Consider the following 144,179-nt stretch of genomic DNA (forward strand, 5'->3'; position numbering starts at 1 on the left):
GAGCATGCAGGGTGGGCAGTAGAAAGAGAGAAGGGAGGAGAGGTAGGAGGGGGCAAGGTGATGGAGAGCCTTGAAGCCTAGAGTGAGAAGATTTTGTTTTGCGTGGAGGTTGATAGGCAACCACTGGAGTTTTTAAGAAGGGGAGTGACATGCCAAGAGAGTTTCTGCAGGAATATGAGCTGGGCAGCAGAGTGAAGTATAGACTGGAGCGGGGAGAGAGAGAAGGAAGGGAGAGCAGGCTAACACAGTAATCTAGCCGGGATATTACAAGAGCCCTCAACAGTAAGATAGATGTTTGGGTGGAGAGGAAAGGGCGGATCTTGGCTATATTACAAAGGAGAGACCGGCAGGTTTTGGTGACAGATTGGATGTGTGGGGTGAACAAGAGAGCAGAGTCAGAGATGACACCGAGGTTGCGGGCTTGAGAGACGGGAATGATGGTCGTAACGTCCACAGTGATAGGCAAGTCAGGGAGAGGACAGGGCTTGGGAGGGAAGATGAGGAGTTCAGTTTTGCTCATGTTGAGTTTCAGGTGGTGGGCAGACATCCAGGTAGAGACGTCTTGGAGGGAGGAGGAGATACGAGCCTGAAGGGAGGTGGAGAGGACAGGGGCAGAGATGTAGATCTGTGTGTCATCTGCATAGAGATTATAGTTGAAGCCGTGAGAGCGAATGAGTGCACCGAGGTAGTAAGTGTAGATGGAGATGCTGTTCTACTCCTAAAGATCAGAATCTAGTTTTCTATGCATATGACATCTGTGGTCATTTAAGAATGCCTGGTGGAACTATGCGTAACTCTGTGGCTTCTCTGTCATTATCAACAGATGACCTCCTTTCTCAAAATGCCAAATGCAATATAACAATCATTCAACTACTCTTTTAGTTTTCTCACCTTTAAAGCCTTACTGAAGGCACATCTCTTCCAAGAGGCCTTCCCTGACTAAGCCCTCCTTACATCTTCTCTCACTCCCTTCTGTTTCACCTTAACATGTTCCTTTTATATCCCCCTCCCAGCCCCACAGTGTTTATTTACATATCTGTAATTTTATTTATTTATATTAATGTCGGTCTCCCCCTTTAGACTGGAAGTTCATTGTGGGCAAGTACTGTGCGTGTCTGTTATATTGTTATATTGTACTCTCCCAAGCACTTAAACAGTGTTCTGTACACAGTAAGTGCTCAATAAATATGATTGACTGATTGACTACCTGGAACCTTAATGCATATTATGGCAGGACACAAATGCCATATAATAAAACACATTTAATTAGTTTATTTTATTCTTTTGTTGAACTATTGCCAACTTGTTTTTCATGGCTCTGATGATAAATTTTTCAAATAAATTTACATTTCTAATTCCTTTAGGAAGTAAAGGCTACTAAAATACCATTTATGAAATGCCATGAATATAATTTAGTTGACTCATGTTTTGTGAAACAGAACTGACATAATACCAATTTGCTTTTAAACAGCATGCAGTGTCTAAAACTTAAATAACTGAGTGGATGAGAGCAAGCTAAATTAATTAAGCTCTCAGATATACAGTCCACTTTTACCTGGTTCTAATAGAAAAATCTCAGCATTTGTTGTTAGCATTTCTTATTTCCCAGTTTTAGGCACTCATAAATTCACTTAAAATTTTATGATATAGAATCATTTACCGAAGTACATGGTTGGAAGAGCACATGGTGTAGTGGAAAGAGTAGGAGCCTGGGAGTCAGATTATCATGGGTTCTGATTCCAACTCCTCCACTTGTCTGCTGTGTGACCTTGGGCAAGTCATCTTACCTCTCTGTGCCTCAATTACTTCACCTTTAAAATAGGGATTGAGACTGTGAACCCCACAGTGAGACAAGGATTGTGTCCAACCCGATTTGCTTGTACCTTTCCCAGTGCTCAGTACAGTGCCTGGTACATAGTAAGTGCTTATCAAATATCATTATTATTAAAGCATTAATAACAGCATTTTTACTTGTGAAAAATGACTCATCAAAAGTCATTTTATCAAAAAAAATTTTGATTAGTTTTAATCACTTGCTTCATACTCTGGGCCTCAGTTACCTCATCTGTAAAATGGGGATTAAGAGTGTGAGCCCTACATGGGACAGGGACTGTGTCCAACCTAACTTGTATCTACCTCAGTGCTTAGAACAGTGCTTGTCACATAGTAAGCGCTTAACAAGTACCATTATTATTATTATCCCCTTGGAGACTGTGAGTCTGTTGTTGGGTAGGGATTGACTCTATCTGCTGCCGAATTTTACTTTTCTAGCGCTTAGTACAGTGCTCTCCACATGGTAAATACTCAATGAATACAACTGAGTGAATGAATGAATTTGAAGAATTAGCATGCTGCCAATCAGCAATACTAGGTATAAACCATGAACAAGAGATAAATATATATATATATATACACATACATATACATATATTTATAGTTGAATACATACTTTTCAGATGTTTCAAAATGCTAGTATGATTCATGTTGAAAAGTCTCAAAGGAATTCTAAACAATTACAGATGATTAAGTATTAATGCAGATTCATAAAATAGAATGCAATCATTGCTTCATTTAATTTGTTATGAAATCCCTTTTCCAATGAAAACTAGAAACTATAGTTCTAGTGCTTAATTATATCAGGGTTTGCAGCAGCACTGGAATTGTCAGCAGTTCACGGTCCTGATACCTCTAAAAATTGTCATTTTCCATATGAGTGAAATATTTTTGATGTCGGAAACAGCTAGCACCTCTTCAGGACTATACCAGTAGGCCACTCTCTCAAATAAATTAGCTATAAGTTATTTTCATAATGTAGCCATTCATAGCACTGTAAATTTTGTAATCACTTGAGTGCTGCATTTTTTTCATTACCGATTACAACTGAGTATTTACAGCTCTCTCAGAACATAGAGAAGCAGCAAAGCCTAGTGGAAAAATTAAGAGCCTGGGTACTAAGGCCAGATCTTCCCCTCTTCTGCAGTGTGATCTTGGGTGAGTCACTTAGCTTCTCTGAACCTCACTATTCTCTGGAAAATAGGGATAAAATTATTTGCCCTTCTATGTAAACTGTAAGCCCATATGGGAAAGACTTTGTGTCCAACCTGATTATCTTGTATGGTACTTCTACCGACTTAGCTAATAGCAAGTACTCAACAGATCCCACAGTGATTATTGTTTCATTATTGCTCATTAGGGACTGACAGGCCTTAACTGGGGAGGACATGGAATGAAGAACCCCAAATTCTTTTGGTTCAGAAATATTCATGATTTCAGCCTCCAAATTCCATTGTATTTGCATTCTATCTGCTTTCTGTTGGTGTCTTTCATTTGTGAAACAATGATGCTATTTGAGAAAGAAATACTATTCATGACCAAAAAGACCTATGTCTCATCATCATTCCATTCCACTAGGTGTAATGGGTGGCAATGATGCATTTGGACACATGCCAGTCACTGTTTTCAAGTATCCCACTCATACTAATATTCCTGAAATCTCAGTTTAAGTAGCACATAACTACAAGCTTAATTGCAAGTTGAGAACCTATATCATAAACTCCAGTCACTAATTGACACATCCCCTCCAGTGTAGAACCATATGCAACTCTCTGGTGACAGAAAACATAATAACAGTAGTCTCACTAAAGGCCAAGTGTCAGGGGAGGTTGGGGCAGAGAAGAACAGATGAGATACTCAGGGAACTGATCATGGCAGTGCTAAGCATGAGAAAAGAGAGGTCTGCCTTACTTTACTCCCACATAATGTGGATATGAACCAGTTTTGTGCAGAATCAATCTGTGGTATTTATTGAGCACATAGTATGTGCTGAGGACTGTACTAAGCACTTGAGAGGTTATCACAGAATTAGCAGATACATTCCCTGTCCATAATGAGCTTACAGTCTAGATAAAAGCTTGCGGTCTAAAAATGCAGCCAGGGGTCCACTGTATACTTGCAGACTTGTTGTGACTGCATAGTCAGACTCAGCTGGGGGCATTGCTCCAGGGATGGCAAATGTGGAGATGGCAAGCATGATCAAAATGGCTATTTCCGCCACACATATCAAAAGCCAGGACCACCAGGGAATAGTACTGCTTCAGCTCAAGCTAAGCAATTCTGGGGCTGCAATCAGAGATGATGGATTTAGAGAGACTCATCTCTGCAATTCTAAGAAGTGCACTGTTGTGCCCCCTGCAGTTGCTAGGAAAAGTTGAGTTTTTTGTTATCACACTTATAAATATGATATAATTATATGGGACCTTCTGTTCCCATGGCTTAAAAATGGTATAAAAATTTACTGGAAGAAAAGTTGGCTATGAAATCAGGAAATTAAATTTACCCTTCACACTGTGCCCAGGTCTTCATTGCAAAGCTATGACCAAAAAAAAAACCCCTAAAAACAAAATAAAACAAAAAAAAAAAAACCCAAAGGCAAAAGACTCTAACTCATAGTGAATATTCTAAGTACCAGAAAACTAACCACGCAGTCCAATTTGGATAATTCATTCACAGGACAAAACATTATTCTATTGTTGACATTTACGTATCTCTATTACACAGCACTATTACATTCATTTTCACTGAAAGAAGAGGAAAATAGGAGGAAGAAAGAAGGAGAGCGTAAAGGTGGTAGAGTAGCCTACTGGAAGAATATGGAACTTGGAATCCATAGGACTTCTCAAGCCCTCAGCCCTCTCATCTGAAAAATGGATAAAATCCTCCTAAGTTTATGAGCCCTGTGAGGGAAACTGCCAGTCTCCAAGCCTATTGTCTTAAATCTACCCTAGTACTTAGCACAGTGCCTGATACCAAATGAGCGATTAATAAATAGCATTGTTATTATGAAACTCAGGAAATGTGGTGTAAACATGGAGCAAAAACAATTCTGATTGAGATCGTGTGTGTGTGTTTGTGTGCATATGTACTTGAGAGAGTTGGGGGTGAGTTGGCAATTGAAGATATTCAGGGATAATGAACATTGTTCTGAACTAAAAGAAGTTTTTAAAAAATATTTAAAGGCAGACAGAAATATTTTACTAATGGCAATTTAGGTATTTGTTAAGTGTTTACCATGTGCCAAACACTGTAGTAAGTGCTGGGGTAGATACAACCTAATCAGCTCCCAGATGGGTTTAATACTTTAAATAGTTGACTCACCATGTTTGCAGGTGAGGTAACTGAGTCACAAAAAAGTTAAGTGATTTGCCTAAGTGGCAGAGCCAGGATTAGAACCAGATCCTAGAACTCCAAGGCCAGTGTTCTTTCCAAGAGTCTATGCTTCTTCTCCATGATGACTCTTTTAGAAAAGAATTATCATTGGAAAGGAATCATTACTTTTATGCTCTGAAAACAACTGTTCATTTTTAACCAACGCCTTAAAAATTCAGTGAATATCATTTAACATTAAGTAACTAGATTTCTGGAAAAAAAATCAAAACATTCTTCTCAGCTTGGGGTAGATAACACATTAGTGATATTCAAGTTGTGATTTTTTTATTTATTCATATGAAAATCTATTTTTAAATTTTCAGTAAATATACATATTTCTTGAAACCTTTTTTTAAAATTCACATTTCAATTCAAAATCTGCAGCTTAAAAGTCTCTGCATTTCAGAATAACTGTTTTATATTTTCTCTTTTGGTTTTCTTTCACTAGCTTGTGCTTCTGTAATACTCTGAAGGTGTATCCCATATCAGATTACTCCCATCCAATATGTCTGCACCCCCTACACCATCCTCTTCTCACACCCCTAGACAAGTGAAACCTGTAGAACCCTTTCAGCGTGGCTCAGTGGAAAGAGCCCAGGCTTGGGAGTCAGAGGTCGTGGGTTCAAATGCCGCCTCTGCCACTAGACAACTGTGTGACTGTGGGCAAGTCACTTAACTTCTCTGTGCCTCAGTTACCTCATCTGTAAAATGGGGATTAACCATGAGCCCCACGGGGGTCAACCCGATTACCCTGTATCTACCCCGGCACTTAGAACAGTGCTCTGCACATAGTAAGTGCTTAATAATAATAATAATAATGTTGGTATTTGTTAAGCGCTTACTATGTGCCAAGCACTGTTCTAAGCGCTGGGGTAGACACAGGGGAATCAGGTTGTCCCACGTGGGGCTCACAGTCTTAATCCCCATTTTACAGATGAGGTAACTGGGGCACAGAGAAGTTAAGTGACTTGCCCAAAGTCACACAGCTGACAAGTGCCCGAGTCGGGACTCGAACCCATGAACTCTGACTCCAAAGCCCGTGCTCTTTCCACTGAGCCACGCTGCTTCTCAAATACCAACATTATTATTTCCATCACAGAAAAATTTTCCTTTATCCTTGACCTGGTAAGTCATGGGGTCATCCAGTTATCATCCGCTGTCCTTATTACCATTCTTCTCCAAACTCCTTAAGCTAGTTGTCTTCACCAACTGCTTCCACTTTTTTTTATGGTACTTGTTAAGAAATTACTAGGTACCAGGCACTGTACTAAGCACCGGAGCAGATAAAACCTAATTAGGTTGGATACAGTCCATGTCCCACATGGGGATCACAGCATTAATCCTTATTTTACAATGAAGCAACTGAGGCTCAGAGAAGTTAAGTGACTTGTTCAAGGTCACACAGCAGATAGGTGGCATAGCAGGAATTAGAACCCAGGTCCCTGACCCCACTTCCTCTCCTCCAACACTCTCCTAACCCCCTACAACTTGACTTCCACCCTCCCATCCACAGGCACAGTCCTCTCTAAGCTCACAATGCCAAATCCAATAGGATCCTTCTAATCTCGCCAATTTCTTCATGGGAAAATTAGCTCTACCCAGTTCTTAAATGCATTTTCATATTCTTCGATCCTCCTTTTTACTTCCCTACCTCCCTGCATTTCTTCTCCCATCGCTTCTGGTGCCCCCTCCTTCCCTTCCTATTTCTCTGGTTTCAAACTGCTTTTGCATACATCATACAAAAACCATCCAACCCACATTGTGTGCATTTGTTATTAGTTTATACTTATCACAAGTTACATTTTCCAACCTCATGTCCTTTATAGAGAGTTGTAAACAGTAGTGACATATTTCAATTATTCTCAGGATTTTTAATACTTGCAATGCAACAGCAACCACCGAATTGAAAGGTATTGAGAAAAATACATGGTTTTTTTTTTTAAAGAGAAAGGGAAGGAACCAGTGGAATGCTATCTACCTTCTCAAGTATTATTTGCCCTAATGTGATAACCCTTAAAGAAGAAACAAATGCAATGGGTTTTTCAGCAGTGTGGTACATTTTTGATAAGTATGAAGACAGATTAACATAATGCCTGGTTTATTATAGGTATACGTACATTTTTTCAAAATTAAAAAGTAATAAATCATACCCAAACATTCATTGCCATTTTTAATTAATGGTTCAATTACAAGCCTGAAACTTCCAGGAAAAAAGTCTTATTATCCTTTGTTCTTAAAATTTTATATTATTTTTGAATTGGAACCTCAGATTGCTTGCCATTTCAGGAAAAGGCTTAGGCTATAAATCAGTATTTGTATCTACTGCACTAAATATACAGTAAATTAATTTCTTCTGTGGCTCCAGATTATGACAACGTGGCTTTGCTCTAAATCATAATACAGCAGAAGTGATCTTTGCAATGTGATAAACGTTGCAAAAGTGCAAAGAGCAAGTGCAAATCATGTACAAAGTATCTACTAACCTTATAAAAGCAGTTGACATAATCAGCAGGCTAGGAATCCAGAAATTGCTATGCAGATTTGACTGACTTGAGAAATGTACAATGATTCTTATGTTGCTCCATGACTGAATGGCTGGTGTCAAAGGAGAGTTGAAGCTGCTCTTTCTGACCCTTTCCCCAATACTCCTGGAATGAAATAAGACTGGGTGGTAGAGCCAGTCTTGTTCAATCTATTGAGTTGTGATGCTTGAGGATGGACTGAGAAATCTGCAATGGAATACACTTCTGATCCACAGGAAACTCTGAGCTAGTGATTCAGGAACTTCTACATGCAGAATATTGCTCCCAAGAAGACAAATGAAAATTAAGAATTGCAACATAGGTTCCAAAGATGAACTGAATAATAATCAATCAACAGAACATCCTTCTCCTATCTCCATACTCATCAAAATTGTGGCCCATCCACTGTTTCATCAAACAAAAACATTGGCTTTAATTCACTTAGTTGACTCACCAACTGCATAATAATGATAATAATGGTATTTGTTAAGCACTTACTATTTGTCAAGCACTGTTCTAGGCACTGGGGTAGATACAAGGTAATCAGGTTGTCCTACGTGGGGTTCACAGTCTTAATCTCCATTTTACAGATGAAGTAACTGATGCACAGAGAAGTTAAGTGTCCAGAGCACTGTACTAAGTGCTTGGGAGAATACAATTCCCTGCCCACAATGAGCTTATAGTCTTGAGGGAGAGATAGACAATACAAATAAATAAATTACAGATATGTACATAATTGCTGTGGGACTGGGTGAGGGGAAGAACAAAGGGAGCAAGTCAGGGTGACACAAAAGGGAGTTGGGAAAAGAGGAAAGGAGTGGTTTAGTCTGGGAAGGCTTTCAAGTGCATGAGAGTAATTGTCATATTTGAGTTGGGAGGGCATTACAGGCAGAGGCAGGATGTAGACTAGATTTCATTGGTGAGACAGGTGAGAATGAGGCACAGTGAGAAGGTTGACATTAGAGGAGTGGAGTATGTGGGCTGGGTTGTAGAAGGAGAGTAGTGAAGAGGTAGGAGGGGACAAAGTGGTAGAGTACTTTAAAGCCAATGGTGAGGAGTTTTTGTTTAGATGCAAAGGTGGATGGATAAACACTGGAGGTTTGCAGGGAGCAGGAGTGACATGTCCTGAAGATTTTTGTAGAAAAATGATTAAGGCAGCCGAGTGAAGTATGCACTGGAGTGGGCAGAGACAGGAGGCTGGGAGATCAGCAAGAAGGCTGATTCATTCATTCATTCAATCATACTTATTGAGCACTTACTGTGTGCAGATCAATTAACTAAGTGCTTGGGAATTTACAGTACGAAAATAGACAGTGACATTCCCTGCACAAAACCTAAAACAAGCTTACAGTCTAGAGGGGTGGAGACAGACATCAGTACAAATAAATCAAATTACAGATAGGTACACAGGTGTTGTGGTTCTGGGATGGGAAAAGCATAGGGAACAAGTCCAAGACACAAAAGGGAGTGAGAGATGAGGAAAAGTGGGGCTTAGTCTGGAAAACCTTATTGGAGGAGATGTTTCTTAAATAAGGCTTTGAAGGGGGGACAGTAATTGTCCATTGTATTTGAGGAGGAAGGGAGTTCCAGGCCAGGGGCAGAACATGAGCTAGCGGTTGGTGGCGAGATGTGAATTTGAAGCACAGAAAGAAAGTTAGCACTAAAGGAGTGAGGTGTGAGGGCTGGGTTGTAGAAGGAGAGAAATGAGGTGAGGTGGGAGGGAGCAAGGTGATGGAGTGCTTTAAAGCCAATGGTGAAGAGTTTTTGTTTGACATGGAGGTGGATGGGCAACCACTGGAGTGTTTGAAGAGGAAGATGACATGTCCTGATGCAGTAATCCAGGTGGATAGGTTGAGTGATTATATTAATGTAATAGCAGATTGGATGGAGAAGAAAGGGAGGATTTTAGCAATGTTGTGAAGGAGTAACCAAGAGGATTTAGTTATGGACTGAATATGTGGGTTGAATGAGAAAGAGGAATCAAGGACAACACCAAGTTTAGGTACTTGTGAGACAGGAAGGATGGTGATGCCATCTACAGTGATAGGATAAGTTTAAGGTGACGGTAGGACATCCAAGTAGAAATGTCTTGAAGACAAGAGGAAATACAAGACTGAAGACAGGCCTGGAGAAGTAGATTTGGGTATCATCCATATAGAAGTGGTCTTTGAAGCCATGAGAGCGAATGAGTTCTCCAAGGGAGTGGGTGTAGATAGAGAATAGAAAGTGACCCAGAACTGAACTTTGAGGGACCTCCACAGTTAGGGGGTGGGAGGCAGAAAAGGAGCCTGAGAATGAGGACCCTGAGAATGAGTAGCCAGAGAGATAAGAAGAGAACCAGGAGAGGACAAAGTCAGTGAATCCAAGGTTGGATAATGTGTTCAGGAGAAGGCTGTGGTCCACAGTGTCAAAGGCATCTGAGAAGTCGAGGAGGATTAGGATTGAGTAGAGGCCACTGAATTTGGCAAGAATTCTCTCTTCCACTTCCTCTCTTCCAACTCTCACTACTTGACTCCTTCCTGGCAATCACCTTCTGTCCCCTTCACTCGATGAAAATAGTCCTCTCTAAGGTTACCAATGATCTCCTTCTCACCAAATTCAATGGCTTCTACTCCATCCTAATTCTACTCAGCATTTCTGCTGCCTTTGGTACTGAGGACCACACCTTCTCCTGGAAGATTATGTAGCATTGCCTTCACTGACACTGCTTTCTTCTGGTTCTCCTCCTATCACTAACCACTCCTTCTCCATTTCTTTCACTGGTTTCTCCCTTGCCTCTTTCCTTCTAACTCTGGGGATGCCTCATGACTCAGTTCTAAGTGTACTTATATTTTCCAACTATATCCATTCCCTTGGATAACTAATTCACTACCACAGCATCAGTTAATATTTGTTTGTGGATGATTCCCAAATCTACCTCTCAAGACGTGACCTCAATCCTTGATTGATTTATTGAATTTATTGAGCATTTACTGTATTCAGTGCACTCTACTAAACATTTTGGAGGTTATAACAGGGTTGGTTATTAGACATGATAGCTGCATATTTTATGATATTTGTTAAGTACTTACTATGTGCCAGGCACTACACCAAATACTGGGGTAGATACAAGATAATCAAGTTGAACGCAATCTCCATCCCACAGGGGGCTCATATTCTTAATCCCCATTTTACACATGAGGCAAGAGAGGCACAGAAAAGTAAGTGACTTACCCAAGTTCTCACAACAGGCAAGTGACGGAGCTGGCATTAGAACCCAGGTCCTTTTTCCTCCCTATCCTGTGCTCTATCTATTAGGTAACAGTGCCCTAAAGGAGTTAAATAAGTTATGTACCTGCCAACATGCCAGAAACCCTGCACACCACCAAACACTTTCCTCAGCCCAACAGAACTGAAAGCAGTCATCAGTTGCTGCTACATAGGCTACAGCGTGTCTTTTGGGTAGGGAGACACATGATGGATCTGGAGGGTGACAAGTGAAAGAATGCTTTGTTTGCTAGCTTCCTGTACCATCCCCAGTACAGAGGTAGTAGCCTAATCCCAATTTCCTCTATGTTTTAGGGAGATGCCTGAGCTTAAACTGTGGAGTGGTGGCAGTGGTAACAGAAACTTGAGGTGCAGTGTGTAGGCTACTCCTGAACCCTGAATGAGAAGAACAGGAAGAATAGAGGTCTTTAAGACCCAGTGGAGGCTGAGCAGGGCCTGGGCCAATGACTCTGGAGGCTCTTTCATCAGAGTTTCATGGCTGAAACCCCAGGTAACTTCAAACTCACTGTATGCCAGGAATCATGCTAAACGCTGCAGTTACAAGGTAATCGGGTTTGAAGCAGACTGCTGTCCCATATGGAGCTCACACTCTGGGAAGTAGGGAGAACAGGAATTGAATCCCAATTTTGCAGAGGGGAAGAGTGGGTCACAGAGAGGTTGAGTCACTTAAATTGCACAGTAGGCAGGTGGCAGAGCTAGGATTGGACTGCAGGTCGTCTGACTCCCAGGCTCATGTTCTTTTCAGTAGGTCAGGCTACTTCCCTTAAAACCCAGGAAGATGGATCAGGGGATTCAGCCTTCCCCGGGAAGCCAGGCCAGTGTGAGAAAAGACCAGAGAAAGGACAAATAAAAATATGATGACTTACTCTACCTGATTCCCTCCTGTGGTCTGGATACCATAGTCCACAATTTTTGAGAAAGGCACTCACTTTGGCTTTGCAAAGTATTAACAACCAAAAAGGGTTTGGTATGGAAAGACCAGGTGAAGAGAAGGACCTATCAGAAACTACAAGAAATAGTCATGTTCTTAGCAAATGTGAAACTACACCTTCTACTCTACAATAAATAGGAGGAAAGGGGCTCTGGAAGCGTTTTCTGAGCCAACTCTATTGTATGTACTCTGCAGAGCCCTTTGTATAGTACTTTGCGTAAAGTCAATGCTCAATAAATATCATGGATTTTTAGTGCTATGATTGCCTGACAGATTGATTGCTATAGTAAGTAGGAATGATAGTAGTAGCAGTACTAGTAGTAGAGGAGCAATGTGGCCTACAGAAAAGATGGCGGGAGAGAACCTGAGTTCAAATTTGACCTATGCCGCTTGCAGCTATGTGGGCAAGTCAGTTCTTTCCTCTGAGTCTCAGTTTCCTCATCTGAAAAATGGGGATTTACTGCTTGTTCTCCTTCTTACTAAGACTGCGAGTTTCAAGAGGGACAGGAATTGTGTCTGCTATGATTAATTTAGAATGGTGCTTGACACATAGTAAACACTTAATAAAGATAGTAATAATAATAATAATTTGTATCATGCAATTATACTGTGGTGAATACTTCAGTTAGTGATGGGGTAGATATAAAAAAAAAAATAACAAACATGATCCCTGAACTACAAGGGTCTCACAATCAAGTGAAGGCAGAAAAAGACCATGAGAGCGAAATTAGTAATTATCATAATAAATAAATGCACTGAGTTTATGTCTTTCATGATTTATGTATTTCTAATGGTAATATTTTTTAAAATGAGTTTGCCTTTCCAGTTATCCATTCCTTTTAATTTGGGAATTGAAATGGCAAAAGCTATTTAAAATTCAAAAAAACCCCAACAACCCCAAAATGCCTGTAACTACATAATTTCTTTGAATATACTGATTTGAGCATTTTGGAGCTGGGCTTTTTTGACATTGTAAATGGTACAGACACTTCAAAGAAAATTATAGCCTTCAGTATTACTATAAAGTGAACACAAAGAGTTCACATATACTTTTCAGGAAGTGCTTTCAACGAAGTAACTTAGTGGAAAGAGCAAGAACCTGGGAGTCAGAGTACCTGAATTTTGCCAATTACATATTGTGTGACCTTGAAAAGTCACTTAACTTTTCTCAGCTTATCTGTTAAATGAGTATTAAATACCAGTTCTCCCTCCTACTTAGGCTGTGAGCACCAAGTGGGACAGGAAATGTGTCCAACCTGATTAACTTGTTTCTACCCCAGAGCTTAGAAGAGTGATTGATATATAGTAAGTGCTTCACAAATATAACAATTATAATGTTTAAAAATTTACTAATCAAACAACCAACATGGAAGTCCTTGTGATACAAGTCTCCTTCTTTGAGAGAGAATCCATGACTCATTGCTCCAGACAAGAGTCCTCAGTTACATTTGCCACTCCTCTCTTTAGCATTCAGAATATTTTAAACACAGACTTCTGTTTCTCAGTGGAACTGGTGGTCTCAGAGTTCCTGATTTGGGGTCATGACCACTTGAGTCCCTACATTTCTTTCCCTGTAGGGACATGTTTCTTACATGGTGACCTACAGTGGCAGCAAGGTTGTAAACTGGAAATGGGCACCTGGAAGTCAAAAGGGCAGAATAAAATAGTTAAAAACCTAATGGAGAAGTCTCAGGCGTAAGCTGGACAGATCTGCCTGGAGGCCAGAAACTGGGAGAGAGGTTGCTATCCTTGAAGAAACTTAAGATACTGACTTAGGATTGAAAACAGAGACAGACCCAGCATGATGCAACATTTGACAAGAAGGATCTATTTTTACATGCAAATGGCACAGGCGCTTGGATCTCTTCTGACTTTCTCAGCCACATATGCACTGTCTCACTGTCACTGACATCATCTTGTAAAGCGATGGCCAGCTTTGTATACACTTGTATATAGAAGTGTGTGTGTATATATATATATATATATATATATATAATAATGTTGGTATTTGTAAGCGCTTACTATGTGCAGAGCAGTGTTCTAAGCTCTGGGGGAGATAGAGGGTAATCAGGTTGTCCCACGTGAGGCTCACAGTTAATCCCCATTTTACAGATGAGGTAACTGAGGCACAGAGAAGTTAAGTGACTTGCCCACAGTCACACAGCTGACAAGTGGCAGAGCTGGGATTCGATCCCATGACCTCTGACTCCCAAGCCAAGGCTCTTTCCACTGAGCCACGCTGCTTCTCTCTCTATATATAGATATACTTACTAGATATACTTACTTACTAGATATACTTACCATACTTACTTACTATACTTACTTACTATAGTATAGTATACTTACTATACTTACTACTACTACTTACTATATTTACTACTATACTTACTAATATACTTACTACTATAGTATACTACTATAGTATACTATACTACTGTACTTACTACTATATATATATATATATATATATATATATATATATATATATATATATCTTACTAGTATATATATATATATATATAACTTGGCCAGCACCTATTTTGGCCTTCATTTTTACCTCTCTCTGTGTGGCTAGATGGGGAGCATCCTGGGAAGTAGCATGGCCTAACAGAACACACTCCTGAGGCTCAGATGGACCGAGGTTCTAATACCGGCTCCACTACTTGTCTGCTGTGTGACTTGAGAAAGTCACAATATCCCTGTGCCTCAGTTACCTCATCTGTGTAATGGGGGATTAAGACTGTGAGCCCCATGTGGGACAGGAATTGTGTCCAACCTGATTATCTTGTATCCACAATCCAGTGTTTAAAACAGAGGTTGACACATAGTAAGTGCTTAAAAATACTATTATTATGTCCATATTCACCATTTTATTATCTGACCCTGGCACCACACCTGACATTCATTGTCCACTGCTTTGAACAGCAGCAGCCTCAGCAATGCCTCTTCAGTGGTTGTCTGACATCTCTTCCTCTCCCCCACATAAGAAACCCAGAGATTCTGAGTTGTTGAGTTGTTTGGCTCCTGGAGACAGATATTTGCAATTTTAACTCATTCATGTGGATCTCATTAAACAATTTCCTATGAATTTCATAGGATTTCAGTCACTAATTCCATGTATTTTCCTTTAAACACCACAATCATTATCATCATTATTATTTTCTGGACTTTTAGCATGGTGCCTTCTAGACTAGTGTGAAAAAATCTAAATATTTTCAGTCCAGCCACAATCAGTAGGTGCTGTAGGTACAGGATTGTTTTCATTCCTCTACTTCATATAGTTTTTAACTGTTATGACTCGTCCAAAAAGTGGAAACTAGATCATCATGTAGTTTTCCAGGTGAAGATGTGTTCCTATAAATGCACCTGTAGAGCAATGATCCTCGATGTACGGGAATTGGTCTAGACAACCTGACTGATCAATCTCTGGATGGGTCGGGGAAGACCCTGGGAGTGGAAGAGATGGCTCTGAGAAAAGATGGTGGCCAGATGTCAAGGATGACCAACCCTTCAACGGCTCCTGGTTTCCTTCTGGAAATTATCCAAAGACCATGTGGTCAGATGACTACTTTCCATTTTCAGACTGCTAGTAGACTACTAGCAGTAGTTCTACTCGGGATGAGATGTCCTATAGCAACCTCAGAAGAGTCCTCAGAGTCCAGACAGACTCTCATTGCAGAACAGGAAACCAGAACTCATATACATAGCTGTCAGTTGGACTGACTTCTGAACTAATCAAGGGTCTTCTTGCACAGGATCAAAAAAAAAAGTATACAAGAACAACTTTTTGCCTTTCAGAACTTCTCTGCTAAATTTTCAAGGAAGGTATACCCTAGCATCAAATCCTCCAACTGGATAACAAGTCAGATACCTAAAACAATGTTAAGATACAGACTAAGTCAACTGATTGTTAGCATATTATTATGTTTTGCCATTATATTTAACTGAATTTGTAAATTTAAAGTAAGGCATTAGACTCTTATAGATTCTACTTGTAAAATGTAAAATGTCCTCACCCTTAGTGGCCAAAACAATTTCCCTCAAGGGCAATCCTATTTAATATTTTCTACATTACTAACCTAAAGAAATGACATGAAGCAAATCATTTAGAATATTTTATAGAGATTCCAAGTAATGCCAAAGAAGAAGTGTGTAGAAAAGGAAGACAGGGTAGAATTTATTACTTTTAGTTCTATTGTCTGATTTTCATCAGGCCCTCAGTCTGGATTCTTCTCAGGCTCATTCTGATTTCCTTTAGGGCTTAGGCACATGGGATACTGTTTATTTTCATGCTTGAGTTAACCTACTTCCTAAAATTACAAAGGCATATTTTGATAGTCTTGTTAAAATCTGTGTTAAGAATTACACCTTAGGGCAGACATCTGATAATAGAGTTTTGTCTTGCAGGATAAAATTTATAAGGATACAAGTTCAAATGAAATAAGTATGGAATCAATCATTGTGTAACACAAATATGAGTTTGTTGGTTGTTATTTAGAGCACAAAGAAATGCAGGATGTGAAAATGTATATTCCATGGCCATATATCCACGTTCTTTTTTAAAAAAGAGTCTTTGGCTCTCCTTCTGAAAATTAGTCAATTCTTATTTTTAGTATGTTTCCTCCAGAAATCACTTTTTTAAGTAAACAGTGTCTGAGGTAGTCTCGTATTTTCTTAGCTTTCTGCTTTCATGGATGATATCTGTCCAGCCCACTCAATTAGTCAATCAATTATTCACATTTATTGAGCACATTTATTAAGAACATTAAACCATTGTATTTCAGACAAATCAGAGGACAAGTAAAGACACATGGGTGAAAAAAATGAGAAGAGGCTCCAGGCTCTACAGAGTAGGGATTCCATGCCTCTTTAGAGATCAGCATGAATAAACAAATTTCCAGAAAAATCTCCTTAACCCAGAAATATATTAGTCCATCCATTTTCATATTCAGGAGATTTATTTTTATTCTCATACAGAAAAATAACTAACACTTTTGAAGAATATTCCCTTATCATTTATAAAAAAACAACAGAATGTTTTATATTTAATTTGTGATGCTGAATGGTTAAAATTCTAAACCAAAGGAACAATTAAAATTTGTCTAAGGCTATGGATCTATTACTTATCAAGTACCTACTAATAATAATAATGTTGGTATTTGTTAAGCTCTTACTATGTGCAGAGCACTGTTCTAAGCGCTGGGGTAGATACAGGGTAATCGGGTTGTCCCACATGGGGCTCACAGTTAATCCCCATTTTACAGATGAGGTAACTGAGACACAGAGAAGTTAAGTGACTTGCCCAAGGTCACACAGCTGACATGTGGCAGAGATGGGATTCGAACCCATGACCTCTGACTCCCAAGCCCGGGCTCTTTCCACTACTACATAGCACCAAGTGGGTACTCAATAAATACTGCTACCATTACTACTACAAAAACTTTCATTAAAGTTAAGCAACTTTATTTTAACAGAATGAAAAATCAAATTCTTCTTAAAAAATTAAGATAGCATTTAATCATTTTCTTGAAGGAGAAAATAAAATACAACAGTTTAGTCTGAGTTGATGTACATCTCCATACCCTCTACAGCTTTCTCCGGAGCTGGCCTTACCTTTTTTCAACTTCTCTTGTCTCATTCATTCATTCATTCATTCATTCATTCATTCATTCATTCATTCATTCAATTGTATTTATTGAGAGCTTACTGCGTGCAGAGCACTGAACTAAGCACCTGGGAAGTATAATTAAGCAACAAACACACAGGAAAAGTGGAAAAGGGGAAGTAGTGGACTTGCTTCTCATCCCCTTTAACTCTACCACATACTGGATGTAAATTAAGTTGCTTCAATTTATCACTCATTTGGTTCCTGACTAATTTATCACTGATTTTGACTTCTTTCTCTCCTTCCTTCACTCATCTCTCTTGCTTACTATGATCCTTGGGTACTTCAGCCTGGAGTACTGATGATCCTTTGATCTGTCTTACTCATGCTACTCAAGTCTGATGAGCTTTGACTTTATCCCATTTCAATCACGAATCAACATGGGTATGTGTTTGTCTCATCATCTCCAGTCACTGTTGTATCTCTAACCTTTGCTCTATTACTAACCCCACCAACTTCTGGACTCACCACAATCCAACCATGGCATTTAAAACTGCAATCTTATCCACATACCCTCATTTCCATTTCTGCTTTTGCCATGACCTATAAACTCTGGACCCACTCAAACCTGTCCCAGGATGTCACACTCCTCATGTACTCTCTATGAACTATCCCATCCCTTGATGCTAATGACCACACCGTTGACACTGCCTTCTTCATTGAACTCAATCCCCAGGCTCAGATGGATGTCTGCAACTTCAAAGTAATTCTAACCTGCAATAATTCAGCTTAGACTCTAAGTAGCTCCTTTAGGCTATAAGCTCTTTGTGGATAGAGAACTCATTTGCCAAAATTGTTACATTGTACTCTCCCAAGCACTTAGTACAGTGCTTGCACACAGTAAGTGCTCAAAAAGCATAATTGATTGATTGATTGTGATAACTGATATTCCTCCTTTATTGATTAATGTGTCCATAGCCTCTACTAACTCTTTCAGGTCCCAGTATCCTAACATCTTTCTTCCACAATCCCTGATAACATCACCCAATACTTTGATCAAAAATAGAAATTGTGTGAACTCTTTCATCATATTATACATCTGCCTCTCCCTCCTCTTTCTCCTCCTTTCCACCTTTCTCCCTAAAGACAATTACTTCCTGCTCTCTATTCTAGTCCATCTTCCTTTTCATCTAGCCCTATTCCCTAGTCCTATCTCTTAACACTTCCTCCCACTCCCTTACTTTACCTTATCCCTTATCCCTTCCAAATCTCAGTCTTGGCTGATGTCTTTTCCTTGACTTTTAAATATGCTCAGTTTTCACCTCTACTAAAAATGCCTAGCTAATTGTGAGATTTCTGAATTTACATTTCAGCCCAAACTCCTTCATAGGGCTCATTTTCAGTCTCCTTCTGAACTGTGGGGCTCCCTCAAGGTTCATTTCTGGGTCCCCATCTATTCTCCAACTACACCCAATCCCTTGGAGAACTTATTTACCCCTATGGCTTCAGTTACTAACCCTTTGGAGATGATACCCAAATCTATATCTTCAGCCCTGAGCTCTCTTTCTGCATTCTCACATTTCCTCTTCATTCATTCATTCAATTGTATTTATTGAGAACTTACTGTGTACAGAGCACTGTATTAAGCACTTACCCTCAAGGCATCTCTACTTGGATGTCCTCCAGTCACCTCAAGCTTAGTATATCCAAAACAGAACTCCTTATCTTCCCACCCACACCTTTTCCTCTTCCTGACTTTCCCATCACTGTAGATGGTGTCATCATCCTTCCTATCTCACTAGCCCATAAGCTTGGTGTTATCTTTAATGTCTCTCTCTCATTCAAACCACATATTCAGTCCATCACCAAATCTATCTGTCCCACCTTCACAACATCGCTAAAATCCACTCTTTCCTCTCCATCCAAACTACTACTACATTAATACAATCACTCATCCTATCCCGCCTAGATTACTGCATCAACCTCCTTGCTGATGTCCCAGCCTCCTGAATTTCCCCACTCCAGTTCATACTTCACTCTGCTGCCTGGATCATTTTTCTATAAAAAGGTTCAGGACATGTCACCCCACTCCTCAAAAAACTCTAGCGGTTGCCCACCCACCTCTGCATCAAACGAAAACTCCTCCACCTTGCCCCCTCCTACCTCACGTGGCCACTCTCCTACCCATGTCCTGCCTCTGGCCTGGAAAGCCTTCCTCCTCAAATTGAACAATTACCCACCCTTTCAAAGACTTATTGAAGGTACATCTATGCCAAGGGGCCTTCCCAGACTAAGCCCCCACTTTCTTCTTCTCCCACTCCTTTCTGCATCTCTCTGACTTGCTCTTTTTGTTTGCTCCTCTTCCCAGTCCCACAGCACTTCTATTCATATCTGTAATTAATTATTTGTATTGATATCTGTCTCCCTTCCTCTAGACTGTAAGCTTGTTGTGGACAGATAATGTGTCTGTTCATTGTTGTATTGTATTCTCCCCCGAGTTTAATAGATTACTCTGCACACAGTCAGCTCTCAATAAGGATGATTGAATAAATGAATGAATGAATATTCCAGCTTCCTTTACTTCCAGTGTGCAAACTTTCTTCTTGATCCACTATAATCAGGTGTTCCCCACTTTCACTCCACTTAGACCATACTTTCAAAGGACACTAATTCCCAACTGATAATCAATGGGCTGTACTCTGCCCTAGTCCTCTTTAGCCCCCTGGTGCCTTGGATACCATTACCTACCTCCTTATTCTTGGATTGATATTGTACTTTTTTGAGACTTCCTTGATTCTCAGTTTTAACTACTTCTTTTCTAAATGCTTCCTCTCAGTTTCATTTGGCTTTTCCCTTTCTTTCTCTATTCCCTCTCTTTGAGTACCTTGCAAGGTCTTTTTACTTCTAAGCCCTCTACTTATCTCAGCCCCCTACTTGTCTCTGAAGTGAGCCCAAAACAAGCTACCTTATTAGTGACTGTTTGTGATCCCGTGATGGGCTTTACTTAAAATCAAGTGATTGCTGGCCTATGGGGGTGGAGCATAGAGGGAAGTGTGGCCTCCTCTCCCTGCTCTACCTGGTAATGGGCCTGGACCAATCAATCACTCCTATGTAAAGCCCCAGCTCTGATGCCTAAGGCAGATAGAAGGCGGTTATTTTGAATCATGAGGAAAGCACATAGAAGAAGAAGTACGTGGAGCAGAAACACACAGGAGAAGGAAAGAGGGAGAGGCACCTGGAGCAGAAGCATGCAGAATAGAAGAAGCAGCAGAGTAGAAGACGCAGAGGGAGAGCTGCACTTGAAAGCAAGGCAGCAACTCTTGGAAGCAGAATGAAGAAGCATTGGCAAAATGGGCTCCCTTGACTAACAGACTGGTTATTGGACCTTTGGTGGAGTGATTGATTTTGTGTGTGTGTGTGTGTGTATGTATGTGTCATTGCCTTGCATGTTGGTAAAACTAAGTAAAAAACTTCCCACAATAACAATGATGAGAGGTGTGGATTGACTCTACTGCATGTCACTGAGGCTCTTCTGGTCCAGGAAAGTCCTGGTTGGTACGAACTAGGGGCCTGTGATAGTTTCATTCTACTCTCATTATTTCAGGTAGATCATCTACTTGGATGCCTTCAGTTACTATCTCTAAGATGATGGTTACAAAACCACTAATCCTTAACCTGTCCTGCTTTTTACCATTCTATCTCATATCTACTCATCCTCAGGATTTTTCTATTTGAATGTCCAGTGGAACTCCAAACTTTACATAGGAGTGATTGATTGGTCCAGGCCCATTACCAGGTAGAGCAGGGAGAGGAGGCCACACTCCCCTCTATGCTCCACCCCCATAGGCCAGCAATTACTTGATTTTAAGTAAAGCCCTTCACGGGATCACATATTCAAAAATAGAATTAATCCCTTCCCTTACTAAACTCTCCCTCACTCCTGATTTTCCTCTCTCTTTTGGTAGCAATACAATCAACTCTGTTCCAGTAGCCTCAATTTTCTCACTTTCCTTCAGTTCATATGTCCATCAGGCTAGCCTTCCTCCTTTAAAACATTTGCCAGTCCTTTCTCTTCATCTCCACCCAAAGAGCCACCATGTTAGTCAAACACATACTAAATTGTATGGTCTATATTATTTTTTCTTCCCTTCTAGACTGTATACTCCTTGTGGGCAGGGATTGTCTATCCACTCTACCACACTATACTTTCTAAGCATTTAATATAATAATGATGGTATTTGTTAAGTACTTTCTATGTTCCAAGCACTGTTCTAAATGCTGAGAACTGCTCTGCAAACAGAAAAGTGCTCAATAAATATCACCAGTAGACTGTGTGATGGTTTGATTTGTCTTCTTACCAGCCTCCCTGCCTCTAGCTTCTTCATACTTCAGTCCATGCTGTTGCTTTATAATATTTTTGAAACACTGGATAGCACAAATCTCTACGCCCACTTCCAACCTTCAATTTCTACCCATTCCCCTATATATCAAACAAAAAAATCATTGAATCAGTGGTATTTTTCAGTCAATTGTATTGATTGAGCAGTTACAGTGCACAGAGCACTGTACTAAGGACTTGGACTTGGGAAAGTATGATGTAACAGAGTTGATAGACATGTTTCCTTTCCCCCAGGAGTTTACAACTTCCTCTTTTCCCCTGACTTCAAAGCTTCTTTCTCTGTTGCCAATTTGTTTTCTCTCTTCACCCTTAACTCCCCACATATTTCTCTTGTTTCTCCCATACTCACCCAGCTCTCAACTTGCCCAGTTCCAACATTTTGTTCTCACTATTCCCTTGACCTAGAACTCTCTCCCCACAAATACTCCACTGATCCTCCCCTATATTCAGATCCCTCCTAAAATCCCACGTCCTCCATGAAGTCTTTCTGGATCAAATGCCAGCACCAATCACTCCTAGAATTTATGTGCTTATATACTTTTTCAGCACTTACGTACATATATATATACTCACTAAACAAACTCCTTATCAACAGCCTTAAAGCACTCAATCACCTTGCAACTTCGATCTATTACTACAGTCCAGCCTACACACCTTGCTCCTCTAGTGCTGGCTTGCTCACTGTGACCTGATCTTGTGTATTGTACCACCAGTACCTTTCCCATGTTCTCTGTCTGGCAGGAACTTCCTTCCATTGCAGCATGACATAATGGATAGAGCACAGACTTGGAAGTCAAAAGGTCATGCATGGGTTCTAATCCCTACTCCACCACTTGTCTGCTGTGTGACCTGGGGCAAGTCACTTAACTTCTCTGTGCCTCATTTACCTCATCTGCAAAATAGGGATTAAGAGTGTGAGCCCCATGTGGGACAGGCTTGTGTCCAACCCAATTAGCTTGTATGCACCCTAGCACTTAGTACAATGCCTGGCACATAAGTAAGCACTTAAAATACAATAATTACTATACACCAGACCATGACTCTCCCCATCTTCAAAGCCTTATTAAGGTCACATCTCCTGCAAGAGCCTTCTATTCCCTGGCTCACTTTCTCTTCTGTGTTATCTTTGTAATTGTAACGGTGACCTTTGGGCATCTGGTATTTACCTACCCTCAGTCCCAGAGCACTGATGTACATATTTATGTTAATGTCTGTCAAACCCTTTAGGCTGTAAACTCATTGTGGGCAGGGAATTTTTCCTGCCAACTCAGTTATTTTGTATTCTCCCAAGTGCCCACAATAAGTAATAATAATAATGTTAAGTGCTTAAGTATGTGCAAAGCACTGTTCTAACTGCTAGGGGGGATACAAGGTGATCAGGTTGTCCCACGTGGGGCTCACAGTCTTAATTCCCATATTACAGATGAAGTAACTGAGACACAGAGGAGTTAAATGACTTGCCCAAAGTCACACAGCTAACAAGTGAGGGAGCAGGGATTAGAACCCATGACCTCTGACTCCCAAGCCTGGGCTCTTTCCACTGAGCCACGCTGCTTTGTTCGATTGATTCTCTATCTGATCCTTCTTCCTTTTGCTACCTTTTGTTTGTAAAGATTTTGTCTGTCTTTCCCATTGGAATGGAAGCTCTTTTTGGGAAATACAGTTATGCACTGTTGCTCCAGGAATTCCATTACTACTATTGCAAACTATAGAGTCAGTCACATTGCACATGAAGTGTAAGTGATGGGTTATAGCATGATAAACAAGATACCTTAATTTTAAATGGCTATAATTTCACATTCAGATCTAAGGCTCCAAAACCAAATACATTTTAAAGTTTGGGTTCAGGATTTTAATGAAAAGTTTTCCAAGCATAATTAATTTGATTCTGCATCATATCCCACACAGGTTAAAAGGAAAAAGGGAGTTGGAAAATTTTTCACATTAAAAAAAAAACCTGTGGTGACAAGCTTTGCTTAAGTTGAGATGGCACATGCTATTGCAACTCAGGCAGTGAAATCAATTAACAATTATGCCACAGATGATTTAGTTAGCTGATTCCATGAAGCTTATTTATGCAGTCTAGAGTAAGTAAAAAAAATCTCTTACCTTGCAATATACTTGACACCAGCATGTACAGGTGAAATATATAGTGCATTAAGGAACTGCTTGAGCTGAATAAGTGGGTTGGTTTCAACTCAGTTCCTTCAAATCAGATTTTGTTTCTGCTGCATAAAGAGGTTTCATTATTTCTGAAAAATGAGTCCATTCAGTAGATTATTAAAATAACTTAATCTATTTCCTTACTCCTTCAACCATTTCCTGTGCTTCGTCTAATCTAGATGATTTTAGAATGTGATTTAGAAGAGATTTTATTTCCATAACTATTCAAGGAAAATCACAATATTGGGGGATTTTCACAACAGATGTTTTCTCAGATTACCAGATGTTCTAGCCAAAAAAGGAAAGCTCACGTGGTAATGTTGAAGCAAATTTTATATTGATTAAGTAAACTTCTTTTTTTCAATCCCAAAGACAGATCTTAAAAAGTGTTGATATTTACATCCATCCTTCTGGTACTTTTCTTATAGCATGGACTTACATATATACTGATAGAGCTGCTGTGAGTAAATCAGTGACTGTATCTGGCCAGGGAAAAATCAATTCTTGCTTTAAAAACAATCCTGAACCCAACAAGGATATTAATGGTGCAAAAAACAGACTCTTTTTCAATCAAATAAAGGGGGAATTTGTAACTATAAGGAGACCCTACATAATGTGGTCCTGGGGTTCATAATCCTGACTCTCATATTTGCCAGGGATACGTTTTAATGTTCAGTTTCCTGACATCATGTCAGAATGGATGAGGCATTCTCATCGCCAGTCCTATGAGGCAGCTTGGAGGAAAGGGTTCTGTAGTGCCTAGGCCAATGAAACACTGATAATTCCTGTCTTCAGAGAGAGGCAAATTATAGCCCCAGAGTTGGATACTGTGAAGTAGTCATAAAAATAGCTAGTAGGCTGTTGACTGATGTGGGATATGATAATACTTGAACCAGAGTAGTGGCAGTTTGGATGGAAAGGAAGGGCTGGACTCTAGATGTTGTGAAGGTAGAACTGAAAGGATTTGATGACAGACTTTATATGGAGGTTGAAAGAGAGATAAGAGTAGAGAATAATATCAAGATTGTGGGTTTGTGAGACAGAGAGAATGGTGCTGTTGTCAATAGTAATGGGAAAGTTGGTGGAGATGGGTTGGGTGGCTGGGAAGATAATAGGAATAATATTTTTTAAGCACTTACTATGTGCCACATACTGTTCTAAGTGCTGGGGTAGATACAAGGTAGATACCAGATACAAGAGAGACCCCAGATTGACCTAAAACTCCCAAGTCAGCTTTCTTTCCACTAAGCCACGCTGCTTCTCATAGAAGCATAAATGAGAAGTTCTGATTAGGACACTAAAGTTTGTCAGTGAGACATCAAAGAGAGAGAGACTGCAGGCAAGAGGAATTGAGAGGCTACAAGAGAAAAAGAGAGGTCAGGGCTAAAGAGGTATATTTGGGAGATTTTGTGCATAGAGATGTTGAAGCTGTGGGAGTGTTGAGTCTAAAGGAGTGAGTGTAAATGGAGAGTAGAAGAGGAACCAGAACTAAGTCTTGAGAAACTGCCAATAGTTAGAGAGGCTGGTAAGTAGAGGAGGATGCAGTGAAAGAGACTGAGAAAGAGACCAACCAAAGAGGTAAGAAGAGAAGCAGGAAAGGAGAGTGTCAGAGAAGTCAAGGTTAGATAGTGTTTCCAGCAGAAAGGATTAGTCCGCAGTGTCAGGGGCAGATGAGAAGTTCAAAAGGATTAGGACGAAGTAGAAGCCATTGGGATATGGAATACAGAGAGGTCATTGGTAACCTGGAGAGGGCATTTTTCGGGGGGGGGGGGGGCTGAAGCCAGATTGTAGAAGGTTAAGGAAACAGTTGGACAACATAAAAAGTAGTAGTAATGGTATTTACTAAAATATGCAGGACGCTTTACCAAGCACTAAGCAACAATACTCAGGAAGGAATTGGACATAATCCCTTCCCCTAGAGGGAGCTCATGACCTGAGAGTATAAATTAGGTCATGGGACAGATGAGGGATGATTCAATGCCTGGCACATAGTAAGCACTTAAAAATACTATTAATATTATTATTGTTAAACACAGGGAATGAATAAACAAAATAAAAACAATAGGGTGCTGTAGCTAGAGGAGAATAATTTCAGGGTCCCCGTGGCATAGAGTCCAAAGAACACGGGTAGCTACAGTGACCCCAGTTTTCCCAAGGTTTTATGGAGACCTCATTCTCTGTGTCATTCTCTTTCCCAGTAAGAAAGCTAGGCCCTTGTTGGCAGAAGGGGAGACGATAGTTACAGGTTGATCGGCTCATTCATAGTGGAGAGAGAAGGGAGTGGTTTGAACAACTCACACCCACTAGGTGTAATGCACTATACTAAATGCTTGGAATGTTCAGAATAAGTCTGTCATATTCCCTGTCCACAAGGAGCTTACACTCTAAAGTGGGAGATAGACAAGCATTCACAAAGTGAGTAGGCAAAATAAATATTTGAAGGTATAATGGAATAAACATAAAATTTAGAAGTTTAGAATTTTTTCCTCTTTAGTGAAAGTAGTTCACTAAATTAAAATTTAGTAGACAATAAATTAAAATGACTATAAACAATTATTCAACTTTTTCTGAAAGGTCTGAAAGAGAATGAGTATTGACTGGGTTGGAAGGAAAACTTCATTTCTACTTAACCAAAAGAATTCTGTTGGAGGAGATAGTTTTAAAAGATGATTTAATGGTGGAAGAACCAGCCAGAAAAGGCTGCAATACAAATAATAATGGTTAAAATTTGCACTACATGTTATTTCAATTGAACTTGCAGAGTAGAGTTTCAGTGACTTTTCAGTGATCAAAATCCCTAGCTCATACATTTGGGATCTTTAGAAAATGAAAAAACTCATTTAATCTCATGTTCAATCAGAAAAAGCAATTAGTGTAGTTCTTAACATTTATTAAAGACTAATTGTCAGACAAGCTATGTTTAAAAAACACAACAAAACAATTTTAAGTCAAAGAACTTAGAAAGTTCACTTCTTGAGTTGCTCTATCGAAGTGCTGACAAAAAAATATCAGTAAAAATACTGCAGAGAAGGAACTAATTCTTGCTAGTTTTTATGTTTGTCTTTTTTTTCCACTTGCTGGAGTAATGTTTACTTCTTGGAAATCTACAGCTGTTCTGATGTCTTCATTATTTCCATTTACCATCTATTCCATTAATTCAATGATATTCATCTAAAGGCATAAGATATATATGTATCTGGTTAATCTGGTTTCATGATCTCCACAAAACTCCTTGCCAACCTTCTCCTGGAATGAATGATTCATCACTGGTCTGAAAGAGGCCTGCTATATCAATTCTACAGATATTTTGACCAGTCTTCACTGACACTGTCTTCTCCTGGTTCCTCTTCTGGCCTCTCATTTTCAGTCCCTTTCTGAGGCTCCTCCTCTGCCTCCCCCTCTAACCCCCCAAGCTATGGGAGTCCCCCAAGGTTCAGTTCTGGTTGTCCTTCTATTCTCCACCTATACACCAACTCCCTTGGAGACCTCTGGCTCCAAAGGCTTCAACTATAACCTTTATGCAAATCTACCTCTCCAGCCCTATCTCTCTCCCTTTGGCAGTTTTATAATTCCTCCTGCCTTCAAGATATCTCTAGTGGGATGTCTCCCTGACCACCAACTTAACATGTCCAAAGCAGAACTCCTGAAATGTACCTCTCCAGCCCTATCTCTCTCCCTTTGGCAGTTTTATAATTCCTCCTGCCTTCAAGATATCTCCAGTGGGATGTCTCCCTGACCACCAACTTAACATATCCAAAGCAGAACTCCTGATCTTCTCACCCAAACCCTGTCCTCTCACTGACTTTCCTGCCATTGTAGAGAGTACCACCATTCTCCCTGTCTCACAAGCTCTTAGCTTTGTTCTCAACTCATCTGTCTCATTCAACACACATATTCTAGCCATCAATAAAACATGTTGGTTCAACCCTATCAGCAGTTTAGACAGAGAGGAAAGGGAGAAGTTTAGTGATGCTAAAATTCACTAAAATTCACCCTTTACTTTCTGTATAAACTGCTAACACATTAATCCAAGTACTTAAATCCTATTCCACTTTTATTACTGTATCAGCCTCCTTGTTGACCTCCCTGCCTCATGTGCCTCTCCACTCCAGCCCATACTTTACTCTGCTGCCCAGATCATTTTTCCACAAAAACATTCAGTCCATGTTTCCCCACTCCCCAAGAACCTCCAGTGGTCACCCATCTACCTCTGCATCAAACAGGAACTTCTTACCATTGACTTTAAAGCACTTAATCACTTTGCCCCCTCCAGCATCACCTCACTGCTCTCCTACTACTGTAACTCAGTCCATACACTTCACTCCTTTAATGACAAGCTAATCATTGTACCTCAATCTTATCTGTCTCGCCTCCAACCACTCGCCTATGTCCTGTCTCTGCCCTAGAACACGATCCCTCTTCACATCTGACAGTTACTCACCCCAACTTCAAAGTCTTATTGAAAGCTCATCTCTTCCAAGAGGCCTTCCCTGACTAAGCCCTCATTTCCTCTCCTCCCACTTCCTTTCATTCAATTGCATTTATTGAACACTTACTGAATGCAGATCACTATACTAAGTGCTTGGAATGTACAATTCAGCAACAGTTAGACAATCTCTGCCCAACAACGGGCTCACAGTCTAAAAGACAGTCCTTTCTCCATCACCCTGATTCACTCCATTTATTCACCCTTCCCTCAACCCCACAGCATATATATATATATATATATATATATAAATATCTCCACAATTTATTTACTTACATTAATGTCTGTCTCCCCCTCTAGACTGTAAGCTGGTTGTGGTCAGGGAATGTGTCTACTATTTCTGTTATATAGTTATATTGTACTCTCCTAAGCATTTAGTACAGTGCTCAGCACATAATTGCTCAAGAAATATGATTGAGTGATTGATTTATGACCCCAGGTTGGTCCTCTATATGCTAAGAGATCACAGCCCAGTTTCCTGCTCCTAGCTTTTTTGCTTAACACCTGAATCAAGTGAGGTCTCATCTGCAGGCCCAGCTGCTTCTGTTTCCTTAGGGACCCCCCACTCTGACCAACTCGCCAGCTTCTTCCTATTACTGTGGTACTGCTCCTTGACCTATCACCATCAGCCCAGGCCCACCCTCAGCTCCTTGTACTTTGTTCTTTCCTAGTTTCCCCTGCCCACTCTGGGACTAATATATCAATCAGCCTGCTGCTGGATCTACCCCTGTGATGGTGCTTAAATATGACTAAGAGCTCACTCCAGATCAGTTGTCTTTTTTCCCCACTCCCTCCCAAGAATTCCTAGCCACATTTATATAGGCTCATGGTGCTAAACACATTTTGTGTATAGCTTTGGGTTATTTATGGGATTGTCCATTAATACATTAGTCAGTGAGTTGCCAATCTGCTTCTACAGCCCGTCACTGGTAGGAAGACAGCTTACTCTTGATGTCTGAAGACATGTGTTCCCCAAATGTTTTCACTTTTGCAAAAACTTCTGCTAGTCTCCTTTAGGCTTTCCACAGGGCTGGTCTACCCTCTTTAGACTGTAATGGGAAGGGAATGTGTTTGGAAATTCTATTCTATTGTACTCTCTCAAGTATTCAGTACAGTGGTCTGCATATAAGTGGTCAATAAATTTGATTAAGAAGCATTTCTACTATCAGCAGGCCTAACTCCAGGGCCAAGGTACTATGAGTGGAGTGTGAAGACTGACAGGAACTGGATGGAGGCATTCTACTAGAGAGGATTCTGTTGCCAATTCTGAATTAAGAATTGGAAGATCTGGAGTTAATGAAGTGGTCCTGCTTCAGGCTACATGCAGTGCTTCAGAGGGGAGCAGAGATGAGGGAAGAGGTTGTTTCCAAACTGAAACCAGGGTTGCCATGGAGCCCAATTTCAAGGCTGTTGGAGGGGTACTGGTTCCATGGGGGAGGTAGCTTAGGGATCAGCATGGTGCTGCAGAGCACAGCCCAACTCTGGGGTGAAAGGACGCAGGTTGGCAGATGGAGTGACCATGGATGGAAACTGTTTCTCCTCATTCATTCATTCAATAGTATTTATTGAGCCCTTACTATGTGCAGAGCACTGTACTAAGCGCTTGGAATGAACAAGTCGGCAACAGATAGAGACAGTCCCTGCCGTTTGACGAGCTTACAGTCTAATCGGGGGAGACAGACAGACAAGAACAATGGCAATAAATAGAGTCAAGGGGAAGAACATCTCATAAAAACAATGGCAACTAAATAGAATCAAGGCAATGTACATGTCATTAACAAAATAAATAGCGTAATGAAAATATATACAGTTGAGCGGACGAGTACAGTGCTGAGGGGATGGGAAGGGAGAGGGGGAGGAGCAGAGGGAAATGGGGGGAAAAGAGGGTTAAGCTGCGGAGAGGTGAAGGCAGGGTGGTAGATGGAGTAGAGGGAGAAGAGGAGCTCAGTCTGGGAAGGTCTCTTGGAGGAGGTGAGTTTTAAGTAGGGTTTTGAAAAGGGGAAGAGAATCAGTTTGGCGGAGGTGAGGAGGGAGGGCGTTCCAGGACTGCGAGAGGACGTGGCCCAGGGGTCGACGGCAGGATAGGCGAGACCGAGGGACGATGAGGAGGTGGGCGGCAGAGGAGCGGAGCGTGCGGGGTGGGCGGTAGAAAGAGAGAAGGGAGGAGAGGTAGGAAGGGGCAAGGTGATGGAGAGCCTTGAAGCCTAGAGTGAGGAGTTTTTGTTTGGACAACAGTAAACAGTAAACAGTAACAAACGAAATGGTGAAATAGCGAAAGGGAAAGCTATAGCGATTTCGCTTGTTATTGTTTATTGTAGTCAGTGCTGCCACCCACCTCTCTGGCCTCACCAGCCGCCTGACTTTGAGTTTGATCAGGTCGGCCCTTAATTGAGCCTACCCCCGACCCAGGTCATCACCCGCTTATTAACACTACTGTATTGTATCATATTGTATCATGTTGCTACATTACCGATTTCGTTTGTTACTGTTTATTGTTGTCAGTGCTGCCACCCACCTCTCTGGCCTCACCATGTCCCTCCCGCCCCTTCCTATCCTCCCCTTCCCCTTCCCCCCTCTCGCTCAGCTCTTTCCCGCTCTCTCCTCTGTCTCCTCCCCCCCCTCCCCTCCCCCGCCCTAGAACCCCACTTTACCAGCGCTACCCCTCTTCCCCCTCCCCCTACTCTCCCCCCCACCAAACCCCCTCCTCTCCCCCTCCCCCCTTCTCTCTTCCCCACCCACGCCCCATCCCAGTCCTCCTGTCCCACCGCTCTCCCTCATCCCCCTCTCCCCGTCCAGGGCCCCGCCACCTCCTTCCCATCCAAACCCTCCCCTCCCCCTGCCCTCTCCCCCCTCCACCCCTTGCACCCACAGCTACTTTCAAGTGTGGCCTCTGGAACCCCCAGCTCTATTACAGGTAGCTACCTTTCGTTCATGACCTTTTCCTCTCCCGCTCTCTCCTCCTCCTCTCCCTTTCAGAAACGTGGCTCACTCCCAAAGACATGGTCTCCGCCGCTGCTCCCTCCAGCGGAGGCCTTTCCTTCTCCCACTCCCCCAGACTCACCGGTAAGGGAGGAGGCGTCGGCTTCCTCCTCTCACCCCTTTGCCGCTTCCTCACTATCCCTCCTCCCCCTTCCCTCTCCTTCCCCTCCTTTGAAGCCCATATCATTCGCCTCTACCACCCCCTCCAGATACTTGTCGCTGTCATCTACCGCCCTCCCGGTCCCACCTCCGACTTCTTCAACCACCTTGACCCCTTTCTCACCTTCCTTCTCTCCTTCTCTCTGCCCACTCTGATCTTCGGAGACTTCAACATCCATATAGATGTACCCGATGACTCCTCTGCCGCCCGCCTGCTATCCCTCCTCGACTCTGCTGACCTCCTCCTCCAAGCCCATATCATTCGCCTCTACCACCCCCTCCAGATACTTGTAGCCATCATCTATCGCCCTCCTGGTCACCACCGACTTCTTCAACCACCTTGACCCCTTTCTCACCTTCCTTCTCTCCTCTCTGCCCGCTCTGATCCTCGGAGACTTCAACATCCACATGGATGTACCCGGTGACTCCTCTCCCGCATGCCTGCTATCGCTCCTTGACTCTGCCAACCTCCTGCTCCACCATACCTTGTCCACTCACCAACTTGGTTACACCCTCGATCTCGTCATCTCCTACCGCTGCACTATCTCCTCCCTCACCAAATCTGAAATCCCTCTCTCAGACCTTAACCTTCTCACCTGCCTCCTCTCTCCCCCTCTCTCCCCCTCCAAATCTGTACTACTCCCCCACAGAGACCTCCGCTCTCTTGATCCCATCCATCTCTCCAATAGCATCTCTCCCCACCTTGCCCTCCATCCTCTCTTCCCACTCTCTTTGATCAGGTTAACACTCTCAACTCCACCCTCTCTACTCATCTCAACTCTCTCGCCCCCCTTTCCCTCCGCCGCTCTCACTCCACTAACCCACAGCTCTGGGTCACTGCCTCTGTCCGCTTCCTACGCTCCTATGCTCGAGCTGCTGAGCACTGTAGGCGAAGGTCCAAGTACCAAGCCAACCTTATCCATTGGAACTTTATCCTTTCCTGCCTTAACTCTGCCCTCTCCTCCGCCAGGCAAAACTTCTGTTCTTCCCTCAGTGACTCCCGTGCCTGTCACCCCCACCAATTGTTCCGGACCTTTAATTTTCTCCTCAGGACCCCTGTTCCTCCCTCTCCCCCATTCCTCACCCCCAACGATCTGGCCAACTACTTCACCATGAAAATTAACATGATCAGGTCTGAGCTCCCCAAAGTCACCCCTCCCCATTCTGCCTCACCCCGCCCAAACCCTCTCCCTTACTTTCCCATCTTTCCCTGCAGTATCCTCAGATGAGATCGCCTCCCTCCTCGTAAGTTCCACCCCCTCCACATGTGCTTCGGACCCCATTCCCACTCACCATATAAAAACCATCGCCCCTTTCCTCCTCCCCTCCTTAACTTCTATTTTTAACTGCTCACTCTCCAATGACTTCTCCCCCCCTGCCCTCAAACATGCCCACGTCTCCCCCATCCTAAAAAAACCCGCTCTAGACCCCACTTCCCCCTCCAGTCATCGCCCTATCTCCCTACTACCCTTCCTTTCCAAAATCCTAGAACGAGTCGTCTACAATCGCTGCTTAGAATTCCTTAACTCTCATTCTCTCCTGGACCCCCTCCAATCTGGCTTCCGTCCCCTCCACTCTACCGAGACTGCTCTCTATAAGGTCACCCATGACCTCCTTCTTGCCAAATCCAATGGCTCCTACTCCATTCTAATCCTCCTTGACCTCTCTGCTACCTTTGACACTGTCGACCATCCCCTCCTCCATACCTTATCTCACCTTGGCTTCACGGACTCCGTCCTCTCCTGGTTCTCCTCATCTCTCTGGCCAATCATTCTCAGTCTTCTTCGCAGGCTCCTCCTCCCCCTCCCATCCTCTAACTGTTGGGGTTCCTCAAGGGTCAGTTCTTGGCCCTCTTCTGTTCTCCATCTACATTCACTCCCTTGGTGAACTCATTCACTCTCACGGCTTCAACTATCATCTCTATGCAGATGACACACAGATCTACATCTCTGCCCCTGTCCTCTCCCCCTCCCTTCAGGCTCATATCTCCTCCTGCCTCCAAGATGGAAGAAGCAGCGTGGCTCAGTGAAAAGAGCATGGGCTTTGGAGTCAGGGCTCATGAGTTCGAATCCCAGCTCTGCCACTTGCCGGCTGTGTGACTGTGGGCAAGTCACTTAACTTCTCTGTGCCTCAGTTCCCTCATCTGTAAAATGGGGATTAAGACTGTGAGCCCCACGTGGGACAACCTAATTCCCCTGTGTCTACCCCAGCGCTTAGAACAGTGCTCGGCACATAGTAAGCGCTTAACAAATACCAAAATTATTATTATTAAGATGCCTCTACCAGGATGTCTGCCCGCCCCTAAAACTCAAGATCACCAAAACTGAGCTCCTTATCTTCCCTCCCAAGCCCTGTCCTCTTCCTGACTTCCCTATCTCTGTGGATGGTACGACCATCTTTCCCGTCTCTCACGCCCGCAACCTCGGTGTCATCTTTGACTCTCTCTCTTATTCACCCCACACATCCAATCCGTCACCAAGACCTGCCGGTCTCACCTTTATAATATCACCAAGATCCGCCCTTTCCTCTCCCCCCAAATGGCTATCTTACTGGTACAGGCTCTCATAATATCCCGGCTGGATTATTGTGTCAGCCTTCTCTCTGATCTCCCTTTCTCCTCTCTCGCCCTGCTCCAGTCTATTCTTCATTCAGCTACCCGGCTCATCTTCCTGCAGAAACACTCTGGGCATGTCACTCCCCTTCTTAAAAACCTCCAGTAGTTGCCCGTCAACCTCCGCATGAAACAAAAACTTCTTACTCTAGGCTACAAGGCTCTCCATCACCTTGTCTCCTCCTACCTCTCCTCCCTTCTCTCTTTCTACTGCCCACCCCCTAGTTTCCGCTCCTCTGCCACCCACCTCCTCACTGTCCCCCTTTCTCATCTATCCCACCGTCGACCCCTGGGCCACATCCTCCCACTGTCCTGGAATGCCCTCCCTCCTCACCTCCGCCAAACTAATTCTCTTCCCCTCTTCAAAGCCCTACTGAGAGCTCAGTTCCTCCAAGAAGCCTTCCCAAACTGAGCTTCCCCTTTTCCCTCTGCTCCCTCTGCTGCCTCTCTACCCACCCTTCACCTCCCCTCAGCTAAGCCCCCCTTTCCCTCTGCTTCTACCCCTCTTTCTTCCCCTCCCCTCAACACTGTGCTCGTCTGCTCATTTGCATATAGTTTTATTACCCTATTTATTTTGTTAATGAGATGTACATCACCTTGTTTCTATTTATTGCTATTGTTTTAATGAGATGTACATCCCCTTGATTCTATTTTTTGCTACTGTTTTTGTCTGTCTGTCTCCCCCTATTAGACTGTAAGCCCGTTAATGGCCAGGGACTGTCTCTATCTGTTGCCGATTTGTACATTCTAAGCGCTTAGTGCAGTGCTCTGCACTTAGTAGGCGCTCAATAAATTCGAATGAATGAATGAATGAACTACTTGTAAAACCCTGTCATTCTGATTCATTTTGAGGTCTAATAAGATATGCTTAATTTGCTGCCCTCGTTATATCCTTTTCCTATTGTTATATTCCAAATACTTATCTGTGTTCAACATTTTTACTCCTAGCCCCACAAAAGCCATTTCCTTCTTGACAAGATTACACACTGTGAAACTTTCTCCTTTCCACATTTGATTGATCAGGACTACTACACACAAGCCTAGTTTATTTGTTCACAGTATGCACCAACTGCTTTCCAATTGCTCAACTGCCTAGTGGCCCCACTGATTAAACTCCTCCCCTTCCATTTCACACAAATACTGAAGACTAAATTGCATCTGTTCCTCTGGCCACTGCACGTGGAGATTTTCTATCCGTGGCATATGTATTTTCCATCCTTTTCCATGATTCTTATGTTGTTTCCTCAACATATGCTTATGAAAACCTATCTTGTGTATCTCATCACTGACCCCTTGATCCTACCCCCTCTCTGGCCTGGAACTCCTTTTCCCTTCATATGTGACAAGCCACAGATCTACCCACTTTCAAAACACTCCTAAAATTATAGCCCCTTAAAGAGACCTTCTCTAAGACTTCCTTTCCCCTGTTTGCCCTTACTTCTGGGTGGCTGGTTAACTTGGATCTGTATGCTGGAGTCTGCAATGTGGGCACGATTTAAATAAGAAGCACTAGGTTTGTTTACAAGTTTGTCTGGACATCCTATCAGTTCTGCCAATCCTGAGATAAAAGGGTTGAATTAATATTAATGATGGCATTTGTTAAGCACTTACTATGTGCAAAGCACTGTTCTAAGTGCTGGGGGGATACAAGGTGATGAGGTTGTCCCAACGTGGGACTCACAACATCGCCCCTGCCCTCCTCCCTTCCTTAACTTCTATTTTAACCACTCAATCTCCAGTGGCTCCTTCCACTCTGCCTTCAAACATGCCCACGTCTCCCCCATCCTAAAAAAAACCCTCTCTCGACCCCACTTCCCCTTCCAGTTATCGCCCTATCTCCCTACTACCCTTCCTTTCCAAAATCCTAGAACGAGTCATCTACAGTCAAAGCCATATTTGACAAAAGATTTAGGAGTCATTTTTTGTAATGAATAGAAAGTTTTCATTATCTAATATATATAAAATCTTCAATCAGTGATGGTTTTCCAAATACAAAGTTCATATTCTAAAGGCATGGGGTAACAAACACAACAGATGTTTCTAATTTAGAGCTCTTTCTCCCCCTGTGTTTAAAATATTATAATGGGTTTTCACATTAGTTAGTTGCCATTAGTAGATATGGACATGCAAGAAACTCATTTTTCCCTCAGTAATAATAAGTAGGGTACTTGTTAAGAGCTTACTATGTGCCAAACACTATTTTAAGCCCTTGGGTAAGTACAAGTTATTCAGGTTGGACATAGTCCCTGTCCCATATGGGCACACAGTCAGAGGGAATAAGATTTAATCCCCATTTTACAGATAAAGTAGCTGAGGCACAAAGAAGTTAAGTGATTTGCTCAAGTGACACAGCAGAAATGTAATGGAGCCGGGATCAGAACCCAGGTCCTCTGACTCCCAGGTCCTCCGACTCCCAGCCCAGTGATCTTTCCATTAGGCCACACTACTTTTCCCAGGCCACTCTGCTTCTTGTGCTTCATGCTAATTATTACACTTCATTTGGAAGGGTGTCTGGAATGTCAAAATACCTTTCCTGGTCATGGAAGCCACTAAAGTCTCTGATCTCTAACCTTCCATATTTATCTTATTCCCAAATACGAAGAAACCTCTTCCTCCTGAAAATCATGCTATGGAGGTTCCATCTTTTACTTCCCCAGCTTTTGAGAATTCTATCCCATAGATAGGCCTTTTAATGCTGCTGTATTTTATTTGTATATGTAACATGTTTAGGGAAATGACTGGTGAGTCTAAGAGACTTCATAGTTGAATTACCAAGTTTCAGGACCTTCTCAATGTTAACATTGCCACATGAGTTCTTCTTTGAATAATTTGAACTTAAAATGTTGAGACCTTTGGATCCATGTTTCTAACAATAGAGAATTCAGAATTACTATTTCTATACTTTAGAATTTACTTAGATTCAGAACTTTTTATTATTCACTCATAAATTATTACTGAAGTAAATTATTTACTGTACAGTGCCATGGAATTTTTGTATTTATAGAATGCTGGCAGTTCATAAATATTGAATTATGTGGCTATACCAACATATATTCCTATTTTAATAAATAAAACCATCTCATCATTTCCTGATATGAGAATTTTGATTAAGAAAAACAAAACAATGCTGAGACCCAGTCAATGTCAAGGAGTTGAATGAACAGGAATACAAAAGCAATTTAAAAAAGTACTAACACTGAAACTGGGTGTAGTGGGGTTCAGCTCCAACTTGTGGGAGTCAGGTTGAGAAGCAATGTTGTCTAGGGGATAGGCGTGGGAATCAGAGAGCCCTGGGTTCTAATTTCAGCTCTGCCACTTGTCTGCTGTGTAAACTTGGGCAAGTCATTTAACTTTTCTGTGCCTCATTTACCTCATTTGTAAAATGGGGATTAAGTCTGTGGCGTGGCATGGCAATGGCGTGCATTGTATCCAAAATGATTAGCTTTTGTCTTCCCCAGCACTTAGTACAGTGTATGGTATATATGAAGCACTTCACTTATCTCGTCTTGTCTTATGCCGTTGAGTTGTTTCCAACTCATAGAAACATGACAGACACACTGTCCCACTTTCCATTTGCAATCATTCTGGTAGTGTATCCATGGTGTTTTCTTGATAAAAATATGGAAGTGGCTTACCACTGTCTCCTTCCACACAGTCAACTTGAGTCTCCATCCTGGACTCTCTCCCATGTCACCACTGCCCAGCATGGGTGAGTTTTGACTTTAGTTGATTGCCTTCCATTCGTTAGCCACTGCCCAAGGTAGGAATGGAGTGGGTGGGCCTCTGCTTGACTCTTCCTCCCATAGCCAAGACTGGTAATAATAATAATTATGGTACTTATTAAGTGCTTACTATGGTCCCAGCACTGTTCTAAGTACTGGGGTAGATACAAGTTAGGTTGGACAGAGTCCATGCCCAACACAGGGCTCAAAGTCTCAATCCCCATTTTACAGATGAGTTAACTGAGGCCCAGAGAAATGACGTGACTTGCCCAAGGCCACACAGCAGACTGGACAGCAACCCTGAGAGGGGACTTAACAAATACCACTAAAAAAATTGCATCTGACTTGGATACCCCAGCCTGCTGCCTGGGGCAATGCAGAAAACTCATGACTGAACCTCTGGCACTGAGAAACTGCCACCCCTTCATCAGCTTAGACCTCCTCCTCTTGCTCTATGTGCAGCGCAATCTGAACCATCTATACTCAGTCCCTTGGTGAACTCATTCGCTCCCACGGATTCAACTATCATCTCTATGCAGATGACACCTAAATCTACATCTCCTACCCTGTTCTCTCCTCCTCCCTCCAGGCTCGTATCTCCTCCTGCCTCCAGGACATCTCCACCTGGATGTCTGTCCACCACCTAAAACTCACAATGTCTAAAATTGAGCTCCTTATCTTCCCTCCCAAACCCTGTCTTCTCCTTGGCTCCCCTGTCACTGTGGATGGCACGACCATCCTTCCTGTCTCGCAGGCTCGCAAACTTGGTGTCATCCTTGACTCTGCTCTCTCATTCAACCCACACATCCAATCCATCACCAACATCTGCTGGTCTCACATTCACAATATCGCCAAGATCCACCTTTTCCTCTCCATTCAAACGGCTATCACACTGGTACAAGCTCTCATAATATCCCAAGTGGATTATTGTGTCAGCCTCCTCTCTGATCTTGCCTCCTCCTGTCTCTTCCCACTCCAATCTGTTCTTCATTCCGCTGCCTGGATCATCTTTCTACAGAAGGGACATGTCACCCCTCTCCTCAAAAACCTCAAGAACAAAAACTCCTCACTCTTAGCTTCAAAGCTCTCCTTCACCTTACTCCCTCCTACCTCACCTCCTTTTCTCTTTCTACTGCCCACCCTGTACACTACGCTCTTCTGCTGCTCATCTCCTCACTGTCCCCCGTTCACCCCATCCTGCCGTCGACCCCTGGCCCACGTCCAACACTGTCCTGGAATGCCCTCCCTCCTCACATCTGCCAAACTAACTCTCTTCCCCTCTTCAAAGCCTTACTGAGAGCTTACCTCCTCCAGGAGGCCTTCCCAGACTGAGAAGCCTCTTTCCCTCTACTCCCCCCTCCTCCCCACCCTCTGCCCTTTCACCTTCCCCTCCCCTCAGCACTGTGCTCATTTGTATATATTATTTATTACCCTATTTATTTTAACGAAGTGTATATTTCCTTGATTCTATTTATCTTGATGATGTCTTGTTTCTGTTTTGTTTTGCTGTCTCCCCTATTTAGACCGTCATTTATCTTGATGATGTCTTGTTTCTGTTTTGTTTTGCTGTCTGTCTCCCCTATTTAGACCGTGAGCCCGTCATTTGACAGGGATTTTCTCTATCTGTTGCCGATTTATACATTCCAAGCGCTTAGTACAGTGCTCTGCACATTGTAAGTGCTCAATAAATACTATTGAATGAATTAATGAACACATAGTGGAGAACCCAGGCCACACAAGGCTATGTGACACAGTGATAGAACCTCCTGGCCTGTTTACATATCTCCAGCTACCTGGTTATATATCAGTATTCATCTATTTAATCTCAGAGATGCCCCTGATTTAGTGGCTTCCCTTTCACCTCTCTGAAACGAGTTGAAATCAGTCCCTCAGCTAATACCCAGAAACTCCAGATTGAGCTGCAAATGCTTTTCACAGTCTCTTTTAAAACTCATGAATCTCTCTGACCTCTCCATGCTTATCATGTACCCTCAAACCTCTCCTTCCAATCACCCCATCTCTCTCCTTGTTTCCCATGGCCTCCCCTTACCTCTCTTGGTTTAAGTGGTCCATTTCCCTGTAGAGTGCACAGACACGCTGTCATCTGTACCAAACACTAAACACTGGGTCTTGTGCAACCCTCTGAGCCTCCTATCCTGGGTGTGATTTTTCATTAGCCCAAGTAGCTCCTAAGTAGTACTAATGAATTGATATTGACTACATAGATTCCACAACTGAGGGCATTTGCCATGAAGCAGCATGCTGCCATGAAACAACATGGCATGGTGGATAGACCCTGGGCCTGGGAGTCAGAAGGTCATGGGTTCTAATCTTGGCTCCGACACTTGTCTGCTATGTGACCTTGGGCAAATCACTTCACTTCTCTGTGGCTCAGTTATGTCATCTGTAAAACAGGGATTGAGATTGGGGAACAGGGACTGTGTCCAAACTAATTTGCTTATATTCACCCAGCACTTAGAACAGTGCCTGGCACATAGTAAGCACTTAACAAATACCATTATTATTATTATTATTTTTTGACCCACAAATCTTGGTATGTTTGTGTTGGGTATCCTTAAAACTCTCTCTGCCAAAATCTGAAGGACCAAAGAAATGATTGGTCCCCAGAGGTTCTTCTTGGATCATAGCCCAGTATTTACAAGGGCTAACTGATGGGATGCTCACAGAATACATCCCCAGACAGGATCTGATTAACATGATGATTGAGAAAAAATGGCAGTGGTGGTCAGGGAATGTGTCTATTATATTGTGCTCTCCCAAGTGCTTAGTACAGTGTTCTTATCACAGTAAGCACTCAGTGAATATGATTCACTGACTTACTGACTGGCATGAGCATGTATGGTGGGGTAGCAGCTTAGGAGATCCTTGAAAGTCCTCAATCACTCTCCAATGGGCTCAGATTTGCATGGCAAGGCTAATCTAGAGTTCCAGGAGATTGGTCCCATCAGAGATCACTGTAAGGATCAGTACACACCAGCATCCAACAAGGGGTCCTGGGGAACCCTTCTCATCTATAACTATGGCTTGAGTACCAAGAGTCAACCCTCCCTGCTGGGCAAGTTCCCATGTAGGGTCTTATCCCAGAAACAGCAGTGTGCGTTTTGCTCTGGGCCAGGGTTCAAGTTCAGGCATGGTCCTTCTTGATGTTCCTATCCAGTTCACGCCTCTCCCTGCCAACTAACTCCATAAGCCACAATACTCCCAGTGACAGGCATGAAACTCCACTCCTAAGTGAGTTCAAAAACTATAGAGCACGGAGGGTTGCTTGGAGACAATAAGGATGGAAAAATAGAATTGGCAGCCTGAGTAGAGGGCAGAGTTAAAGCAGGCAACAATGAAATTGAGGTGGACAAGGTTGGTGTGATACCTCGATTTCCACCAGCAGCACTCTGTGACTCACGCACAGGAGCAAGAGTCAAAAAGTGATCTAGGGCTTTGGGTTAGTGGTATGAGATCAATGAAGGGAGAGGTGAGTGAGTGAGTTGAATTCAGTAGAGAGATTTGAGGTTGTCAATTTGGTCATCAAGGGAAGGTAATTTGCGAATGGAGACTAAATGAGGCATGATGACTTATTGGATGGAGTCAATAATTGGAGGTCTTTAGGACAGTGAGGGCAGAAAGTCAAATGAGAAGGTTGTGGTTGGATAGAGGGGTTTCACAAGTTTATGAGGGTAGAGACTGTAGTGACTGGAGACACTGTAAAGTTTATATAATATTCCCCTTTATCTCCCTTCCAAATTGCTATCATGCTGGTCCAAGCTCTTAACATATCCCTCCTTTACTACTACTTCATTATCCTCGATGACTTCCCTGCCTTCTCTCTCCTCACTCCAGTCCATTCTTCACTCTGCTACCTGGATGATTTTTATGAAAAATAATCACTCCTTCCCATCTCTCAAACCACCAGTGATTTACCACCTACCTCCGCATAAAACTGAAACTCCTTATTGTCTTTAAAACCCAAACAGCAGTTCTCCCCTTTCTACTTTACCTTGCTGATCTTCTTCGACAATCCAAACTACACAGCAACCTATTAACTGTATCTTTTCTATACTACTGCTGACACAAATTCTTCCTCTGGCCTGGAACTCCCTCCTCCTTCATATCCAACCAACTACCACTCTCTCCTTATTCAAAGCCCTACTAAAATCATGTCTTCTCTAAGGCACCTTCCCTGACTAGGACCCTATTTCCCTTATTTGTCCTCAGTCAGCTAATCAATCAATCATATTTACTGAGTGGTTTTGCTTCACGTCTGCATCACCTATGCTTTTGGATCTTTACTCCTTAAGCTCTTGATACTGCTCTCACCCACAGCACTAACCTACATATCCTAATACTTTCCCATTTACCCAATCTGTAAATTATTTAAAAGTCTGTACCCCCCTCTCATTATGGGTGAGGATCATGTCTACCAACTCTATCAACTCTCCAAAGTGCTTAATACAGTTGCCTGAACACAGCGAGTGTGCAATAAATGCCACTGATTGTTTCTAATCAGGCTCTGATTTCAAGGAACTACAGAGATGAATAGAACTGGGACAAAGTAGGAGAAAGAAGTTGATGCTGGGTCCAGGGACCTCTAAATAACACAGTGCAATTGTAGAGGTAAAAGACAGTATACAGATGTTAAAGAATTGATGATTCTTCTAAATACAATTTGGAACCTCCCTTGTGTTCCAAATTATTTTCTGCCTCTCTGAACTTTCTTTAACTTGGCCTTTTTAACTCTCTCTCTGTCACTCCCTTTCAGTTTTCTATCTTACTTCTGATGTTTAGGTTATATCAAAATATAACAAAATTAACATTCTTCATTATCAGCAACATTCATAGATAAAATATAAAGGGAACAAGAGGAAAAGCATATTCAGGGTCAAAAACACAGGTAGGAAGTTTGAATAAAATATACAAAATTATTGAATAATGACACCAATATAAACAAAAATCCTGTAGATGGCTTATGTGATGTCATGATACAATGATGTAGGGCTTAGACAGGGAATCCACTTTGAAGGAGCATGGATTTGGGGGAAGGTTTGAATGAGGGAATGATGTGGTTTTCTAATTTTAGTAGTGGCAGTAGTTCCAAGGGGGTGGAATCAATCAAAGATATTTACTGAGTGTTTACTGTGAGCAAAACACTGTACTAAATGTTTGGGAGAGTACAGTGCATTAGAGCTGGTAGATATAGGCCCTGACAGTCAAAAAGCTGACAGTCCACAGGGATAAGCAGATATTTCAATAAATTACAGTTAAGGGAAATGGGAGAGTATAAGGATACATACATAAATACTTTAGGGATGAGGGTGAGGTTAATATGAAGAACTTAACTGTGCATAAGTGACAAATAAGGGAGGGCAAATAAGAGAAATGAGGGGGAAAAAGTTTAAGCGATGAATTAAATGTGAGAATAAATAGTAAGGTACAATTAATATTCATTTATTAGTAGTTTAGTTAGTTAGTAGTTTGGGAATAGCCAAGAATGGGAAGGTCAGAAAGAGAGCCATGAGAAACACTGAATCCAAAGGTCAGGTATTTCTATCTGATGAAGAGAAAAACTACTTGTGGTTTTTGAGGAGGCGGGTATTGCAGGCCAAATACTCTACTCTCTCTAGAAATGTAAGATCATTATGGGCAGGGAACATGTCTGTTAATTCTGTTGTGTTCTCCCTAGGTGTTCATTCATTCATTCATTCATTCATTTGTTTATTCAATCGTATTTATTGAGCATTTATATTTATTGAGCATTTACTGTGTGGAGAGCACTGTACTAAGTGCTTGGAAAGTACAATTCAGCAACAAATAGAGATAACACTACCCAACAATAGGCTCATAGTCTATAAGTGGGGAGAAGACAACAAAACAAAAGTAGACAAGGCATCAATAGCAACAATATAAATAAATAGAATTCTAGATGTATACATATTATTAATAAAATAAATAAAATAATATGTACATATATACATATACAAGTACTGTGGTGCAGGGAGGGGAGTAGAGCTGAGGGAGGGAATTGGAGAGATGGGGGAAGGAGGAGCAGAGGAAAAGGGGGGCCCAGTTTGGGAAAGCCTCTAGGAGGAGGTGAGCTTTCAGTAGGGCTCTGAAGGGGGGAAGTGTGCTAGTTTGGCAGATGTGAGGAGGGAGGTCATTCCAGGCTAAACGTAGGACGTGGGCCAGGGGTTGGGGGTGGGACAGGCGAGAACAAGGCACAATGAGGCAGTTAGCAGCAGAGGAGTGAAGTGTGCGGGCTGGACTGTAGAAGGAGAGAAGGTAGGTGAGGTAGGAGAGGGCAAGGTGATGGAGAGCTCTGAAGCCAATAATGAGGAGTTCTTATAGGTTGATGGGCAACCACTGGAGATTTTTGAGGAGGGCGTTGACATGCCCAGAGTGTTTCTGTAGAAAGATAATCCGGCAGCAGACTGAAGCACAGACTGAAGTGGGGAGACACAGGAGGTTGGAAGGTAAGAAAAGATCTCAGAAAGTGTTTATATACTCTGCACATAGTAAGTGCTCAGTGAATGACATTGATTGATTAATTTGTAGTAAGCTCATCTCTTAGACTGTGAGCTTGTTCAGAGCAGGGAATGCGTCTACCAAATTGTTATATCATACTCTCCTAAGTGCTTAATACAGTGCTCTGCACACAGCAAGTGCTCAATAAATATGATTGATTGAAGGCAGAAATGTGTGGCAGTTGATGCTATACTCCAGCATAGAGGTGACGAGTGGGATTGGTCAGAGAGGCAGTCACAAAGTAGAGAAGTGTGGATGTAAGAAATATTGTAGAGCAGAAACTCATTGGATTTTTAGATCCATAGAAGGGAAGCAGTGTGGCTTAGTGGATAGAGCCCGGGCTGGGAGTCAGAAGGTCCTGGATTCTAATCCCAGCTCCATCACTAGACTGCTGTGTGACCTTGGGCAAATCACTTAACTTCTCTGTGCCTCAATTACCTCATCCGTAAAATGGGGATTAAATGTGTGAGCCCCACGTGGGATAACCTAATTACTCTGTATCTACCAGTGCTTAGAACAGTGCTTGGCACATAGTAAGCACTTAAATACCGTTATTATTATTACTATTATTATATTAATTTAGTAGTGCACTGAATAGCCCCTCAAGGTTAGAAAGAATTAATGAGCTTACCTAAAGGTGTAACTTGCTTCCAGAGAATAAGGAACTGGAGAATGAAACTCTATTTTTATTTGTATGCACTTTAAAATGCTACAGTTTTTGTTCTGATCCTCAAATTGCAACATTTTATAATAATAGTAATAGTAGTAGTATTTGTTAAACCCTTATTATGTGTCAATCACTGAGGTTGATATGACATAAATAAATCAGACCCAATTCCTGGCCCATATGGGACTACAGTTTAAGACTGAGGGATAACAGATATTTTATCCCCAATTTACACATGATGTGACTGTGACACAGAGAAGTTAAGTTATTTGCCTAAGATCAAAGAGCAGAGAAGTGATGGAGCTAGGATTAGAACCTAGGTCCTTTGATTCCTAGGTCTGTGTCTTTCCACCAGGCTATTCTGCTTCTGTGAGCCCTACAGGGGACAATCTGATTACCTTGTATTTACCCCAGTGCTTAGAAAAGTGCTTGGCACATAGTAAGTGTTTAACAAATATAATTATTATTATACTTTAGTTATGCAGTCTTTTTATTACCAAAGCACTCTCAAATTAATCACTTCATTTTTGCCCTCACAACAACCCTCCAGATAGGTTGGAAAGGCAGGTATTATCCCTATGATGAGAAAACTGAAGTTCAGAGAGGTTGAGTGACTTTCCTGAAGTCACACAGCAGGTGAGTTGCAGGGCTCAAACTTGAACCTGGGTCCTTCATCTAACACATCTGTGCTTTTGCACTACATCAACAGATTGTAGACACTTCATTTGTGATTCATCAAAACACTTTGAGAACATTTTAAAAAGCTTGAGAGCTACTTAGCTAAGGATTTGTAAATTATTTATCTTCAAGGGAATGGGAGTAGGCACCTCAACCCTGTTTCTGTGGACCTTTTTATCTTTAATTTAGTCTTTTACCTTAAATAAAGAAACATTTGCAGTGGCACAATTGAGATAATATAGATTCTAAGAACCAGAGCCCATGTCTATTGCAGGGTCCATTGCAGCTGTAGCAAAATGAGTATACTGTTGGGATTCTTTGGGAAATGTGTTAGACTTTCACGGTACTGTGAGACCTAAGGGACTTTAGTTCAGAGAATACGGTTCAAAAATCCTGGCTTGGATACAACCCAACCTATCTTGAGGTTCTATTTTGGATTCGAAATGAATTTAAATGTCTTGTATCACACAAAAAAAAACTCCCACTAAGTAAGTCTATTCTGCCTGTTCCACCATCACCACCAACTCACAAAGTGCGGAAAGGAGCTGTGTTTTTTTAGATTATTGAACTTTCATTTTTTCACACCTCCTTCACATACAGCTGGAGTGGCTTAAAGCCTCAGTAATAGGTTTGATTCATTGCTTGCCTCACTGATGCACTCAGATTTTTTTCATATTTTTAGATCTTTTTCACTGAGGGAGAGAAAACCTTTCAAGAGTTCATACTTGAGAGAGTTTTTTTTAATTATTTTAGTTCAGCAAACACTTTTATTCCTCCAGATATATTCTTATTAAAGTGGGGAAAGTATTAATGATCACTGGTTATTATGACATAATTTCAGTGATTCCCAGGGCTATACTTCTCAAACTAAACAAAAGTCTTTATCTGCATTTGCTAAATTTGTATATAATATAGCCTGTCATTAAATGTCAAGAATAATTTTCAAAAGTGATACATATAAGTACCTCTATTAAAATAAATAGGCCTTAATACATGTGTTTTGAAAGAATTTTATGTTATACGTTTCAAACAGGTTTTTTGCACACAAATTAGTCACCTTAGTGGGTTATTAAAGAAGGCTTCAATCTGTCTTCACTTCTGGTCATTAAGATTAGGAAAAATAAATATCTTCAGGAAACAACTGAAGTGCTGAGCTTTTATTCAATAAAAATTGAAATAAGGAAACCTTCTTTGTGTGTAGGAAAGTGCCAGTTGAATTCCCTTTTGGGTATAGAGGTGATTAAATGATTTGTTTAAGGTGAAGAGGAGGAGGAGAACATTAGTACCAAAACTCTGTAATGAACAGAAGTACAGAGTGTCAGAGAGGAAAAATAGCAAATATAGGGAAAGGCAGTTTGAACTGGTATTATTTTCATTTGTTATTACATGAACTTATTAAATACTGATGAGATCTCAGAGGTATCTATCTACAGTAAGAGCTAGAGGAAAAGCTCTGGGTTCTGGGGATAGATATGGACCAGGAAGCTGCAAGCAGGGGAAGGAGTGTTTAGTCTGTGAGCTTCTTGTAGCCAGAGCAAGGAGGGGAGTGGTAGCCTAGTCCTCGATGACCTCTATGCTTTTGAAGAGATGCCAAGCTTCAGGTGCTCTGAACTTAGTAAGTGCTCAATAAATACGATTGAATTGAATGAGGTGGCAGTTAGAGAGGACTTGGGGCCAGGAACGGAAGAACTAGAGGGCTTGAAGACTTAGAGGATTGATCTATATACCAGCTCTCCTAAAGTGACTCTAAAGGGCTCTTTAAGATGGAATTTAGGGCAGAGAGCTCCCAGTAATGTCACAAATTGAAATGAAGGTCTCCTGGAAGAGATATGATTTCAGAAGGATTTTGACGTTGTGATCTACAGGATAAAAAGGGGGGAGTTCCAGAGAGAAGAGAAACTGTGAACAAGTGGTTGGCAGTGGGACAGATGAAAATGAAGCATAGTGGAGAGGTTAGTTTGAAAGAAAAGAACAGTGCCAGTTGGGGTGTATTGAAAGAAGAGGATAAATAGGAAGAAAACAGCTGATGATGTGCTTTAAGCCAATAAGGAGCTTTTGCTTGTTGTGCAAACACTCGGAACTTACTGAGGAATGGGAAAGATGCACAGAACAATGTTTTAGAAAAATTCCTTAGGCAACTGAATGAAACATGGACTGGAGAGAGGAGAGACTGGTGTTAGGAAGGTTGAGTCACTTGATCAATCATTCAATTTATTTCAGTGCTTACTGTGTGCAAAGCACCGTATTATGCATTTGGGAGAGTACAGTATAACAGACACATTCCTGCCCTCACAGTCTAGAAGGGGAGACAGACATTAATGTAAAGAAATAGATAAATAAATTACAGATATATACATATGCGCTATGGGGATGGGGGGGAGGATGAATGAAGGAGCAAATAAGAGTGGCGCCAAAGGTAGTGAGAGAAGCGGAGAGGAGCGCTTGGTCAGGGAAGGCTTCTTTGAAGGACATGTGCCTTCAATAAGGCAATGAAGTGAGACAGCAATTATTTGTGTGATGAGTGAGGGAGGGTGTTTTAGGCCAGAGGTAGGGTTTGGGTGATAGGTTGGTGGTGAAATAAACAAGACTGAGATATAGTGAAAAGGTTAGCATCAGAGGAACTAAGTGTGCAGGCTAAGTTGTAGTAGGAGAGTAGGAAGGTGAGGGAGGAGGGGGCAAGGTGATTAAGTGCTTTATAGACAATGGTGAGGAATTTCTGTCTGATGTGGAAGTGGATGGACAACCACTGGAGTTTCTTGGTCTGAATGTTTTTGAAAGATGATTCGGGAAGCAGAATGAAGTATGACCTGGAGTGGGGAGAGGCAGGAAGCAGGAAAATCACCAAGGAAGCTGATACAACAATTAAAGTGGGATAAGATAAGTGATTGCATTAATGTATTAGCAGTTTGAATGGAGAAGGGGCAAATTTGGGTGATGTTTTGAAGGTAGAACTGACAGGATTTAGTTATGGCTTGAATATGTGGGTGGAACAAGAGAAGGGAGTCAAGGATATTGCCAAGGTTTTGGACTTGTGAGGCAGGAAGGATAGTGGTGCCATCAACAGTGATGAGAAAGTGAACTGAAGGACAGAGCTTGAGTGGGAAGATAAAAGGCAGTTTTAGCCATATTAAGTTTGAGGTGACAGGAGGACATCCAAGTAGAGATGTCTTGAAGGCAGAAGCAAATGCAAGACTGCAGAAAGGGAGAGAGATCAGGGAGAGAGATCACTGAATCAATCATTTATTGAGCACTTCCTATGTGCAGGGCACTTTACTAAATGCTTGGAAGAGTACAATACAACAGAATTAGCAGACATGTTCCCTGCCCATAAAGAGTACTTTCCAAGAACTTAGTACAGTGCTCTGCACACAGTAAGAGCTCAATAAATATGATTGAATGAATGAATAAGTGAATATAGGGGGAAACAAACATTAATATGAATGAATAGGTAGTTTATAACATTTAAATTGCAATATATATAAATTATAATATATGTTTGAAAGATATGTACATAAATTCTGTGGGCTTGTGGGTGGGACCAATTTTAAATGTCCGAAGGCCACAGATCCAAATGGAGTTGATGTGGGTGATCATTTGAATGGAGATGAATGAAGGGATTCTGGAAATTATGTGGAAGAAAAACCAAGAGGATTTGGTGACAAATTGAATATGGGGGTTGAAAGAGAGGAAGAAGTAAAGGATAAAAGTAATGTTTTGGGCTTAAAAGATGGGGAGGAAAGTGATGTTTTCCATGTAATGGGAAACATTTTGGGAAACATGGTGTAGGCAAAATAGTAGGGGAAAGGGAGTCATACGACTTGAGTTCTAATTCTACTTCAACCATTTATGCCTGTTGTATGACCTTAGGCAAAACACTTAACTTCTTTCTTCCTCTTATTATACCAAGGATTTAAAATACCTGTTTTTCCTGCCTTTTAGACTGTGATCCCCATTTAGTGCAGGTACTATATCTGATCTCATTATCTTATGTATCTACCAGTGCTTAGTACCATGCTATGCACATCCATCATTTTTATCTTTATTATGTGACGGTAAGGACTTTGAAGGCAAAGTAAGGAGCTCAATTTTGGAGACATCGAACTTGAGGTATTAATGAGGTATCTATATAGAGATGTTCTAAAGGTAGAGAGATGAAATTGTAGAGAAGAAAAGAGATCAAGGCTAACAAGGTGACTTCAGGAGTCATCATTAGAAATGACAGTTTAAACCAAGTGAACAAGTGAGCTCTCCAAGGGAGTGTGTGTACATTTAGAAGATGAGAGTGACAGTTAGGAAGGGATAGCAAAAAGGTTTGAGAGAGTTCAGCTAGAGGGGTATGAGGATAACCATTTCCCACTTTTCAGAGAAACCAAAATTGGGTAGCGTTTCCAGGACAAGTTAGTGATCCATAGTATCAGTGTAAACTGATACATCAAGAAGGTTTAGGTCAGAATAGAGTCCATTAGAAATGGGAAGAAGATGGTCATTGGTGACTTTGGAAAGAACAATCTCAGTGGAATAAAAGTGTGGAAACTGTACCACAGAAGTAGAGGATAAGCGGTGGCTGTAAAAGGTATAAATAGCTTGTTCAAAGTGTTTGAATAGGAATGGAAGGAGGGAGATGGGACAATAGCTGTATGGTGCAGTAGAGTTTAGAGAAGATTTTCTTTATGATAGTAGTGGGTGGATTACCTAGAAGATTTTCAAGATATAAAGTCTTATGGGCAAAGTTATTTTGGTTACAGTACCTGACAGCAGGTCTGAGCTCTCCAAAGTCAGCCCTCCGCCTCTCCCCTCCCCCCCACCAACCCTCTCCCCTACTTTTTCATCCTTCCCTGCAGTATCCTCAAAGGAGATCTCCTCCCTCCTAGCAAGTGCCACCCCCTCCACCTGCGCCTCGGACCACATTCCCTCTCACCTTATTAAAACCATCGCCCCTGCCCTCCTCCCTTCCTTAACTTCTATTTTTAACCACTCAATCTCCAATGGCTCCTTCCCCTCTGCCTTCAAACATGCCCACGTCTCCCCCATCCTAAAAAAACCCACTCTTGACCCCACTTCCCCCTCCAGTTATCGCCCTATCTCCCTACTACCCTTCCTTTCCAAAATCCTAGAACGAGTCGTCTACAATCGCTGCTTAGAATTCCTTAACTCCCATTCTCTCCTGGACCCCCTCCAATCTGGCTTCCGTCCCCTCCACTCTACCGAGACTGCTCTCTATAAGGTCACCCATGACCTCCTTCTTGCCAAATCCAATGGCTCCTACTCCATTCTAATCCTCCTTGACCTCTCTGCTACCTTTGACACTGTCGACCATCCCCTCCTCCTCCATACCTTATCTCACCTTGGCTTCATGGACTCTGTCCTCTCCTGGTTCTCCTCTTATCTCTCTGGCCGGTCATTCTCAGTCTCCTTCGCTGGTGCCTCCTTCCCCTCCCATCCTTTAACTGTTGGAGTTCCTCTAGGGTCAGTTCTTGGCCCTCTTCTGTTCTCCATTTACACTCACTCCCTTGGTGAACTCATTCGCTCTCACGGCTTTGACTACCATCTCTACGCAGATGACACGCAGATCTACATCTCCGCCCCTGTCCTCTCCCCCTCCCTTCAGGCTCGCATCTCCTCCTGCCTCCGGGATGTCTCCACCTGGATGTCGGCCCGCCACCTAAAACTCAACATGAGCAAGACGGAGCTCCTCATCTTCCCTCCCAAACCAGGTCCTCTCCCAGACTTCCCTATCACCGTGGATGGCACGACCATCCTTCCCGTCTCTCAGGCCCGCAATCTCGGTGTCATCCTTGACTCGTCTCTCTCGTTCACCCCACACATCCTATCTGTTACCAAGACGTGCCGGTTTCACCTTTACAATATCGCCAAGATCCGCCCTTTCCTCTCCACCCAAACGGCTACCTTACTGCTACGGGCTCTCGTTATTTCCCGGCTAGACTACTGTGCCAGCCTTCTCTCTGATCTCCCTTCCTCCTCTCTCGCCCCGCTCCAGTCTATTCTACACTCCGCTGCCCGGCTCATCTTCCTGCAGAAACGATCTGGGCATGACACTCCCCTTCTTAAACACCTCCAGTGGTTGCCTATCAACTTCCGCTCCAAACAAAACCTCCTCACTCTAGGCTTCAAGGCTCTACATCACTTCGCCCCTTCCTACCTCTCCTCCTTTCTCTCTTTCTACTGCCCACCCCGCACGCTCCGCTCCTCCGCCGCCCACCTCCTCACCATCCCTCGGTCTCTCCTATCCCGCCGTCGACCCCTGGGCCACGTCCTCCCACGGTCCTGGAACGCCCTCCCTCCTCACCTCCGCCAAACTAATTCTCTTCCCCTCTTCAAAACCCTACTTAAAACTGACCTCCTCCAAGAGGCCTTCCCAGACTGAGCTCCCCTTCTCCCTCTACTCCCTCTACCACCCCCCCTTCACCTCTCCGCAGCTTAACCCTCCTTTCCCCCCATTTCCCTCTGCTCCTCCCCCTCTCCCTTCCCATCCCCTCAGCACTGTACTTGTCTGCTCAACTGTATATATTTTCATTACCCTATTTATTTTGTTAATGAATTGTACATCGCCTTGATTCTATTTAGTTGCCATTGTTTTTACAAGATGTTCTTCCCCTTGACACTATTTATTGCCATTGTTCTTGTCTGTCTGTCTCCCCTGATTAGACTGTAAGCCCATCAAACGGCAGGGACTGTCTCTATCTGTTGCCGACTTGTTCATTCCAAGCGCTTAATACAGTGCTCTGCACATAGTAAGCGCTCAATAAATACGATTGAATGAATGAATGAATGACAAAATAAGAAGTGACAGCATTGAGTTTTGTCTTGTCAATGAAGATCTTTGATTATGGGAAGGGATTCCTGAGTACAGTGTAGCACGCGACATTGTTGCACTTCAATTAAATGTTACCCCATTAACACTTGGCAGAGCTGAAGTAATGCAGAGTCTTTATTAAATGCAACTGTGGTGCCAGAATTAAGAGAACCCACTGCTGTAGATTGTAATCTCATGCCTTCTAACCTTACCATGGTGGCTACAGCTTGGGATATAATAATATTTTTAAGTTCTTACTATAAACCAAGCACTAGACTGATTTCTGGGCGAGATACCAGATAATCAGTATGAGGGAGAACAGATATTAGACTGTGAGCCCATCATTGGGTAGGGATTTTCTCTATCTGCTGCCGAATTGTACATTCCAAGCACTTAGTACAGTGCTCCACACATAGTAAGCGCTCAATAAATACTACTGAATGAATGAATATTAATTACCACTTTACAGATGAAGAAACTGAAGCACAGAGAAGTGACCTGCCCAAGGTCACACTGCAGTTAGCTAGCAGAGATGGAATTAGTAAAACCCAGGCCCCTAGTTTCTCAGGTCTGTGCTATTTCATGCTGTTTGTAAGAAGGGACTGGTGTCACATCTTTCTAATATGGCTGCCACGCCTATACAATGTCAGAGGGATACTGGAGTTTATGTCACATAGTCCATGGTCCCTGTTTCTTGTTCTTTCTGATGCTCCACATGTACAGCAGCCATCTTTCATATTTCTCCAGAAATCCTCATCTCCTCTAGGGCTGAGGAGATGTCAGGAAACTTACTTGAGGAAAAGGGACTATTCTGGAGGAGGGAATGGGAATGCAGGCACTGGATCAAGAAGACTATATGCAACTATCCTCTCGTTTCTCAACTCCAGTCCCTGGTCACTGCTCAGGTATGACTCTAATGCTGCCCCCACCTACTATTTTATATTCTTCTGTCAGAGCATAGTCCTAGAAATGAAGCAGTTCTTTTCCAGGTTGCACCAGCAGCTGCTGGCTGAGTCCTAGAGAAGGACCAACTTGAAGAGTGGCATTTCTGTTGAGTTCCAAGCATGACCAGAAGAACTTAGATGACTTTCGGAGCTGCTATGTATCAGCTATGGCTGTGGATTTGGGATAACGAACTCTCATTTTTTTTCTTCTTTTGTGTGATTTCTCTGTCTCTCTCTCTCTCTGTCTGTCTCTCTCTGTCTTTCCCTCTCCCTCTCCCCCTGTTCCCGACAATACTTCTCCCGATAGTGAGCAACATAGGTCCTCATTTTCAAACTAATGAAGAGTAATAATAATGTTGGTATTTGTTAAGCGCGTACTAGGTGCCGAGCACTGTTCTAAGCGCTGGGGGACATACAGGGTAATCAGGTTGTCCCACGTGGGGCTCACACACTTTTAATCCCCATTTTACAGATGAGGGAATTGAGGCACAGAGAAGTTAAGTGACTTGCCCAAGTCACACAGCTGACAAGTGGCAGAGCTGGGAGTCAAACTCATGACCTCTGACTCCAAAGCCAGGTTCTTTCCACTGAGTCACGCTGCTTCTCCTGGTTTTAACCCCTGGACAGTGCCTTGAAACTTAGAAGAAATAACAACCATATAAGGGGGTGAGACAAAGATTAAGATTAAGACAACACCTGAGTCATTTCCATCAGCCCCAAATATATACCCAACTTTAGAACTTTCATGAATATGTTTATTTAGTTGTACATTTGACTAAATATTTTGATATATGTATACATGTTTATAGCTGGACTAATCAATATAAATATATATTGTCAGTTAAAGTGAGCTCCTTGGAGATAGGGAATACATCATTACATCTTTGTGTTGTGCTTAGTGAAGAGTAGTGCACCCAGTGTTCCTCAATAAATTTTATACTATATTAGTATGTCACCATAATGACACTGGAATTTCTGTGGTGGGTTTTGAGGTCAGGCATTCCTACTTAATGGATTCTTCCATTCCATTATCCAAACTATTTGACCATTCTAAGTTGACACTAGGCATGGAATTTTGGTTAATAAAAAGGAAATTCCTGCCAAAAAAAACAATGTTACCAAAAAAATGATTTCCTTATGTAAATACAGCAATTACTTATCTCCTGCCCCAAGTAAATTTAAATAATCTTTTGCTCCCCTAGGGAACATTTGGTTGCTAACTATTTTTCAACCTCATTTATTTTATGACACTCAGTTTATCTGCAAGTTTCACTTATTGTCTGATGGTATCCCAATGTGAGTCAATGGGATATTTTAAGGTTCAAAAAGGAGTTTAAATATCCCCACTAAATGATTCAGTATTTCTATGCCTCTCATTTCTGTCAAAATCAGCCTGTAGGTTAAACATTTATAAATACTTGGAAAAAGATGTTTCCTGAGGATGCCAAGCTAATGAAACATTAAAATATCCTATGAAACAGTCTTGTAAGACTTCTTGAAGATCAAAACAACATTTTAAGTTAAGTGTAAATGAAACCGAATAACACAGATTAAATTTCCCTTGAAATTTAGAAATATAAATAGGAAGGAAAAGGCATTCAATTCTTTCCAAACGTAAAAGAGTTTGAATTATTCCTCAGAAACTCAGGGATTTTCCATCTTCATCAAAAATGTTTCTCCCCTTTTTCCTGACTCTATTACCTCATCCCTAATATTTATAAAGGCACTCAGCAAAGCATGTTAACCAGACATATTCTTTGTTCCTACATAAATATAATGTATTACTCATTGCTCTTCAATAATTATTGGCCTGATTATCAAAAGTTCAGAGCTATGGATAAAATACTAATATGGGAAACTCCTCAGTAACATTTTTATTGACAATATAAATTTGGAAAGCAAATATATATGAGGAATAGATCCTCTAAATGAACTGAGCCTTATTTTTTTAGGCCAGATTTAATGAGAATATCCAGGCACCCAAAGAAGAGGGTGAACTTCCCTCTCTTTGTCAACCAGTCAATCATTCAGTCATATTTATTGATTGTTTATATTGTCTGCAGAGCACTGTAGATAGTGCTTGGGAGAGTATAAGCCCTTATGTACATATCCACAGAACTTATGTATGTATCTTTGAATTATATATTATAAATTACATAGTTATTCATATTAATGTCTGTCTTCTCCTAGACTGTAAGCTCATTATGGACAGGGAATGTGTCTGCTAATTGTGTTGTATTGTACTCTACCAATCGCTTAGCACAGTGTTCTGCATATACTAAATGCTCAATAAATGTAATTGACTGATTGATACCATATAATAGAGTTGGTATATATATTCCCTGCCCACAATGAGTTTACAGTCTAGAGGACTGTAAATTGTCATGACAACTAAGCTCAGCTTTTGTTATCAATAGTATGGCATGCTCACTCTATGCAGAGCATTGTGCTAAGCATTTGGGAGAGTACAGTAGTTAATAGGCATGGTTCTTGTCCTCAAGGAGTTTACAGTCTAGCAGGGAAGGCAGATGCTAAAGCAAATTACAGGTGGTTGGGATGCAAGAGAGTGTCAAGATATTTGCATACATGGGTGAGGGTGGAGATGTGACATACCCAAATGTTTATATGATACAGGAGCACTGAAGTAGAAGTTATGGAAGTTTGTGGAATCTAGCAGGATACAATCAGGGAAGGAGTGGGATTCTTACTGATTTTACTTTCCTGCTAACATAAAAACTTTGTTTTGACTAAAATATGTTTTTTTCAGGAAGGGAAGGAAGAAAATGAATCAAAAATGTATACAGCACTGCTAGTTCCCACCACTAAAAAGAGAAAGCAGCAAAGACTCGTGGAAAGAGCACAGGCCTGGGAGACAGAGAATTTTAATCCCGGCTCTGCCACTTCTGTATATGTATGTTGAGAAGTCACTGTATGACTCTGTACTTTAGTTTCCTCATTTGTAAAATGTGGATTAAATTCTAAGCCTTCCTATTTAGACTGTGAGCCCTATGTGGAACAGGAACTGAATCCAACCTGAGTATTTTGTATCTACTCCAGTGCTTAGAACAGTACACATAGTAAGCACTTAACAAACACCATAATTAAGGGGAGACTGAGTAATCTCCTGCTAGATTATATACTCCTTGGTTACAAAACATTTCTTTTTTACTATGGTTCTCTTACAAGCACTTAGCATGGTATTTTACATCAGATGGCACAATACTATTGATTTGACTGACCTAATAGTGTTGGTGTAATTGTACATAATGGCAGTCCCCTGTCCAGCAATCAAAACCTCGCTCCTACATATTTGATATTCAAACTTCTTAAGAAATGTTATGACCATTAATGCTATATTTATTTTTTGAATATGTATAATTTTCATTTTTTGAACAATTTATCATTTATGAATCCCACTGACTTTACTTCAGTCTTTTTCATTTCATATTTTTATTCAGTTATGATCTCACTCATGCTAATATGTCTACACACAAGATGTGTAAAGGCTCTACCTACTTAGAGTACTTTTGGAAGGTCATTTTATTTTTCCAACTAAGGAATGGGTTTTGAAAATGATTTCCTCCTTTCAGGTAATACCCCTTGCAAAATAATTTGAAAATGGAAAGCTTGCTATGCAATATTTTCACTAAACTCTAGTTTCTGCAATGCATTTTTGCACATGAATTTTGCTAATGCTATCAAGATTGTATTATATGCTATTATGTATTTTTATCATGTAATTTTACCAATTAGAAAATTACTATATCCAATGCACCTTAAACAACCAAAATTGATGTTCATTCAAACAAGGAGTTTCTAAAATGAGATTTTTGAAACATATTAAGAAGTAGCATGGCTTAGTGGATAGAGCACAGGCCTGGTAGTCAAAAGGATCTGCCACTACCAGCTCTGCCACTTGCCTGTTGTGTGACCTTGAGAAAGTCACTTAACTTCTACATGCCTTATTTAACTCACCAGTAAAATGTAGATAAGACACAGTCTCATGTGGGGCATAGACTGTGTTCAACCTGTTAGCTCATATCTAGCCCAGAGCTTAGTACAGTGCCTTGCACATAGTAAGCACTTAAACACCATAAAAATGTATCTAAAATGACTTTTTAAATGCATTCCCATTTGGTATTTTAATGTGCCTATGACTGAAAATGTTATTTTGGTTTGGACAACAACCCTCTTAATCATTTCAATTTATTTAGTACTTTTATGAGAGTTTTGAACTGCCCTGAACTTGGTATTAAAAGAAGGAGATTTCATTTTTACAGTGCATCATCATCAAATCAATAGTCATTCTTCATTATGAGTGCTTACTATATGCAGGGCACTGTACTTAGTGCTTGGAATGTACAATTCAGCAACAGATAGAGACAATCTCTGCCCAATAATGGGCTCACAGTCTAAACCGGGGCAGACAGCAAAACAAAACAGAACAAAACAAAATAATTCATCCACAAATCTAAAATTATTTTTCCTGTCTTTCCATTTCTCTGATATACCCCCAGCTGGATTTTAAAAAAATTAATTTCTCTACTTGATCACACATTGGTGTTTTTGTTTCATTATTAAAAAAGCCAAAACATTTTCTCTGAACAGTTGAATGAGATAAAATTATATTTGAGATGTCTCTCTGTTTTCACTTACAACCCAGTAGCTAGAAATCAGATTTTTGTTAATCAAAAAATAGCTGAAGTACAAGGAAAGGTGAAAGGAAAAATCAAAAAGGATATTAGCATGTATTGTAAGTCTCTTTGGGATTTACCAATTTCTTCTTTTGCTAGACACCCCAATTTGGGACTCTGTTAATGAAACAAACAAAAACAAAAACCCTCAAATCTCAATAGAAGCAGTAGAAGTAGCTTTTATTAAACACCCACTAAGTGCTATGTCCTATACTATGCTCTTGCAAAGTAAAGAATAATAAATTGATGCATTTCAGTCCATAAGGGGATTACACTTTAACTGGAAGATAAATATAAAACTTGTAAATATTCATTCATTCAATCATATTTATTAATAATAATAATGTTGGTATTTCTTAAGTGCTTACTATGTGCAGAGCACTGTTCTAAGTGCTGGGGTAAATACAGGGTAATCAGGTTGTCCCACGTGAGGCTCACAGTCTTAATCCCCATTTTACGATGAGGTAACTGAGGCACAGAGAAGTGAAGTGACTTGCCCACAGTCACACAGCTGACACACACCGCTTGTAGCTACTACCAATTGGATGGTTTAGTGAGGTCCTCAGATCGGCCCTGCCGGGAGACAGACAGGACCTGTATTCGAACCCATGACCTCTGACTCCCAAGCCCATGTTCTTTCCACTGACCTACGCTGCTTCTCTGAACGTTTATTGAGCATTTACTGTGTGCAGAGCACTGTACTAAGCACTTGGAAAGTACAATTCAGCAATAAATAGAGACAATCCCTGCCCACAATGGGCTCACAGTCTATAAGAGGGGAGACAGACATCAAAGCAATTAAATAGGCAACAATAGCATCAATATAAAATAAGTAGAATGATAGATATATACACATCATTAATAAAATAAATAGTATTATAAATATGTACATATATAAACACAAGTGGGGTGGGGGGTAGAGCAGAGGGAGCTAGTGGGGGCAATGGAAGGGGAAGAGGAGCCGAGGAAAAGGGGGCTCAGTCTAGGAAAGCTTCTTGGAGGAGGTGAGCTTTCAGGAGGGCTTTGAAGTGGGGAAGTGAGCTAGTTTGGAAGATATGAGGAGGGAGGGCATCCCCAGTCCAGAGGTAGGATGTAGGCCAGGGGTGGACATTGGCACAGGCATTAGAATCTCCACTGGCTGAACCCAAGGAATAATAAAAATGTTGGTATTTGTTAAGCGCTTACTATATGCTGAGCACTGTTCTAAGGGCTGGGGTAGATGAAGGGTAATCAGGTTATCCCATGTAAGGCTCACACTTTTAATTCCCATTTTACAGATGAGGTAACTGAGGCACCCAGAAGTTAAGTGACTTTCCCATAATCACACAGCTGACAAGTGGTGGAGCCAGGATTAGAACCCATGACCTCTGACTCCTAAGCCCGTGCTCTTTCCACTGAGTCAGCTGCTTCTCTCTGGACCCCATTCCCCACAACTATCAGGCTCCTGTTCCCCAGCTTGAGAAGGAGCATGGTGCAGTGGATATAGCCTGGGCCTGGAAGTCAGAAGATCATGGGCTCTACTCCCGGTTCCGCAACATGTCTGCTGTGTGACTGTACTCTCTCCGATTTCAAAGCCTTACTGAAGGCACATTTCCTCCAAAAGGCCATCCCAGACTAAGCCCCACTTTTCCTCAGCTCCCATTCCCTTCTACGTCACGCTGACTTGCTCCCTTTGCTCTTCCTCCCTCTCCCTGCCTCACAACACTTATGTATATATTTGTATTTTTATTTACTTGCATTTATGTCTGTTTATTTGTATTGATGTCTGTCTCCCCACCACCACTCCAAGACTGTGAACTCGTTCTGGGCAGGGATTGTCACTCTTAATTGTTGTATTGTACTTTCCCAAGCACTTGGTACAGTGCTCTGCACACAGTAAATGCTTAATACAGTAAAATGAATTGATTGATTGATATCTGACATACCATCTCTCTCCCCATCCTCAAAGTCCTACTAAGAACACATATCCTTCAAGAGGCCTTACCAGACTAAACCCTCACTTCCCTGTCTATACTCTACTTTCTACTTCGTCCATGCATTTGGGACTTTGGGACTTTACCTTTAAGCATTTTGATATTCACTCCTCCCTTAGCCCCAAAATACATACTACATACCTTTCTGTAAATAATTAATTGAGTACAAAAAAGTATTATACTCTTCCAAGACTTAGTGCTGTGCTCTGCACACAAGGCATTCAATATATATCATTGATTGATCAATTAATAGGAATTCCAATTAAATACTGTAATTGAGCCATTAATTTTCAATTTCTGAAAAATTTTGGGCTTGTAAAAGTGTCAGGCAATTTTCTCTATGGTCAAGAACAACTCCTTTGTGCCTGTAATATTCAAGAGTTACAGTTAAGAAGTTCTAAATTGGGTATCCTGTTTGTCATTCAGTTCTTTTGTGTCTCCTCCAGTATAGTTATGTTGAGACAAGCACAGCTTCAATGTTTTATTGAAAACCATTGGGTATAAAGCATTTGGGAGAATACAAAATAGAAAAAATGATATCTGCTGTCACTGAGCTTAAAATTCAGTGAGAGACAGGCACTTAAGAAAATTACAGATAGAGTAAGTAGTAGGGTATAATGTTTATAAAAAAACTTGGTAGAAAGCCCAGCTTTTGACCTGCTGCAATCAAGAAAGGAGTTCTTGTGTACAAGATGTGTTTTGCTCTCATTTTCTCCTATATGGCCGCATTTTGCAAGTGTTTAGTACAATGCTCTACATTGAGTAGGCCCTAAATACATATCATTACACTTAATTTGCCACTGAACGTACTTACTCTTTTCAGAACAATGTAGTAAGAACTTGGGAGACTAAAACTGAATAAGAGATTCAGTCCCTACTATCCTTTAAAGACCTTTCAATCTAATATTAAAATCTCCATATTCCCAGAAGAAACCCTGAAGTAACTCTGCACATTAAGTACATCCTGACCATCTCAACTAAAAGTGGTATTCTAATTGCCTAGACAAAACTCCTGAAGTGAAACTGTCCTGTCCAATGTGGGAAGCTGCTCCCTTAAAATAATGATGTATTTGTTAAGGGCTTACTATGTGCAAAGCACTGTTTATGATAGGGATGCAGTCAAAATAGGGTCAGCAAGGTTCAAAGGATGCTTAAAGTCAGTTCCCTATTGTGCATAACCCTTCCCCACTTCTTGCAGATATATCTACTGTAAATAGAATTTTTTTAACTGGTTGTTACAACAGTTAATAACAGTTGTAAAGAGAAAAAAAAAGTCTAACACAAACACATCTGAAGTGAGAACATTCAGAAGCATATGCACTAAGCCACCCATATTCTATAAAATGCCACCCACTTTGTTACCAAATTATGGATTGGCAAGTTATGAAGGAAATAGCCCATCACAAATGTGTTAAGGAGAGTGTTGAGGATATATTCCTCATTTAAAAAACCTAACTGTAGAATGACGATTTGTCAAGTGTAAGTGTAGTCTCAGAAGGAAAATAAAGACATGGAGCTGATGCTTCTCACCACAGCATAAGGTGTGAATTGACCTGACTATTATGAGCAGCTGGTAATTTTCCATAAACTAAGCTAATCATTAAAAACTAAATAACATATCATGTGAAGTTATATTTAAGAGAAATTTAGTGTCAATTTTGCAGTAATCCTTCTTTGACATTTGTATGTATAAAGTCAGAACACTCAAACCTTCCGTAATGTTTGAAGATATTTGAATACAGGCTGTTTATTTGAGGGTTATATGATACCTTGAAAATTAATTCTTCTGTATATGATTACTTTGCACTGTAGAACTACCTAGATGGACACTCAGACAGGAAGCTGAACATGTCACCCCCATCCTCAAAAGCCTCCCAAGACTGCCTATCCATTTGCACTTGAAACAGAAACTCCCTACTACTAGCTTTAAGGAACCCAATCAAGTCTCCTCCTATTTAGTTTCTTACATCTCCTACTACACTGTACTAAGTGTTTGGAAGAAAACAATATAACAGATTTAGTAAACGTATTCACTGTCTAACACCTACTCCTGGATTCCCTCTATAGTATATTTTCAAGACTGTATGCTCCTTGTGAGCAGGGATCAGGTCTACCAACTCTCTTTATATTGTCCTCTTCCAGGCGCATAGTAAAATGGCCTGCACAAGGTAAGTGCTCAATAAATATGATTGATTGACTGATTCCTCTGCTGCTGTGATCATGCCACAGAGTGCTATTTGTGGAAAACCTAGTACTATTCCGGGCTAATTCAACTTCTAACCTCCTAGCCTATTTCAAATGCTAACCTCCTCACTGTACCTCAATCTTGTCTTGCCACCAACTCCTCACCCCTGTCCTGTTTCTGGCCCGGAATGCCCTCCCTCGTCAAATCTGACAGAAAATTACTTTCCCTCCATTCAAAGCCTTATTGAAGGCATGTCTCCTGCAAAAGGCCTTCGATTTGTTCGTTCATTCAATCATTCAATCGTATTTATTAAGAGCTTACTGTGTCCAGACCACTGTAATAAGAGCTTGGGAAAGTACATTGCAACAGAGAAGAGTGACAATCCCTGTGCAAAACAAGCTTGCAAACTAGAGTGGGGGAGACAAACATCAAGACAAATAAACAGACATCAATTTAAATAAATAAAATTACAGATATATACTTAAGTGCTGGGAAAAGGAGGAAGATCAAAGGGAGCAAGTCAGGGTGATGTAGAAGGGAATGGGAGATGAGAAAAAGTGAGGCTTAGTTTGGGAAGGCCTCTTGGAGAAGATTTGAGTTCAGTAAGGCTTTGAAGGGGAGAAGTGCTGCCCTAAGCCCCCTTTTCTCTTTTCCCACATTCTTCTGAATTGTACTGACTTTTCCCTTTGTTCATCCCCACTCTCAGTCCCACAGCTCTTATGTACATATAGAGAAGCAATGTGGCTTACTGGAAAGAGCACAGGCTTGGGAGTCAGAGAACATGGGTTCTAATCCCAGCTCTGCCACTTGTCTGCTGTGTGACCTTAGGCAAGCCATTAACTTCTCTGGGCCTCAGTTACCTCATCTGTAAAAATGGTTATTAAGACTGTGAGCCCTATGCGGGACAACCAGATTACCTTGCATCTATGCCAGCACTTAGAACAGTGCATGGCACATAGTAAGCATTTAATAAATACCATAATTATTGTATCTTTAATGTATTTATTTATATTAATGGCTGTCTCCATCCCCTAGCCTCTAAGCTCATTTTGATCAGGGAATGTTCCTGTTTAGTGTGTTACTGTACTCTCCCAAGTGCTTAGTATAGTATTCTTCACACAGTAAGTGCCCAACAAATATAAGCTTGCAAAAACTCTGCCCTCTTCTACACGGTGACAACAATACATTTCGTCATCCTCATCCATGCCCATTTTCCCAACAATTCTTTCAGAGTCTTAACTCCTTCCTGAAACCCCAATGCCCCAATCTGTGCTCTTTCCAGCCCCTGAAGATTTTGCAAGCTCCTTTGTTTATAAAATAAGATTCATCAACCATAAACTTCCTAAAATTAACCCCTTACCTTGTCCTTTCCTACCCACTCCACATCCATTCTTCATCCTTCTCAGTCCTCTCTTAAAAGGAGATCTCATGCCTGGTTTCAGTCATTCATTTATTCAATCATATTTACTGAGTGCTTACTGTGTAGAGCACTGTACTAAGTGCTTGGGAAAGTACAATAGAGCAATAGAGACAATCCCTGCTCACAATTAGCTCACAGTGATTAGGGGGGGAAACAGACATCAAAATAAGTAAATAAGCATAAAGACATCAATACATCAGTACAACTAAACAGACATTAATATAAACAAATAAAATTACTAATATATACATAAGTGGTGTGGGGCGGCGGGGGCGGTGGAGAGCAAAGGGAATAAAACACAGAAGGGAGTGGGATTTGAGGAAAAGTGGGGCTTAGTCTGGGAAGGCCTCTTGGAGGAAATGAGCCTTCAGTAGGTCTTTGAAAGATGGGGAGAGTGGTTGCGTGGAAGATTTGAGGAGGGAGTGAGTTCCAGACAGAGGTAGGACATGGTCCAGGGGTCAGCAGCAAGACAGGTGAGATCGAGGCACAGTGAGAAGGTTAGCACCAGAGGAGTTTAGTGTGCGGGATGGGTTGTAGAAGAAGAGAAGGGAACTGAGATAGGAGGGGACAAGATGATGGAGAGCTCTTAAGACAATAATAAGGAGTTTTTGTTTGCTACTGATACACAGGTGGATAGGCAACCACTAGAGATTTTTAGAAGGAGGGTGACAAGCTCTGAGCATTTCTGTAGAAAGATAATCTGGGCAGTGGAATGAAGTATGGATTGGAGTGGGGAGAGGCAGGAGGTTGAGAGGTCAGAAAGGAGGCTGATGCAGTAAACTAGGTGGGATAGCATGAGTGATGATTTTAAAATCAGGTCTCTCTACATGTTGTTTTCTCCGACCCCTAACTAATGCCTTGCTCAAACCTGCACCCTCTGCCTGGAACTTCCTTCCTTACCATGTTTGACAGACCACACCGATTTTCAAAGCTCTTCGGAGATGAAATTTGTGAGATCTTCCCTAATTAAATTCTAGCTTCTCTACCGTATATACTCCAATTTCCACACTATCCCTTCATCACCATTTGGAACATTATGTACTGCTGATCTTATATATTCTATTACTTCCTTCTGTCTGTAATGTATTTAAGAGATTGTCTTCCTCCTTTAGTAGTAAATAAGTTTATGTCTGTCTCTGGAAGATCTTTATAGGCAGGGAATTTTTACCTCTTTATTCTGTATTTCCCAAGTACCTAATACAGTGCAGTACATGGAGTGGATGCTCAATCAATTCTACAAGCACTTCAACTACTACTACTACAATGTAATTCCCTTGAGGACAAGAATCACGTTTTCTAAATCTGCTGTCTCATCTTGTCTTATGCTGCTGAGTTGTCTCCAACTCATAGTGACTTCAAGAACATCTCTCCCAGAATGTCCCATTCTCCATCTGCAATCATTCTGGTAGTGTATCCATAGAATTTTCTTGGTAAAAGTACGGAAGTGTTTTATCACTGCCTTCTTCCACACAGTAAACTTAAGTCTCTTCCCTTGACTTTCTCCCATGCCACTGCTGCCCAGCACAGGTGAGTTTTGAGTTGTAGCAGATTGCCTTCCACTCTCCAGCCACTGCCCAAGCTAGCAAAGGAATGGGTATGCCTCTGCTTGAGTCTACCTCCTATAGCCGAATCTGATAGAGTACCGAAAACTCTCCAGGTGCCATCCTGAGATAGGTAAACCTGCTGTATTCTCTAAATGCTTAGTAAAATACTTTGTACACGTAGGTGTCCAGTATATGCTATTGCTGGAATGACTGATAGGTTTGTTTGCCTATGTCTGTCTGGATCCATAGAGATCCATAATTTGTCTTTGTTCTTGCAGCCATAGTGTTGGCACATATGACGTTAGTATTAGGCCACTTTTGCTCTATACATCAGAAGTTTGTTTGTTTGATGTTAAGTACTTACTACTGTCAAACACTGTTCTAAGAGAAGCAGCATGACTCAGTGGAAAGAGCCCAGACTGGGGAGTCAGAGGTCATGGGTTCAAATCCCGGCCCTGCCACTTGTCAGCTGTGTGACTGTGGGCAAGTCACTTCACTTCTCTATGCCTCAGTTACCTCATCTGTAAAATGGGGATGAAGACTGTGAGCCTCACGTGGGACAACCTGATGACCCTGTATCTACCCCAGCGCTTAGAACAGTGCTCGGCACATAGTAAGCGCTTAACAAATACCAACATTATTATTATTAAGTTCTGGGGTAGGTTCACGTTAATTAGGTCAGGCCCAGTTCCAGTCCCACATGTCACTCAAAGTTTTAAATATGAGGGAGAACAGGTGTCAAATCCTCATTCTACAGTTGCTGAAACTGAAGCACAGAAAAGGTAAGTGACTTATAAGCAATTGTCAGAGCTGGGATTAGAACCCAGGTCATCTGACTTTGAGGCCCATGCTCTTTCCACTAGGCCATGCTGCTTTCCTAGTTGATCAGCTAGTTGCTTAACTCTCTGGGCACATTATGATCTAATGCTAGAGAGAAGTCTGTTGGAGAGGAGAACATTTCTAGAAGACAAATCATGCATCTGCATCAATGTGTTGTCCTTCCCCAGAAAGTTTTGAAGAAGACGTAAAAAATAAGAAAATATTTTAAAAAATGAAAAGTAGTAATCAATAAATGTAATGGTATTTTTTGAGTGCTTCGGAGAGTACAACATAGTAGAGCTGGTAGTTATGATCCTTGCCTTCTAAGAGCTTCCAGTTTGCTAGTAAAGATAGCTATTAAAATACATTACAGAGATGGGAGAAGCCTCCACCCCCTCTGGATTACTGTTGGGCAGATGTGTGGCAGAGAAAATATTACACTCCACTGAGATTTTTTCCTTAGGAGATGAAAGCTAGGGCCACTGTGTTGTGTGCAATCCACCAAAATAGAACTGAAATTAGTGATTATCCTAAATCCAATATCATTCTAAGTCCATATGAGATTAAAAACTCCCATCAGGACACAGTTAAGAATTCTGGGTAGGCCCCAGGAAACATAGCTGAACCAGACTCCAGTCAGTGGGTTTATCAAAGTAGGGATTTAATTAGTAGTACAAATGGGAAAAACATCACAATAGAAAATTATAAAGTCAAGAATGCAAGGAAACACAGCTTCTGAAGTTTAAGGCTTTAAACATTACATTTAGGATTTGATTAACAGAACTCATATTGTCAGGACATGCATTTTGCCTGAAAACTCTGCTTGAAGACTGAGAAATAGAGTTTAGGGTAAGATAACCACTATATTCAGATAACCATAAAATTAACTCACCCCACCTCCCGTTTTACTTTAGGTATAGTTTAGGTAGAGAAAAATGAATTTACTACATAAAAATCTCTTCTGCCTGGGTCTCAGGTGAACAGGTAGCATGACCTCATAGCCATTAGGAGGCTACCAACTGCCTGACTTCCCTCTACTTTGATCTCAGGAGAATATAACTCTGCCTCCTAGGAAAACAGGGTTTTAGTTTTTCTTTTATTGCAAAGGCCAACCCACATTCAGAATATTTCAATTGATTTTGGGGGCTCTGTCACCCGTCGCCGGGGACAGGTTCTTTCGGAATCGGCGTGGCAAGAGAGAGAGAGGCTGGGGATGGAAAACCTGAGTTTGTATAAAATTTATTCCGTGGGGTGAATTGAATTAATTAGTTATTTAGACGCGACAAATCGGCCTTCCCCTTTGGGAGAAATATGGTCTTAAAGCTTCCCTTTTGGGAGGAATACGGTGTTAGACCTTCCCTAACGGGAGGAATACACTGGTATGTTACTCGCGTGTGGGCAGACACCCGGGCCCACCCAGGCAGAGCTCACCTATGGTTTACTCGCACGTGGTGAGGCGGCTAGTTCCCACCATGTGTGCACCCACCCAGGAGGAATCCACCTTTGCCTTAAATACGCTTATGTGTTAAATACAGTTATGAGTTACATACACTTATGCATTAAACCCACTTATGCGTTACCCACTATGTGTTACTCACACTTGGTGAGGCGGATAGCTCCCACCCTGTTCACATCCCACTTGGAAGGCACCCACTTAGGCATCAAATCCACATATGTCTACTCGCACTTGGTGAGGTGGCTAGCTCGCACCATATTTTCATCCCACTCAGGAGGCACCCACTTAGGCATCAAATCCATTTATGTGTTGCTCGCACTTGGTGAGCTGGCTAGCTCCCACCCTGTTCATGTCCCACTGCAGAGGCATCCACTTAGACATCAAATCCACTTAAACGTTACATATCCATGATGATGATCTGGCTTCCAACCCCACGAGTGCTCAGCTGGACGGGACACTCAGCCATCCCACAACTCCTCACTTGGTGTAGGCAGAGCGGCCTTCTCATGCTCTGGACAGAGGCGACCTGCAGCTGGCTGATGCAAGTCCAGTTCCTCTGCACAGAAGTTTAGAGGTGGCAGGTATTTATCACCTGTGCCCTTAGACCATTCCAGCTTCCAGCATCAGTTTATTCAATCTCTGCCCTCCCCCTCCTCCCTTCCTAATTTGATTGGCACGGGGACGAGGGACACTTTCTGTATTCCCAGTTTGGGCTGTCAATCTGGCAGTTTGGGTTGTGGGGGTGGTAGTCCACCCTCACTTCCAAGTTCCGCCTGCTGGCTCAGGAGGTCACGAGATAGCATTTGACCTTGAGATGGTTGGTACCCCAGGGTCACCTTGGGACAGACTCCCAGAATGTCTCAAACAAATCTGGTGGAAGATTTTATTTTTTTCCAAGCACACGATTCTTCTGCCTAAAAAGGGAGAAGAAAAATAGCAAGAATTTTAACATGGAAAATACACTGAACTTAAAAACCAGGTTACGAAAGGAAAAACTGGGCAAAAATGAAGAGTAAACATAAGGAGAAACAAAAGATGAGGCAACAAGTAAAATATAAGCTCATTTTGGGCAGAGAACATGTCTGCTAATTTTGTTTGTATTATACTCTCCCAAACATTTAGTACAGTGTTCCATATATAGTAAGTGCTCAATAAATATGGTTGATGAAGAAGGGACTAAGCAGAATGAAAAGGAAAAAGTCATAGACTATTGATAAATACTTAATAGAATCTGTAATACAGTGCAAAACTTGTTAGTTCTCAGGCCCAGTGAAGCAAAGGCCTGAGACTGGAACCAATAACTGAGTGGTGTCACTTCTTAGGTGTCTGTTTAGCTTGTCATAGGATGGGCAATCCTCATCAAAAACTTTGAGTCCCTCAAGAGACAAAGTCCATGTCTAATTCCACTTATAGACTTTTTTCCAGGACTTAGTATAGTGCTTTGCAAACAATAAGCACAATAAATACTATTACTGCTCTCCCAAGTACTTAGCATAGTGGTCTATACACAGTAAAACTCAATGAATGCCACTCAATAATACTACTAATCCCCCAAACACCTGGATGAAATAAATGGTTTTGTTAGACCCTTGAGGGGGAAAGTTATCTTCAAACCTTTCCTTTCCCTTTCTTCCATGCCCACATCCCATAGTGATCTGTGGATACTTGCTAACGAGTAATACAGTGGTCTGATGATTTATTGATTCCATAAATAATAGTCATGAATTAAGGTAGGTTTGGAGACTCTCACCTAACTAAAATATGAAAATGAAAATCGTCACCTATGGTATTTGTTAAGAACTTAATATGTGCAGAGCACATTACTGAGCTCTTGGGGAAGTACAACAGACACATTCCCTGCCCATAACAAGTCTAGAGGAAATAATGGTGATTGAATGAATAAAAATAAATCCATATGAAAGAGATTATTAATTTTTAAATGTAATTTTTAAAAGGCTTCAAGCCCATCTAAAACTATCTTACTCATGTAGAATGTGTTTTTTCTGTACCTGTCCCCTGATTTTGATGGGTGCAAAAATTCTCTTCTTCAGTACAGTGTGGTATTAACAAAATGTAATTCTAATTTACAACCCTTTTTCCTCATTCAATATAATGTACCCGGCCAAATCAAGAATGTTTTAAGTAAAATATAAATATTCTAAAAAATTATAAAATAATTTGAGTTCATCTGTATGAAATTAGTTACTTTCTTAGTCAATCAAAATTGGCAGTTTAGTACTGCTAGGGCAAGGCCTGGTCATGTTCCTGCAATATCCATTTTAAATCTACAGGAGTCATTTGTGGGAACAGAAACAAAGTCTTTGCAACTGAATGTTGTCACAAGATCAATATCTCTGAATCTATGTTTTGGCTTAGGCTCAGGATTTTTGAAACCATTAAAAGACCATTATTCTATGACAATGCTGTAATCCACTGGTATGCATTTTTAATTTTAAATATCAGTACAGTGCATTTTCTTCTACTTCTGTTACATGAATGATTTTTGCATTAATATTCTTCCTGTGAAAAAATCATTATATAGCTTCCTGATGTTTGTTTTGAGACGAAAAACAATTCAAAATGATTCTTGAAAGGATCCGTGTAGCAACCCAATGTATAATACTTCTTAGAATTAGCACAATATAGCCATGGAAATCACACAATCAAACATAAGGCCAGAAGAGATCTCGAGAGATCCATTAGTTCATCCCCAGCATTCCCTTACCAATACAGTGCTAATTCCTAAAGGGCATCTTTCGCTGCTGTTCTGTACTATTTTTAGTAATGTAAGTTATTTCCTTTACCTACTTTACAATACAGCGCCACATTCAATTAATCTTACTGCAATTACTTTCACCTTGTTGTATGTGTTATCATTTATCACTTAGTAGTACTGGCAATAAGCTTAAAGTTTCACAAGATATGGTTCCTCTACCATTCTTTTTTAAAGGTGTTTTTCCATAGACAAAGTGAAAAGTTGAAGCAGTCACCCATATCACTCAAGCAAAATCTTTTCCATTAAATAGTGTAAGGAATTATTCTTATGCTGTTGAGTTGTCTCTGACCTATACTGCATGAACACATTTCTCCCAGAATGTCCCACCTCCAATGCAGTCACTCTGATAGTGTATCCATAGAGTTTTCTTGATAAAAATATGGTTTATCATTGCCTTCTTCCAGGGAATAAACTTGAATTTCCACCCTCTACTGTCTCCCATGCTGCTGTTGCCCAGCAAAGGTGAGTGTTTTCTTGTAATAGATTGCTTTCCACTCATTAGTCACTGCCCAAGCTAGGAATAGAATGGGTATGCCTCAGCTTGACTCTCCCTCTCCTAGCCAAGACTGGTAGAATATACTGGAAACTTTCCAGGTGCCATCCTAACAGAGTCTTCTAATTTATAGACATTACAGAGTAATTATAAATGCCTCTACATTTCCATTGTTTGTGGAAATGAGCAAATGAGATGCAAACATTGATCTTTGTGGGCAGGGAATGTGTCTTCCAACTCTATTATATTGTACTCCCCAAAACTTTTAGTACAGTGCTCTGCACATTCATTCATTTATTCAATTGTATTTATTGAGCACTTACTGTGTGCATAGCACTGTATTAAGAACTTGGAAGAGTACAATATAACAAGAAACAGGCCCATTTCTGCCCACAACAAGCTCAAAGTCTAGTAAGCATTCAATCGGTTCCATTGATGATGATCTAATGATGCTGATGCTCTATAACAGTAGGTTTTGAAGGAATACCATTAATGATATCCATGTAATAATAATAATAATAATAGTAGTATACATTAGGCACTTACTATTTACCAAGCAATGGGGGAGGTACAAGACAAAGTAGTCAATGGCCCCTGTAAAATCTAAATGTAAATGTCTAATGTAAAATCTAAGTAGGGAATTCTGTTATTTTATTAACATTTTAAAGATGAGAAAATTGTCTACCAAGAACTCAACTGACTTACCCTAGCTCAACAGCAGACCAGTGGCAGAACTGGAACTATAACCTGAGTCACCTAAGTCAGCAACTTTTTTTTGTTGGTTCTTTTTTTCGAGGGGTGGAGCAGCACTGCTTGTTTTTATGCTATCTGTAAAGTGTTTACTATGTGCCAGGCACTGTACTAACCAGGGGGTAGATACAAGCTAATCAGGTTGGACACAGTCCAAGCCCCACATGGGGGTCACAATCCCAACCCCCATTTTACAGATAACCAAGGTAAGCTTTTTATGGGCAGGGAATGTGTCTAAAAACTCTGTTATACTGTTCTCACCCAAGCACTTAGTACAATGCTCTGCATACAGTAAGCACTCAATAAATACAATTGAGTGATTGATTGAGGCACAGAGAATTTAAGTGACTTGCCCAAGGCCGCACAGCAGACAAGTGGTGGAGAAGGAATTAGAATCCAGTTCCACTTACTCCCAGGACCATGCTCAATCCAGTAGGCCACACTGTATCAGTTGAAACTGTTCAAATGAATTGTTTACACACTCTTCCTTCACTTCCTCTTCCAAAACCCTCCCTTTGACCATTTACTCCACTGAGATAATAATAATAATAATGTTGGTATTTGTTAAGCACTTACTATGTGCAGAGCACTGTTCTAAGTGTTGGGGTAGATACAGGGTAATCAGGTTGTCCCACGTGAAGCTCACAGTCTTAATCCCCATTTTACAGATGAGGTAACTGAGGCACAAAAGAGTTAAGTGACTTGCCGACAGTCAAACAGCTGACAAGTGACAGAACCGGGATTTGAACCCATGACCTCTGACTCCCAAGCCCAAGCTCTTTCCACTGAGCCACGCTGCTATGTCACTGATAAACCTCCTTCTAGCCAAATCCACTCAGCATTGCCTGGTGAATAGAGCACGGTCCTGGGAGTCAGAAGGTCATGAGTTCTAGTCCCAGCTCTGCCACTTGCCTTTCTGTGTGACCTTGGGCAAGTCACTTTACTTCTTTGGGCCTCAGTTACCTCATCTGTAAAATGGGGTTTGAGAGTGTGAGAGTGTGGAGTATCCACCCCAGTGCTTACTAAAGTGCCTGGTACATAGTAAGCGCTTAACAAATGCCATAATTATTCTAAGTGCTTAGTACAGTGCTCTGAACACAGTAAGTACTTAATAAATTTGATTCAGTGAAACTTCCTCAAGGTACAGGCTGCTTTTGCACTGTGGACTATCGCTTTCTTCTGGAAATCCTATATAATTTTGTCACCATCCACTCCTGATTCTCTTTATTCCTCTCTAGCTAATCCTTCTCAGTTTCTTTGTAGGTCTTTTCTCCATCTCCTATTGCTTATCTCTGGATGTCCCTAAAGATTCAGTTCTGGATCCCCTTGTAATTTTAATTTTCACTTACTCCCTTGAAGAGCACCTCTGCTTATACAGCTTCTACTACCACCTTGATGTGATTTACTCCCGGTGACATTATCAGGAGGTTTCAGCCATAATCCTGTTTGAAAGAGTCCCTGGAAACACTATAGGGAGTGTAAGGAGCCTGGTCAGCTACCTCTGGGTCCTAAAATCCTCCCATTACTTATTGGGACATACTATTCACTGTTCCCCAGTTCCCTGCGCATTCCCTTACTCCCACCACTTTACAGCTGAAGACATCTCACCGAGGCCTAGAGGTCATCAGGGCCTACCTTGCAGGAGGCCCACGAACAAAACACTCCCACCCACAGCTCCCCAGGGCACATGTGTGCGTGAGGTCCCAGAGCTTTCATTCATTCATTCAATAGTATTTATTGAGTGCTTACTATATGCAGAGCACAGTACTAAGCGCTTGGACTGTACAATTCGGCAACAGACAGAGACAGTCCCTACCCATTGACAGGCTTACAGTCTAATCGGGGGTGACAAATGGACAAAAGCAAGGCAACTTAATCACGATAAATAGAATCAAGGAGATGTAAACCTCATTAACAAAATAAATAGGGTAATAAAAATATATACAAATGAAGGAACTGAGGCAAAGAGAAGTTAAGTGACTTGCCCACAGTCACACAGCTGACAAGTGGTGGATCCGGAATTCGAACCCATGACCTCTGACTCCCAAATCCAGACTCTTTCCAGTGAGCCACGCTGCTTCTCTAATAATAACAATAATGTTGGTATTTGTTAAGCGCTTACTATGTGCAGAGCACTGTCTGTCTGTCTCCCCTGATTAGACTGTAAACCTGTCATTCCAAGGCTTACATTCCAAGCGCTTAGTACAGTGCTCTGCACATAGTAATCGCTCAATAAATACTATTGAACGAATGAATGAATGTTCTAAGCACGGGGGTAGATACAGGGTCATCAGGTTGTCCCATGTGGGGCTCAAAGTCTTAATCCCCATTTTACAGATGAGGTAACTGAGGCACAGAGAAGTTAAGTGACTTGCCCACAGTCACACAGCCGACAAGTGGCATATCCAGGATTCAAACCCATGACCTCTGACTCTGGGCTCTTTCCACTGAGCCATGCTGCTTCTCTCTAACTTCCTCTAGACTGTAATCTCATTATGGGCAGAGAATGTGTCTGCTAATTCTGTTGTATTGTACTCTCTGAAAGGCTTAGAATATTGCTCTGCAGATAGTAAACACTGATTGATTGACTAACAATAATAATAATTGATTTGTAAAGTGCTTACTCTCTGAACTTTACAAGTACTGAAGTACATACAAGGAGATACAGATTGGGTACAGTCCCTGTCCCACATGGGGCTCACAGTCTAAGTCTAAGAACAGGCATTTAACCCCGATTTTATACATGAGAACACTGAGGCACAGAGAAGTTTATTCATTCATTCATTCATTCATTCATTCAACAGTATTTATTGAGTGCTTCCTATGTTGGTATTTATGGCTCTTATGGCTGTTATGCTGCGGAGTCATCTTGGACCCATAACGACTCCATGGACACATCTCTATCTGCAGTCATTCTGGTGGTGTGTACACAGAGTTTTCTTAGTAAAAATATGGAAAGTATTTACCAATGCCTTCTTCCACGCAGTAAGCTTGAGTCTCCGGCCTCCAACTCTTTCCTGTGCCACTCTGCCCAGCACAGGTGAGTTTTGACTTGTAGCAGATTGCCTTCCACTCGCTAGCCGCTGCCCAATTTAGGAATGGAATGGGTCTGCCTCTGCTTGACTCTCCCTCCCATAGCCAAGGTTGGTAGAGGATTGGAAACTCTCCTGGGGCGATCCTAAGAGGGGAGAGATGAGCTTTCAAGTTTCCATGCACAAAGCCTGTTTAGGGCTAACTGCCACAGCTCTGCTGTAGGGCGATATGTCACTGGGTGTTTGCCAGGGAAGCCCCTTAGGTAGCCCCTGGGGTCTTGGTTGATCACTTGGTTGGCTGTTTTCAGAGCACTATATTGGGGCAAGTACTTTAGTAAGCAGTTTTTTTTTCTCTTTTGTGGTATTTGTTTAGCGCTGCCAGGCACTGTACTAAGTAATAATAATAATAATAATGTTGGTATTTGTTAAGCGCTTACTATGTGCCGAGCACTGTTCTAAGCGCTGAGGTAGACATAGGGGAATCAGGTTGTCCCACATGGGGCTCACAGTCTTAATCCCCATTTTACAGATGAGGTAACTGAGGCCCAGAGAAGTTAAGTGACTTGCCCACAGTCACACAGCTGACAAGTGGCCGAGCCGGGATTCAAACTCATGACCTCTGACTCCAAAGCCCGTGCTCTTGCCACTGAGCCACGCTGCTTCTATAATGTTGGTATTTGTTAAGCACTTACTATGTGCCGAGCACTGTTCTAAGCGCTGGCGTAGACATAGGGGAATCAGGTTGTCCCACGTGGGGCTCACAGTCTTAATCCCCATTTTACAGATGAGGGAACTGAAGCACAGAGAAGTTAAGTAACTTGCCCACAGTCACACAGCCGACAAGTGGCAGAGCTGGGATTCGAACTCATGAGCCCTGACTCCAAAGCCCGTGCTCTTTCCACTGAGCCACGCTGGTACTGGGGAAGGTACAAAAAATAAAAAAAAAAATAAATGTTGGTATTTGTTAAGTGCTTACTATGTGCAGAGCACTGTTCTAAGCGCTGGGGTAGATACAAGGTAATCAGGTTGTCCCTCGTGAGGCTCACAGTCTTCATCCCCATTTTACAGATGAGGTAACTGAGGCACAGAAAGGTGAAGTGACCTGCCCACAGTCACACAGCTGAGAAGTGGCGGAGCCGGGATTCGAAGTCAATCAATCGGATTGGACCCAGTCTCTGTCCCACAGGGGACTCCCAGTCTTAATCCCCATTTTACAGATGAGGTAACCGAGACAGCCTCGGTCATCGTTCGGTCAGGAACCAACATGGAGGCAAAGTCCCAACCGCAGATTTGCCCCACTTGAGGCCCTGGGGAGGAGCGAGAGGGGCAGTAACCGGCCCCCTAGGGACCTGATGCTCCTCCCAAAATGCAGATCGTTAAGGCTCAGGTTATTCAGGCAACGAACAGGTTCCTCAGCCCTTTGAGCACAGAAAGGATTTTCTTTATCCTAAACTATCAAGCTGAACCTCTCTCAGACTATCCTCTTTACCCCTCATCCCCACACTCACACATACCATCATCATTTAATTTCCATTGTGTAGTGGATGGACAGGATACCTGCTCTGTATTTTCCAGGTCATCCACGCTGTGCCATATAGCCAATTCCATGCCCCTTTCAGAATAATGGAAGACTATAAAGTGGCAGATAAAAGTGTCAGGTGTGGGCGTAGGAGCATGGATTTAGAGAAGCAGCATGGCCTAGGGGGAAGAGCACGGGTCTGGGAGTCAAAGAACCTGGGTTCAAATCTCACTCTGCCTCCTGTGTGACCTTGGGCAAGTCATTTAATTTCTCTGGGCCTTGGCTCTCTCATCTGCAAAATGGGGACTCAATACCTATTCTCCCTCCTACTTAGACTCTGAGCACCACGTGGGACCTGATTATCTTGTATCAACCCCATTACTTAGTACAGCGCTTGGCACATAGTAAGCACTTAGATACCACCACCATCATCAGTGTTATTATTACTTTGGGCAAAAGACCTGAACCACAAGAAAGGATCAAAGTAGAAGACCTTGGGTATTGGCACAGTGCTTGACACATAGTAAGCTCTTTAAAAATACCATTAAAAGGATTAATGATGTTAATCTTTTCATCCAGAGGATAACAGAACCCTATAGAAACTGGTTTACAGTTTATTCTCAGGAGAAGGTTTTCACTTTACAATATCACCAAGATCCGCCCTCTCCTCTCCACCCAAACGGCTACCTTACTGCTACAGGCTCTCATTATATCCCGGCTAGTGTGTCAGCCTTCTCTCTGATCTCCCTTCCTCCTCTCTCACCCCGCTCCAGTCTATTCTTCACTCCGCTGCCCGGCTCATCTTCCTGCAGAAACGCTCTGGGCATGTCACTCCCCTTCTTAAACACCTCCAGTGGTTGCCTATCAACCTCCGCTCCAAACAAAAACTCCTCACTCTAGGCTTCAAGGGTCTCCATCACCTTGCCCCTTCCTACCTCTCCTCCCTTCTCTCTTTCTACCGCCCACCCCGCACGCTCCGCTCCTCTGCCGCCCACCTCGTCACCGTCCCTCGGTCTTGCCTATCCCGCCATCGACCTCTGGGCCACGTCCTCCCACAGTCCTGGAACGCCCTCCCTCCTCACCTCCGCCAAACTAATTCTCTTCCCCTCTTCAAAACCCTACTTAAAACTCACCTCCTCCAAGAGGCCTTCCCAGACTGAGCTCCCCTTCTCCCTCTACTCCATCTACCACCCCCCCTTCACCTCTCCGCAGCTTAAGCCTCTTTTCCCCCCATTTCCCTCTGCTCCTCCCCCCTCCCTTCCCATCCCCTCAGCACTGTACTCATCTGCTCAACTGTATATATTTTCATTACCCTATTTATTTTGTTAATGAATTGTACATCGCCTTGATTCTATTTAGTTGCCATTGTTTTTATGAGATGTTCTTCCCCTTGACTCTATTTATTGCCATTGTTCTTGTCTGTCTGTCTCCCCTGATTAGACTGTAAGCCCGTCAAACGGCAGGGACTGTCTCTATCTGTTGCAGACTTGTTCATTCCAAGCGCTTAGAACAGTGCTCTGCACATAGAAAGTGATCAATAAATACTATTGAATGGATGAATGTGCAGAACACTGTACTAAGCCCTTGGAATGTACAATTCAGCAACAGATAGAGACAATCCCTGCCCACTGATGGGCTTACAGTCTAATCGGGGGAGGCAGACGGACAAAAACAAAACAACCTAATCACGATAAATAGAATCAAGGGGATGTACATCTCATTAACAAAATTAATAGGGTAATAAAAATATATACCAATGAACACAGTGCTGAGGGGAGGGGAAGGGGTGGGAGCAGAGGGAAAGTGGGGAAAGGGGGCTTAGCTGAAGGGAGGTGAAGGGGGGGGCAGAGAGGGAGCAGAGGGAGAAGGGGAAGCTCAGTCTGGGAAGACCTCTTGGAGGAGGTGAGCTCTAAGTAGGAGTTTGAAGAGGGGAAGAGAGTTAGTTTGACGGAGGTGAGGAGGGAGGGCATTCCAGGACAGTGGGAAGATGTGGGCCAGGGGTCGACGGCGGGATAGGCATGAATGGAGGGTGGTGAGGAGGTGAGCGGCAAAGGAGCAGAGGGTGCACGGAGAGCAGTAGAAAGAGAGAAAGGAGGAGAGGTAGGAGCGGGCGAGGTGATGGAGAGCCTTGAAGCCTAGAGTGAGAAGTTTCTGTTTTGGGCAGAGGTTGATAGGCAACCACTGGAGGTTTTTAAGAAGGGGAGTGACATGACCAGAGCGTTTCTGCAAGAAGATGAGCCAGGCAGCGGAATGAAGAATAGACTGGAGCGGGGAGAGACAGGAGGAAGATCAGAGAGAAGGCAGACACAATAATCCAGCCGGGATATTATGAGAGCCCGTACCGATAAGATAGCCATTTGGGTGGAGAGGAAAAGGCGGATCTTGGCGATATTATACAGATGAGACCGGCAGGTCTTGGAGATGGATTGGATGTGTGGGGTGAATGAGAGAGCCGAGTCAAGGATGACACCAAGGTTGAGGGCTTGAGAGACGGGAAGGATGGTCGTACCATCCACAGTGATAGGGAAGTCAGGAAGAGGACAGGACTTGGGAGGGAAGATAAAAAGCTGAGTTTTAGACATGTTGAGTTAAAGGTGGCAGGCAGACATCCAGGTGGAGATGTCCTGGAGGCAGGAGGAGATACAAGCCTGAAGGGAGGGGGAGAGAACAGGGGAGGAGATGTAGATTTGTGTGTCATCTACATAGAGATGATAGTTGAAGCCAAGGGAGCGAATGAGCTCACCAAGGGAGTGAGTGTAGATGGAGAACAGAAGAGGGCCAAGAACTGACCCTTGAGGAACCCCTACAGTTAGAGGATGGGAGGGGGAGGAGGAACCTGTGAAGCAGACCTAGAATGAACGGCCAGAAAGATAAGAGAAGCAGGAGAGGACGGAGTCCGTGAAGCCAAGGTGAGATAAGGTGTGGAGGAGAAGGGCATGGTCAACAGTGTCGAAGGCAGCTGAGAGGTCGAGGAGGATTAGGATAGAGTAGGAGCCATTGGATTTGTCAAGAAGGAGGTCATGGGTGACCTTTGAGAGACCAGTCTTGGTAGAGTGGAGGAGATGGGAGCCAGATTGGAGGGGGTCCAGGAGAGAGTTGTCAGCAACCACCATTGACAGATACCAAGATCTAGTATCTTTACAGTGTATTCTTAGTAAGATGACAAGCAAGGTTAAATCCAGGTTAAACTGGCTTTCCCTGGATCTGATACTGTTCCCATTAGGAACTTTTGTATTTCTCTGTAAGATTCCTGGGGCTCATGTTCTTCTCCCTCTCAAGGCTCTAAACGTAACGGATTCTCTCCTATATCTGTCTGTACATTAGGGGCATCCAGGCTCCACTGCATGAGCTGTGTCCCATTCTCCCAGGAAAAAGCATCCCAGGCCTCCCTCTTCTCCCCAACCTGTCCCTATATTTTTTTCCCAATCCTTCTCCCTGATTGGTTTTTCTCACACTTCAGGGGGGACACTGAAAGAAATACTTCTAGCTTCCTCCCTCCTCTCTTAAATGTGGACGACCATGAAAACAAGTCATCACACTTCTAAATCTCCCTTACTAGCCTTGACTTTTCTTAATCAATCATTCAATCAGTTGTATTATTCAACATTTACTCTTTGCAGTGCTCTGTGCTAACTACTCATGAGAGTACAGTATAGTTAGTAGACCTGTTTGCTGCTCCTCAGGGAGCTTAGCTGGGGAGACAGGGACTAAAATAAATTATGGGTAGGGCAGAACAATTGAGGAGTGTGAGTACCCAAGTGCTTAGGTGATTTGGAAATGTTGAAGTGGCAGTAGGTGGAAAATAAGATAGGGAAATAGACTAATGGGCAAGGCTTCCTGGAAGAGATGTGGTTCCAGCAGGGCCATGAATATGGGGAGAATATTGGCCTGTCAAAATTTCAGGGACAGGCAGAAGACAGTGTGAAAAAAAGAGGCTCACAGTAACCGAGGCAGGAATGAGGTACAATGAATGAATAGGTTCACTTTAGAGGAGAAAAGTATGTGCACTAGCGTGTAGTTCATTCAATTGTATTTATTGAACACTTAACAGTTTGCAGAGCACTGTACTCAGCACTTGGAAAGTACAATTCGGCAACAGAGACAATCCCTATGCAACAATGGGCTGGTGAAAAGAAGGGAGATATGATTGAGTGATCTTGCCTTCTCTACAGTATCACATCTCCTATCCCCAGTCCTGTTTACATGAATGTCGCATTGGCACTTCAAACATAATACCTCTAAAACTCAACTTTTAATCTTCCCTCCATAATGCTCTCCTATGCCTAACTTTCCAATTACTGTTAAAAGTGCCATTATCCTCCCTATCTCTCAAGCCTATAAAATTGATATTCTGTTCTTCATCCACAACAAGAGCAAGAGGTCATTCATTCATTCATTCAATAGTATTTATTGAGTGCTTACTATGTGCAGAGCACTGTACTAAGCGCTTGGAATGTACAAATCGGCAATAGATACAGTCCCTGCCCATTGACGGGCTTACAGTCTAATAGGGGGAGACAGACAGACAAATACAATAGCAGTAAATAGAATCAAGGGGATGTACATCTCATTAAAACAATAGCAATAAATAGAATCAAGGTGATGTACATCTCATTAACAAAATAAATAGGGTAACAGAAATATATACAAATGAGCAGATGAGCACAGTACTGAGGGTAGGGGAAGGGAGAGAGGGAGGAGCAGAGGGAAAGGGCGGGGAAAGGGGTTTTAGCTGAGGAGGGATGAAGGAGGGGGTAGAGAGGCAACAGAGGGAGCAGAGGGAAAAGGGGAAGCTCAGTCTGGGAAGGCCTCTTGGAGGAGGTGAGGTTTAAGTAGGGCTTTGAAGAGGGCAAGAGAATTAGTTTGCCGGAGGTGAGGAGGGAGGACATTCCAGGACAGCAGGAGGACGTGGCCCAGGGGTCGATGGCGGGATAGGCGAGAACAGGGAACGGTGAGGAGGTAGACGGTAGAGGAGTGGAGTGTAAGGGGTGGGCAGTAGAAAGAGAGAAGGGAGGAGAGGTAGGAGGGGGCATGGTGATGGAGAGCCTTGTAGCCTAGAGTGAGACGTTTTTGTTTCGTGCAAAGGTTGATAGGCAATCACTGGAGGTTTTTAAGAAGGGGAGTGACATGCCCAGAGCGTTTCTGCAGGAAGATGAGCCAGGCAGCGGAATGAAGAATAGACTGGAGCGGGGTGAGACAGGAGGAAGGGAGATCAGAGAGAAAGCTGACACAATAATCCAGCCGGGTTATTATGAGAGCCTGTACCAATAAAATAGCCGTTTGGGTGGAGCGGAAAGGGCGGATCTTGGCGATATTATAAAGGTGAGACCAGCAGGTCTTGGTGACGATTGGATGTGTGGGGTGAATGAGAGGTCAGCAGAATTAAGAAATGAAAGGAAATGGTTTGTTAGCTTAAGAGAACATCAACATGAAGATTGATATTCCCAAGAATCAGAGAAGGAGAAAGAAATAACAGCAGGAAAGTGATGAATTCCTAAACTCCCATTCTGTCCTGGACCCCCTCCAATCTGGCCTCCGTCCCCTCCACTCTACTAAGACTCTCTCTCTAAGGTCACCCATGACCTCCTTCTTGCCAAATCTAATGGCTCCTACTCCATTCTAATCCTCCTTGACCTCTCTGCTGCCTTTGACACTGTCGACCATCCCCTCCTCCTCCACACCTTATCTCACCTTGGCTTCACGGGCTCCGTCCTCTCCTGGTTCTCCTCTTATCTCTCTGGCCAATCATTCTCGGTGTCCTTCGCAGGCGCCTCTTCCCCCTCCCATCCTTTAACTGTTGGAGTTCCTCAAGGGTCAGTTCTTGGCCCTCTTCTGTTCTCCATTTACACTCACTCCCTTGGTGAACTCATTCGCTCTCACGGCTTTGACTACCATCTCTACACAGATGACACGCAGATCTACATCTCGCCCCTATCCTCTCCCCCTCCTTTCAGGCTTGCATCTCCTCCTGCCTCCAGGATGTCTCCACCTGGATGTCGGCCCGCCACCTAAAACTCAACATGAGCAAGACGGAGCTCCTCATCTTCCCTCCCAAGCCCGGTCCTCTCCCAGACTTCCCTATCACCGTGGATGACACGACCATCCTTCCTGTCTCTCAGGCCCGCAATCTCGGTGTCATCTTTGACTCGTCTCTCTCGTTCACTCCACACATCCTATCTGTTACCAAGACCTGTCGGTTTCACCTTTACAATATCGCCAAAATCCGCCCTTTCTTCTCCACCCAAACGGCTACCTTACTGCTACAGGCTCTTGTTATATGCCGGCTAGACTACTGTGTCAGCCTTCTCTCTGATCTCCCTTCCTCCTCTCTCACCCCGCTCCAGTCAATTCTTCACTCCGCTGCCCGGCTCATCTTCCTGCAGAAACGCTCTGGGCATGTCACTCCCCTTCTTAAACACCTCCAGTGGTTGCCTATCAACCTCCGCTCCAAACAAAAACTCCTCACTCTAGGCTTCAAAGCTCTACATCACCTTGCCCCTTCCTACCTCTCCTCCCTTCTCTCTTTCTACTGCCCACCCCGCACGCTCCGCTCCTCTGCCGCCCACCTCCTCACCGTCCCTCAGTCTCGCCTATCCCACCGTCGACCCCTGGGCCACGTCCTCCCGTAGTTCTGGAATGCCCTCCCTCCTCACCTCCACCAGGCTAATTCTCTTCTCCTCTTCAAAACCCTACTTAAAACTCACCTCCTCCAAGAGGCCTTCCCAGACTGAGCTCCCCTTCTCCCTCTACTCCCTCTACTGCCCCCCCTTTACCTCTCCGCAGCTTAACCCTCTTTTCCCCTCATCTCCCTCTGTTCCTCCCCCTCTCCCTTCCCATCCCCTCAACACTGTACTCGTCTGCTCAACTGTATATATTTACATTACCCTATTTATTTTGTTAATGAAATGTACATCGCCTTGATTCTATTTAGTTGCCATTGTTTTTACGAGATGTTCTTCCCCTTGACTCTATTTATTGCCATTGTTCTTGTCTGTCTGTCTCCCCCGATTAGACTGTAAGCCTGTCAAACGGCATGGACTGTCTCTATCTGTTGCTGACTTGTTCATTCCAAGCTCTTAGTACAGTGCCCTGCACATAGTAAGCGCTCAATAAATACTATTGAATGAATGAATGAATGAATGAAGGCACCAGAAATCCATATGGGACCACGTGGGTGATAGATAATATTATCTAACCTCCTTAAGGGCAGGGATAGTTCTACTAACTCAGTTGTATTGGATTCTCACAAACATTTAGTACAGTGCTCTGGACCCACAGTAAGTGCTCAATAAATACCATTTATTGATTCATTTAAGGCACTCAATCAGCTCTCCCACTCCTCCCTTACCATGTTGATTTCCTACTACAACCCAGTCCACACACTTGGTTCATCTAAAGCAACCTACTCATTATACCTCTATCTTTTCTATCGTTCTGCTGACTCTTTGCCCACATCCTCCCTCTGACCTGGAACTTCCTCCACTTCATATCTGACAGACCACCACTGTCCCATGATCAAAATCCTCTCTAAATCATATCTTCTCTGAGAAACTTTCTCCAATCAATACCTTATTTCCTCTCCTCTCTCTCCCTTTGGCATATCCTTTACACTTGGGTCAATATCTTCTAAGCACTTGATATGCACCCCACCCACAGTCCTACAGAGCATATGTACATTTCCAAGCACTTAGTACATTGTTCTGCACACAGTACGGGCTCAATAAATGTGATTGAATGAATATCCACAAGTTATTTTACTATCTGTCTCCCTCTCTAGACTGTAAACTCTTTGTGGGCTGGGAGCATGCCTACCAACTCTACTGTACTGTAATCCCCCAACTTCTTAGTACTTTACTCTGCACACAATAAATAATCAGTCCTATTTATTGAGTGCTTACTGTTTGCAGAGCATTATAGTAAGAGCTTGAGAATGTATAAAATAACAGAATAGCAGACTTGGTAGACACATTCCCTGACCACACCGAGCTTATAGTTGGTGGACATGTTCACTCTCCACACCGAGCTTACAATCTAGAGGGGAAGTCAGACATTAATATAAAATAAATTCTGGAAATGTACATAAGTGCCTTGGGGCTGAGGGAGAGATGAATAGAGGGAGCAATTAGGAGTGAATAGAGGGACACAGAAGGGAGTGGCAGAAGAGGAAATGGAAGGCCTGTTGGAAGAGATGTGCCTTCAATAAGGCTTTGAAGGTGGGGAAGTGATCATCTGCCAGATATGAAGAGGGAGAGCATTGCAACCTACAGGCAAGACATGGGTGAGAGGTTGGTGGTGAGATAGAATAGACAAGATTGAGGTAAAGTGAGTAGCTTGTCATTAGAGGAGCGATGCTGAGTTGTAGTAGGAAATCAAAGTAGTTAGGTAGGAGGGGTCAAGGTGATTTAGTATTTTAAATAAATAAATATTTAATATATAAATATTGAAATAAAACATTTGATCAACTGAGTGGTTGATTGCCCTACTTGTAGTATATTTTAGTATTTGTCTCTCCTAAACTCCTCGATTGCTAATTCTAAGGGCTTAGTATAGTGGTCTGCTCAATGAATAATATTGATTGATAAATTGACTGACAAGAATGGAGCCATCTGACCTCTTCATGGTGGTTGTGCAACCTCAGGTGGCTACCAGGCTGGTATGGTTGTCTCTCCACCTACCCATTCAAGATACTTTGAATAATCTGGGGAAGACTTGACTTATAGATCAGTAGAGTGAATTCCATCCGCAGGGCTGGAGTAGAGTTCTGGTGAGCAGAGAGGAGGAAAACTTATATCTTTTCCTCTGGTAGCTGAAGAGGATATAGAAGGTTCTGAAAAATCTAAGACTTGTATACTATTTCTACCTCATCAAATAACATTGAGGAGGAAAAGGAAAGAGAGGATAGATGTCACTGGTGTATAATTTCAGTTTAAAGCCAGGTTTCAGGGCTCTTTCAAGCAGCTTAGGCCTGAATCCCATATGGCCAGCTGATTAGGATAGATTTCTAAGAGGAGGAGGTTTTAGAATCCTTCAGGAGTGGCAAATAATCACCTGTGAAGCCCTCCTTCAGTACTCTGCAAATGTTTCCCAATGTATTCCAAATTAAATCCTATTTCTTTCTCTTGTCTTCTTCTGGTTATAGTCATGGCAGAGAAGCAACATGGCCTAATGGAAAAACCATGGACCTGGAAGGCAGAGGAGCAGATTTCTAATCCTGGCTCTGACCTATATCTGTTTGTGTGACCTTGAGCAGGTCATTTAACTTCTTTGTGCCTCATTTTTCCTTTGTAAAATGGAGATTAACTATATCTTCTCCTCTCCCATAGACTGTGATCCTAGGGTATGCCAACAGTTGTTTCTGACCTGATTATAGTTTGAATCTTAGTGTAATACTTAGCATGTAATAAGCAATCAGCAAGTACCAAAATTCATTATTTTATCATTACTGGAGTTTATATTGTGTTATTTAGGGATAGTTGGTTGGCGGGTTTACCTGACTTGGATGGTCAATCTTGTTAGACCTAGTTTGATTATATTCATCAAAACTGTTTCAAATTTTGTCCTCAAGAAAGCCAAATTTATCTCTGGATCCTAATAGTACCATAGCTCTTCTAAAGCATAATCAGGCTAGTGTCAATTTCTTCAGGCTTAATCCCACCAGTTATTGCACTTGATCCTTAATTTAATTTGCTTGTAAGAGTACTAACAGCCATATGTTGCTCTTCTGTCATGATAATAAGTAACTGTATGGTGTCACTGTGAATTTTTTGTTTGTGCTGTAAGTAATCTGAATCATTTTCATAAACTGGTATTGGTGATATTGAAAAGCTGTGGCCAGTTTGACCCTTTCAGCAAAGAGTATAATGGAGACATGTCCATCACAGTTTATACTGTAACTTGTATGCACAGTTCTATGTCCAAATGAGACTGTAGTGATGTTGCTGGAGAAATCCTTATAGATGTCTTTCTTTACAGGGAGGCTAAAGTTCAGGCATCTTGGCAGTTTGGAGATCACTTTTCAATACTGTGGTCCTAATTCAAGTTCAATTTTGGAGCAGATCAGAAATGATCATTACAGCCTTCAGCAACACACAAGACTTGGCTTGATTCATATGCTACTACTATTAGGTTTACCATTTTTTCCAAGACATTTTTCCAGGTTTCATCATCTTTCCAATACTAAAATTGAAATCTCTGATGACAGATCTGTTTATTCTCTAATAAGAATGTATCTAAAGATTTGCATTTGGTACAGTGCTCTGTACACGGTAAGCACTCAATGAATATCATTGATCAATTTGCAAAAAGTATCTTTTTCTTTGCACTGTATTTGTTGTTCCTGGCAAAACTTTTTTTTTTCCAGAGGCTGGCATAGCTTCAAGAAGCAATTTCTTTGAGTACAGATTTTGAATGCCTGAAACTAGTCAATTAATCAATATAAACATATGAAAGCCTACTGTGAATTGATCACTGTACAACATAATAAAGCTAGAAGACATTCATTTATTCATTCAGTAGTATTTATTAAGTGCTTACAATGTGCAGAGCACTGTACTAAACACTTGGAATATACAATTCAGCAACAGATAGAGACAATCCCTGCCCAATAACGGGCTCACAGTCTAAACAGGGGAGAAAAATAATAATGATGGTATTTGTTAAGCACTTACTACATGCAAAGCACCGTTCTAAGCACTGGGGGGTGATACAAGGTGATCAGGTTGACCCACGTGGGGCTCACAATCTTAATCCCCATATTGCAGATGAGGTCACTGAGGCCCAGAGAAGTGAAGTGACTTGCCCAAAGTCACACAGCTGACAAGCAGCAGAGTCAGGATTAGAACCCATGACCTCTGACTCCCAAGCCCAGGCTCTTTCCACTGAGCCATGCTGCTTCCCAAGGGACATTATCCCTGCCCAATAAATAGAAGAAAAAACTGAATGAAAGCATGTATGAAAAGTGAGTAAGCACTGTCAATGCAAAAAGACTAGAGTATGCAAGTCTATTTGCATAGAGGTTCTAGGAATGTTGTGATTCTTGAGGCAGGGATCATGTGTACTAAATCTACTGTACTTTCCCCAATGGTAATATAGTATACACTGAATTATTACTATTACTCAAGTGAGGGTGTGCATAAGTGAAATTGTCCAGTTGTGAATCCAGCACCTGAGAGCCTACATACTGCAAGGAAACTACCATCCTGATGAATAATATTAATAATATTAATGGTATTTGTTAAGAGCTTATTATGTGCCAAGCGTTGTTCTAGCTCTGGGGTAGATACAAGGTAGGCAGGTTATCCCATGTGGGGCTCATAGTCTTCATCCCCATTTTACAGATTAGGTAATTGAGGCCCAGAGAAATGAAGTGAATTGCACAACATCACACACCAGACAAATGGCAGAGTCGGAATTAAAACCCATGATCTTCTGACTCCCAGGCCCATGCTTTATCCACTATGCCATTCTGCTTCCCTAAAGCATCCAAACCAGTGCTCTTTTGGGAAACTTACATTTCATTTGCATTGGGATATGCTAGATTAAATATGTATATAGAAACATCCAAATATACTTTAATAGACTATTCCTGATAAAAATAATTTCAATGACTACTTGGGCCTTTTGCTCTTCTTTGTCCATAAGGGGAAAAAAGTCAACAAATACAATGGGCCAATTTCTAGTCATGCTCCATAGCACCATAGAGCTAATCCAACTGTCAGACTCACATTGATTTCCAGGGATCTCTTTGCTCAGATCAACTCTTCAGAGATGCAGAGCAAAATGAGAAATTGACTCAGTGATACTTGACATCCAATATGCTTGATTCAGCCTAACACAAATGACTGTATCATCCTCTATCAGGGAAAAATAAAATAAAATCTCCCTGCTTGCTTATATTGAACTTGAAGTTATTTTTTGCAAACATTCCCTTCATTCTTTTTTCTTATTAATAATTAAATGATTCTAGTTTTTCCCTTTAATAGAATGATACTGAAATCTCTCATTGCTACTAAAAAATTCTATATAGGCATTTTAGTGAAAAGATTTTCATCAGTCAAGGAATAGCAGTCATTGATTTGTCTACATAAGAGATATAATTGAGGGCATTTTGTATTATAACACAATGCAGATAGCATCTCCTTGGAAATGGAATATATACCAGAAAGTCATTATGCTATAAAAAGAAATGAATGATCATGACAGACATCCACAACAATCTGGAGATTGGCAGAATTTCATCACAAATGAGTAAAATAAGGGAAGTAGCAGTTAGGTTCTTCATTCTGATTTCATCTGGTTTAAAAGTCTGATAGCTTTATAACCTGGAAACCACGAAAATGGTCCCCAGGTATTGTTGACTAAGGAAGAATTACCCTATTTTCAGTTCTGAGACCCTAAAAAGGTTCTGGTGCTGAGGTTCTGGGAGTCCTAGTCTAAGTCGAGATCAGGAGAGATATCCACTAGATCCACCTAACAGTCATAGCCTATTTTTCCAAATATCTCAACAACTATCTCACAGAAACTGACAATAACCAGTTTGGGGGAAAAAAAAAATCTTCATTAGCAAAATATAGTAGAGGACTAAATGAACTGCTGAAATCATTCAAGCAGAAAAAAGGTTGCTTTTGATTCAGTTTTCTAGCAATTTCAGGTCAAAACCTTTTGCCACTAGAGGATAATTGCCTCAATTTTTCATTAAATTTTGGCAGAATATTCCTGGTCAATGCCCTTGGAAGATTTTGATCCAGAAATCTGATGAATGCTTATTTCCACTTATGTTCCAACCTCCGTTTTTCACCTGCCCTACATTCTGCTCCTTCTCTCTCCCTACCAATTCCTCCCCAAGCTTAGTATTTCTTCCAAGGAAGGATAGTCTTTTGCTTTATATTCTTGCCAGATGGTTGTTTATCAGAATTTTTTCTTGTTTAAAAACTGAAGGTCTGTTTCTTTTCTTGATCTATCATTCGAATGCAGAGCACCTCCTGACTTCATAATGAGCTTCAAGGGACACAGTGCAAGAGGAAACAAGTTCAGGGCTGCTGTGATCTGCCAGCTGTAGATGTGCTCTTTTATATCTCTACAGTCTCTTGAAAAAGCATGGCACTACCTACTACTTTTGAAATAAACTCTTACACTTACTCTCCAAATACTTCCTCATGAAAACTATAAGCATCCTTAATGAGGTAAAATCAAAGGAGATCTTAAGAGATAACTGTGCATGCTTGTAGCATTTATAAAATTCAAAAGAATTATGAACCTAAATTCATAAGAACTATTTTCTACTTCTGTACATCATCCGTAACTTCACTGATAGTATTGTCTCCTGGTTCTCCCCCTATATCTCTGACCACTCGTTCTCAGTCTCTTTCACAGGCTTCTCTCCTGCCTCCCACTCTCAAACTGTGGGAGTCCTTCAAGACTCAGTTCTGGATCCCCTTCTATACTTCATCTATCCTCACTCCTTTCAAGAACCCATTTACTTCAATGGCTTCAACTACCATCTCTATACAAATGATTCCCAAATCTGCCTATCTACCTCTTTCTCCTCTGCAGTCTCCCATTTCCTCCTGCCTTCAGGACATCTATTTGATGTGCCACTGACACATCAAGTTAACAATCAAGTTAACATCAATGTTAAAACAGAACTCCTCATCTCCCCACCCAAACTCTATCCTCCCCACATCACTGTGGACAATTCTACCCTCCTCCCTGTTTTACAACCCCATAATCTTGACAAAATCCTATTCAATCCATCACCAAATCCTGTGGATTCTTCCATTACAAAGTTGCATAAATTCTGTTTTTTCCTCTCCATCTAAACTGCTACCATGTTTATCCAAGTACGTATAAAAATAATAATAAAAATGTTGGTATTTGTTAAGCACTTACTATGTGCAGAGCACTGTTCTAAGCGCTGCGGTAGATACAGGGTAATCAGGTTGTCCAACGTGAGGCTCACAGTCTTAATCCCCATTTTACAGATGAAGGAACTGAGGTACAGAGCAGTTAAGTGACTTGCCCACAGTCACACAGCTGACAAGTGGCAGAAGTAGGATTCGAACCCATGACCTCTGACTCCCAAGACCAGGAGTCAGATCAAATCCTACTGCAACAGCCTCCTCACTAACTTCCATGTCTCCTGTGTTTTCCCTCTCCAGTACTTCACTCTGCTGCCCAGATTGTTTTTTCCTAAACAAGTGTTTAGAAACATACAGGGAAGCAGCATGACCTAGAGGAAGGAGCATAGGCCTGGTAGTCGGAAGAACTGGATTCTAATCCCGGCTTTTCCACTTGCTTGCTGTTTGACCATGGGCAAGTCATTTAATTTAACTTCTCTGTGCCTTAGTTTGCTCAACTGTAATATGGGCATTTAATACCTATTCTCCCTACTCTTCTATTTTGAACCCCATATGGGACAGTGCTTAATACAGTACTTGGCACATAGTAAATGCTTAACAAATACCATTAAAAACTGAATAATCCAAGTGCTAAGGCTCTCCAGTAGTGAGAGGGAGTAGGTAAATGAGGGCTTAGTCAGGGAAGCCCTCTTGGAGGAGATTTGATTTTACTAAGACTTTGAAGGTGGAGAGAGTGGTGGTCTGTTGTATTTGAAACTGGAGGGAGTTCCAAGACAAAGGGTTCATGGGTTAGATAGACAAGATTGAGGTTCAGGGCATAGGTTGGCATTTGGGAGCAAAGCATGCTTGCCAGTTTGCAGTGGGAAATCAGCATGGTAAGATAGGAGAGGAGAGCTGATTAAATGCTTGAACGTTGATAATATGGAATTTATATTTGATGTGGAGGTATATGGGAATCATTGCAGGTTTTTGAGTGGGAGATATGAACCAAACACTTTTTTATGGTATTTGTTAAGTACTTACTATGTACCAGGCACTTTCAGGTTGGACACAGGCCATGTGCCACATGGGGCTCACAGTCTTAATTCTCATTTCACAGATGAGGTAACTGAGGCCCAGAGAAGTTAAATGACTTGCCCAAAGTCACCTAGCAGGCCAATGGCAGAGCCAGGATTACAAATGTCTCTATTTATTGCTAAATTGTACTTCCCAATCACTTAGTACAGTGTTCTGCACACAGTAAGCAATCAATAAATACAATTGAATGAATGAATGATGAATGAATGATGAATGAATTAATGAAGCCAGGACTCCTGACTTCCAGGACTGTGTTCATTCCTTTAGACCCTGTTGCTTCCCTGAACCCTTCCTTGTAATCTTTAAGCACTTGATATTCACTCCTCCACAATCCCATAGCATTTATGTACATCCAGAATTTATTTTAATGCCTGTCTTCCCCTCTGGACTGTAAGCTTCTGGTGAACAGGAATCCTGTATCTACACTTTCTCTGTTATTGTACTCTCCAAAGCACTTAATACAGTGCTTCAGATACAGTAAATGTTCAATAAATAACATTGATTTCTTCAATAGTATTTATTGAGTGCTTATTGTGTTCAGAGCACTATATTAAACACATGACACACATTTTCTGCCCACATGAGCTTACAGTCTAGATAGGGAGACAGACATTAATATACATGAATACATTATATATATATACACAAGTGCTGTGGAGCTGGGAGAAGGGGATGAATAAAAGGAGCCAGTCAGGGTGAGGCTGAGAGTAGTGGGAGAAGAGAAGAGGGGAGCATACAGGGAAGGCCTCTTGGAGAAGATGTGCCTTCAATAAGGCTTTGAAGGAGAGGAGAGTAACTAATTGTTTGTCACATATAAAAAGGGACAGACCAGAGGGAGGGAGTAGAGGAAGGATTAGTGGTGAGATAGACAAGATCGAGGTATAGTGAAAAGATTAGCATTAGAGAAGCCAAGTGGATGGACTGGGTTGTAATAGAGTAAGGAGAAGAGTTAGGAGGGGGTGAGGTGATTGAGTGAGTGCTTTAAAGCCAATCGAGAGGAGTTTTCATTTGCTGTGGAAGTGGGTGGGAAATCACTGGAGTTCCTTAAGGAGTTGGGAAATGTGGCCTGAATGTTTCCGTAGAAAAATGATCCAGGCACCAGAGTGAAATATGGACTGGAGTGGGGAGAGACAGGAGGCTGGGAGGTCAGTAAAGAGGCTGATTGAGTAATCAAAGCAGGAGAGGATAGGTGACTGTATTAAAAGTGGTAGCAGTTTGGATGGAGAGAAAAGGACAGATTTTAGAGATGTTGTGAAGGTGGAACTGAAAAGATTTAGTGAGGGACTGGATATGTGGGTTGAATGAGAGAGAGGAGTCGAGGATAGCTAAGGTTATTAGCTTGGAAAGTGGATAGTGGTGCTGTCTGCAGTAATGGGAAAATCATGGGAAGGACAGACAGGAATTGGGAGGAAAGATAAGGAGTTCTGTTTTGGATTGATTGATTGACTGACTGATTGATCATCTACTGGGAAGATACTAACTTGAATTTTCTTTTGGCACTATTCTCCTGAGAAAGTGCTCTGATTGAGATTTTTGATGAAGTTCTCTCTAGGTAGCTAAAAGAAAACAATCTACTCTGGGCCTATACAAAATTGACAATTTTCTCATCAACGTCTTGTAAAGTAATCTTTTTTCATTTTGTTTTCAGTGCTTTGGTGCCAGGTGAGTTAGGTAGTGAACAAAAGGAAAGTGAAAGTGTTTACAAACACGATGAAAGCAATAAGATGAAGACCATTCTAAAAAAAATTATTGTATCTGATTGGGGTTCCAAAGTAATTTTGAAATATTAAAGTAGAACCACTCTGCAAAATAATCGTGTTAATATCACTTGGGAAGACATGTAGAGCTGCTGAATAACTTTGGTATCCAAAAGCCAACTTTTGTAACAGATGGTAAAAACAATTCCAAATGGCTTTCGGTCATTCAGTAGTATTTATTGAGTGCTTACTATTTGCGGAGCACTGTACTAAGTGCTTGGAATGTACAATTCAGCAACAGATAGAGACAATCCCTGCCCAATGACGAGCTCACAGTTTAAACGGGGGAGACGGACAGCAAAGCAAAACAGAGCAAAACAAAAACAAGACAACATCCTCAAGATAAATAGAATCAAGGAGATATACACCTTATTAACAAAATAAATAGGATAATAAATAATACATACCAATGAGCACAGGGCTGAGGGGACGGGAAGGGGAAGAGTGGGTGGGGGGGAAGGGGAGCAGAGGGAAAGAGGATAAGAGAGGGAAAGGGGCTTTCTTTCATAAGGTTCATAAGGTTGATAAATACTCAGAAGATTGAATTGCATTAGACAGAGATTTTTTTGCAACTTTCACTGGAGAAGTTTTTGTCAGTTGTCTTTCAGGATTTTACCCACACTAGGAATATGTATAGTCATTTTGTTTAAAGATTTAAGAAGCAATTATAGACAGGGAAGGACTGATTCAGAAACCCTAACAGAAATCCTAGTATGAACACTTGAGGCTGGAGAAGGGGAGGGAAGTTTTGAGGTGCAGAAATTCCTCTTGGTCAGCCTGCCATTTCCTAACTGTCTCTGAGCTGCTCCTTAGTTGTACCAATCATCTTGCAGCCAGGACAGCCTGTTCAAGGGCTCATGAGCTCTTATAGACACCAGCCCACTTGGATTTTCCTTATACCCTAGTGGACCATTCAAGTCCATGCTGGGAAGTTTATGTGTTACTATAGATAAAAACTAATTAGTCAGTTACGTTTGTTGAGCACCTACTTCACTGGGGGAGTACAGTACCATTAGTAGGCATAATCCTTACTCTCAAGGATTGTATTTGCTCTTTGCAAATTAAATTTTTAAACTGTACTAAATGGTGAAATTTCTCAGTGGCTACTAATGGAGAATATACTGAAAGTATTATGAAGATGTATTGTGAAATGGAAAAAATGTTGTTGGAGACAGATAATATGTTTTCGGATATGTGGGTAAGAAATTATGAACTTGAACTCTTGAATGTATAATGTAGAAAACAGGCTTCCAGTATAATTTATTCCCATTAGATTTATTGGGTTTTAGGATATATTTTCACGAAGAAGCAGAGTTCCTTTCCCACCATTAAATACAATAATTTTACAATTGAATGAGCAAAGGAAATTGAAAAGCTAAAAATTATAATCATATTTTATTCATAAATGGGCCTTCTAACTGAAGTCTGGTATGGAAAAATTAACTTATTTAATAATACACTGTATGATATTATTGCAATATATATATATATATATGTATAATATGATGGTATTTCCCAAGATGGATGAAGTTCAGTCTAGTCATTAAGACTTTGAGATTAGGCACCTGTATTCTAGTGCTAATGGTTTGTGCAGCACACTTCCATTATATGAACCCTGCCAGTTGGGTTTCTCCTGGGGCATGGATTCCAAAGAATGATTAACATGGCAAAGTTCACTCAAGAATGTTGCATACAAAATTTATTTATGCCCATTGACTGCAGCAGCAGACAGTTGCCTGGGCAGCCATTTCAGTAGCCACTGCAGGATTACCGTTGAGCCCATCCACCGGACAAGAGACCCTAGTTCTTTGATCAGGAATCATCACCACTGACACTGATAGTATGGTTTCAGCAGTGCCTTATTTCTGCCTGTTTCACCCCACCAATGGACTTGGTCAGACTTGGGGATAACCTTATATGCATAGGCATATATTCACACTGGCATATAATAATAGAGAAGCAGCGTGGCTCACTGGAAAGAGCACGGGCTTTGGAGTGAGAGGTCATGGGTTCGAACCCCGACTCTGCCACTTGCCAGCTGTGTGACTTTGGGCAAGTCACTTAACTTCTCGGTGCCTCAGTTCCCTCATCTGTAAAATGGGGATTAAGACTGTGAGCCCCACGTGGGACAACCTGATTCCCCTGTGTCTACCCCAGCGCTTAGAACAGTGCTCGGCACGTAGTAAGCGCTTAACAAATACCAACATTATTATAATAATAATAATGATAATGGTATTTGTTAATTGCTTACTATGTGCAAAGCACTGTTCTAAGCACTGAGGGGGATGCAAGGTGATCAGGTTGTCCCACGTAGGGCTCACTATCTTGATCCCCATTTTACAGATGAGGTAACTGAAGCCCAGAGAAGTGAAGTGACTTGCCCAAAGTCATACAGCTCTCAAGTGGCAGAGTTGGGATTAGAACCCAGGTTCTGGCTTCCAAGCCCGTGCTCCTTCCCCTAGGTCAAGCTGGTTCCTGACTTTTGATTTTAAAAATCTTATCCATGTGTGCAAGTGTAGCTGAAAAAAACAATGCATGAATGATACCTCTTCCCACATTGAGTCAGTGTTTCCCTAAATAACTTATTGTACCTTTCCTGTTCAGAAGAACTATTTTCAGGTCATTGACACATATTCCATGCTCTGTAACTTGTTAAATGTCTTTCTGGTTTGAATTCTAGGACTGGATGAAAGTCCTCTGAGCTCTGAAAGTCCTCTCTGAGCTATTCCCACAACATTCCCCATAGCTGTAATCACTACTTTACCGTCATGGTACTTTACGGTGATTGCATTTGGCTCATTGTTTACAACTTCATTTTTCCAGATCAATGCTTACTTTTGAATCATTCCTTCAATTAAAGAGAACTAAGTGCCTATTTATTTTCAGGAATTGCACATTAACACCTTCAAGTAAATGCAGCATTTACAATGGAAGTGCAAAAAAACAGAATCATTCTCTTTTAAGGATCAACCTCTCAAGTGTTGGTCAAAAATTAATTTGGTTAGAAACGTGTCATCTTTGCATATATTTTTTCAGCTTTTCTTAGCCAATCTCCCATCTACATAGCTGTCTTTCTTTTTATTTTGTCTCTCCCTCTGAGTATCTTTTTATAACCACAGAAAAGCTGTGGCATTTTCACCTCTTTGAAAATAAATTAGCACTTTAAAAATCACACTGTTAAAAATGAATAGCCCTTTGAAAAGGACGGGGACTACAACCTTTTGAGATACCTAATTCCCACTAGGCCATATTTGACACTTGCCACTAATAAAATCAGTTCATGTAAAATGTCAGGTTGTGTACACGACACTAGGAAAATGAAAGCCATTCTGAGTTTTTATGTAGTTTTTTGCAAGTGATCCCCCTCACTTACATACTTTCATCTCTGACTTTTAGGATTGCATTCCTGAAAAAGGATGAAACCATTCTTTGTCACCATTGTCATTATCAATATCAATAACTAAACTTATTGTGTGTAACTAAAAAAGTACTACTGTACTTGGTGCTCTCAGGAATTAAAAGAGACATGGTCCCTATTCTCAAGAAATTGGTGGCCTTAAAGGAGAAGCAAAGCAAACACAAACTAAAACTGCTTAAGCAGCTTTTATAATCATTGTCATAAAAACATAAAAATATTAGGAAAACCATTACTGGTTCAGTTCAAGAAGTCTGTGTCTGACAATGGTAGCAGAATGCCTGAAGAAGCCATGTGATAATGTGATCACCTTTCCTGTTTAATATCTAAAACTTTTGTGTTTGTCCTTCACTCTCCTTCCAATATCCCACTATTAATAACTTGTCCATTAATTCATCTTAACAGCTTTAGTAACTGCTGAAATTTCAGCCTGAAATTTCTTCCTGTGTTAAGTTTATATTTAAAAATTAGAGGAGTTATAGAATAATTGTAGAGACTAGGCAGGTTTGTCAAGAAACAAACCTCAGAGCATTCACTTCACCATTTTCCACCATGAACGTGCACTACATGCCACAGAATGACAAGGCAAGGATAAGAAAGTACTGGTGACTTGGTATTTTTTTTTCATTTCCAAAGAGAGACTCCATCTTCATCACTTTGACATCTAGCCATCACCCATCCCTGTATCTGTGCTTCTTTACTTGCCAGCTTTTCTACAGATCCCAATGTAATAAATCATTTCTCTCCGTGCTATCATCTCCTACACACTTGGAGGCTCTAGAACTTTGAGAGTCTGGAATCTAGCCGATAGGGCTCTACCTTAATTTCTTCCACTTGCAACTGGTGGGATTTCAAAGAACATTTTCATGGAGGTCATAGACTCCTCTGCCTCTCATGCCCAAACTGTGGGAGTCCTCCAGGTTCACTTCTGGGTCCCCTTTTATTTTCCATCTTCCATCTATTTATATCTTCCCTTAGAGAAGTCATTTGCTCCCATGGCTTCAATTACTCTCTCTACATGGATGATTTCCATGTAGAAGCAGCGTGGCTCAGTGGAAGGAGCACAGACTTAGGAGCCACAGGTCATGGGTTCTAATCCCAGCTCCACCACCTGTCAGTTGTGTGACTTTGGGCAAGTCACTTAACTCCTCGGTGCCTCAGTTCCCTCATCTGTAAAATGGGGATTAAGATTGTGAACCTCACGGGGGACAACCTGATTACCCTGTATCTACCCCAGGGCTTAGAATAGTGCTTGGTTTACAGTAAGCGCTTAACAAATAGCAATATTATTATTATTACTATTATTATTATTATTTCCAAATCTACATCTCCAGCCCTGATCACTGTCCCTGTCTGCAATCTCTCCCCATTTCCTCTTGCCTTCAAGACATCTGTATTTGGATGTACCGCTAACATCTGCAATTTGTCACATCCAAAAGAGAACTCTTTATCTTCTCACCCAAACCCTGTCCTCCCTCTGATTTTCTGTTCATTGTAGATGGGACCATCATCCATCCTGTCTCAAAAGCCCTTAACCTTGATATTATCCTTGAATCGTCCCTTATTCAAGCCACATTTTCAATCCATTACTAAATCCTGTCACTTAAACCTTCACAGAATCACTAAAATCCTCCCTTTCCTCTCCATCCAAACTGCTTCTCATTAATCCAACTCCTTATCCCATCCCACCTTGGTTAATGTATTGGCCTCCTTTCTGACCTATTAATCCATACTTCACTCTGCTGCCCAGATCATTTTTCCACAAAAACATTCAGTCTCTGTTTCCCCACTTCCCAAGAGTATTCAGTGGTTGCCCATCCACTTCTGCATTAAATAGAAACTCCTTACTATCAGATTTAAAACACTCAATCTCCTTGACCTCACCTACCTCACCTCACTGCTCTCCTACTACAACCTGCCCACACACTTCACTTCTCTAATGTCAACCTACTCGCTGTACCTCACTTTCTTTTATCTCACTGCCAATCTCTCGCCCATGTCCTGCCTCTAGCCTGAAATGTTCTTCCTCTTCATACCTGACAGTTACTCTTCCTAACTTCAAAGCCTTATTTGAAGGCACATCTCTTCCCTTTCTTCTTCTCCCAGTTCCTTCAGCATTTCCCCGATTTTCTCCCTTTATTCACCCACTCTCAGAACTATGATACTTTTGTATATATCCATATTTTATTTTTATTAATGTCTGTTTCCTCCATTAGTCTGTAAGCTCCTTGTTAGGCAGGGAATGTGTACTCTCCCAAGCTCTTAGTATGGTGCTTTGCACAGTGTAAGCACTCAAAAAATATGATTTATTAATTGATTAATTGATGGGAGTTTAGATGGGAAGATTGGGAACTGGGATGAAATAGCTGAAAAGAGCAAATATGCAAGATGGCAAAATTACTGGAAAGTCTTAAAAACAATGATAAGGAGTTTTTGTTTAATATAAGGGAGATGGGAGTATTGGAGAATAGAGAGGAGTGAAAATGCACTGAGCAGTGAGGCAAGCAAACCCATGAGGAAGCTGATATAACCATCAAACTGTGTTATGTTGAGAGTCGGGACTAGAGCAGTAACTATTTGGATTAAAAGAAAAGAACAAATCTTGGGAACTATTGTAGAGAAGATTTAGGATAGGAATGATAATGATCAAGATGACAGCAACAGCATAAACATAGTCTCCATACCCGTATGTACACTTGGAAATATTTCATGCTCTGGGCCTCTTAGTGGTCTGTGCTGTGTGAAAATCACAGAAGTGCAGTGCCTGAAGGAAAATGGGAAGGAAAATGGGACACTATGTGAATCCAGGAGACTTACTTACCCAGAGCTGCCTGCCAATGTCTCTACATCCTCACTATGCCAAAGGCCCCTGTAGTCCAGAATCAGTGCCCCTGCCAGAAAAGCAGCGCAGTTTTGGAACTGGAGTTTCTCTGGAGCTAGAGTTTCTCTAGTGCTGAAGTTTCTCTGCTGCTCTCTGGCTGCCAAAACAGCACAGACCCTATTTAGTGTCTGTCTCACCTAGTAGAATGTAAGCTCTTTGTGGGCAGGAATCATGCCTTCATACTGCAGTTTAATCAATCATTCAATCAATGGTATTTATTAAATACTTATTGTGGGCAGGCCACTGTACTAAATGCTTGGGATAGTACAATAGGGTTGGTAGATACTTGCAGACTACAGTGTACTCACTCATGTCCAATTCTCTCCTGTGAATCTTTTCTCTGCTCTTAATCCCATAGAGGATTAATAAGTATACTAATACTACCACCCTTCTCTCCTAATGTCATCAGGCCAAAGCCGATACTTTTTTTCTTGCAACAGCAGCAACCCTCTCTAATGGTGATTAAATTCTTCTGTCACTAAAACCTAATAGGCAGGGTCTGGATTAGAGAAATAATGCTAATATCAATATAAGCATATTGGAATAGAATTAGCACCTGCACCAAACCATACACATTTTTAATAACATTTATGAGTATTTAATTACCTATTTATTCTGGCTCTTTACAAATACAGTCTGGTGAGGTTATTTACACTTACTTTGAATAATGTATATTGATGTAAAGGCCCTGAAAAAAATCAGTGAATTGTTTTGGTTTTGTATAGGCAAAGCTTAAGAAAATGTAATTTCTAGTTCTATAATCCACTACTTTGCAAATTCCTTTAGGACAGGGATCATGTCTACTAATTTTTTGTACTTTCCCAAGTGCTTAGTGTGGTAGGCATTACATTTTGGCATAAACTCACATTTTAGTATTCACCCCTGTCTGATACCTTGTAGGAGCTCATTCACCCATTTCTTCCTATCCTATGATGTTCTGTATCCAAAAAGGTTGGGACTACTCTAAAATTATTTTCTAATTTCCTTACCAAAACATAAAGTAAAAACACACTATAGCAGTCAAATTGCAAAGTGAAAATCTGTTAGGGCACAATTGAATGTTTTCCTTTCTGAAAATTATGAATGGAAGTCACTAACAATATATTCTGAAAGACCTCCATGTCATAAGGTTAGTGTAATTCTCACATTTTAAAAGTCAGGGGTCTTTGCTTACAATCGAAAGGAAGGATATTAAGATAATACTTATAAAGCTGTACTCTATTTGTTAAGGCTGGGTGCTGGGGAGAAAATATGTGTATATATACAAAAGCAGAGAACAGAAATAAAATCAATAATTTTAATATTCTAATTCATGAATTACTATACTTTCCAGTTGTACTTTTTTGTAATTAAAATAGTGACATAACAGAGCATACAACTCAAATTGATGTTTTCACAGAGCAAGTACCCGTTATATGTAACTTCACACTGAAAGAGTGAAATTATATAATAACCTCAAATGTCCTTATCTGATAGCAAAAAATGGAAGAAATAGGAATTATGTACTCAATGCCTAGCCAGATGGCAGGGAACACATTTGTCACTCACCACTATAATGGACTAAAATTACTCATACAATAGTCATACAAAGAAGAAAATGTATGATTGTCTCTTACCACTCTAATTCTGAAGGGGAGAGACACTGTGATTAAGTTAACAGTGGTCTCCCAGTGGAGAAATGGTGAACCACAGCACAACAGTACAACTTGTCTATTTGTAATAGTGATAATGGACAGTATTACAAAAATTAAAGAGAGGCAAAACTACAAAATCAGCACCAGTCATTTCATGTCGGTTTGGGCATTTTGAGAAGTCTCTTTTTTGCAAAACGTAATAGATATTTTAGGATACACCTTCCTTTCCCTACAATGGATTATGAGCCCCCTGAAGGGAAAAAGCACTATAATCTTTCCTTCTCTTCCTTGATTGTTCAGGCTCATTTTCCTATTTTTTTAATGTAAGTGATGAAAACCAACTCAGCACTACTAGTGCATCTTCTGGTAAAGAATAATAAGGAGATGAATTAGGGTCCATGTAGCTTCAGGGAGACCAGCAGGGGATCTAACAATGGCTACTTGGCAGAGAGCTGGGGGTCCAATTACAATTGAGAAATGAAGTAGTTCTTAGTGAACAAAGGAGCTGGGTAAATTCTGAATCTAAAAGGCAGATTCACAAAATGGCTGTAGCCTTGCATCACAAACTAAGGGTAGCTGTCTATATGCAGGAGAACACTTTGAAACAAGGGCAGCAATGTGTGTGCACAATGTCATCTCTGAATGCATTTTGGCATCAGTGACACCCTCAAATACCAACTGACCCTTGGCTCAACCAGAAGTAACAGATGTTTGTTAATATATGTAGCAGTAGTAGCTTGGTAGTGGGGCATAGTAGCAATTTCAAAAGCATTAATAGTAACGGGGAAGTGTGACCTAATGGAAAGAGCATGAACCTGAGAGTCAGCAGACCTGGGTTCTAATTCCAGGTCTGCCATTTGCCAGCTATGTGATCTTGGGCAAGTATAGTGGTATTTATTAAATGTTTAGTATGTGTAAAGCACTGTCCCAAGCACTGGGGTACATACAAGATAATCAGGTACCACATGGAGCTCACAGTATAAATATTAGGGGGAACAGGAGAATCCCCATTTTACAAATGAGGAAATTGAAGCACAGAGAAGTAAGTAACTTGTCCAAAGTCACAGAGTAAGTAGGTGATGGACCTGAGATTAGAACCCAGGTCTTCTGTCTCCAAGACTCATGCTCCTTCCACTAGGCCACATGGCTGCTCCACATCTCTTCACTTTTCAAAGCCTAAGTTTCCTCATCTATAAAATTGTGTTTCAATAATTGTCCTTTTCCTGATCCTGAGAGACATTGTGACATTGTGTGACATTGACTACAACTGATCTAAATGTATTCTGTATACAATAGTGTTTAGCACTTGATGAGTGCTTAACATGGTCATTGCCCTCTCTTGGTAACTCTGGCCACTTCTTCTCAGTGTGTTTCACTAGCAATTCCTCTGTCTCCCACTACCTAACTGTAGGAGGTCCTCAGCGTTCAACTATACTGGCTACCTTGGAGAAATAATTGGATCCCACAGCTTCACTATCTCTCTAAAGTAGAAGCAGCATGACCTAATGGATAAACCAAAGACCTGGGAGTCGAAAGGATCTTGGTTCTAATCCCAGCTCCACCACTTTGCTACGTGACCTTGGGCAAGTCACTTAACTTCTCTGTATTTCAGTTACCTCATATGTAAAATCGGGATTAAAACTGATAGCCTCAGGGGGGACAGCTAGTATCCTGATTAGCTAATATCTACTCCAGTCCTTAGCATAATCCCTGGCACATAGTAAGTATTTAACAAATACCATAAAAATAAGTAGATAATTCCCCAGTCAATCTCTCCAGCCTGAATTCTCTCCAGGAACAAATTTCATCCTGCCTTAAAGATATTTCTACTTCAATACCTTACCAACACCTCAAATTAACATGTCTAAAACCAAAGTCCTTGTCTTCCCATCCAAACGTTGCCTTCCTCCAGACTTTCCCATCACCGTAGACACACCACAATTCTACCTGTCTCTAAACCTGTAAGCTTGGCATTACCATCACCTCATCATGTTCCTCATTTACCCCATATAGCCATTTATTCTATCACCAAATCGTGTCAGTTCTTCCTTCTCAACATATTTCCAAACATTTAGTACAGTGCTCTGCGCACAGTAAGCGCTCAATAAATGCGATTGAATGAATGAATGAATCTATAGAATCTGGCCCTTCCTGTCTATCCAAAGTGCAATCACACTGCAACAAGCACTTAACATATTGCGCCTTTATTATTGTCAGCCTCCTTGCTGACTGCCCTCCCTCCTGTCCCTTCCCTCTCCAGTCCTTATTTTATTCTGCTGCCCAGTTCATTTTTCTAAAACACCACTTGGTCCATGGCTCCCTACTTCTCATAAACCTCAAATCTCATTACCTTCTGTAACCACTTCTGCACTGTACCATTAGCTTTAAAGCACTTAATCAGTTCTCCCCGACCTACCTCACTTCACTGATCCCGGATCTGCCACTTGTCAGCTGTGTGACTGTGGGCAAGTCACTTAACTTCTCTGGGCCTCAGTTACCTCATCTGTAAAATGGGGATTAAAACTGTGAGCCCCACGTGGGACAATCTGATCACCCTGTACCCCCCAGTGCTTAGAACAGTGCTTTGCACATACTAAGCGCTTAACAAATACCACCATTATTATTACTAGAACCCGCTTACATATTTTGCCCTTCTAATACCAGTCTACTTACTCTACCTTGATATCATCTATCACAATCAACCAATCAGTGGGATGTATTGAGCACGCACTATGTGCAGAGAACAATTCTAAGCACATGGGAGAGTACAGTATAACAGAATTACTGACCTCCCTTCCTCCTCTCTCGCCCCGCTCCAGTCTATTCTTCACTCCGCTACCCGGCTCATCTTCCTGCAGAAACAATCTGGGCATGTCACTCCCCTTCTTAAACAACTCCAGTGGTTGCCTATCAACCTCCGCTCCAAACAAAAACTCCTCACTCTAGGCTTCAAGGCTCTACATCACCTTGCCCCTTCCTACCTCTCCTCCCTTCTCTCTTTCTACCACCCACCCCGCACGCTCCGCTCCTCTGCCACCCACCTCCTCACCGTCCCTCAGTCTCGCCTATCCCACCGTCGATCCCTGGGCCATGTCCTCCCGCGGTCCTGGAACGCCCTCCCTCCTCACCTCCGCCAAACTGATTCTCTTCCCCTCTTCAAAACCCTACTTAAAACTCACCTCCTCCAAGAGGCCTTCCCAGACTGAGCTCCTCTTCTCCCTCTACTCCCTCTGCCACCCCCCCTTTACCTCTCCACAGCTAAACCCTCTTTTTCCCCCTTTCCCTCTGCTCCTCCACCTCTCCCTTCCCATCCCCACAGCACTGTACTCGTCTGCTCAACTGTATATATTTCCATTACCCTATTTATTTTGTTAATGAAATGTACATTGCCTTGATTCTATTTAGTTGCCATTGTTTTTACGAGATGTTCTTCCCCTTGACTCTATTTATTGCCATTGTTCTTGTCTGTCCGTCTCCCCCGATTAGACTGTAAGCCTGTCAAACGGCAGGGACTGTATCTGTTGCCGACTTGTTCATTCCAAGCGCTTAGTACAGTGCTCTGCACATAGTAAGCGCTCAATAAATACTATTGAATGAATGAATGAATGAATGAATTAGGAGAAATGTTCCCTGCCTGCAGTGATCTTACAGTTTAGAGCCCTCCCACACTGACCTGGAGCTCCCTCTCCCTTTATATCCAGCAACCCAGCTCTCTCCTTGTGGGCAGAGATCATCTATGCTTACTCTTTTGTACTGTGCTCTCCCAAACACTTAGTACAGTGCTCTGAACACAGTAAATGATCAATAAATACCACTGATTGATTGATTAACAATAGCACTCATTAATCTTATTCTTTATTAAGCACTTACTGTACGATATGCACTGTACTAACTGCTGGGAAAGAACACATGGGTGGGAATTTGACGCGGTTTCTGGCCCACAAGGGGTTTACATTCTAAATACAAAAGTTGGGAGAGAGAGAAATGGTGACAAACACATAAGGAGAGATGAAACAGTAAAAACACTAAAACAATTTAAGGCAAGGATGAAGATATACACGAAGTAAAAACAAACAGAAGAAAACAAAAACAGGAAAATGCTGCAGTTAGTAGAGCAGAAATTCAGGAACAGAGAGCTTCTCCAGGTGAACCTCTGCTCCCTGCCCTTGTCCAATGCATTCCCACCCAAGTCTAAGGAACAGGAACCAAGATGGAAGGAGGTTGGAAATTTAAAATAGATTTATCAGGCATAAAAACATCCAGGCATCAGTAACAGAGAGGGCACAGTCCAGTGAAAACTGGGCAGTCTGGAATAAAATTGGGTGTCCAACCTAATTTTTCCTGTATCTATCCTAGCCCTTAGTACAGTGCTTGGTATAATAAATACAGCAATTATTATGAATAGCCACCTTAAATACCATGAATACCATGGAGCCCAGCTGTTTGTTCATTCCCAATATTGAAGGATTGAAAGGAAAATTGGGAAGCAGCATGGCCTAGCAAATAAACAAGGGTCTGGGAATCAGAGTACCTGGGTTCTAACCCCAGCTCTACCACCTGCCTATTGTGTGACTGTGGGTAAATCATTTAACTTTTCTGTGCCTCAGTTTCTTCAAATGCAAAATGGGATTTAAATTTCTGTTCTCCCATTTATTTAGATTGTGAGTCCCATGTGGGACAGGGACTCTATCTGGCCTGATTAACATGTATCTACCACAGAGCTTAGACCAACACTTGACACACAGCAAGTGCTTAACAAATAACATAAAAAAATTGTCCTAAACCAAATGTTATTGAGGGAAGAGCAAAATTGGGCTAAGAAGCAGAGAAGAATTTGTTTTCTGGATCTTAGCTATATTATGTCATGGCAATTGAACGAAGAAATGAGGGAAGAATCATTGAGTTAAATTATATTCAAGTTTCAATTCCCACAATCATAATATTAAAACAATCTGAGGGTAAAAAAAAGTGGGCTGTAAAATTTGGTTTGGTTGGTTTCATTTAATTTCTAGCTGGGCAGTGAAATTTTACCAACTTCCCTTTTATGTCAATTGAAATTCAGGTTTCTCCATTAAAAATAAGTTACACCTCACAAAAAAGACAGCTTCACTGTTTTATCACAGAATATACTGCTTGATTTAATTCAAAATAACACATTTTTAAAAATGAATAAAGGTATGCTGCTTCTCTCAACATTGCATTTATTATAAAAATCTCCAGATAGTTTGATCTACTGACAGGATTTGATTGGGAAACACTGAACCCTGGAAATTTACCTTTTGTCTGCCTTGCACTTGTATGTATTAAGCAAGTTAGTTGCAGAAAGGGATCTTAGAGGAATAGACAATGGACAATTAAATCAATATCTCTGCTAAATTGTAATATCCTTGAAGTCAGGGACTATGAATCTACCAACTTTGTTCTACTGTATTCTCCCAAACACTTAGTACAGTGCTCTGCACACAGTATAAGCTCAATAAATTTGATTCATTGATTGAAGTTAATTCTACTGAGTCTTCCAAGCACCTAGTAGAATGTCCTGCAAACCTAAGTAGGTTCTTAGCAAATACTATTGACTGATTGATGCTTTAACCTCTCTGAGGTTCACTTATTTTCTCATATGAAAGAAGAGGATAAATGGTAACCTATATAAAGGAGTCTAAGGAGAAATAGTTAACACATTTTACTGCATTAGATTGTAAAATGCTTTACAAAACATAAATGCTTCACAAGTGTTTAACATTATCACTAGAATTACTTTCTCTCCTATTTCACCTTAACTGACTTTCTAGTTTTACAATTCAAAAATGATCTAAAATATTAGTTATTTTAGTTGATTTTTGAATGATTTCATAATGCACAAATTGCTACATCTACACATGTATATTAGTGCTAATATTAAATTGAGAAAAAGAGACAGAGAGATATGACAAGAGATAGTAAAATACAGCTGTTGGGAATATTTGACCTCTTTTCCAACAAACTGTGTCCTAGATTCAAGCTGTGCAACTCAGCATTGGGTAGTAAGATGGGAGTAGATTAGTTGCAGGGAAGAGATGAGAGGTTAGATCTGATGCTACGCACATAGAGAAAGAGGCTGAACTAGTCTTGGGGAAAGATCATTTGATAGGTTTATAGTCAGGACACTACTCTGTATCCAGTTCTCCTGCTTGTTTTTGCCTTTAACTCACCACCACTACCCCTGATCAGGTTGAAGCCCAGGAACCCTCTTGTTGTTGCTTAACAGTTGCTTCTGAGTCCCCACAAGTTTCCACCTATTCTTCAAAATTTTCACTCCTGAATACCTTCCCCTCACCCTCGGCAAGAAAGACAAACTCATTTCCATCTGCCACAACAGGTATACATGCATATGAACTCATATAGTCATATAGTATACAGGCATACATATGAAATATAGTCACATAATTTCCCTTCCTCAAACACATTATCTTCTTACTGCCCATATGCATACAGTTTCCAACCACAGGGTGAACATCCTAGAAGATGTATTCAATTTGTTTTCTGTCAAACTGTGTAACCCTAGCCATACCCTTTCCTCCCCAGGGTTCTAGGTAGTTAAGGTTTCAAGATTTCTTGGTTCCCTTTTGAAACCTGCCACACTGGGGCCCTCTTCATTCATTCATTCAATCCATTCAATTGTATTTATTCAAACATTCATTCAATAGTATTTATTGAGCACTTAAGGTTGCAAGAGAAGATCTTATTATCATCCCTCTAGACTGTAAGCTTGTTAAGAGCAGGGAACATGTCTGCTGATTCTGTTACACTGTACTCTCCCAAGTGCTTAGTACTGTATTCTGCACCTATTGAGTGCTCAAAAAATACCACTCATTGATTGATAGTATTATTACTTTTTGTTAAGTGCTTACTCTGTACTGAGCACTGTAATAAGTGCTGAGTTCAGTACAAGATAATCAGATTGGACACAGTTTGTGTCCCTGATGGAGTTTCCAGTTTGAGGGAAAGAGAACAATCATTGAATATCCATTTTACACATGAGAAAACTGAGTTATGAAATGTTAACTATATTGCCCAAGGTCACACAGCAAGTGGCAGAGCCATGTTTAGAACTCAGGTCCCCTGACTCCTGACTGCCAGGCCAATACTCTTCCTGTAGGTCACAGGCTGCCCTTCCAAAAATTGTTCAGCTGGTTCATTTTTTTACTGTTGACATTTTTATGTTGACTTTTTATGATTTATACTATAAGACAGGGACTATGTCTGCTATGGCTATCTTGAATCTATCCCAGTAGTTATTACATTGTAGGCACATTGTAGGTGCTTAACAAATACCATTATCATTTTTAGTATTATTATTATTATTATTGTCACTATTATTAATATTACTATTAGTATTAGGGAAATAGAAAACAGAATCAAGGTCAGCTTCTTATGTGCTACGCTTATCCATGCTGTTAGAGTGGATAAGGTCTTAACTCCAGTAGTGACAGGCCAGAAAAGGTTACACTGCTGGTACGACCCTCAAACTCCTTTGGAGGAAGTACCCAGGCCTGCAGGACTACAGTTTAACTTTGGGAGACTGTCAATAGGGTGTAGCAGCAGCATGGTATCAGGCAGCAGCATGGTATCAGGCACCAGACCAAACCTCAGGTCTACAGGTCAAGCCTTTTTTCTAACTTTCTCTACAGTTCTGGTACCTGGACCATCCACAAGTGACAAACTTGCTTCTGGAACAGTCCCCCCAGCATCACTTATGGGCTAGACTCCCTATCAGTTGGCAAGATAAGATCCATAAAAATAAAGTTAAATCAATCAGTGGTATTTATTGAGCTATTGTTTGTTCATAGCACTTGACTAAGCTCTTAGGAGAACACATATAATTGGTAGTCACTATCCCTGCCCCAAGAAGCTTACAGTCTATTGGAGGAGCTATTTTCCAATGTAGCCATGTAGTCAGTCTGCCGGCATTAAAGCTACGCTAACCTCAACACAGCTATTTTGGTGGAATTTATGAGGAGAGTGAGCTACAACAGATTACCCAAACTGCTGCTGACTGGATGGAGAGCTAAAATTCAGACACTGAAAGCAAGGAGGGTAGAAGAAGTGTTTAGGACATTTAAACTTAGAGAAGCAACGTAGCTCAGTGGAAAGAGCCTGGGCTTTGGAGTCAGAGGTCATGGGTTCGACTCCAGGCTCTGACACTTGTCAGCTGTGTGACTGTGGGCAAGTCACTTAACTTCTCTGTGCCTCAGTTACCTCATCTGTAAAATGGGGATTAACTGTGAACCTCACGTGGGACAACCTGATTACCCTGTATCTACCCCAGTGCTTAGAACAGTGCTTGGCACGTAGTAAGCGCTTAACAAATACCAACATTATTATTATTATTATTATTAATAAACAAAGCCTTAGGCAATGCTACATTTCAGGTGAAAACTGGGTATCAGTTGCTAAGGACAAACCTGCATGGCACATTGTCATCAAGAAGGGAGTAGCTTTCTTTGAGCAAAAGGTTGGGCATGGAAAGGGAGACAAGGAGGAAAAGAGGAAACAGCTGCAGACATTAAGCACAGCCACACAAGGGACAACCCATGGATCCCCCATTGGCCTTCAAGTGACATATGCACTTATAGGTGAACTTCACCATCAGTAGTATTTTCTTCAAATTTATGTGTGTGTGTGTGTATAACAAATATAAATATAACATCAAATAAACTTATCTCATGATTCCAGAGGTGCACTCAGTGAGTAATGTGCAGGTCCGTGCATTTTAATAATGTACAGCAACAAAGGGCACTCACAATCACAGAGTCATAAGTAATTTTTATATTTGTCTCCTTCCTGTGAAGTAGTCTGGTAAGCATCCCAAATAAGGAACTCTGCAGTGCTCTTCTCTCAAATCATACAAACTATAAGGCCCTTTTCATGGAAATTGAATTCCATGTTTTAAATGTAAGATCAGAGAGTGTTTTTCCCCCTCTCTCCAGTAGGAAGGGAAAAAAGTTAAACTGTAGTCCTGCAGGCCTGGGTACTTCCTCCAAAGGAGTTTGAGGGCCATACCAGTGATGTAACCTTTTCTGGCCTGTCACTACTGGAGTTAAGACCTTATCCACTCTAACAGCATGGATAAGCGCAGCACATAAGAAGCAGAGCAGAGAAGCAGAGAAGCACAGAGAAGCCACGTGGCTTAGTGGAAAGAGCCCAGGCTTGGGAGTCAGAGGTTCTAATCCCGGCTCCACCGCTTGTCAGTTGTGTGACCTTGGGTAAGTCACTTAACTTCTCAGTGTCTCAGTTACCTCATCTGTAAAAGGGAGATGAAGACTGTGAGTCCCACGTGGAACAACCTGATTACCTTGTATCTACCCCAGAACTTAAAACAGTGCTTGGCATATTGTGATTAACAAATACCAACATTATTATTATTAACATAGTCCATTTGGCCTGAGAATCAGAGTTCCTGGGCTCTAATCCTAACTCTGCTACTTGCCTGCTATGTCTTTGGGCAAGTCACTTAACTTCTCTGGGCTTTAGTTCCTCACTTGCAAAATGGGGATTCAATACATGTTCTCCTTCCTATTTAGACTGGGAGTCCCATGTGGGACTTGGTGATCTTGTATCTTGTAAATTCGTTATGGCCAGGTACTGTATCTGCTAATTCTGTTGCACTCTCTCAAGTGCTTAGTACAGTGCTCTGCACATAGTAATCATTCAATAAATATGATTGACTGATTGACTGTATCTAGTCTTTGTTTAGCAGAGTGCTAGGCACATAATAAGTATTTAACAAATACTGCAATGATTATAACTGTTATTATTATTAGCATAATAGAGGTGGAGCAGCAGCCTTATTCTAATAATAACTACAGGAGGAATGACTATTGAACCAGAGGCAGCCCAGCCTATGTGTGGTGATGTTCCCAAACTTGCTTTGATCATAATGTCCTGTAATTCCTGTTCCTGTTGTTAATGTATTCTTTTTGTTGTATGAATTGGGTAAATTTTATTTTCTTATGTACTTGCACTTACATGCTCTGCTTTTAGATTTTGATCCCTTATGTGTACTGGACTATGCGTGTAGTGTTCTGAGTGCCTTGCACAAGCAAGCATCTAATCTAAAAAATACCATGAATAACAATAACAAAAAGTATTTCACAATTCCTCTATAGTAGAAAATTGGGCTGGTGTTGTACCTTCACATTGTCTAACTCATTCACATATTGATATGCTTAATTCATTAGGAGAAAGGAATAAATGATGCTAACTGAGAGTATAGTCTCTACTGTTAGATTTTGTTAAAAATTTCTTCACTGATAGACAGAATGAATCCTCATTCGTGATCTATGTAAAAAAGTGTTCCATTTTGTTATATGTTTTATATTGTTTAACTATGTCTTCCCTAGTTTATAAATATAACTACCTCACTAAACTGAATCGTAGTTAGGATGAAGGAGTGTAGTTTGTCAACAGTTGTTTTGATGACATAATTTCAAACTGTAATACTGTATTTTATTAGTTCTGAAGAGCTAGTTTTATTCTGTTGATGTGTAATACTTTTTATTTCTAAAGCTCAATTTAGCTAATATATCTTGATATGTTTCTTAATAAATCATATAAAAATAATAAGCATTTAATGGATTTTTCTCCATATCTTCCTGAATAAAAAAGAATAAGTAAAACATAGGGAGCAGTGAATGTTTTTATAATGTCTCCGTGCTTCCTTGGGAATGTTAAAGTGTGTTTCAGTTGGATTTACTCAGTAAATGGTTTATATTCCCTAGGAATGAATGATGTCCTGAATATTACTCGTAATATAGAAAAAAATATTACCAGATTTTTGGTTTGAAAATGTTTAAAGTATTTGTAGGTCATATTATATCATCAGTCAATCAGTAAATTTTTTTAGTGCTTAAAATGTGAAAAGCACTGTTCTAAAGGCTTGGGCAATGAAAACCATGCACAGGTTTGCTTGAGAGGCATGACGTGTGAGACATGTTGTGTAGAGGAAGAAGAACAGTTAAATTGAAAAGAGTAAATGGATTGAGGGTCTTAAAGCCACTGATCAGGAGTTTCTGCTGGATAAGGAGAAGAATGAGTAACCACTAGAGAACCAGTAAGGCCTAGTTGAAAGAGCAAGGGCTTGGAAGTCAGAACTGAGTTCCAAGCCTGGTTCCACCACTTATCTGCTGTATGATCCTGGGTAAGTCACTTTATTTCTCTATGCTTCAGTTCCTTCATCTGTCAAATGGGGATTTATACTGTGAGCCCCATTTGGGGCATGGACTGTGTCCAACTTGATTATCTTGTATCTATCCCAGTGATTATTACAGGGCCTGGCACATAGTAAGTGCTTAACGAATACCATTAACAACAACAACAATGGAGTTGTTTAAAAGAGTGGGTAGGCAGAGTGATATTTTGGAAAAATGAACTGGGAACCAGAATGAAATACAGACTGGAGAGGGGAAGAGACTAAAGCTGGTAGATCTGTGAGGATGTTGATGTAGTACTCAAGATAGAATACAAATGTCCAGACCTGTGGTGAATATTTGCATGGTGAGGAAAGGGAAGATTCTGGAAATCTTGTGGAGAAAATCACCATCAGGATTTGGCAACAGGCTGAATATGGGGATTGAAATGAGGGAGGGGGAGTCAAGGATAATGCCAAAGTTGTGGGCTTGAGAGAGAGAGATAATGGCAATGTTTAAATTAGATGGTTAAGTTGAGTGGATGAGAGTATTTTGGAGAGAAGATGAAGAGGTCAGTTTTGGACATTTAAAGTAGAGGTACTGATCAGACAAGTTTGAGATGTCCTGGAAGCAGGAAATATCTGTGAAATTACAGAGAATGCCATTGAGATACATCTAAGAGCCATCTGCATGGAGGTGGTAGTCAAAGCTGTGGGAGCAGATGAGCTTCCTAAGGGAGCAAATATAGATTGAAAAGAATTTAAGATCCAGAACTGAGCCTAAGAACAATAGAGTCTGTTAGATTTAGCTAGAAGTAGTCCATGGTGACCTTGGAGAGTGTGATCTTAGTACTGTCTAGGTGCTGTCTTGAGTCATGATCATCATGATCATCATCATCATCAGTGGTATTTAATGAGTACTTACTGTGTTCAGTAAACTTTACTAAGCACTTGAGAGCATACCATACAACAGAGACAGTAGACACATTCTGAGAAAGTAAAGAAGCATTGCTGGGAGAACATAATACTTCCAACCAGCTAGATCATGCTGAGGTGGAAAGGAGAAATGAATAGTTTCTGCAATCCTCTGGACACCCACCAGTATCGAAGGTTTAGTGTCTGGTGAGAAGCACATAAAGAGAAATAACTACATATGACAATCTCCATCTTTGAGCCTATGCCCCTCCCTAGATTCCCTTCCAGCTTGAGAGCAAAATAAAATAGGAAATGTCATTATGGTCCATACCTTCCAGGGTAACAGGATGCTTGGAAGAACATGGTAATGATTGCCCTTCCTATAGCCATCCTAAAGTCATGCCCTCAGTGTTCCCTAATTATGTACCCAGTCCTGCTCCCTTCTGGATTACACCACCTTCACTCTTAGCCTTAGGTCACATAGAAGCCATTTATTTCCCTCAGTAACCCAAAGATGCACAGGAATACCATAGGAATTCTTACATATCTAAAGTAGACTAGAGAGAATCAAAGTTAGTGTTAGCAAGACTATTTAATTGTTTCAAATTGAAGATCAGATACAATTAGCACCAACTCTTTATATAATCCAAAGGAGTAGGTGATATTGCATAGGATCATCAGATTTGGGCCATGAATTTGGAAATAAAAAAACTGTTCAAACTCTTATTTGTTGTCAGAATCCTTACTTCAACGTAATTGAAGTGCTTTCTACCTCAAGTTACATGTTACTGTTACCAATTAAGTTATTCAAACTCATCAACAAATAGATGACTAACTCCAAGAAATAAAACTCTAAGATTAAGAAAAAAGTGTTGTAAAAGTAAGAGTTAGTAGTATGCTCCTTGGAAAAACCTTTCAGGCATAATGTAAAAATTGAGTGACAGAATTTCTTATGCATATATACAATACCTCAAACATAAAAGCAGCATGGCTCAGTGGAAAGAGCCCGGGCTTGGGAGTCAGAGGTCATGGGTTCGAATCCAGGCTCTGCCACTTATCAGCTGTGTGACTGTGGGCAAGTCACTTAACTTCTCTGTGCCTCAGTTCCCTCATCTGTCAAATGGGGATGAAGACTGTGAGCCTCACTTGGGACAACCCAATTACCCTGTATCTACCCAAGCGCTTAGAACAGTGCTCTGCACATAGTAAGCGCTTAACTAATACCAACATTATTATATATATATATATATACCCACACATGTACACAAACACACACACACACACACACATGTCCAGTTTCTCTTTATGTAAAGGACAGTTGTGAGCCTGGAAAGTAAGTATGCAGCCAAAATATGTGTCTCTAATTCGCTACTTGGCTGGATCTCTGTTGCAACAAATTAGTGTAATGAGAGGCTATTTTCTCAGCCCGACCTGATTTCTAATGGCCAAGAGAGTTGATGCGGTTTCAGTCTTCTATTTGATTCATTTGAGCTCTCTAACAGGTTACCTGACAGCTCCAGTGATTCAGTTTCAGAGTGCAAGATGAACCCTAGATTCAGCTCATTCAAAATCCAGCACAGTCTCAGTGAACTTGAAAATGTCATTTGCCTTTCTCTTAAAGAAATGAGAAAGACTTGATTCACAGTAAGGTGTTGAATGGACAAATCAAAGCACATAGGGGTTGGATGGAATTGGTTATCCTGGAACAGCTACAAGTACCCAGTGATTTTGATCAGAGAAGAAAGGCTTTCCATAATACCCACAAGCAAGCTTGTCCTTCCAAACAGGCATTACAGGGAAGAAATGGTGGTGCCTAAATATTATTTGCACCACCAGGGGTGGGAAGTACTAGTGGCACCTGAGATAGTGTTTGGGAGCAGGGACATCTATGGAATTTTTTTATGGTACTTAAGTGCTTATTATGTGCCAGGCACTGAACTAAGCACTAGGGTAGCTACCAGCTAATCAGATTGGTCACAGACCCTGCCCTACATGTGGCTCACAGCCTTAATCACCATTTTACAGCTAAGGTAATTGAGGTACAGAGAGATGCAGTGACTTGCCTAAGGTCAAACAACAGACAAGTGGTCATGCTGGGATTATAACCCAGATCCTTCTGACTCTCAGGTTTGTGCTCTCTCTAGGTCATGAGTTCGAATCCCAGCTCTGCCACTTGTCAGCTGTGTGACTGTGGGCAAGTCACTTAACTTCTCTGTGCCTCAGTTCCCTCATCTGTAAAATGGGGATTAAGACTGTGAGCCCCACGTGGGACAACCTGATTCCCCTGTGTCTACCCCAGTGCTTAGAACAGTGCTCGGCACATAGTAAGCGCTTAACAAATACCAACATCATTATTATTATTATTATTATTATTATTATTATAGGTCGTGCTGCTTCCCCTGGCAGTCTGGAATAGAAAGTTTGACAGGGTATGCAGTTATGGGTCACCTTAACCAGGAGTTTAGGGTAAAAAAGGATAGCTCTGTTTCCAAACCTACCTTGTAAAGAGCCTGCATAGGACGTTATTCCTCACACTAACACACAAGGGGATTGGGGCTACTATTACTTTCCTTCTGAAAAAACTGAGATAGAGCAAGTTGAATAAGGTTTCTCAGTGGGTTAATAGTGGGATGGGAAGTAAACTCAAGTCATTACTTTGGTTCTTTATTCCCTAGAACAATTTTTTCTTTTAAAAGATACCTCCACATTACATTTAGAAATATATCCTTTGGTTACTGATTTTTTCCTCCAAAGTCTCATTCAGTTGTAAAACAATGTCTAAATATTGGGTAGGTGTGCTCTTTGTATGATATATCAGAAGCACAGTGGCCTAGTGAATAAATCACAGATCCGGGAGTCAGGGGATGTGGGTTCTAATCCTGACTCCTCTATTTGTCTGCTGTGTGACCTCAGGCAAGTCACTCACTTCTCTGTGCCTCAGTTACTCATCTGAAAAATGTGGATTAAAACTGTGAGCCCATATGGGACAGGGACTGTGTCCAACCTGATTACCTTGCATTATCCCAGTGCTTAGATCAGTGCTTAGGTAATAGTAAGGGCTTAACAAGTACTATTAGAAAAATTGAGTCTTCTCACCCAGCCTGCAGTGTATGGATATTTGAAAACTGAACTGGGTAAACATCAAAATCATATAATTCAGGAATGAATTATCCATGTGTTTGTTTTCATTGGGAAAATTGTGAAATCTCCTTATGCTTTGTAAAAACATAGTCTCTCAAAAAAAAAAAACACAGTAAAAAAAATCCTTATTGCTTCTCATTGAATCAAGAATTCAGAAGCTTCTAGCAGCTTCTCAGTCTAATAATTAAAGATAATCAATGATGGTTGACAAAATGCTGCTGCTAAGGTCTGAGACATTTTCTTCTATAACCAGACTATACCCATTCTTTCCACCAGCCTTCTTGCAATGGGTGCCACTGGGCACAGGGGAACTGGGTGAGAGAGTGAGGATGATTCCTCACAAATATTCACCACTAACTGTCCAAACTAAAAGCTTGTCCTATTTGCTGGCAATGTTATCCACCATCCACCTCCTTAACCACTATACATGTGCAGTATTCACCATGTGAGACAAAGCACCAGAAAAGGTGTACACTATTTTTTTTTTGGATAAAGTGTCCAAGAAATTTTAACTTAACAGTCAATCACTTATGTAGCCAACTGTCACTGGTATCACTTTTGACTCAGAAGACCAGTCCAAAATATTTATTAGTTTTAAAAACAAGTAGGATGATTCTGTGGCTGCAATTCTTAGTTTGAGGTTTTAGCTTTTCTTTTTTTTTCCCTAAGATTTGTTTATTCTGAAGAAAAAAAGGTTTTTTTCTTATTCACAGCTTTCATCACTATGTTTTCTGGGCCCCAGAGCACTGTCACTGTAAGAATATTCATTTTGTAGTAATTAAATTTTAACAGAGACAAGAGGAGACTTGCGAATTTTCCAGATACCTAGAAAAAAGCTACAAAGTGTTCTGTTTCAATATTGAATGATTGTGCTTCTACGTCAAACATCTCCACTAGTGTAACTTTGCTACACACAAATTTGTAGGGTGAGATCATGCTTATACAGAATTCATTCATTCATCAATTGCATTTAATGAACACTTACTGTGTGCAAAGCACTGTACTAAGACCTTGGAAAGTACAATTCAGCATTAAAGAGAGATAATCCGTGCCCACACCAGGTTTAGTCTTTGTGGATTGGTGAATGCCAGTTAAAATGCAGAGTCATCAGTTTTGTAGATGAGTAGTCAATCACTTTTCACAAGGATATTTTGTCCCTGGAATGACGATTACTACGATGCCATATTTATCCTGATGGTTGTGTTGGATAGCAGTTATTTCAGTTTTTTAGTTTAATAGGATGTGCCATGTCATCAACACTATGCTGGTAATAGTTCCAACATATACACACGTAATGGTAATAGTAATCATTATAATTGTATTTACTGAGCATCCACTGGGTGCTATGTACTGTACTAAGGGCTTATTGATTGGAAAGTATCCAATTTATGGCATTTCAGCAACAGGTAATCTGACAACTTTGCCAAATACACCCTCCCCTTCCTCTGCATTGTCTCCTTGGAGTCTTTTTTTCATAGTAGTAGCATTTACTGAGCACCCATTGTATACAATGTGGTACACTAAGTGCTCTGTGAAAAAGCTGAGTAGAGCTGAGTATAAAGCAGTAGGAGAAATTTCCAACAAGGATACTAATTAGGTAAAGAAAGTATGCAGATTCATAAATCCAACTGGATTTTTCATAGTTCTTCTAAAATGCCACCTACTCCAGCAGTCCTTCCATGACTAATCTACCACCTTTCTGCTAATGCTTCATCTGCTTTGGCACTTTATTCATAGTTACTAGAGTATGTATTCCACTATTTCTTTGATCTACTTTATTTCATTACTGTAGCTTTGTCAACATGTCTGTCTTTCCCATTAGAGTGCAAACTCCTTGAGAGTAGGTCTGGTGTCTTAAAACTTGTCCCCTTTCCAACTTCTTAATTAAGGGTTAAGAGCAGGCACTTTGGCAAGACTGTTGGTGGAGATGATGTTTCAACCTTTAGAGAACACTACAGAATAAACAAGGAACCAATATACTGGACAAAAGTCATATGTGAACTCAAAAATTACTTTTGAGAAGTAAGCATGTTGTGTGCAGGAAACATGCCTACCAACTCTTGTACTGTACTCTCTAATGCTTAGTGAAGTGCTCTACACACAGTCTCTCCATAAATACTACCAATTAATAGTATAAATTCATTTTTTTTCTCACCATATTTCAAAGTGAAAAGATTTAGCATAAGTTTTGCAAAAACTCAGGAGCAGCATGGCCTAGTGGAAAGAGTAAGGGCCTGAGAGTCAGAGGACCTTAGTTCCAATCCTGACTCTGCCAATTGTCTGCTGTGTGTGACCTTGGGTAAGTCACTTAATTTATCTGTGCCCTGGTTTCTTCATCTATAAAATGGGGATTTAATGTCTATTTTCACTCCCATTTAGACTGAGTCCTATCCGGGAAAGGGCCATGTCTGTCCTGATTAACTTGTCTTTACCCCAGTGCTTAGCACAGTGTTTGACCCATAATAAGAACTTAATAAACATAATAATGTTAATGATAATAATTAGAAGCAGATAAAATGGAGTTTGTAGTGAAAGATGTAGCCTAACCAGAGCCAGCTTCATATGTACATGAGGGAGGTAACCATGTTAGGGCACAGGATCAGACTGGACTGCAGCATGGTGGGGGTTTGTGATCAGAGTTTACATGGATACAGTGTTAGCAGGGGCAGCAGTGGTGCCAGTGCAGTGTCAGTGGGACAAAGTGATTGTTAAAATGATTAAATTTCCCAGGTCAAGAAGGAAGTAGTGCTTCGAAGGGTAAAAAATGGGAGTGGATAGGCGTTACCTTTAAATAAATGCTCCACGTTCGGATAATAGATCAGGTTTTGGCATGTTGTCATATGCAGTGCTGCATGTAATCTCAGTATAATGTGTGGGCAGCATACTGAATGGGACTGGGTGGCAAATGTTTCCTATTTCAAGGCAGCCAATGTCAGAAGCCAGCCCTGAGCTTACCCTAACAACTGCAACCCACTCTAGCCAACTTCTCAGGCGGCTTATGTAATAATGAAAGTTTCTGAGGCAAACCTGACACACATGCACACACACACACACACACACACACACATACAAATCCCATATTCCATATACACATGTGAGTTTGTACGTGTGTGTATGTGTGTGTGTATGTGTGTCTGTGTGAAATGAACACAAATCTTTACGTGGTACATTGAGCATTTCAAAGGACCTGGTGATAGCACATACAAGCACAGGTAGTGATTTGTCATATATTTGATTTGCCATATATTTGACTAAATCTTCATTTTTCTATGAAGATATATTTACTTTCATTATCTAGGATTTTTTTTGTGTGACCCCAAGAATATGGGAAACATTTCAGTCCAAATTGTCTAACTGTCTAATATCAATCCCCTATTTGGGGACTATGAATAATCAGGCATGTGTTTTTAATGGCCTGGTTTCCCGATTGTGCCATCAATTAGTCAATTACAGGTGTAATTCAATGACATGCATGATTTTCTACACTCCATTTAGTGATGGGATAAAGCATTGCATTCAGAAGAAGAAGCTGTGCATGGAATATGGGATACAGATAACCTGTGTCCTTTTACTTATTTACAAGACAAGGAAAGCAGTCAGCTGAAACCCAACTGTTCCTGCCACATTAGAAGTAATAATGGTAATGATAATAACAATTTCTAAGGAAACTATTTTCCTAAACTGATTCTTATTAAAATTTAGTAAAGTCAGTATTCTGTGAGCATGAACACTGACTTCATTTAAATGTATTTATCTTTAAAGCTCTCTTCACTATGAGCAGTGTCAGTATATCTTCCTATTAGATATAGTGTGTTGAGAATATATCACATATTTGTTCCCCTGATAAATAAATAGATAAGATATATTTATGATATAAATATCATGAAGATATAATGAAGATAAAATGAAGATATAAAATAAATAAATAACTACTCCGTTACATATGGCAATTCAAGTGAATGACCTGCCCTCTAAATTTCAGCAAATTAGGTCACTCACAAATGGTACCATTGCTTTAAAGCACTTTAGGCAGAGTCAAATTCTCCAATTTATCCTGACAACCTTGAACTTCTGTGGCTTTAAATATTACCTGGCAAACCTTGACTTTAATATCATTGGTTGAGATCTTTTCCAATTCATGGTATGGATTAATCTTGATTTTGATATTATCTTGTTTGGGAGTTTGGTTCAGCTGCCGTCAGTGGGGTCTATAAAGACCTAGTGAGTGGAGCCAGGATGGAGTTCCTCATAGTTATTGTTTGCTTTTAATGGCATTTGTTTTGTGATTACTATGTGCCAGGCACTGTACTAAACTTTGGGATAGTTACAAGTTACATGGATAGTTACATGGGGCTCATAGCATTAACTGCCATTTTACAGGTGAGGTAACTAAGACACAGTTAAGTGATTTCTCCAAAGTCACATAGAAGACAAGTGGCAGAGCTGAGATTAGAACCTAAATCCTCTGATGCCCGGGTCCGTCCTGTATCCCCTAGGCCATGCTGCTTCCTTATTCCATATCAATCAATAAATCAATGGTATTTGTTAAGCACTTACTAAGCACCTGTCAAGCACTTACATCATAGTTGGAAGACACATTCCATGCCCAATAATGAACGTTGTACTGAACATTTGTATTAAGCATTTCCCTCCCTCTCCAAGTATGATAACAACCACTCTTCCAAATAATCAATCAATAAATTGTATTTACTGACTGTGTGCAGAGCACTGTACTAAGCACTTAGGAGAGTACAATATAACAACATAACAGAGTTGGTAGAAGCATTCCCTGCCCACAATGATCTTAGTCTATAGGAGATGGACATCAATATAAATAAATAAATTTTGGATATGCTCATAAGTGCTGTGGGGCTGAAGGACAGGTGAATAAAGAGAGCAAAGGCAATGCAGAACGTAGGGGCAGTAAAGGAAATGAGAGCTTACTTAAGGAAGGCTTCTGGGAGATGTGATTTTAGTAAAGCTTTGAAGGTGGGCTGCTCATTCTCAGTTTCTTTGGCAGGCTCCTCCTCTACTTCCCAACCCCTAACTGTTGTATTCACTCAAGGTTCCATTCTGAGTTCCCTCTGTTCTCCATTTGCACCCATTCCATAGCTTCAAGTATCCCTTCTACGCAGGTGATTCTTAAATCTACATCTCCAGCCCTTATCTCTCTTCCTCTCTCATTTCTTCCTGCCTTAAAGACATATCTAGTTGGATGTAATAATAATAATAATAATGTTGGTATTTGTTAAGCGCTTACTATGTGCCGAGCACTGTTCTAAGCGCTGAGGTAGACATAGGGGAATCAGGTTGTCCCACGTGGGGCTCACAGTCTTAATCCCCATTTTACAGATGAGGGAACTGAGGCACAGAGAAGTTAAGTGACTTGCCTACAGTCACACAGCCGACAAGTGGCAGAGCTGGGATTCAAACTCATGAGCCCTGACTCCAAAGCCCATGCTCTTCCGACACCTCAAATTTATCATGTCCAAAACAGATCTCCTTAGTTTCCCACCCAAACCCTGTCCTCCTTCTGATTTTCCATGGAATGTAGACAGGACACTATCTTTCCTGTCTCACAAGCCCATAATCTTGTAACATTATCCTCACCTCATCTCTCTCATTCAGCCCACTAATCAATCTGTTACCAAATTCTGTCAGTCCAATCTTCACAACATCACTAAAATATGCCCCTTCTTCTCTTTCCAAACCATTACCATGTATATTCAAGCACTTATCCTACCCAGTATTGATTACTGTTTAGCCTCCTTGCTGACCTCCCTGCCACCTGTTTCTCCTTACTCCAGTCCATACTTCACTCTGCTGCCTGGATCATTTTTCTACAAAAACGTTCAGTCCATGTTTCCCCACTCCTTAAGAACCTCCAGGGGTTGCCCCTCTACCTCCACATCAAACAGACCCTCCTTACCAGCAGCTTTACAGCACTCAATCACTTTCTTACCTTATCTTGCTGCTCTCCTGCTACAACCCAGCCCACACATTTCACTCCTCTAATGCTAATACTCACTGTACCTCAATCTCATCTATCTTACCCCTGATCTCTCTCTCATGTTCTGCTTCTGGCCTGGAATGTCATCTCTCTTCATATCCCATAGACAATTACTCTTCCCACCTCAAAGACTTACTGAAGGTACATTTCTTCCAAGAGGCCTTCTGTGACTAAACTCTCATTTCCTCTTCTACTCCCTTCTGCATTGCCTTTGCTCCCTTTATTAACCTGTCCCTCAGCCCCACAGCACTTATGAATAAATCTGTAATTTATATTGATGTCCACTTCCCCTAGACTAAGATCACTATGAGCAGGGAATGTTTCTACTAACTGTGTTATATTATACTATCCTAAATGCTTAGTACAGTGCTCTTCACACAGTCAGTGCTCAGTAAATATGATTTATTGATTGATTTATTGAAAGCAATTTTTCCTAAATGTGCCTCTCACCCCCATCCTTCCACTGACAATCAAAACAAACCCCTCCCACTTGCCATTCTTATAAAATTAATTTTTAACTTTCCCTTCTGGAGGAACCCTTACTAAGGAAGGAACTAGAAAAAGTGATGTACTATCATTATCCATGAATAGCTGGCCTCAGAGATAAATCACCCAGATGGATGAAATTTCACCATGAGTATTGTCAACTCCAAATGTGACATCTTCTCCATCTAAACAGCCACCATGTTGGTCAAGGTACTATTGCATCAGTCACACAAATTTACATCTCTGCCCCATCCTCTCCCACTCCCTTCAGGCTCATATCTCCTCCTGCCTCCAGGATGCTCCACCTGGATGTCTGCCCGCCACCTAAAATTCAACATGTCCAAAACTGAGCTCCTCATCTTCCCTCCCAAGCCCTGTCCTCTTCCTGACTTCCCTATCACTATGGATGGTACGAACATCCTTCCCATCTCTCAAGCCCGCAACCTCGGTGTCATCTTTGACTCGGCTCTCTCATTCACCCCACACATCCTATCCGTCACCAAGACCTGCCGGTCTCACCTTTATAATATCGCCAAGATCCGCCCTTTCCTCTCCACCCAAACGGCCACCTTACTGGTACAGGCTCTCATAATATCCCGACTAGATAACTGTGTCAGCCTTCTCTCTGATCTCCCTTTCTCCTCTCTCTCCCCGCTCCAGTCTATTCTTCATTCCGCTGCCCGGCTCATCTTCCTGCAGAAACGGTCTGGGCATGTCACTCCCCTTCTTAAAAACCTCCAGTAGTTGCCTATCAACCTCCGCATGAAACAAAAACTTCTCACTCTAGGCTTCAAGGCTCTCCATCATCTTGCCCCCTCTAGGCTTCAAGGCTCTTCATCACCTTGCCCCCTCCTACCTCTCCTCCCTTCTCTCTTTCTACTGCCCACCCCGCACACTCCGCTCCTCTGCCACCCACCTCCTCACTGTTCCCCGTTCTCGCCTATCCTGCCGTCGACCCCTGGGCCACATCCTCCCGCTGTTCTGGAATGCCCTCCCTCCTCACCTCTGCCAAACTAATTCTCTTGCCCTCTTCAAAACCCTACTTAAAGCTCACCTCCTCCAAGAGGCCTTCCCAGACTGAGCTTCCCCTTTTCCCTCTGCGCCCTCTGCTGCCCCTCTACCCCCCCTCACCTCCCCTCAGCTAAGTCCCCTTTTCCCTCCCGTTCCCTCTGCTCCTCCCCCCTCCCTTCCCCTCCACTCAGCACTGTGCTCCTCTGCTCATTGTATATATTCTTTATTACCCTATTTATTTTGTTAGAGATGTACATCACCTTGATTCTATTTATTGCTATTGTTTTAATGAGATGTACATCCCTTTGATTCTATTTACTGCTATTGTTTTTGTCTGTCTGTCTCCCCCGATTAGACTGTAAGCTTGTCAATGGGCAGGGACTGTCTCTATCTGTTGCCGATTTGTACATTCCAAGCCCTTAGTACAGTGCTCTGCACATAGTATGTGCTCAATAAATACTATTGAATGAATCAGTCTCTTCACTGGTCTCCCTGCTTCCAGTCTCTCTACTTCCCAGTTTATATTTCACTCAGGTGTCAGGATCATCATTCTAAAATATAATTCTGCATTCATGTTCCTATTACTCAGAAATGTCTAATAGTTACTTATTCTTCTCCTTATCCAGTAGACACTCCTGGTCTTTGGTTTTAAGGTTTTCTATCAGCTCTCTCTACCTACTACTATCTACCCTTTTTTCCTCTTACACCTAGCTTACAAAGGGGATTTGTCTCACGTTTATCTTTTCAATTATTTTATTGTCTTCGAGAATAGACCTCTTGCTCACACCCTTTCTCTCATCTGGAACTCTTTTCCCCTTCAATTCCAATTGAGCATCATTCTCTCTATTTTGAAGCCCTTTTTAAATAACCCACCTCTCAAGGAGGCCTTCTCCCATTAACTGCTAATCTTCATATTATCTATCTCTTCAGATCATTTCCACTGCAACTGCCACTTGATTACTTCTGTTCACAAACACACAACCTCCTGTGATGCTCATGTACATCTCTTTTATATATATATATATGTATATATATATACACACACACACACACATTTCCTTCTTTCTCTTTTCTGTTAATTATTTTAGTGTTTGTATCTTACATTAGATTGTAAAATCCTTGATGGCAGGGATCATGTCTACTCTCTCAGTTGTTCTCCTTTAAGTGTTTAGTCCAGGACTCTGAACAAAGTAAATACTTGATAAATAAAATTGACTGATTAATTAATATATACACGAGTACATTTTATTTCAATCATTCCTTATAAATGAAGGATGTTTTTCTCTACCTTTCCTCCCAGAGAAAATTAAACCAATTTTATTATGCTTTTTGAGCATTTTTGGAATGCTATTATATGGTGATTTTTGTCATTTGCCCTGCCTCCACTTTTATAATGCATTTCTAAAACAACTTGCATACTAAAAGTGTTATTCATTTTACATTTCATTTTTCTAACATACATGAGGTGACAGAAGCACTAAGCATCATCATTAAATTTAAGAAAATAAATGAAATGCCACTCTACTCAATATACTGGCATTCTGGGATGTATCTTCTCCTGTTGAAGATGAGAGGAGTACCAGTTTCCATGAAAAGTCTAATTGCTATCCACAAAGCAGCAGGCTGGTGATCAAAGGTCTACTCATGCACTTGCTTTTTTGGATGGTCAGGTTCTGTATTGTAAAATAGAAAGTATATAATTTAGAGCACTCAGTTTAAAATGATGGACCAAACTGAACACTTTCCATTTCTTTTTTTTTTTAATGCAAGGCATTCTACAATAGGGGATTATACTCGTATAAAACCAAGCAGAACTGGCACCTATTTTAAGGCATAGTTAGTAGATCCCTGTTGTTTCAGAGAAGTACAACATAGTAGATGTAGTCCTGCAAACTACAATCCTACTGAAAAATCATGTTGTGTCACTAATGCTTCAGTGGAAAATGAAGGATTAGGAGAAACATGGTTTAAAAACAGTTTAAAATGTGACTTGGATTGAAAGGAAAGCCATTAAAGTTGTGGAAGGTTTTAGTCCTATGAAACATAAATTATTGTACTTACCTTGTTTCTCTGACATTCTGTGACAGGTAGCTGGTACTTATCAGTGATTATTAGCATTCCTGAAAAACAGTTTCAAGTAAACAATACATTTTAAATATTTGCAATTGCATCCCTTCAAGATGCCAATAAAGGGCCAATAACAGGGTTTCCACACATCTGCCTGAAACAGCATTTTTAGTAAAGTCCCCAAAGTTTAAAATCAATTCAAATGAAATTCACAATAGTGTTTCTGTAATGATGTCCTGCTCTTCTTCCACCAATTCTGGCCAAATTACATAACAAAAACACATATTACAGCCAGAGTGTCTGCAGCTTAACTAAAGTAGACTACTTCCAGAAATTAGCATATTGGTGCTTTCTTCTGAATTGATTTACATAACTAAATAAACTAGTTCTTACCAGGATAGTGTCTAATGTGGGTGTGGGTGTTGGTGGGGTAGAGGCGGGGTGATGGGGAGAAGAGGTTAGTCAGTGTGGATAGCATTGTCAAGTGTCAGATTTATGGCTAATTTCCGATTAGCTGGCGCTGTTGGATATTTTCGTTACCCTATTTATTTTGTTAATGAATTGTACATCGCCTTGATTCTATTTAGTTGCCATTGTTTTTACGAGATGTTCTTCCCCTTGACGCTGTTTAGTGCCATTGTTCTTGTCTGTCCGTCTCCCCCGATTAGACTGTAAGCCCGTCAAACGGCAGGGACTGTCTCTATCTGTTGCCGACTTGTTCATCCCAAGCGCTTAGTACAGTGCTCTGCACATAGTAAGCGCTCAATAAATACTATTGAATGAATGAATGAATGAATTATTTTTTCCCAACACAACCTTGTAAAATCAGCCAGTTCTGGGCCAACAGCTGAGTTGTTTTAACAACTGATCCAAAGAGATTGCATCCCTTCTCTTCTCCCACAGCACCATGATTTTCTCTTCTGCATCCATTGCTTGGTTGGCAGGGATGGGGAGCATTTCCTTGAGTAATTTCCAGGTGGAATGAATCCAAAAACCATTGAGGCATTTTTTACTCAAACTCATAACTTTTGTATATTTCAGGAGTAGCTAAGCCTTGTGGCCTGAAGAATTAGGAATAAAAAAATACAATACACCCAAGAGCAAACAGATTAAAAAAACTTTTTTTTGCAAACAGGCATTTTTAAGGTGGTGGACAAGGGGGAGGTGGCAGGAAATTATGAGGAACAGATGTTCCTGAGAGAGAGGAGGGGAGGCAGTGAATAATGGTCATGAGCAAGAGACAGCTGGGACAGGGAATTGGGGTGGGACCAGGAGCCGCACCACTCCCAGGCCCAGATGTGCATAAGTGGGGAGCACCACAACAGGGATTGAGACATCAGCACAGTGTAGCCAGTTACAGTGGTGGTGAGAATATAGTAAATCATATATGTGCACACTAAATGGCAACTGAAGAAGTGCTGTTTCTGGCTCCTTATCCATGGTTTAGTCATCCTGGTCATATATCCATATATAACAGCAGGGAAGCAGCATGGCTCAGTGGAAAAGAGCCTGGGCTTGGGAGTCAGAGGTCATGGATTCTAATTCCAGCTCTGCCACTTGTCAGCTGTGTGACTGTGGGCAAGTCACTTCACTTCTCTGGGCCCAGTTCCCTCATTTGTAAAATGGGGATGAAGATTGTGAGCTCCAACTGGTACAACCTGATGACCCTGTATCTACCCCAGCGCTTAGAACAGTGTTCGGCACATAGTAAGCGCTTAACAAATATCAACATTATTATTATTATTATTATTATTATTATTATTAGTACAACAGTAATGGTGGCAATAGACGAAGCATATATTTAGCACCCACTTGGGTAGTGGAGTGTACTATGCACTTGGAAAGTACATAATAAGCTCCCACAGGGAGTTTACACCTTAATAGGAAAAACACAACAAAAAGTGCTGAGGAAGGCATATATCGATCAATTCACTGTTTATTTTTTTTATTCAAACACTTTGAACCAATACCTGTCATTTCATTTCTTCTTCCTCCTCATTCATAAATAATTTGTATTTGCCTGTATCCTCCATTAGATTATAAATTCCTTCTGCTGAGCTTTCTCTAATGCTAAGAGAATACAATTGAATGACTGATCAATTAATTGAGAGTGTTCATGAAGGTGGGTCACGTACCCCTGTTCCAAAGATACTGAGAGGAAAAATGTTGACCTGGTTACCTCCTAACTTCCATTACTCTATATCTATCAGAGCCTGTTCTGAACCTGAGTGTGTTCAAGCACAAATAGGGCATAGTTAACAGTGCATCCCTCTAGGCTGAAAATTTGTTGTGGGCAGGGATTGCGTGTTGTATAATGTGTTGTATTCTCCCAAGAGCTTAGTACAGTGCTCCACACACAATAAGTGCTCAGTAAACATGATTGATTGATTGAACGTTCACTCTCCTAAGAACTGGGATCAATAGGAGAAAATCTGATCTCAGACATAGTGAAAGTCAGTATTATTTGTATATTTTTTCTGTGTCACTACTATGTTCAAAGCCCTGTAAAAAAAAACTCCAGGTGAATCCAATAGAGGTAGAAGACAGGATCCCTGCCCTCAAAAGTCTCACAATATGATAGCAAGATACACAAGTAACTAGTGTACTGCTTCTGAAGTAGGACAACAGGATATGGAGAAAAAACACATGGGATTTATTGCCAAGGGTACACAGGATGAATCTCATTTCCTTGGAAAATATCTTACTATAAAAAATTTCAGTTCCTTATTCAAAGGTGAAGATAAAACCTCCTTAAATTAGCAAGAATTATTTATACAGGGGAAATGATCAGAGCACGGACTTAGGAGTCAGAGGTCATGGGTTCGAATTCCGCCCCTGCCACTGTGGGCAAGTCACTTAACTTCTCTGTGCCTCAGTTCCCTCATCTGTAAAATGGGGATGAAGACTGTGAGTCTCACGTGAGACAACCTAATTATCCTGTATCTACCCCAGCGATTAGAACAGTGCTCTACACATCGTAAGCACTTAACAAATAGCAACATCATCATCATCATCATCACCTGGCTGCATAGCTGCATAGCACTAATTCTTGGGATCTCAAACAGCTCAATTATAATAATAATGTTGGTATTTGTTAAGCGCTTACTATGTGCCAAGCACTGTTCTAGGCGCTGGAGTAGACACAGGGGAATCAGGTTGTCCCACGTGGGGCTCACAGTGTTAATCTCCATTTTACAGATGAGGTAACTGAGGCAAAGAGAAGTTAAGTGACTTGCCCCAAGTCACACAGTTGACAAGTGGCCGAGCCGGGATTTGAACCCATGACCTCTGACTCCAAAGCCCATGCTCTTTATCAAATTGGCACAGAAGATTTTGGATAAGCACAAGTTTCAACCCTATTTGGCAGCTCTGGGAACTTAGTGGCATCCCCTGAAATCCAAGGTTCTGAAACTGGGTGAGGAGAGAATAGAACAGTGATCCCAGCTCCCCTAGGGAATGACTTTTTAATGAGAGCAGCTTTCTACTTTCCAACAAAAACTGATCAGGAGACTCTAGAAATGAGCTGTCAATTCCCTTTAGATTTGGCTGGAAAAGAAATATGTGACTATGGGATTCTCTTTTCAATCAATCGATCAACCAATCATTTATTGAGCACTTCCTGTGTGTAGAACACTGAACTAAGAACTTGGAGGAGTACAATATAACACAGTTGGTAGATACATACTCTGTCCAGTTTTGAAGCTAACATGGGTTTTGTCCCAAGCTGATTTGATTTCTGAGTCACAGCATTGCAGTGTGCTAAATAGGAGCTAGTATTCTGAGAGCATTCCTATGCCTCACTAAGCACCTAACTACCAGGGAGTGATTTTAAGCAGGAGGTGGATCAAGTCCATTAAAATCCAACGTCAAGTAGGAAGCAGCATAAAGAATTAGTAGAAAGCTGGGAAAAAAGGACGAGGTAGGTACATCTGGTGGTGGCAAACTGAGATGAAATGAGTTAATTTGAGTTATCATTATGGGTCTGTTTATTGTTATATTGTACTTTCTCAAGAGCGAAGTACAATGCTCTGCATGCAGTAATCACTCAATAAATACAATTAAATGAATGAACAAATGAATGAATAAAGGCCAAAAGAATATAGGCTGAACAGATTCTATTCATCTATTTTGATGCTATTGATTCCTCTCTACTTGTTTTGTTTTGTTGTCTGTCTCCCCGCTTCTAGATTGTGAACCCATTGTTGGTAGCGATTGTCTCTATCTGTTGTCGAAATGTACTTTCCAAGTGCTTAGTACAGTGCTCTGCACACAGTAAGTGCTAATAAATACAATTGAATGAATGAATGAATGAGTACAGCTGCAAAGCAGTAGTAGAACCAATTGGAAAGGACCAGTATCTTCATCTGGGTCTTTATAGCATATTCATAGCAGTTGAAAGCAGCCTTACTCAGACATATTTACAAATACAAATGATGCAAGTAAATGTAGCACAAATGACTCTCTGGATCCCAGTGGACAGTGGGAGTCAATTACTACTACTACTAAATAATAATAATATTTGTTAAGCACTTAATATATGCTAAATTACTGTAATCCAACCCTGTCCCACATGGGGCTCATAGGCTAAGGGAGAAAGAGGAGGTATTTCATCCCAAATTACAGGTGAGAAAATTGAGGCACAGAGAAGTTAAGGGACTGCCCAAAGTCATCCAACAAGAAAGTGGCATACTTGGGATTAGAACCCAGTATCCCAACTCTGAGACCCATGCTTGTTCTTCTAGGCTACCTGCTTCCCTATGCAATCCTATGTTTTTACAGAAAGTTGAGATGGTTCAATGATAGATTGGCATATTTTTCACATGACATGTTAACCACGTGAGCATCTCTACGCAGAAGACACGCAGATCTACATCACTGCCCCTGTCCTCTCCCCCTCCCTTCAGGCTTGCATCTCCTCCTGCCTCCAGGATGTCTCCACCTGGATCTCGGCCCACCACCTAAAACTCAACATGAGCAAGACTGAGCTCCTCATCTTCCCTCCCAAGCCCGGTCCTCTCCCAGACTTCTCTATCACCATGGATGGTACGACCATCCTTCCCGTCTCTCAGGCCCGCAATCTCGGTGTCATCTTTGACTCGTCTCTCTCATTCACCCCACACATCCTATCCGTTACCAAGACCTGCTGGCTTCACCTTTACAATATCGCCAAGATCTGCCCTTTCCTCTCCACCCAAATGGCTACCTTACTGCTACAGGCTCTTGTTATATCCCGGCTAGATTACTGTGTCAGCCTTCTCTCTGATCTCCCTTCCTCCTCTCACTACGCTCCAGTCTATTCTTCACTCTGCTGCCTGGCTCATCTTCCCGCAGAAACACTCTGGGCATGTCACTCCCCTTCTTAAACACCTCCAGTGGTTGCTCCAAACAAAAACTCCTCACTCTAGGCTTCAAGGCTCTCCATCACCTTGCCCCTTCCTACCTCTCCTCCCTTCTCTCTTTCTACTGCCCACCCCGCACGCTCCGCTCCTCTGCCACCCACCTCCTCACCGACCCTCGGTCTCGCCTATCCCGCCGTTGACCCCTGGGCCAGGTCCTCCTGCAGTCCTGGAATGCCCTCCCTCCTCACCTCCACCAGGCTAATTCTCTTCCCCTCTTCAAATCCCTACTTAAAACTCACCTCCTCCAAGAGGCCTTCCCATACTGAGCTCCCCTTCTCCCTCTACTCCCTCTACCGCCCCCCTTCACCTATTTGCAGCTTAACCTTCTTTTCCCCCCATCTCCCTCTGCTCCTCCCCCTCTCCCTTCCCATCCCCGCAGCACTGTACTCATCTGCTCAACTGTATATCTTTACATTACCATATTTATTTTGTTAATTAAATGTACATCACCTTGATTCTATTTAGTTGCCACTGTTTTTATGAGATGTTTGTTCCCCTTGACTCTATTTATTGACATTGTTCTTGTCTGTCTGTCTGTCTCCCCAGATTATACTGTAAACCCGTCAAACGGCAGGGACTGTCTCTATCTGTTGCCGACTGTTCATTCCAAGCGCTTGGTACAGTGCTCTGCACATAGTAAGCGCTCAATAAATACTATTTAATGAATGAATGAATGAATAAATAAATGAGCAGTTTATATCAGCTTCTGATTGATTGTCCTCAGAGTTTCAATTACGAAGTTTTCTGGTCATGCAACCAGGATGCAGCTCTGGAATAGAGAGGAAGATGGGTTTTTAAGTGACCTGGGTGGCTTCTCCCAAATGTCCTCACCATGGGAGTCGGCTGTAGGGGAGAACCTGGGAGGCCACTACACACTGTCCCTGCCATATGGGTCAGCTCCAGAGGAAGGGACCCAGGCCAACTATAAGACCTTCCATCTGAATCAGGAGTGCGGACTGGGGGAGGACCCACAGTGAATTGAAGGTGGGATGGGTGAGGAAGAGAGGACAGTGAAGAAAGCTTATGACTCCTTAAATTATACTCTTCTCCAATTTTCAATTACTTAGGAATCAAATAATAGGAAGCCTCCCTATTTTTGATTACGACTTTCATATCTGTTTCTTGGGTCCCTTCCTCTGGCCTAGTGGGAGTAGGATGCAGATGCTGCCAAGGCACTTTCTCTGGAGCTGACCCTTATGGCAGGGCCTGGAAAGGGAGAGCTCACGGTATAGGCTTGGGAGATGAAGTATCTGGCTCGCAGTTTCATCTGTTGGGGTGGTATGTGGATTGAGGAGCAGACCAGCAAGTGGGCACCCAGAAATGAGGAGTTTTCCCCTGGAGTGTCCCTTACTCCAGAAATGACTGCTACAACAGGGGAAGGGGGCAGAGACCACCAAAGCCCTTCTTCCGGAGCAGATCACTGTGACAGATGACTGCATTGTATGCTCCATAGTACAGGCTCAGGGGACGAATTCTCTACTATGTGGCTTCCTTCACCAGGAGCCCATTTGGATTGTGGGGGTTGGGAGCAGATCAAGGATGAGCATCAGATAGGTGTCAAATAGCATCATATGACTGGCAGTTTTCAGTCACAGGGGACACGGTGCCACCTTGGATCATTCTTCAAGAGCAGCATGGCCTAGTGCGTAGAGCACAGGCCTGGAAGTCAGAAGGACCTGAGTTCTAAACTCAGCTCTGCTACTTGATTGCTCTATGACCTTAAATCCTCTGTGTCTCCATTCCCTCATTTGTAAAATGGGAATTAAGACTGTGAGCTATATGTGGGACAGGGACAGTGTCCAACATGATCTTAATAGTGTCTGGCACATAGTAAGAACTTAACAAATACCTTAAAAAAAAAAGTTCTAGGGATTAGTATCTCTGATAGTGCACCCAGACACATTTATAATCCAAAAAAATGCCTCTTATGCTAACCACACTCCCGTGGAGAATAATCACTTCCCCTTTGCATGGGTGGAATTACTTTATCTATAAACTCTCCATCTACGTAGACAATCCCAAAAGGGGATGTGATACAGAAAAAAGAGAAACCAGGCACAGCAAATAACAGTGACTGTGGACTCTACCGGAGTTTGGAGACCATACAGAAGAATTAAAAGATGTCATGCTTGCTTTCAAGTATCTTACACTCTAGTAGAGTGTGACAATGGATGTAGGTTTACAGTGACACCCTGTTAAAAGTGAAGAAATAAATATAAATAATGCATGTATAATAAATATTCATATAAATCCTGAAGATGGTTGAGAGGCCTGATGAGAATCAATGAATACAAACGGAAAAGAACATTATTACAGAATTTCCCTGCTAGTATCATCTGCCCATGAACTAGAATTTTTATGTTCGGGGTATGTTTTTAGGTTGTTTGCATCAGGAGGGCCTAGTGATTTTTGAGAAACCTTCCTGGGTTGATTGACCTAAGCTTCATGGTTCAAGTTCTAGCTTGTTGTCGGCAAGGAATGTGTCAGTTTATTGTTTTACTATACTCTCCCAAGTGCTCTGAACACAGTAAATGCTCAATAAATATGAATGAAAGATGGGCTGGAGAACTTTTTCTCCTCTATATTTAGGAAATGCATCATCAGACCCCTTTCTGAATCATATGGGTGAATGAGAAGATTAAAAAATAGTGACCTAAAAAACAAGGTCCAAGGCTATTGTTCATTATATATTATTATATTTAATAATGCCCCCACCATCCCCCATCCCATCCCTAGCACAGGATGGAAGACATCATTTTAAATGAGAGGAACATTGGTTGATTTCTAAGCACCAAATAGCCATTTAAAATGTTGATTTCTATAGTGATCAGATAATGAAAGAAAATAGTGGATTTTTATTTAGTCTTAGCAAATGTAGTAATCCCTCAAAAGGGGCAGTAATTACTTTTCATCACACATCTTTTTTTACATTTTCTGTTTAGCCTCTGGGTAGGTGTAGGCTGAGATCTTATTAACACTAGAAAAGAAGGCCATAGTGACATAGAATGAAAGGACATAGTCTTGTATTCCCTTAATTACGGAAACATTGGAGTAGCCCAAAAAACTGTCCCAATCAGTCTTTAAGCACTTCATTATATTCCATTCGCTTTCTTGACTCCTTCAGAAAAGTGAGTGGGGGGGGGGGGGGGCGGGGGGGGAGGGTGAGGGGGAACATGCACAGTGCCATTCTTTCTAGAATGAGTGTCCTGGTTGAAAGCCTGAATACTTCTCTCAATCCTGTTAAGAACGAAGCTTAATTATTGGAGCATATACAAAGAAAATACAAAAACAGGAAAGACAACAAATAAAGAAGAAACTTAAAACAACTACCCACAGGCTTCTTTGATTATATAGCATGCTCTGGCTTTTTAAACACGAATTTAGCCTTTCCAGTCTTCATCTCCCTCATTGAAAACAGTTAATTAAATTTTCTCTTAGCATAAACTTAGAAGTCTCTGCATGTTATGAGACATATAAATAAGGAATATTTGTTTTGTGACTTCTCTCTTTCGTTTTCTGTTAAACCTGCTGCATAGGCTAAGAGAAACCATGATCTGTGGGTTCTACAGATCACCTGCATGTAAAAGTGGAACTCTGTGGGAAAGACTAATTGGATACAATTAACTGGTATCTTCTATGAAGTTTTATGACCTATTTCATAAAAGACTATGTTTTCAGGGCTAGACTATTAAGTAGACTAGAAAAGAAAATTAATCTGCACTTGAATTAGAGAATTAGCAAATATTCAGGGCTACCTTTCCCCCCTACTGTTTGTTGTAATTAGGGCTCCCTGTGATCTCCTGGTCTTTTCTTTAGACTCCCTCTCTTTCATTTTTTGAATTTCTAAAAATAATATTGAACAGCATTTTTAACAGTCGAGTTTGAATCTCTCTTCAAAAATAAAACATCCAATAAGTTATTTCCACAATTCTTCTTCTCATTTGTTTTGCAGGACAGGTTGTTAAAAAAGATTAAGAATATGATTGAGACTGTGAGCCTCACCTGGGACAGGGTCTATGTCTAACCTAATTTGGTTGTATCCACCCCAATGTTTAGTACAGTGCCTGGGATATAGTAAGTGCTTAACAAATACCACAATTATTATTAATTATTATTATTGAGATTATGGATATCAGTTTATCTGTCATCAGTTCTTAGATTAACATGTGAGACTAAGGATTTAGAAGCATTAAGATTGATTTTTAAGAAAGACTTGTAGGAGCATTCGTTACTGTAATTCACTGTTGTTTGTGAGTGTATACATTTCTTTAAGCATACTCCATAGATAGCTATTAATCAGCCATTCATTCAATGATGCAAATTGAGCACCTCTTCCATGCACAACACTACTAAGTGATTGGGAAAATATAATAGAGGAAAAAGACTATAAAGAAGTGTTATTAAAGTGGTACTCTGCACACAGTAAGAACTCAATAAATGTGATCGATTGATTGATTGACTGATTAGGAGAATGTAGGGAGGGGAAGATAGGTTTGGGGGTGTATAAACCTGATGTTGTCTCTTTTGTCACTAATGTAGGTGGAAAAGAAACTGGTAGAATAAAGAAATATCTTGAATCTGTTTTTATGTGGGCACTGATTTAAAATTCATGGAAATGACTCTTTCAAACAAGTTATATAAAGGACAAGTGGAAATAATGTAGTGGGATAATGCAAGGGTGGGTTTTTCACACCTTCTAATAACATCTCTGTAACTGTACATATATTGTATTGATAAACTTTCCTTATCCTAATATTCATATAAAACACACTGTTCAACATCAACCTCCATTTTGAGCAGCTATTAAGGAGTGCTCCAAATGATAAGCAAGTGACATACTAGACTTAACTTTTATTTACTAAATTAAAATTTGATAATCTGTAAAGCTAGCAAAGTTAATTAAAATTTAACTGTAGGAAACCAACAGTCCAGGCCACTAAGTCTGCCTTAAGATCTTTAGAGGTAAAGTCTCAGAAAGTGTGGTCAATCGATCAGTGGTATTTATTGAATGTTTGCTTTGTGCAGAGTCTGTACTAAGGCCTTAGGAAAGTTCAGTAGAGTGAGTCCTGATTTGGTGTGATTAGGCTGCCTTGCTGTGTTCTACACAGCATTTCAGAGCCTCCGGTCTCTGGCTGCAGGAGCCAAGGTTGCATTCTCTAAGCAGTTCACTCCCTCTTTCCACTGCTTCTAGCATCCTCGGTCTCTAAGGACCTTAAAAGCTCCTATCCCCAGTACAGTGGGCCAACATTCCAGTACCCATCTCATCCCTCACCTGCATTTCTTGTATGCAGGCTCTTTGCCTTATGAGGCAGCTGCTTATTTGTTGCCAGCTCCTGAGATTGGCCATATGTCCAGGCTATGTGGTTTTAATGCTGGCCACCTGCTAATAGGACAGTGACTGGGAAGACAGATAGCAACCTGACACAGAGGTGAGGCAGCCCAATCTAAGTCTGGCCCTCTCCTGCTTCCAGAGCATCTTGGGCAGAACACTGCATATCACTGGTGAAAAAACATATGGGGTTGAAGGATGGGAGGCTGAGCTAAAGCAGGTGAGTTAGGGTCCAGTTAGTGGATCTGGAAGTGGAAGAATCAATCCATCAATCAATCAGTGATATTTATGGAGCACTCGTGTTCTAAGCACACAGTGTGTTCAAGTGCTTGCAAGAGTAAAATACAACAGAGTTAGTAGACATGTTCCCTACCTACAAAGAGGTTACAGTCTTGAGGAAAAATAATCAGGACAGATGGAGTGGAGACAGAATTGTAAAAGGAGAGAATTGGTCAGGGAGGAATTTCATTTTCCAGGAGCAATTAAAAAGTGTCCATGGAAGAGCTGTTGAATTCTGGGATATGTCAGCAATTAATGCGTGAACTTTCCCAGATTTAATGTACTGTGCAGATTTGGAATTTGGGTTGAGCCAGTACACTGTTTGGGGTTATCTTAACCATTTCTTATACTTCATTCTTATGACAGTTACCTGTAGAGTAAATGGCACTCCTCTAGAAAAATCAGCTGTTTTGTTCTTGGCCCATTTTCTGTTGGGATATTTAAAGCCAGAACCATCTGAAACCCGAAGTTCCTTCCCTCTTTTCCTACCTTCCTCAGGTTTGAAAATTTTGATGTATCCCGGTTCTTTCCCTTCACTACAAGTCCACTATCCTACGTTCCCTGTATCTCACTCCTCCCGCACCCCACCAAACTCCACATCCATTCCTCTATCTTCCATTTATGCCTATACAGCTTCAGTGCAATGGACCCCACTACTGATCCACTGCAGATCCTGATGTTGCCCCATTTCCCTCTGGGATTACAAAAATGATAATTAATAAAAATGGTATTTTTATGTATTTAATAGGTGCTCAGGACTGTACTAAATCATGGGATAGATGCAAGATTACCAGATTACACAGACTTTGTCCCACAAGGAGTTCACAGTCTAAGTAGGAGGGAGAACAGATATTTAATCCTCATTTTACAGATGACGAAACTGAGGCATAGAGCAGTTAATGATTTGTCCAAAGTCACACAGCAGGTGAGAGGCAGAATCAGGATTAGAACCCAGGTTTTTGACTCCCAGTCCCTTGTTCCTTCCACTAAGCCATGCTGCTTCTCCAAGTTGGGTGGATTTGAGGCCAGAGTCAACAAGTGAAACAAGGGAGAAGAAGTGGCAAAGAAGAGGTGGAAGGGAGATAAGGAATCGTGTCCTTTGAACATTGCTCTTAGTTGAATCTCCCCTCCTTTGTCACCAAGCATCGCTCACCCAGTGTCCTGCCCTGGTCTGGTCCCAGCTTTAACTTTCTGCTCGTTGTGGACAGGGAATGTGTCTGTTTATTGTTGCACTGTACTTTCCCAACTGTTTAGTACAGTCCTCTGCAAACAGTAAGTACTCAGTAAATACGATTGATTGAATGAATGAATGATTTTTGTCCCCCTGGAGACTGACTTCCAGACACAGATGAGAGGACCAGGATGATGAAATCATCAGCAACAGCAGTAGTGCACTCCACTGCACTGAATGCACAAAAAACAAGGTATAGAACATGATTTATGATAGAAAGAGGTATTGTAGCAAATGTGAGCCCAAGGTGTGAGAAAGATTTCAAGAAACTAGTGACAATGGGGAGGACTGAGATAGAAAGGCACTTACCTGGCAAATTCGCTGAAGTGGAGACCTGAATTTCATCACTTCAAGTAGTGGTTGCTGCCTGGCTGATGAGGAGCCCGTTGCTCATTCCATTACTATTTCACTCAATTAGAAGAAATATGACACAGTGGAAAGAGCACATGCCAAAGAGTCAGGAGATCTGTGTGCTAATCCTGTCTCTGCCACTTGCCTGCTATGTGACCTTGGGCAAATCATTTAAATTACCTGGGCCACAGTTTCCTTTTCTGTAATACAGAGAAATTAAACATGTTCTCCATCCCGCTTAGACTGTGAGCTCCATATAGGTTAGGGACTATGTCTGATCTGTTTATCTTGTATCTCTACCCAAAGGCTTAGTACATGGCTTAGCATACTGAAGTGCTTAACAAATACCACAACTATTATTATGATTGCCCTCACTTAGAACTTCCTCCTCATCTGACCCATTAATAATAATAATAATAATGATAATAGTAATGTTGGTATTTGTTAAGCACTTAACAAAGTGCTTAAGCACTAAGTGCTGGGATAGATACAAAGTAACCAGATTGTCCCATGTGGGGCTCACAGTCCTCATTCCCATTTTACAGAGAAGGGAACGGAAGCATGGAGAAGTGAAGTGACTTGCCCAAGGTCACACAGCTGACAAGTGGCAGAGTTGGGATTAGAACCCGCTGATGCCCAAGCCTGGGCTCTTTCCCCTAAGCCACATATTTTCCCCAACACCCACCCCATAGCTATTTTGTACAGATCTCTAAATTGTAGTATAGTGTAGGCTATATTTAAACCTATTAGTTTTTCTGAATAGGCCTTAAGGAGATCCTTATTTCCTATTCATAAAATAGGCATTTCAAAATCTGATAGATTAATTTTTGGTGTTGCTGATGATGGTGAAGATGGTGACAATGATGGTGACAGGAAATTAGTAGTGTTATATTCTCTCCCTTTGTCAGACTCATCTGGTTGAACAAGAGGATCCCTATTTCTGGCCAGGTTATTAGCCAATTCCACCCAGCCTTCAGTACCAAAAGCTATTGTTATCCTGGTCCTGAACCCACCATAGTGTTTGGGGGGATTCAGTTAGAAAGAGCAGGAAAAGAACAAGTGTGTAAGGACCATAGAGAACAAGGCAAATAAAATACTACTAATAATAATAATAATGATAATGGCAAAAATAAGTGCAGTGGGCAGGAAGGAAGAAGGGACAATGAGGGAGAGGTAGAATATAAAACATAAAATAAATACCTAATTTTCTTAATGACATAAACATCAATCAAACAATGGTATTAATTGAGCACTTACTGTGTGCAGACCACTGTACTAAATACTTGGAAGAGTACACTACCAACAGAGTTGTTAAACACATTCCCAATCCACAATGAGTTTACAATCTGAAGTCCCTAAAAATTATCCCTGAAATTTCATATTTTTAAAAACCAAAAAAACAGCACTTTTTTCATAAGCCTTTTCAGTATCCTTTTTATCCCTTTATCTTATTTATTATTGTTCATTCTTTCAGGAACATAAATCAGTGACACACTACTCTACTCTATCTCAGGGATGATATATATGTCTCCAGCCAAATTATTTCATTTTAGATCTGTCCTGAGAGTGTTTGGTCAACTAAACAGATGTTTCCTTCTACTTTGGATTTAATCTCTTAGACATGAGGCTGCCCCTCCTGTTATTGCACATGTGTGTGCAATGGAATAATATTCAAAAACAATTCCAAGAGGCAGTGTGGTCAGAGAAGCAGCCTGGCTTAGTTCATTCATTCATTCATTCAATAGTATTTATTGAGCGCTTACTATGTGCAGAGCACTGTACTACGTGCTTGGAATGTACAAATCGGTAACAGATAGAGACAGTCCCTGCCCTTTGTCGGGCTTACAGTCTAATCGGGGGGAGACAGATAGACAATAACAATGACAGTAAATAGAATCAAGGGGAAGAACATCTCATTAAAGCAATAGCAAATAAATAGAATCAGGGTGATGCACATCTCACTAACAAAATAAATAGGGTAATGAAGATATATACAGTTGAGCGGACGAGTACAGTGCTGAGGGGATGGGACGGGAGAGGGGGAGGAGCAGAGGGAAAGAGGGTAGAAGAGGGTTTAGCTGTGGAGAGGTGAAGGAGGGGGTAGAGGGAGCAGAAGGAAAGGGGAGCTCAGTCTGGGAAGGCCTTTTGGAAGAGGTGAGCTTTAAGTAGGGTTTTGAAGAGGGGAAGAGAATTAGTTTGGCAGAGGTGAGGAGGGAGGGCATTGCAGGACCGTGGGAGGACGTGGCCCAGGGGTCGATGGCGGGATAGGCAAGACCGGGGGATAGTGAGGAGGTGGGCAGCAGAGGAGTGGAGTGTGCGGGGTGGGCAGTAGAAAGAGAGAGGGGAGGAGAGGTAGGAGGGGGCAAGGTGATGAAGAGCCTTGAAGTCTAGAGGGGGCAAGGTGATGGAGAGCGTTGAAGCCTAGAGTTGATAAGTTATTGTTTCGTGAGGAGGTTGATAGGCAACCACTGGAGGTGTTTAAGAAGGGGAGTGACATGCCCAGAGCATTTCTGGAGGAAGATGAGCTGGGCAGCGGAGTGAAGAATAGACTGGAGCGGGGAGAGAGAGGAGGAAGGGAGATCAGAGAGAAGGCTGACACAGTAATCTAGCCGGGATATTACGAGAGCCTGTAGCAATAAGGTAGCCATTTGGGTGGAGAGGAAAGGGCGAATCTTGGCGATATTATAAAGGTGAGGCCGGCAGATTTTGGTAACGGATCAGATGTGTGGGGTGGACGAGAGAGACCAGTCAAAGATGACACCGAGGTTGTGGGCCTGAGAGACGGGAAGGATGGTCGTACCATCCATGGTGATAGGGAAGTCAGGGAGAGGACCGGGTTTGGGAGAGAAGATGAGGAGCTCAGTTTTGCTCATGTTGAGTTTTAGGTGGCGGGCAGACATCCAGGTAGAGAAGTCCTGGAGGCAGGAGGAGATACAAGCCTGAAGGGAGGGGGAGAGGACAGGGACAGAGATGTAGATCTGTGTGTCATCTGCATAAAGATGATAGTTGAAGCCGTGAAAGCGAATGAGGTCACCAAGGGAGTGAGTGTAGATGGAGAACAGAAGAGGGCCAAGAACTGACCCTTGAGGAACTCCAACAGTTAGAGGATGGGAGGGGGAGGAGGAGCCTGCAAAAGAGACCGAGAAATACCGGCCAGAGAGATAAGAGGAGAACCAGGAGAGGTGGGAGTCCGTGAAGCCAAGGTGAGATAAGGTGTGGAGGAGAAGGGGATGATCGACAGTGTCAAAGGCAGCTGAGAGGTAAAGGAGGATTATAATAGAGTAGGAGCCATTGGATTTGGCAAGAAGGAGGTCATGGGTGACCTTAGAGAGAGCAGTGACCTTAGAGAGTGGAGGGGACGGAAGCCAGATTGGAGGGGGTCCAGGAGAGAATGGGAGTTAAGGAATTCTAAGCAGTGAGTGTAGACAACTTGTTCTAGGAGTTTGGAAAGGAAGGGTAGTAGGGAGACAGGGCGATAATTAGAAGGGGAAGTGGGGTCGAGAGAGGGTCTTTTTAGGATGAGGGAAACATGGGCATGTTTGAAGGCAGAGGGGAAGAAGCCACTGGAGAGTGAGTGGTTAAAGGTAGAAGTTAAGGAGGGGAGGAGGGGAGGGGTGATGGTTTTCATAAGGTGAGCGGGAATGGGGTCCGAGGCACAGGTGGAGGGGGTGGCACTTGCAAGGAGGGAGGAGATCTCTGAGTATACTGCAGGGAAGGAAGGGAAAGTAGAGGAGAGTGTTGTGGTGGGGGGAGGCAAGAGGGGGAGGGGTGACTTTGGGGAGCTCAGACCTGATTGTGTTAATTTTTGTGATGAAGTAGGTGGCCAGATAATTGGGGGGTGAGGGATCAGAGAGGGGGAGGAACAGGGGGCCTAAGAAGACAGTTAAAGGTCTGGAGAAAGAGCTTTCTCTGGGCTTGGGAGTCGGAGGTCATGGGTTCTAATCCAGGATCTGCCACTTGTCTGCTGTATGACCTTGGGCAAGTCACTTAACTTCTCTGTGCCTCAGTTTCCTCCTCAGTAAAATGGGGATTAAAAGTGTGAGCCCCACGTGGGACAACCTGATAACTTTATATCTATCCCAGGGCTTAGAACAGTGCCAAGCACTATTATTAGCTATGGCATTTATCAGATTCCTACCATTGCCAAGTACTATGCAAAGCACTGGGGTAGATACAAACAGATCAGATCAGACACAGTCCCTGCCCAACATGGGGCTCAAAATCTAGGTGCAGTTAGACACATAAAGACAACAGTAATAATAGATGGTGAAAAACAACACCAACAAGAAAATGGCAATTTCAAGAGAAGTGAAATCAATTGGTCATACTTATTGACTGCTTACTGTGTGCAAAGCACTGTACTAAGCACTTCGGAGAGTACATTATAACTGAGTTAGACACATTCTCTGCCCACAATGAGCTTAAGTGAAAGCATACATCTAGGAGGTGGGAATGTTCAGAAGTTGTATACAAACGTTATAAGTTTATCCAAGTACCTAAAGGTTGTAAAGACAGGCTTTCAGTACACATTTTCATGAGCCACTGGGGATCACTGGTTCAGGTAGTGAAGGCCTTAACTCTGCTCAAAGCCACAGGTGACTTACTCCTTACCCACCTTGGTGTGCTGGGAATGAGGCTTTTGGTACATGATATCTTGAGGTGATATGGGAGGCCACAACCTGCAGCCAAGCTTCACTAGATTCTAAAGTTTGGTCAGGTCTTTTGCTGCTACCTTGCCTTTCATTTTCCACACTAGAAAAGGGGCTACTTGAGGATGGATGTAGAATTATCACAATTTATTTAGATAATAGAGAAGTCAGGGGAGCTGGTATCTTACCTCACTCCATCACTCCAAGGTCTACTGAATGACCCTGGGCAAGTCACTTAACTTCTCTATGCCTCAGTTTGCTCATCTGTAAAATGGGAATTAAATGCCTGTCCTTTCTCCCCATTAGACTGTGAGCCCCATGTGGGACAGGGACTATGTCTGATCTGATAACATTGTGTATACCCCAGTGCAGTGTCTACCCAAAGTGTTTAGTGAATAGTAAATGTTTAACGAATAGTTAATCATATTTGAGTGCTTACTGTGTGCAGAGCACTGTATTAAGTGCTTTGGAGGGCACAATAATAATAATAATGTTGGTATTTGTTAAGCGCTTACTATGTGCAGACCACTGTTGTAAGTGCTGGGGTAGACACAGGGGAATCAGGTTGTCCCATGTGGGGCTTACAGTCTTAATCCCCATTTTACAGATGAGGTAACTGAGGCACAGAGAAGTTAAGTGACTTGCCCACAGACACACAGCTGACAAGTGGTAAAGCCGGAATTCGAACCCATGACCTTTAACTTCAAAGCCCATGCTCTTTCCACTGAGCCATGTCAACGTTCTCCTCAAAAATCTCCAGTGGTTGCCTATCAATCTTCACATGAAGGCAAAACTCCACACTATTGGCTTCAAAGCTCTCCATCACCTTGCCCCCTCCTACCTCATCTCCTTTCTCTCCTTCTACAGCCCAGCCCGCACACTCCGCTCTTCTGCTGCTAACCTCCTCACTGTGCCTAGCCCGCCGTCAACCCCTGGCCCAGGTCCTACCTCTGGCCTGGAATGCCCTCCCTCCTTACATCCTCCAAACTAATTCTCTTCCCCTCTTCAAAGCCCTACTGAGAGCTCACCTCCTCCAAGAGGCCTTCCCAGACTGAGTCCCCCTTTTCCTATGCTCTTCCTCCCCTCCCCATCGCCCCTACTCCCTCCCTCTGCTCTTCCCCTTCCCTGCCCGACAACACTTAATTCTATCTATAATTCTATTTATCTATTTTGATAC

Source organism: Ornithorhynchus anatinus, chromosome 2 (genome assembly GCF_004115215.2).
Source record: "Ornithorhynchus anatinus isolate Pmale09 chromosome 2, mOrnAna1.pri.v4, whole genome shotgun sequence".
Classification (NCBI taxonomy): domain Eukaryota; kingdom Metazoa; phylum Chordata; class Mammalia; order Monotremata; family Ornithorhynchidae; genus Ornithorhynchus; species Ornithorhynchus anatinus.